At 42.6% G+C, this 138,071-nt stretch overlaps 19 protein-coding genes and 1 long non-coding RNA gene across 29 annotated transcripts in view; 10 read left to right on the top strand and 10 right to left on the bottom strand.

Moving 5' to 3' along the window:
- The window catches only part of LOC115771985, a 7,460-nt gene extending 1,646 nt beyond the window's left edge, over window positions 1-5,814 (top strand). For 2 of the 3 annotated variants that reach the window (XM_030717908.1, XM_030717916.1), the window contains 7 exons: window positions 752-2,170; window positions 2,245-3,927; window positions 3,990-4,108; window positions 4,607-4,877; window positions 4,939-5,090; window positions 5,161-5,309; window positions 5,366-5,814. In XM_030717908.1, coding sequence (XP_030573768.1) covers window positions 752-2,170; window positions 2,245-3,927; window positions 3,990-4,108; window positions 4,607-4,877; window positions 4,939-5,090; window positions 5,161-5,309; window positions 5,366-5,583 — 4,011 coding nt within the window. In that variant the 3' untranslated portion in view covers window positions 5,584-5,814. The other variant, XM_030717925.1, reaches the window with a different exon arrangement.
- LOC115772051 (mediator of RNA polymerase II transcription subunit 8) lies at window positions 5,791-6,672 on the bottom strand. Its single transcript, XM_030717996.1, has one exon. The coding sequence runs from the start codon at window positions 6,576-6,578 to the stop codon at window positions 5,808-5,810; it is 771 nt and encodes a 256-aa protein (XP_030573856.1). The 5' UTR covers window positions 6,579-6,672; the 3' UTR covers window positions 5,791-5,807.
- Window positions 6,673-6,880: 208 nt separating this feature from the next.
- On the bottom strand, window positions 6,881-8,220 carry LOC115772042 (peroxisomal (S)-2-hydroxy-acid oxidase GLO5). The gene is made up of 3 exons (XM_030717982.1): window positions 7,998-8,220; window positions 7,672-7,944; window positions 6,881-7,613 (listed from the first exon to the last, which is right to left on the bottom strand). The coding sequence occupies exons 1-3, from the start codon at window positions 8,126-8,128 to the stop codon at window positions 6,923-6,925; spliced, it is 1,095 nt and encodes a 364-aa protein (XP_030573842.1). The 5' UTR covers window positions 8,129-8,220; the 3' UTR covers window positions 6,881-6,922.
- Window positions 8,221-8,741: 521 nt separating this feature from the next.
- LOC115772001 (peroxisome assembly factor 2) lies at window positions 8,742-12,107 on the bottom strand. Of its 3 annotated transcripts, XM_030717941.1 has the most exons (5): window positions 11,963-12,106; window positions 11,756-11,886; window positions 11,116-11,643; window positions 10,293-11,060; window positions 8,742-10,228 (listed from the first exon to the last, which is right to left on the bottom strand). In XM_030717941.1, exons 2-5 carry the CDS (start codon window positions 11,777-11,779, stop codon window positions 8,825-8,827), a joined length of 2,724 nt encoding a protein of 907 aa, XP_030573801.1. In that variant the 5' UTR covers window positions 11,780-11,886; window positions 11,963-12,106; the 3' UTR covers window positions 8,742-8,824. The 3 variants fall into 3 exon arrangements, with proteins under 3 accessions (XP_030573801.1, XP_030573796.1, XP_030573810.1); XM_030717936.1 differs by lacking the exon at window positions 11,756-11,886 and having other exon boundaries at window positions 11,963-12,107; XM_030717950.1 differs by lacking the exon at window positions 11,963-12,106 and having other exon boundaries at window positions 11,756-11,894.
- Window positions 12,108-12,190: 83 nt separating this feature from the next.
- Window positions 12,191-14,743, top strand: LOC115772025 (transcription initiation factor TFIID subunit 5). The gene has a single exon (XM_030717959.1). The coding sequence runs from the start codon at window positions 12,342-12,344 to the stop codon at window positions 14,466-14,468; it is 2,127 nt and encodes a 708-aa protein (XP_030573819.1). The 5' UTR covers window positions 12,191-12,341; the 3' UTR covers window positions 14,469-14,743.
- A 63-nt stretch (window positions 14,744-14,806) lies between these two features.
- Window positions 14,807-16,324, bottom strand: LOC115772035 (periodic tryptophan protein 1 homolog). The gene has a single exon (XM_030717972.1). The coding sequence runs from the start codon at window positions 16,244-16,246 to the stop codon at window positions 14,876-14,878; it is 1,371 nt and encodes a 456-aa protein (XP_030573832.1). The 5' UTR covers window positions 16,247-16,324; the 3' UTR covers window positions 14,807-14,875.
- Window positions 16,325-16,511: 187 nt separating this feature from the next.
- On the bottom strand, window positions 16,512-17,023 carry LOC115761500 (probable 5-hydroxyisourate hydrolase). 2 transcript variants are annotated; one of them, XM_030703271.1, is made up of 2 exons: window positions 16,963-17,023; window positions 16,512-16,909 (listed from the first exon to the last, which is right to left on the bottom strand). In XM_030703271.1, the coding sequence occupies exon 2, from the start codon at window positions 16,878-16,880 to the stop codon at window positions 16,539-16,541; it is 342 nt and encodes a 113-aa protein (XP_030559131.1). In that variant the 5' UTR covers window positions 16,881-16,909; window positions 16,963-17,023; the 3' UTR covers window positions 16,512-16,538. The 2 variants fall into 2 exon arrangements, with proteins under 2 accessions (XP_030559131.1, XP_030559139.1); XM_030703279.1 differs by having other exon boundaries at window positions 16,512-16,906; window positions 16,963-17,011.
- Window positions 17,024-20,389: 3,366 nt separating this feature from the next.
- LOC115762015 lies at window positions 20,390-21,166 on the bottom strand. Its single transcript, XR_004017786.1, has 2 exons — window positions 20,977-21,166; window positions 20,390-20,908 (listed from the first exon to the last, which is right to left on the bottom strand). It is a non-coding gene; the product is annotated as an uncharacterized LOC115762015 (long non-coding RNA).
- A 19,038-nt stretch (window positions 21,167-40,204) lies between these two features.
- LOC115761876 (platelet binding protein GspB) lies at window positions 40,205-49,479 on the top strand. 2 transcript variants are annotated; one of them, XM_030704001.1, is made up of 5 exons: window positions 40,205-40,923; window positions 40,992-41,082; window positions 45,600-46,019; window positions 46,082-46,163; window positions 46,222-49,479. In XM_030704001.1, the coding sequence occupies exons 1-5, from the start codon at window positions 40,688-40,690 to the stop codon at window positions 49,287-49,289; spliced, it is 3,897 nt and encodes a 1,298-aa protein (XP_030559861.1). In that variant the 5' UTR covers window positions 40,205-40,687; the 3' UTR covers window positions 49,290-49,479. The 2 variants fall into 2 exon arrangements, with proteins under 2 accessions (XP_030559861.1, XP_030559779.1); XM_030703919.1 differs by having other exon boundaries at window positions 40,236-40,923; window positions 40,995-41,082.
- A 1,992-nt stretch (window positions 49,480-51,471) lies between these two features.
- On the top strand, window positions 51,472-61,141 carry LOC115761178 (potassium channel subfamily K member 4). Of its 2 annotated transcripts, XM_030702851.1 has the most exons (4): window positions 51,472-52,183; window positions 54,175-54,272; window positions 54,346-54,517; window positions 59,895-61,123. In XM_030702851.1, exons 1-4 carry the CDS (start codon window positions 51,757-51,759, stop codon window positions 60,905-60,907), a joined length of 1,710 nt encoding a protein of 569 aa, XP_030558711.1. In that variant the 5' UTR covers window positions 51,472-51,756; the 3' UTR covers window positions 60,908-61,123. The 2 variants fall into 2 exon arrangements, with proteins under 2 accessions (XP_030558711.1, XP_030558704.1); XM_030702844.1 differs by lacking the exons at window positions 51,472-52,183; window positions 54,175-54,272; window positions 54,346-54,517 and adding exons at window positions 57,344-59,396; window positions 59,462-59,619 and having other exon boundaries at window positions 59,895-61,141.
- A 1,493-nt stretch (window positions 61,142-62,634) lies between these two features.
- Window positions 62,635-98,866, top strand: LOC115762966 (protein king tubby). 2 transcript variants are annotated; one of them, XM_030705382.1, is made up of 7 exons: window positions 62,635-62,953; window positions 63,831-63,960; window positions 96,109-96,382; window positions 96,444-96,914; window positions 96,972-97,162; window positions 97,231-97,368; window positions 97,429-98,866. In XM_030705382.1, the coding sequence occupies exons 2-7, from the start codon at window positions 63,919-63,921 to the stop codon at window positions 97,696-97,698; spliced, it is 1,386 nt and encodes a 461-aa protein (XP_030561242.1). In that variant the 5' UTR covers window positions 62,635-62,953; window positions 63,831-63,918; the 3' UTR covers window positions 97,699-98,866. The 2 variants fall into 2 exon arrangements, with proteins under 2 accessions (XP_030561242.1, XP_030561325.1); XM_030705465.1 differs by lacking the exons at window positions 62,635-62,953; window positions 63,831-63,960 and adding an exon at window positions 95,693-95,770.
- Window positions 91,163-93,468, top strand: LOC115762863 (glycerophosphocholine phosphodiesterase GPCPD1). Its single transcript, XM_030705275.1, has one exon. The coding sequence runs from the start codon at window positions 91,371-91,373 to the stop codon at window positions 93,411-93,413; it is 2,043 nt and encodes a 680-aa protein (XP_030561135.1). The 5' UTR covers window positions 91,163-91,370; the 3' UTR covers window positions 93,414-93,468.
- A 291-nt stretch (window positions 98,867-99,157) lies between the features above and the next one.
- On the bottom strand, window positions 99,158-103,967 carry LOC115770678 (protein O-mannosyl-transferase TMTC3). Its single transcript, XM_030716101.1, has 4 exons — window positions 103,892-103,967; window positions 101,245-102,557; window positions 100,400-101,181; window positions 99,158-100,332 (listed from the first exon to the last, which is right to left on the bottom strand). The coding sequence occupies exons 2-4, from the start codon at window positions 102,359-102,361 to the stop codon at window positions 99,466-99,468; spliced, it is 2,766 nt and encodes a 921-aa protein (XP_030571961.1). The 5' UTR covers window positions 102,362-102,557; window positions 103,892-103,967; the 3' UTR covers window positions 99,158-99,465.
- A 75-nt stretch (window positions 103,968-104,042) lies between these two features.
- LOC115770762 (protein mago nashi) lies at window positions 104,043-104,949 on the top strand. Its single transcript, XM_030716212.1, has 3 exons — window positions 104,043-104,114; window positions 104,194-104,461; window positions 104,547-104,949. Exons 2-3 carry the CDS (start codon window positions 104,201-104,203, stop codon window positions 104,727-104,729), a joined length of 444 nt encoding a protein of 147 aa, XP_030572072.1. The 5' UTR covers window positions 104,043-104,114; window positions 104,194-104,200; the 3' UTR covers window positions 104,730-104,949.
- A 332-nt stretch (window positions 104,950-105,281) lies between these two features.
- Window positions 105,282-119,637, bottom strand: LOC115762907 (membrane-associated guanylate kinase, WW and PDZ domain-containing protein 1). The gene is made up of 6 exons (XM_030705288.1): window positions 119,391-119,637; window positions 115,389-116,482; window positions 108,680-108,857; window positions 106,510-108,616; window positions 106,213-106,435; window positions 105,282-106,142 (listed from the first exon to the last, which is right to left on the bottom strand). Exons 2-6 carry the CDS (start codon window positions 116,152-116,154, stop codon window positions 105,742-105,744), a joined length of 3,675 nt encoding a protein of 1,224 aa, XP_030561148.1. The 5' UTR covers window positions 116,155-116,482; window positions 119,391-119,637; the 3' UTR covers window positions 105,282-105,741.
- A 714-nt stretch (window positions 119,638-120,351) lies between these two features.
- Window positions 120,352-121,258, top strand: LOC115771140 (dynein regulatory complex protein 8). Its single transcript, XM_030716714.1, has 4 exons — window positions 120,352-120,447; window positions 120,504-120,741; window positions 120,808-121,018; window positions 121,082-121,258. Exons 1-4 carry the CDS (start codon window positions 120,435-120,437, stop codon window positions 121,175-121,177), a joined length of 558 nt encoding a protein of 185 aa, XP_030572574.1. The 5' UTR covers window positions 120,352-120,434; the 3' UTR covers window positions 121,178-121,258.
- A 360-nt stretch (window positions 121,259-121,618) lies between these two features.
- Window positions 121,619-124,087, top strand: LOC115771130. Its single transcript, XM_030716702.1, is given in 3 exon segments — window positions 121,619-122,267; window positions 122,330-122,648; window positions 122,651-124,087. Coding segments are annotated over 3 exon segments (1,614 nt in total). The 5' UTR covers window positions 121,619-121,992; the 3' UTR covers window positions 123,671-124,087.
- A 796-nt stretch (window positions 124,088-124,883) lies between these two features.
- On the top strand, window positions 124,884-126,251 carry LOC115762265 (high mobility group protein 20A). Its single transcript, XM_030704429.1, has 2 exons — window positions 124,884-125,393; window positions 125,473-126,251. The coding sequence occupies exons 1-2, from the start codon at window positions 124,969-124,971 to the stop codon at window positions 126,233-126,235; spliced, it is 1,188 nt and encodes a 395-aa protein (XP_030560289.1). The 5' UTR covers window positions 124,884-124,968; the 3' UTR covers window positions 126,236-126,251.
- Window positions 126,252-126,413: 162 nt separating this feature from the next.
- Window positions 126,414-126,911, bottom strand: LOC115762275. Its single transcript, XM_030704442.1, has 2 exons — window positions 126,768-126,911; window positions 126,414-126,712 (listed from the first exon to the last, which is right to left on the bottom strand). Exons 1-2 carry the CDS (start codon window positions 126,838-126,840, stop codon window positions 126,432-126,434), a joined length of 354 nt encoding a protein of 117 aa, XP_030560302.1. The 5' UTR covers window positions 126,841-126,911; the 3' UTR covers window positions 126,414-126,431.
- Window positions 126,912-127,472: 561 nt separating this feature from the next.
- LOC115759102 (macoilin) lies at window positions 127,473-137,495 on the bottom strand. 2 transcript variants are annotated; one of them, XM_030699952.1, is made up of 11 exons: window positions 137,376-137,495; window positions 133,334-133,750; window positions 132,027-132,171; window positions 131,830-131,956; window positions 131,629-131,755; window positions 130,957-131,564; window positions 130,397-130,684; window positions 130,226-130,333; window positions 129,455-130,155; window positions 129,197-129,389; window positions 127,473-129,135 (listed from the first exon to the last, which is right to left on the bottom strand). In XM_030699952.1, the coding sequence occupies exons 2-11, from the start codon at window positions 133,411-133,413 to the stop codon at window positions 128,579-128,581; spliced, it is 2,934 nt and encodes a 977-aa protein (XP_030555812.1). In that variant the 5' UTR covers window positions 133,414-133,750; window positions 137,376-137,495; the 3' UTR covers window positions 127,473-128,578. The 2 variants fall into 2 exon arrangements, with proteins under 2 accessions (XP_030555812.1, XP_030555803.1); XM_030699943.1 differs by having other exon boundaries at window positions 130,226-130,684.
- Window positions 137,496-138,071: the final 576 nt, after the last annotated feature.

Genomic DNA, 138,071 nt, shown 5'->3' with positions numbered 1-138,071 from the left:
ATTCTACAGCTGTTGTTGTTGTTGCTCGCACTTGTTATAGTTTATTTTGAAATGCAGGCATTTATGCATTTGTTTAAATGTCAAATGTACATTGTGGTTGTTGTTGCTGCTGCGCTTATCAGAATGCCGCCTTCGTCTCTGCTCCAGTTCGCATTCTTCTTCTTCTTCCGCGCAGCTCTCCCACGCCCAGCTGGCCTGATTTGCACTCAAGCGACGGCTGCCCAGTGGGTGGGCGGGGCGTCCGTCCGTGCATGAAAAAATCCAATGCATGGGCAAATCAATAACGCATCTCACATACTAGATTCAGTTGCAAGAAATATCTAAAATTTATAGCTGAAAACAAATGAAATAAATACTATTCGGCAGCAAGCTCCTCCTTTGTAAATATTAAAACATTATTGTAATAATGCCAGCTTTCGAGCACTCATAATTGCATCTATTTCCATTTATGTTAGGCAGTATGAAAATAATGCGAATCGAGTGACTAATTGTTTATTTAACGCCAGCTTTCACTGCCGATCGTAAGTTATTTCACGTTAAACCATGGCATTTGTATGTGCCTTATCACGTCCAGAGCTACTCTTGGCAATATATTTTCCAGGCAACACAGTGAAAACAATGTGAATCACTTTAAAGTGGGAGTGGAATCTAAAGTGCGAGAGCATTGCGGCCTCAACTTGTGCTAATTAAAGAAATGAAATTGTATTAACATTAAAGTCGAACTTAAGTAACGCCTTGTTTATTCTTACAGATCTTTGTCAGCGCCAAGCCTAACCCCAAGTCAGCGCACATTGCTTCTATGGTGCGCTGCCAAAAGTCAAGCAAGACCAAGTCGAATAACACACGACCGCCAGCAGGAACATTGCGTGTAACCATACAAACAGCACCAAATCACGGCAGAACTGTTGCAAGCAACTGCTACTACAACGCCAATACCTCGCAGCTGCAACAGAAGCAAAGGTTGCAGCAACTAACTCAACAACAGGCTCAACAGCAAAGGGCTCAGTTTCAGGCCCAGCAACAGGCTCAGCAGCAAAGAGCTCAACAACAGGCTCAACAGCAGGCACAGCAAAGAGCTCAGTTCCAGGCTCAACAACAGGCCCAACAGCAGGCTCAACAGCAGGCTCATCAGCAGGCTCATCAGCAGGCTCAGCAGAGGGCCCAGCAACGAGCTCAGCAACAGGCTCAGAAGGCACAGCAACAGACGCAGCAAGAGGAACTGCTGCGCCTTCGCGCGGAGCTTGGGCAGGAGCTAGAACGTTTGCGTCTGCAACAGGACGAGCAGCTAAGCCACGAGCGTGAAATACAGCGTCGCCAGGCGGAGTTGCGGGAGGAGCAACGGCAGCAGAAAGTGCTGCTACAGGAGCAGCAGGAGAAAATCGAGAAACAGATCAAACAGCTGCAGGAGCAGCACGAACGCGGGCTTCAGGCACAGGCGCTTACTATTGAAAAACTGCAAGAGGATCGCCTGGAGCTGCAGCGTCAGTTGAAGACGCAGGAGCTACAACATCGACAGCAGCGCGAACAGGAAGCTGCTGCAGCGTTAGCCAAGCAAGTGCAACAAAAACGCCAACAAGACGAAGCAACAACGATTGCGCGGGAAAAACTCGCTGAACTGCACAAAGAACAAGAAAAAGAAGAAGCACTCAAGTCAAGTCACAGCTCAACGCCGCCAAGATCTCCACCGTCAAGCTCTGCAATCTCGCGAAAGATTCGCCCGCTTCGTAGCGCCCTGCCAGCACCAAACTCTACTCTGCCAGCTGATATGAATGGTAACGCAACTGGAACTGGTGGCAATGCCGGGCCAGCCGCCCGCAAGCCGCACTTGCGTCCCATTTTGGGCAATAGTGCGTCTCAGCGACCGGCTGCAGTGAGACAACCGGCAGCAGAGACAACGCCAGCTGGCGCTCTAAACAAACGGCCGCCGCTGGCACGCGCACAGTATCCGGGATCTCGTTGCACTGGCACCGGACTCTCTGTCAACTATAGACTGAAACAGCAGCAGACGGCAGCAGCAGCTGCTGCTGCAGCAGGAGCAGCGTCTCCAACCGCCGGACAGCTGATAACTCCCCCCGACTCGCCAGAGAATGCAGCCAGCAACAAGACCCCAGCCGCCCCATCTACAGGTCATCATCAGGCGGATTTCAATGTGCAGCAGCCTCAGCTGCCGGTGAGTGACTCATGAAATCGACCTAATCCAACTCCGACAACTGTTTGTTTACCGTCGTCTTTCATCCAATACAGATTCAGCCCGTGCGCCTGGATGTAAACTTTAAATTCGATCCGGCCTACGATGCGATCTCTTCGCTGAAACAATATTGTGTCGCACTGGGCTATGCGCCGCCAGAGTACGAGTTCTATAATGCAAACAAGACGAACAGGCTCCACTGCAAGGTGCGCATTGGCGAGAGCATCTACACCAGCTACCCTGAGGAGCATTTCGATGAGGGGGCGGCCAGGCAGCGCGCCTCTGAGGTAGCCATTGAACGTCTGCAGGTGCTGGAATCGCGCAAGCAGTTGTCAATTCTAAGCGATAACGAATTTCTTGAGGGCCTCTACCAGGAGCTGATCAAGCATCCGCACGGTATTGTTAGCCACAAGCTGCCCGAGTGGTACGAGGCGTCGGTGAAGCGGCAGGTGCCCAATAACTGGTGGACCCTGATCAACGTTTCGCCCAAAATGCGCATCGAGAGCAGCGTCAATACGCACATTGTGTTTGCCAACACAGCCGCAGGCAGTCCGATCCTGCAGCCGAACGTGGGCCCAACAGGGATGCCGGAGCTGCAGCTGCCCTGGACGGATGGCCAGCAGGACTGGAGCATGTACATCACACACTGCGACAACACCACCCACGTGTGGGCGCGCCTGATCGAGCAGAGCGCACAGTTCGAGAAGCTCACCGAGCAGCTGAACGCGCACATGTCCCGCCTGCAGAACCGCCAGCCAGTGCAGCAGCAGCCCTTTGAGCACCAAATCTATGCAGTGGAGGTCAGCGAGAATTGGAATCGTGTGCGTGTCATGTCGCTAGATGCGGAGCAGCGTCAGTGCAGCTGTCATTTTGTGGACTTTGGCGACGAGGTGGTCTTCAAATATGATGCACTATACGTGTGTCCCTCACAATTCCTGACGCTGCCCGCTCAAGCCGTGTGCCTCAGCATGTATGCACTCGACAAGTTCGAGGAGCATCCGCATGCGTTGCCTGTGCTGGCCAAGGAGCTGGCCGGGCACAGCGTTGTGACCCGCATCATCACCAGCGAGGCGCAGTTTCATCAATCGGGTGGACTTGCTCAGGGCGTGCTCGTGCCGCAGGAAGTGTCGACTGAGGAGAATGGCTATGCCCAAGCGGGCACGCGACGCGCGTGCATCGTTGGCACCTTCTATGACACCTCCACGGCCGAGGATATACACCTCAACGATTTGGTGGCCAATCAGATAATACGCAACACGCCCGCACCGATGCTGAAGCTTGACCAGAAACCCAACCAAGTGCTCGTCTCGCACGTGAACGATGTGGGCGATCTGATGGTGCAGCTGCCCAACGAAGATCTCAAATTTGTACAGCGCAGCATTGCCAAGATTATGAGCGACAGCAGCGAACAGCATCGCGTACGCTTTTCGGATCTGCTGCACGACCAGCTCGTCTGCGTATGCGACGAGCCCACAGACGGGGCCAAGCAATGGTATCGTGGCATGCTCACTGCCAAGCCCAAGAGTCCCGAGGAGGAGGTCTTCGATGTGTATTACGTGGACGACGGCAGATTGCGCAAGACGCACATCTCAAATATCTATCGTCTCGAGGCAAACAATCTGGCGCTGGCCTCCTATCCGGCTCAAGCGCTGCGGGTGCGCCTGCACGATGTGCCGCCCATTGATAACCAGATGGTGGGACTGCTCCGCAGACTGCTGTCGCCCCAAACGCCAGTTTTGGTAAGTGAAGAAACCTACTTGACTTGTTAATATCAAATTATAACTCTCTGGTTCATCGGCAGCTGAAGGTAATGGAGGGCGCCAATGATAAGCTGCCCATGGTCACCATTCACGCGCGCGGCACGGACAGCTTGTATGTGTGCTTGAACAGTGCGATTCGCGTCGAGCATGAGGTGCAGAGGTAAGTTGAGAACTGTTCGCTTCACTCATACAAATCAATCATACGACACGACACCTGCACACACTCGCACACACACACAAACACGCACAAAATGTACAAACTGTTGCTGTTTTGCTCTTCTGTGGTTTAATGATAGTTTCTAATTAGTGCTTTCAATAAACTGGACCTGACATGAAACTATCGCTACAAAATTATCTCAGCATTAACGACTCCTTCAACTCACAGCATCCCGTAAGCTAACCTTCGTTCGATCGCTCACCAAGTGCTTAGTTCTAAGAATCATTATCCATCATTTGTACATAGTTATATAAACAAAAAAAGGGAGACAGAAATACATGCATTGGATATGTGTATTAACAATTGTATTGCCAAAAGTCAAAATTGAGTTTTTCATATGATACTATGTGTGTTACCTCATTAAATCCATTCCTACACCAACCCACTCCCACCTTCCACTTCCAACTACTATTCCCTTTGCTACCCTGCCCATGTCTATAGCACGACGCGGCCGGAACCGTTCGATGACGGCGGCTTGCACTTTAGTCCAAGCGGTCAGCTGATTCGCCGCAGCAGCTTCAGCTCCACGGTGTCCAGCCAGAGCAGCTGCAGCGATCAGCCGACAGCAGTTGGCATCACCTCGCCTCCAAGCACGCCCGTCAAGGCGAAGGTCGCTCTTCTGCCCATGCTCAAGGAATACGAGGCCATACCAGCTCTAGGCGCCTATTTTGAGGTGCGTGTAGCGCTCTCTGTGAATCCTGGTCGTTTTGCGGTAAGTGAAGAGTCCTAATGCTCTCCCGTCCATAGCTAATCACTTCCGACTTCCAACACAGGTGCAACCGTACAAGTGCTACAATCAGCTGCAGCGTATGATGAAGGAGCTGCAGACCCATTGCAAAAGCCCCTCAGCTCAGAGTGTGGAACTGGCGCAGCTGACCATTGGTCAGGCCTATGCCGCGGCAGACGGCGATGGCGTCTATCATCGGTGAGGCTGCTCGAGGATTACTGGCCATAGCAAGAATACAGTTTTTCCTCTTATCTTATACTCTTCGCAGCGTAAATATTCGCAATATTTTCGATGAAATGATACACGTGCGCTATGTGGACGCAGGCGACGATGGCGTTGTGCGCTGCAATCAACTGTTGCAGCTAACGCCCGAGTTCCGCGAGCTGCCCATGATGGCTCTGCCGGCACAGCTTCATGGTGCGTAACACAAACATAATATTTTGAATACAAACTCTAATTAACAATTTGTTCAGGTATTCAATTGGAGGGCATCGACTGGACACAGGAGAATTGTGTGCGGTTCCGAAAGCTGACGTTGGGCCAGAAATTCATTGGGATTGTGAGGCGCGTTGACAAGCTAAAAGATAATCGACGCGCGCTCAGCCTAGAGCTGATTGATACCTCAACACCGCAGGATATTAAAGTGCACGAGACTCTAATAAGCGAGAAACATGCGCTAGCTGCTCCATAACCCCATAACCTAAACGATCTTCCTTGATGGAAGTAGTGAATTTACGACTCATTTGTTTTGTTTACGTTTATTTGTTTAAATTATGTGGCCGACAGTTATTACAAACATATACACATATTTATGAGCCGACATTCCGCGTCTAACCTAAGATATACATCTATATATATTACCATGTTTTACTCTGTTGTATTCAAGCAAAGCGCAACAATAAATTATGATTTTTGCTACCGAGAGAACGGATGCACTTGGTTCGCCGACTTGATGTTGGTCTTCACCGCCGACGGAGCCTTGCCCAGCTGCTGTTGCACATTGCCCGGACTCATGGATGGCCCGCCCATGGGCGGCGTGGGACCGCGAATCGATGGAGGCACCATCATGCCAGGTCCCGGTCCTGGTCCGTAGTTCGCTTTGTATTGCAGACCTTTGCCCATGCCAACTGTCGCCACCAGCAGCTGTGTGTCCGCCATGCTGCTTGTCTGTTGTATGCCTGTACGTGAGCTGGACTCGATCTCCCACTCTTCGCGCGCTTTGCTCACCATGTCCAATACGTGAGACACGACCTTATTGTACTGTGTAACCTGCTTCATGGCCGCGTCGTTGGTTAGGTTTGCCGCCTTCTGTTCGTTCTGCTGCATCTTCTGCTCTGTAATGGGATCGGGTCGTGTGCGCAGATAGTCGGGCACTATGTCATGCGAAAAGACCGGCACACGACCTTCCGTGATGTTGACCAGCGTTTCGTCGCGATCCATGGAAACGAGCAGCGGCAGCACGGTGCGATTTCGTAACGGTGGACACTGCTCCTTGGCCAAGATCTTAGTCAGACCCGTTAGATGGCTTGAAATGATGGCAAAGTTATCCAGGAACGTTGGCCAATTGATGTCCATGTACTCCATTTCCAGTTTCTGTATCATAGAGAGTACCGCCAACTTCAGATCGGTAAGACGCTGCACGACCGCATCTAGCGTCATTTCAAAATGTTTTTCTTCGCGCTGCATGTTTTGTTTGTGGCAATATTATCAAATAAAGTTTATGCTTTCGGCCAACAGCAAATATTTCCGAGGCGTTTCACAGCTGTCGTGTGGCTTACCGATAGTATATCGATTAGTCAGTATTTAAATACTGACTTACGATATTTGCAATTGTTAGCGATACTACTGATATCGATGACACTCAGCTATCGTTTCGTGCCAAATTTGTAAACATATCAGTCACATCAGCAGAAATTGAGATTCTTATTGCGCAGCACAACGACAGCCGCGTCGTTATTAATAATAATTAATATAGATCTTATAGAAAGTGTAACAATATAGTTAGTTCAAATTTATTGTGTTGAAAGGTATTATAGTTTTGAATAGAAGGACTCGTGCACCACCATGCCCGACTGAATGTCGCCCAGTGATTGGCAGCCGGTCAATTTCATTGTGATTTCAAAATCGTTTCTTAATACACCCAGCAATTGCTCGACGCCGCGTTGTCCATTATAGGCCAGACCGTAGACTGCCGGGCGGCCAATAAAAACGGTTTTGGCCCCCAGGGCCAATGCTTTGAAAATGTCATTTCCCTGCATAATGCCGCCGTCTAGCATGACAACCAGATCGTTGCCGACAGCTTTCACTACCTCGGGCAGTGCCTCAATTGAGGCTGGCACCGTGTCAATTTGGCGGGCGCCATGATTGGAGACAATTACCCCAGCGCAGCCAAATTCGCGCGCCAAAACGGCATCTTCTGCGGTCAGCACGCCCTTGGCAATGATGGGCAGGTGGGTCAGCTGCTTCAGCCAGTTGATGTCCTTCCAGGTGATGCTGGCATCGAATTGGCTGGCCACGTATTCATTAATGCCGGAGCCACCCATTGTGACCACACCATTCGCCTGCTCGCCCTGAAAGTTGGCCAGGCTCAAGTGCGGCGGCAGACTGAATTTGTTGCGCACATCGGAGCGCCGGTGCCCAAAAACGGGAGCATCTACAGTCAGAACCAAAGCCTTGAAATTGGCCTTTTCGGCGCGCCGAACTAGCTTCTCGGTAAGTGAGCTGCAAATAAAAATGTCCTTCATTTTATCCCTCACTAGGGTGAGAAGTTGAATCCCACCGATCTTTGTAGATGTAGAGCTGAAACCATTTGCAGGTATCCGGCGCCCCGGCCGACAAGTCCTCCAGCGATGTGGTGGAAAGTGTGCTCAAAATGAATATGGAACCAGCTTTGCCCGCGGCCCGTGCATTGCCGATTTCACCATCCGGGTGCGCCATCTTCTGCATCGCGGTCGGGGCAATGCCCAGCGGCCATTTGAGCTGGTGTCCTAGGATCTTACAGCCCAGATCTAGCTGTGAGACGTCGCGTAGAAAACGTGGACGCAGACGCAATCTGCCGATAAAGCAAGAGCTAGAAATGACCTAAACTCTGGGCAAGCACAAAACCTTTTAAAAGCCTCGCGATTCAGTCCAAGCGTGAACTGTTCTCCTGCCCCGCTTTTGTAATAATCCAATGCATTCTTCTCCAGCTGGCTGCTAGCCTTGCGCTCAAAGTCCTCGACACAAACCAACTCCATGTCGCTGAGTAAATTATGTAACAAATTATTATACGGACCAGATTTTGTTGCCGGCAGTGCTCGCTGCTCTCGCTCGACTGAATCTCATTTCTTCTAATCTTAGTAGCTGATAACTGCAAGCTATACTAGGCATTTCAGGTCGAGCAGAGATCTGTGTAGCTCGCGGAGATGAAAAAAAATAAACAAAATAAAAACAAGATCGGTTATCTTCGACGCGCGGGGGAAAAATACTCTTGCAAACATGTGGCTTAGACATGATTTAATACGAAAACTTTATATGCAAAAGAGTTCTTCTACAAACGATATATCTATCTATCTATAGTATCTATATACTATATCCTATCACACAGATATATATCAGAGAGTAGTTACACGTTTCATGAAATAATTACAGTACCCCCGGCAAGGGTGTTATAAATAAATAAATAGACAAGACAATCAGACAGTCCTATCTTGCACTGATAAGCCCTATATGAATATTTAAATTTGATTCTCATTTTAGCTGAAGATCTTTGTCAAGGTTGAAAAGTACGAACTAAAGCGCAAATTAAATTATTTGGTTTTGCTCTAATACTATTGCGATAATTTAGCTTTGTCTGGTTCATTCTTTTCAAGAAACATTATAATTGCATTAAGATATTTACAAATTACAAACAAACTCAACATTAAACTCAAAAATAATAAATAAATTAAAAATCAAACACTATACGTTTCCTTTAGGTTCCTGAAATATTCCAAATCAGTTTGGCTGATTGAAGGCACGAATTTGTTGAAGGATGTCGTGAAGTCCTCCGACTCAACGATAATGTGCTCGGCACTTAGCTCCTTGGCCGACAGCCCGCAGCTCAAATGCTTGCTTATGATTCGCCTTACCGCCGAGAGCCAAGCATTGGAGCATATCGAGTACAGGTCCGCGCCGCTCATTTCGTTCTTCAGACGCTCGGCAATCTCGGCCAAGTCCACGTCGCCGGCCAGTTTAAAGCGCTGTGTTTGTGCTCGCAAAACCGCCGCCTTGTCATCGGGCGTAGAACAGGGGCCGACATAGAAGAGTTTGTCAAAGCGGCCGGGTCGCAGCAGGGCGGGATCAATTAGATCCGGACGATTTGTGGCAGCCAGTATGAAAATGGGCTTTGTGGCGTCTCCGTTGCACATGCCGTCCATCTCAGCCAGCAGCTGTGATACCACGCGATCCATGACGCCGCCCGAGTCACCAGCCACACCTCTATTCGGTGCCAACGAGTCCAGCTCGTCCAAAAACAGAACACATGGCGCTGCTGAGCGGGCGCGCGTAAATACTTCACGCACATTCTGCTCGCTCTGTCCCACATACATGTTGAGCAGCTCGGGGCCCTGAACGGAAAGAAAGCTTAGATTGCATTCGGTAGCCACCGCCTTGGCGACCAGAGTTTTTCCAGTGCCTGGTGGTCCGTACAGCAGTATGCCAGAACGCCGCAAATTCTTTCCCATTAGATGTACGTGTTTCAGCGGCAGACCTATGCTGCTTTGAATTTCATCCTTTAGCTTATATAGACCTCCGATATCGGACCAGTATACCTTCGGCACCTTGGGCGCGCCCAGGCTGTCGGCGAACGAGCTCTGCATATCGTTTAGATTTTTAGAAAAGTGCTCTAGAGTTAGATGGCTTTCTCCATGGGATTGGCGACGCTTAAGTCGCACAGCATTATCGTAGAGCAGCTGCAGATCACCCAACATAAATCCCTGTGACTTAGCTGCAACCTCGTGAAGAGCACTCCTCGTCACGTCCCATTCTGGAGAGAGCCTGTTCATATAGCGGGCTTGCATTTGTAGTGGAAAAAGTGGCAGCTTGGCTAGTGCCTTTTGGTTGTAAATTGCATCGTTAAAGGATTCACGCACGTGCATCCATTTCAGCAGCTCGAATCGCTCTGCTTGGTTGGGTGCTTCAATGCTGATTATCTCCAAGAAAATGCCCTGTATCATCGGTTTTAAATGTTTGTCGCTGGTCAACGCAACAACTACGACAGGATGCTTGCGGTCGCGGGTAAATAATTCCTGGATCTGTACATGAAAGGCAGACAGCAAGCGCAGGTCCTCGTTTCCTTCGTTATCGATGCCGAATATCTGTGAGAAGAGTAAACGAATATTATATGTTGTTCATTATAAGCGTATACCAAATGTAGTTTACCTCAAAGTTGTGGAAGCAGATCAGCAGAGGTTCGCTAACCTGGCTCTTCGCAAATACCGCCTTGAGTTTCATCTCCGTGTGTGATGGCACTTGCGATACAATCTCCGCACAGTCCGCTCCGTACAGGTGCATGCCCAGCTCCTGAGCCACAGCATTGATGAGCTTCGTTTTTCCTGAGCCGCGCTCGCCCTGCAGCAAGAAGACGGGAAATATGTGCTTCGATGATAGACAGGCAGACTGTTTTGGCAAAAATGCATCCAACGAAGAGCGCAGCATTTGATATGGCTTCCTCAAACCACTGGGATAGTTGTCTGCAATTGCACAGCTGTCCAGAATTTGGCGTGGCAGAAAGCTGTGCGCATGTGGCACCTGCACCAGGTTGCTGAAGTTCTTCGCCACGACTGCCTGCAGCTCAAACTCGCTGCCTTTCGCTTCCAGGTGCACACAGCGAAAGTAGACCTCGCGCAAAAAAGCGAAAATCAGATAGTAATGGGCATAGGCTGCGGTGCCCATCAGCTGTGCGTTCACCTCGATGCGGTAGATGTGGCCACGGTGCAGCATGCGTGGCGTATTGAAATAGTTGCTCAGGATAAGCTCGGACACCTCTGGCGGCAGCTCGTGCGGATTGTTGAGCAGATAGACGTGCGCCTTTGTGGCAATAGTCGGTATCGTTTGTTCGTCGCTGAAGCACTCCAGCTGAACCCAGCAATTGTTGCGCTTGTGGTTGCTGGTGCCGCATCGATCCATTAAGTTGCCATAAAAGTTTTCCTAAAGAAACAGAATTAGATTGCAATTTGTGTATATATATATATTTGAAGCGTACCTGCACATATAGACAATTGCTCTGGCACTGTGAGTTCTCTACTGGAAGTATCTGGGCCACTATTGTATATGGCGTGTCCTGCAAGATTTGTTTGACGACCACCTCCGATGTGTCCCAGGAGTGATCAGAGCCAGTGCCAGCGGTTTTAGTGGCCTTTCCGCCTCCACGTACAATTAAATTGACGAAATTCACATCGTCCGATTCAGCGTAGGTGTTGTACACATCCATGCTGGCCAGTATCACATGCTCGGACTTGATCAGCTCGTTCTTGGTCAGCAACTCGTACAGACGGTTGGGCAGGGGCGTCAACAGAAACTTGCCCCTGTAGTATTTGGCGTAACGCCAATATACCGCATATATCAAATAGCCAGGGTAAAAGAACCACGGCCACTTTGGCACAAGCAATTGCACCGCAGAATTATACGCCTCGACCAGCTCCAACATGCGTCCGGTGAAACTGTATCTAGGTTCGCCATCGCCGGCTGCATCACTGTCAATGGACTTCGATGCTTTGGGGGCAAGTTTTTTCTGTGAAGGTCAACAGTTGCAATAGTTATTTATATAGAGCAACATTTAAGGATATATATACATATATATAGAATCAGTCATGCACACAGATATTCCGTTTTATCGAACCTACCACAACAAAATCAACTTCACTCATGGTTCGGAGACATAGAATACAAAGGTTACTTTGGGGCAGGCAAAGTCTGAATGCGTGGGATTGGATCACAGGTACTACATATAGGCACAAAGTTATTCTGAAAATAGCTGTTAATGCTAAATAATGTTAATATATACCGCCACTCTTACAAATTAAAAAAAAAAATATGTTATGGTTACGTACCTTCTTTACAACAACTCTTTTCTTCATGACTTTTAACCTGTTGACGGTCTAAAGTATTTTGAACTGCTTAAAGCTGCACGTTGGAGTTTTAAAACAAAGTTGGCTCAATGGCAAGTTCTATTAAACATTAAATTTTAATATTATGTATGAGATATAAATATTTCTCGCTGTTAGCAATGGTTGAAATTAACCAGTGTTGTGTAATGCAAACGTTCACCTGTGATTTGAAAATATGCAGAAAAATACCAAACTTAGCACTTCGCCCACACTTTATTAGAGTCGATTAACACGAAATCGACCCTGTAAACTTTGCCTAGGTATATCGATATCGATATTACCAAAACAAACACAAACTATAAGAAATTAATTTCGTTTAATAATGAGTTTAGAAGTAACCAATATAAATGGCGGCAATGGCAACGAGAATCCGTCACAGTCGCAGGACAAACGGGAGCTACTATGCTTGCTCAAGCTGCTCAGAAAATATCAACTAAAAGGAACGGAGGAGCTGCTCTGCCAAGAGGCAAATGTGAGCAGTGCAGATCTCGCTAATATCTGTGATGGCGACGTCAAGGCAGTGCTCAGTGCCGCATTGGCCCTGGCTGATGACGACCACAAGCGCCAGTCTACCCAGGCACAAGCATCCACGTCCGTCGAAGCGAAGGCCGTGACCGAAGCAAACGCAGCCGAAGCGTTGGCAAAGTTTATAGGCGACGATGCTTTTGATGCCCAGCATTATGAGCAGGCGTACGAGGAGTTGCGCACGTTTGTGGAGGAATCTTTAGACATTTATAAGCACGAGCTGTCTATGGTCCTTTATCCGATACTGGTGCAAATCTATTTCAAGATTCTTGCCAGCGGGCAGATTGAAAAGGCGCGAGCGTTCATTGAGAAATACAAATCGGATCTCGATGGTTACTATATCGAGGGTCTGTTCAACTTGTTGCTAATATCGAAGCCGGAGGAGCTGCTGGATAACGATCTGGTCTCTGCAATGGAGACGGATAAGTTCGTGATACGCATGTCGCGGGATGCGCATTCGCTGTTCAAGCGTCACATACAGGACCGCAGACAGGAGGTGGTCGCGGACATTGTGTCCAAGTATCTGCATTTTGATACCTACGAGGGCATGGCGCGCAACAAATTGCAGTGCGTGGCAACGGCTGGGTCGCACATTGGCGATGCGAAGCGACAGGACAACAAAATCCGTGTCTACTATGGTCTGCTCAAGGAGGTGGACTTTCAGACGTTGACCACGCCAGCACCGGCACCCGAAGAAGAGGACGATGATCCGGATGCGCCAGATCGACCCAAAAAGAAGAAGCCCAAAAAAGATCCGCTGCTTTCCAAGAAATCGAAATCGGACCCAAATGCACCCGCCATAGATCGCATACCTTTGCCGGAGCTCAAGGATGCAGACAAATTGCTCAAGCTCAAGGCGTTGCGTGAGGCCAGCAAGCGTTTGCCGCTCAGCAAGGATCAGCTGCCCTCTGCCGTGTTCTACACAATACTCAACTCTATGCAGGGGGTCACATGTGCCGAGATATCTGATGATTCCACAATGCTGGCCTGCGGATTTGGCGACTCCACTGTGCGCATCTGGTCGTTGACGCCAGCGAAGCTGCGCGCACTAAAAGAGGCCGATGCGCTGCGTGAACTCGATAAGGAGTCGGCGGACATAAATGCGCGAATGCTTGACGAGCGCAGCGGCGAGATGACGCGCTCCTTCTTGGGGCACACGGGTCCAGTCTATCGCTGTGCCTTTGCGCCCGAGATGAATTTGCTGCTCTCCTGCTCTGAGGACAGCACCATCCGGTTGTGGTCCCTGCTCACCTGGTCATGCGTGGTCACCTATCGCGGCCACGTCTATCCCGTCTGGGATGTGCGATTTGCGCCGCACGGCTACTATTTTGTGTCATGCTCCTATGACAAAACTGCTCGCCTGTGGGCCACCGACTCAAATCAGGCGCTCCGCGTCTTTGTCGGTCACCTTTCGGACGTGGACTGCGTGCAATTTCATCCCAACTCCAATTACGTAGCCACTGGGTCCAGCGATCGCACTGTGCGCCTGTGGGACGCGCTAACAGGCCAGTCTGTGCGCCTCATGACCGGCCATAAGGGTACGGTTAGCTCACTGGCGTTCTCCACTTGCGGCCGTTATTTGGCTTCCGGCTCCGTCGACCACAACATCATCATCTGGGACCTGTCGAACGGCTCCTTGGTCACCACGCTGTTGCGGCACACCAGCACCGTATCCACCATCACATTCAGCCGCGATGGTACAGTGCTGGCCGCCGCCGGACTCGACAACAATCTGACACTGTGGGACTTTCACAAGCTCACCGATGACTATCTGAGCAACCAGATTACAGTGTCGCATCATCAGGATGAAAATGATGAGGACGTTTACCTGTTGCGCACTTTCCCCAGCAAGAACTCGCCATTTGTGACCCTCCACTTCACGCGCCGCAATCTCTTGATGTGCGTCGGCCTGTTCAAGAGCTAGACGCTATATTTCCAATAATATTGGATCTTCAAATGCGTATACTTTAAGCAAGGCAGTCATCCTTTCAGAGCTCTAAGAATTTACTGCTGGAAAACTATGATTTTGTAACCAATCCGTTTGATTTTAAGATAACATAGTTTAAAGTAGTTGCATTATCATTACATACATTATAATTAAGCTTCTTTTGTCAAGCTATCAATTATCCACTGAAGCCCAGATTCCATTACGTATAACTCTTAAACAAAATATTTTTGAAGACTATGACGTATAATAAAAAATATATTGGATTTTGATATACGTGCTATTTATAAGATATTTAAATATAGCAAAGGTAGATATTTTTGTGTACATTGTAAATGTACATAACTATTTATTTTCGTTCGGGTTTAACATACAGAGTAGACATTTTATTCGGCATCGGGAATACCGAAGGTGCGTCGCACAGCTTCAAAATTCTTGATGTTGAAAACGGAACAACGCGGCGGTTTCTCGCCGCCAAAGGCGAGCGTGTAAGGATCTTCGGGGCACTGTCGCATGCACTGCAGGCGACCCATGTTGAAGTCATGCTCGTAGACGTGCTTGGGCTCGATGCTGCTGAAGTTCCATATCTTGAGCGTGCCTTCCGTGGACGTAGAAGTGAGCAGGTTGGGCATTAGCTTGTTGAAGCACACGCCAGATATTTCCTCGTTGTGGGCTTTGACAGACCAGAGCAGGCTCTGGGGCCGGCGCTTATCGGCATAGTGCAGGTTGCCGTCGTTGGTGCCAATGATAAAGTAATTGGTTTCTGTGGGATGCCAAAGGACTTTCTCCACCTCGCCGGCAATCTGCCACTTGACAAACGCCGCGTTTACGTTCTCTGCGTCGCGGCAGTCGAACAAACGGACGTAACCATCCGCACAGCCTGCGAGAATGCTTTGCGCCTCCTCCGGATGGAATTCTATGGATTGCACCTTCTCTTCGAATGCGGTGATGGTTGTGTGCGGCTGGCCTTCATCCATGTCCCAAAGGATGAGCGTTCGGTCCACTGAGCCACTCGCTAGTATGTGCTCAAATTGGGGATTCCACGATAAGTCCAGCACAGCATCTTTGTGCCCGTACTGTTCCTTTTGTTTCTTGCGATTACCCTTTGAGCCAAGCTTGAATGTCGGCTCAATGGAATCCTGTATATCCAGATCCCAGATGGTGATAATCGGGTCCATGCAGCCGATGGCGCACATATTTCCTGGCTTGTCGCTGCCCGCATCGTGGTTCATCCACTCGATGCACAGCGGGAAGCTTGGCAGCAAAAAGTCGTGGTGTGTGTAAAGAGCCTGCTCCTCCTGATTGAACACCCAGACCTCCATGCTAGCGGCATCGTCCTGCACGTGCCCGACGAGTACCAGGTTGTCAGTCGGCTTAATCACCTCGTCCTCGGCCTCGGAGTCTTCGTCCTCGTCGGGCACCTGTTCATCGGCGTCAACAACGTTGGCAATATTTGTTACAGTAGTGTTTTCTTCGTTTTCATAATTCTCGAAATTGAATTCGTCATCTTGTGGATTTGCATTGTTAGCGCTGGCTGCAGGTGGCTCGCGGTCGACATCCATGTTTTCTTCATCCTCATCTTCGTCATCGTCGTCCTCATGCAACTGGTCCCGAGTCTCGCCAATAATGCGCGCAAGCTCCGCCTGTGTTAGGACAATTTTTTCAGGGCGCTCCTTTGTGACGCCGCGTGGAACAAAGCACAGGGCTGGCACGAAGTCTATGCTTGGCTCCGCTGGACCATCCTCCACTTCCGTCATTGTTAAAATAGTTAATATTTACAAAATGAGGAGCGGCTACAAATCACCAACAGGCCAATAAGCACGTGCACGAGTTAACTGCAAATAATGCCCAAAAAAACAAGGCTGGTCACCCTAGCAGAGAAGGTGTGGCCATATGATGTTCACTAGTAAAGCAAATCGTTATCGATTTTCGAAAAGCTTACGAGCCCGCTATGCTTAAAAATTAAATGCATGATAAAACTGCTTTAAAATTTTTATTTTTTAATTCCCCTTTTATTTATTGTTTGTCAACCGTACAAAATCATACGAGCTATGTTCCGCGATAAGTGCTGTAACCATAGGGGCTAAGTAAAAGCGGAACATGATAGTTTTGTTTCTCACTGCAATCCACTATCAGCTCGACGGCTGGATAAAAGGTTTTTATATTTTGCGCAGCAAAATATGCTCCCACATGAAAGGTTAACTTATAGATACCCTTGGAAAAGTCCGCTTGGTCCAGCAACTGACAGCGACCATCTGCATTGGTTTCCGATGGTCGAAGGGCCTTCCATTCTTGGGATTCCTCCAGGCGATAGGTAGTAATCCTGATGTTAGCTGCTGCCTTTCCCGTAGAGGTGTTTAGCACGTGCGTTGAAAGTTTACGTGTGTTCATTGTGGCGGAGAGCGTCTGACTAATGACTTCTGATAATCTTAGCTTTAAACAAATGTCGGTTGTTTACATTTTGGAGATTTACCTGATAAGAGATCATATTAGATACTGTTTCTTGCTCTGATAAAAATGAGCGCGTATTATAAAATGTGTACTCATATCAGTTTCGGTACGCAAAATGAATATAAAAAAAAATTATCCCGCGGTTCCGGATAAAAACATCATCTAACATAAGAGAAAAACTAACTTAATAGTGAAACTAACATAAGTTATCGATAGGCAGTTAACGCTAACATTTATGCTAAATAACAGTCGTTGTGGACTGCTCTGTTAAATAGCTTACTGCTGCAACGCTGACAGTTTGTTCTTTTTGTTATTGTAAAATTTGTTTTTGTGGCGGTCGGGTCGGCTGTTTTGCGTCGGAGCATCCGTATCGCGACTTTGAAAAATGTATTTCAAAGTATAAGCAAGGCCGATATTGAAGCTTTAAATGTAAATTGCAACAATCTAGTTATCTAGTTTTAATTATAAAATATATCCGGCGCCAATCCGTTCTGTAAATTGGCTGCGTTGTTCGCCAGTTGTGAGTGCCGGTTAAAATCAAGCAATAAACGTGAAACTTATAGAATAATATTATTATTACCTGAGTTATAGTATATGAAAATGATACGTCAACCGGCCAACGCCACGCCAATTGTCTATTTGTTTAATATCTTGTTGTGATTTCATGTGCCCACGTTTCCAGTGCAGCCCGAAGCAAAAGCAACAGTTGTTTGTCTTGAAACAGTGTGAAAAATAAATGAATTAATAAGCAAATGCAAATGATATTCGCGCTTCGTTATGTCAAAGAAAATAGTAACAGGGAATAGAATCCGATCTTTTATTATTGGAAAGTACAAACTTCTTTGTATGGGACATATGTAAACGCGATTGCTTGTACACACATACATGTGCATGTGTGTGTGCACATACACTCTTACAAGTTAATACACAAGCGCGAGCCTGAACCGACGCCTGAGCAGAAGCATCGAAGTTACCAACTTCAATCCCAACAAATCTTAAACCAGTTTTAAGATACATATTCTTGTTGTGTGTCTGCGTGTGCATGTTGTTTTTTTCGCAGTATAATCTTGCTTAGGGTATTATAATTTTGTCACAAAATGTGTGACGCCTCAAAGGAGACAACTCTGATCCTGTCTGTTCCTGTGCTAATCTCACAGTCTTATATCTCTAATGAAACTTTGCATGGATCCGTCTGTCTGTTAAATAATTCTTGTTATACTTCTAAAATCAAACTATATATATATATATCTTAAATCTCCTCTAGCAAGAATACGACACATCACAAATGTCTGCAAGGGTATTTAGAGCTCGGCTTGTCGAATGTTGGCGTTCTTCTTGTTTTCGTTTTGCTGCCTCTGCAGCTTTGGGTGAATACGTGTGCATATGTATATGTATACACACTTATACATATAAACGTAAGCGTGCATGTATGTGTGTGCAAGCACAAGTCGGATACCCTTTGGCTGTTTCTCTTTACCTCGGCTTAAACTAATCGCGTGATGATTTCGTTGTTGTTGTTGTTGCTGTTGATGTTTGTTGTAATCCAACAAGTACTGCACGTCTCCTGCCTCCTCCCACGCGAAACAACAGTTTAAGGCAACAATAACAAGTTCAGTTTCTAACCAGATCAGCAACAACAGGAAAGCCCACAAACACACAAACACAAAGATTATGTTCCAATCGGACTAATTTTATAATTGAAATCTTTTTACCTGGAATAACAATTATATTTGAGGTAAGATAAAAGTGTTTTGATTAGGTTTTTGACCAAAAAAAAAAAGCCAGATAGGCGCGATCTGAATTCTAAAAAGCTGAAAAATCAATTATACATATATAAAACAAAATCAATTATATTCAATTGAAATGAAAACTATAACAAAAAGATACAAAAAATTGACATATTATATTATAACTTATATATTTATGTGTCATAGCTCACACTTTTATTTTCAGTTTTTTATTTGTTGCTTGTACTTTAATTTATTTCTTTGCCCCAGGCAATAAACTTTAAAGAAGAACCGTTATCTGCGTTTTGTTAAAGCTGAAATCTTTGTGTCCACATCTTGGCCAATAATATATGCACATACATAATTGATTCCGAGCTGCCTACCCCACTCGCGATCCGCGATCAATTATGAAGCTCTCTGTGAAAAAAGGGCCAAAAATAACATTTTAGTGGAGAGAGTGTTTACAATTTTGGACATTTCGATGTGGCCAGCGACGTAATGACCCCGTCGATTTCCACGCTAACGTAATTTTGCACAATTTCGGTTTGTTAGCCAACGATAAAAACGCAATCAGAAAGTGCTAACGGTCGATACGCAGATATGCTTAATTGATTGATATGATTCGATCGACAAATTTGAGGCCCGTGGCCAAATCAGCGCCACATTAACAGTATACAAAATTTGGAATTTCCAATCTTCATTCATTTGCATACTTTTCATACTTAAGACAACCAAGACTTGGCCAAACATCAAAGGCTGCTGGCAAATTAGAAACTAGCCGGCAATTATTGACAGACACTCTTGCACAGGGATCTTGCTCTTCTGAGCAGCGAGTAAAAAGTTAAATTCCAAGCTCAAGAGTGCAGGCCAGAAACAGGAAATGAGTCCCCCGGCCCAGGCCAGTCGAGTTTTCAAGTACCTTTCGTTCGCTTGGCCATTGCAACGAGTAGTTCTTGTCATTTATCAGCAGCATACTCTGCTAAAGTGCATTTAAACTTCATGTCAATCTCTGGTCTTATACTCTGTTGCAAAGTTAAATCTAGTCTATTGGGCTGCACTTGAAAATGGGATGTTAAAAATTGCCTTTAGATTGTGGGCTACAAGGTTCGGTACACAGTTCGAACCTGCTCCAGGCCGAAAAATGTAATTATTAAATTTAATTGAAGAGAACCTGGTTCAGTTCGGGTTTCGGCTTGGCTCTTTTGTAGGCAACGAAGGGCTTGGCTTAAGGTTCGGCTTATAGAAAAATATAAATTGGCATTCCGGGAAAACAAAACTCCTTTGTAGTCCTGTTATCGCTGCAACTAATCTTGAAGACATTTTGGACTAGATAATATGTATTAAGAGAATTTTATTTTATATGAAGTTTTAAGCATTATATTATAACTATTTGGTATTTCTTGCCCTTTCCCATTCCCATATTTTCTTAAAATCTCGGAAATATTAAACCCAATCTATTCATAATATCTCTAATATCACGTCTCAAGATATATTTTACATAGATATTTTGAAAATAAGTGTTAAGTCCACTCTAGTCTCCCTAGCCGACATTACGAAAGAACTTAACAAAGATCAGAAATATATTCGAAAATTAGTTTAAATCTTCAGCACATCATCTAATTGCAATAAAATTGTCAGCTTCGTAGATGTACAATCGGTCAATCAATTAGTCAGAGCGAATAGTTTTATATATATATCGATTATTACAAACATACACAAATATTTATTAATTGTATATGTTTATTTTTACTCTCTGATGTAAGATTGATAGTGTCATGAATAGTAGGGCCCAGATATGTCGCACGCACACACACACACAGAGGCAGCACTCATGTGTGTGTACTCAGACGAATACTTTTGAGTACTTGTGCTCAACCGCACATAAAACTGGAAAATATCTATAAATTTTTTGCTGTCGTATATTTATGTTCCGAGGGAATACTGGCTCGACTCTCTTTCTCTCTCTCTCTGGCTGTGCTCTCTGTTTGCCTAGATGGCCCGCATTCTGGCAGAGCGAACCGATCATCAGTCCGGGGCCGTGTGGCACAGCTGCATCCGTGAGATACATAGCTGAACGCACTCAAGGGCTGTTGTTTACATAAGGACATCCTGCTTGGAAAGAAAAGAGTAGAGACACTTGATCAGACAGTGGGCAATGCCAGTTCCCGTCTGAGGATTTGCCTTTTGCACTGTCTCGTATTACAGGCCGGGCTGGGATTCTTGTGTGGCCACGTTTCGTGCCTGCATAAAGCGAATTTCAATGGCGACCTGACGCACCCATTTGCGCATATAGTATCTACTATACTTACATACTTGTACTTGTGCACACAAAAGATATTATTAAGTGTATCTAGCTGCACAGTTTGCAAATTTCTCAACACGTACTGTGTAATATATATATATACCAGATTGCTTGGGCCAAGGAAAATTCCATAAAAAAAGTGTGTGTGTGGATATAGATATTTTTAAAAATTCTTCGGCTTTGCCATGGCAAACTACTTACGAACCTAAATAAGCATATATATATATATATATATATATGTAGTATAAATATGTAGTCGAGTTTGTGCTGATGTATTTGGCTGATGTTGCGGCAGTTAGCGTGACTGAGGCATTCGCCATGCTGAAGTGAGTTTTCAAATTTGATACAAATTTCAGTTTTCTTTCGCAGTTGTTTTACTGCCAAATTGCCGCTGCCAACAAGTCAACCAAGTCCGAACAGCACTCCCAGCAGACCCAGACCCAGAAAACTGGCGCAAAATTCAAACACTGAATATAATTGGAAAGGCATTCGAGATGCTTAAGTGCTCGCTTGGAGCTGCTGCTGCCGATCTCCAAGGTGGTAATGGAGCTATTGCTCTTCGAATCCGAGCCCCATCTTAACTCGATTCAGTCGCGCACTAAATACCAATTGTAACGCAAACGTTAATCACATCAGCGAGAAATAATGAAAATGTTCAGGTGTAAATGCATATACTACATACGTTGTGCTTCGCGCCAATCTCCTAACTTAAGCATGGGAAAAGTTATGAATACTTTAGAAAATGGTCTAGAATAGTGCTGGGCTAAAACATCTTTGCCAATCCGAAGATGAAATACCCTTTTTTATATATTAACAAGAAAAAATTACCCGGACTGCCCGGTTCAATAGTGCCTGCTTACGTAGGAAGCTTTAGTTAACATTTCATTAGCCTAGTTTTTAAGTCCTAGGATCTCTCTTTAAGATGCATCGCGATTTTTCCTTCTATGCATTAGACAAAGTAGTCAAAACCCTTTGTAATGATCTACATACAAATTATGATATAAATAAGAATGATGCATAGAGCATAACTGGAAGGAAATGTCCTATCTATTTTAGGAACTCATCAACATCAACAAATCTTGGCCCAAATTTTATAAACACGTGCATTAAACATAACATAAATAGTAAATAGAAAATTGATTCATATTCATTCACAATTTGAAGGCGTTGCATTCACACGCAATTCGAATCAATTGCCACATTGACACACAAATCGTTAGTGTGTCGGTGTTTGCGAGCGTGCCTGTGTGTGTGTGTGTGTAAACATGCTTGTAGACCAATTGTAAGTTCCATACCAGACCTGGTACGATGACGGGCTATAAAAGAAGACCTTCACGGTAGAAAACAAACACTAAGCCAGAAGACAAACGTCAGACGAGGCTGATGACGAGACGACAATGGCAATAAAAGCATTTGCACATGAGGGGAGGAGGCGGGGGTTGGGGGTGGATAGGTAGTGGCAGAGGGGGTGGGTTAGCGGCGAGGGGGGATCAATTGGCCGTGCTGTGCATGTTAAATAATAAAACAACGAGAACAGTCGCAATAAGAAGGTAAATACGTAAGTTTTCACTATACCCTGTACGCATTGAAAATAGGTAAAAAAGGGGTTGCATGGATTCTTATCAATGTATGTAACACAGACAGAAGTTTGAACCTCCAATTCCGTAATGTATAAGCATATATTAAAGCCATGTCTGCCTATCTGTATAACTCGGAAACTACATATTTCGGAGTCTAGAAATTTTAACTATTTATTTACTCCAATGTAAGAGATACGACGTCTTCACAGATTGAAATAAAGTTCTCCCAAAATTAAAAAAATACTTGCTTTTAAAGCTTCACACACATTTTAATATTTTATTTAAGTTCTCAACCAGTTTAAATCCCAACGCTCTGAGCAAGAAGCACAGCACAGGGCAAAAGGCAGCTCGGAACTGGAACAGGGTATCCACTCGGTCGGGCACGCCCGACTCAGCACTCTTACTTGTTTAACTTGCACATGACAGGCTGATGTACTGTTCTGTGGCCAACAGGTTGGGCACTCTGCCGACCATTGCATACCAAATAGCCTCTCTTTGTCCGTCCTCCTGAATCATGTATGCCCCGTAAGGGGGCGGGGGCGTGGGCTAATGGAAACATTACCTGGTCTAGTGGTAACTGTTCTTTATGTATGTTCGCTGTGCTTTTCTCTGTATAATTAAGAGATTTTAGGCTATCGCTTATTCAAGGCAAATATAAACAACAAAAAATAACAATTGTTTTGTGCATTTGCTTTCGATTCGACCCGAATTTGACCCACATTTGTCTTTAGCTTTCGGCTTTTTGCTTTTTGTTTCGATTCAATTCGTTTTGTGGTAATATCCAAAAATTGCTGGCTTCTCGCCAAGTGACGCTGTTAATTGGGTCAAACTTCGTCATGTTTCTCTTGCGAGCATTAGCCCGATAATCTTTGCACTAGAGACCAGACCCAGACCCAGACCCAAACCCAACCCAGACCCAGGCGCAGACCCAGGGCCAGACCCATCAATGTCCGACTCTATGTCCGGCTCTTTGTTTACTTTACGCTCATTTTCATTGCGGATAATTTCACCTTTTATAGTTTGTAAGACGTTTAAACGATTTAGCGCTAATGTTGCCCATGTTTTGCTCTTGTCTTGCTGGCTTTCTTTTAACATTTTTGCTTTATTAGCGTTACTTTTTGGGACACTGCAATTATGATCTGTTTTTGCTGCTGTTGCTGGGATTATTTTTTCAAGTACCGCAAGTAGTATGCTCCAGTCCAGAGTGCCGGTGATGCTCCGTTCCCAACGACGAGCTGCCGCCTAACATTTATTTTCTCCTAAATCCTCATAGCTCGATAACCTATGGCCTACAGGGTATACAAATTCGGACAGCATTCATCTTCTTTCTTATAGTTTTCGAGATCGAGATGCGTCCATACAGACGAACATGAAGACATCCTGTCAGCTCGATGGGTACAAAGTGGGCCAATGTCACAGTTATTTCTTATTTCTTCCGAAATCGTCTCTATTATACAGATGGAAAAGACTTGACAGTCTCAGCCTGATGGGTACAGGGCATACAAAGCGGGGCAATGTCACAGTTCTTTCTTTAAATTTCCGAGATCGAGGTGATCCCACAGTTGGATATGACTTGATCGTCTCAGCTCGATAAGTACAGGGTATACAAATTGGGATAATGTCAAAGTTGTTTCTCAACTGCAACACGAATGTAGTTAAGAGGGCGTAATGCCTACAGCTGTTATGCACAATAAAACACTCGCTGACAGCAATCGACCACACCCCTGCGGGATTCGATTTCTGTGAGCGAATCGCATCCAAGTGCCAAAGGTTATTTTGAGGCTTTCACGCTTCGCTTGGCCCGACTTGATTTGAGATTTAATTGCGATCACTGAATAAGCTGCACAATTAGCCGCAATCGCAACTGGCTTTGTTGCTTTCTGCTGATTGATTGATTGATTGTGGGATTGAATGAATAAATATTCGCCAAGTACATGCCAGGGTTGGGATTCGTATTTGATTATCTGCATTTAATTAGACGTCGCATGCTTGGGGGTTAGCCAAGCGTTTAGCTATTTGCGCAGTGTTTCGCCTATTCGATTTCTGTTTTGCGTTCCATTGCTTGAGCAGGTGCTCCGCATACTTTTGTGATCTTTGCGGTGTCGCCGTGAAAGGGCTCTTGCAATGCAAACACACCTGTCGAACGCGACGATCGCGTCGCTGCCCTTGGCCTGCGTTGTATTTTGCTGACGCACTAATCAAATGAGCTGCAATGTCGAAAAACTCGAGTCGTTAAAAAATCAATTTATATACCCTGAAATTATCCATTGTTACCCATTGAAACTGAACACAAAAGAGTATATTGGTGTTGTGCAAGTCTAGGCAGACATCTCTAACCCAAGATACGTATGTATATAGTCGACATCAACAGACGAGTCCATCTAGCTATGCCCATCTGCCGTAGCGATATATGGCACGTAGTTGCTCTTACTTCTTTTTTCTTTCTCGTTTCTGCAAAATCGATAAATATCGATCTTCCATTTAGGTTTTTTGAGTATAGCTCTATGCTTTTAAGCAGTACGTTTTTGTATTCCCCCTAAAAAGAATAACATTGTAGAAGGTATTGCCTTGCGAATTTATTTATTATTCATTTAATTGCCGAATACCTTATAAAAATCGGACTATAAGCATCGAGTTTATTCAAGAATACATTTATCATAGCCTGGGACGGAGAAAAGTAGCATAAGCTTGCGGCTTGCGGTTCATGTGCATATTTTTAAAGTCATCTGGACGACGGTAACAGGGTATCTCCTAGAGGGCCAATCCTTACTTCCCAGCTACTGGCGCAATCGTGCATGTTCTTTGCTTACAATTTTTAACCCTGAAGATTGCGACAGACATTTATAGGCCTATTAGCTACGTCTGTCTCTTCTATATCAGAACAACTACATCAGAATTATATTATTTTTAGAAATATCAGCATCGCACAATCATTGGAGACTATGGCTCAAATACATTTTCGCATTCAGATTTGATCAAACTCATAAATACATAAAGAGTTTTCGACCAAAAGAATATAAATTATCGCAACAATTAACGCAAACAAGTTTCGGGTATGACGAATTCACGCCTGAGAGCTTGGGAATAGATACGAAGCAGAGCACATGAAGTATGTTATGTTTAAATGTAGAATCTGTGCGCTGATCTTTGGCCGTGTAATTGCGTTGCTGTCTCATCGAACTGGAAACAGTTTCTATTTATGCCGAACCCGGGACCCCCGCTGAAGAGACACAGAATGACTGTGCGGAGGTTGTTGAAACGTCAGCTTGGTTCAGTTCGAGGTTGAGGTTGGGGTTGAGTGGTGCGAGGGAAAGGCAGCGGCATCTTAGCTCTACGATCCGATTGTGTTCGACTTCGGTTCGGGTTTATTTTTACTTATGATCAGACGAAGAGTAAGATACACACACAGAAAATGTAAATTTTATGCCTCTCGCGGCGCTCACGTAGTAGTCGGTGTCATAAACGACTTGGAACTCGAATAGCATCAGATAGAGCATTACACTTCTCAAGTATTGAAGCTTGAATAAATATATTTTCCTTCTTACTACTCACACATATTTAATTTGTGAAGTGGCCAGATTTGTTTTACTTTAAATATCTTTAACTTCTTGTTCAGAAAGTGAAAACGAGTATAATGGAATTTTTGTCTATCCGACTGTTGAAATCAGAGTCTTCATATTTGGAATAAATACGAGTGTATATGCGTGTCAGACAGGTGTTAACCTGATTGGAAAATGCCCAAGCTCTAGCTCTTCGGCTCAAGCTCTTCGGCAATCCCCGAAGATCTATCCCTCCCACAGATTTAAAGCAGACTTCCCAATTTGTCAGGTATAGTTCAAAAATGCAAAAAGCTCTGTTTTCCTAGTCTGCTGAAAGATAACAGTATGAGAGTCAAGAATCCAATAATCAAGAAGATTCCTTGCGATTAATTAAATTGCTTTGATCGCTGCGAACAGAGCATCGCGCAGTCGGCTACACCAAAGTGGTTCTTCTTTTGATTAGAATAAGATGATAGAAATAACATTTATAAAAATTTTGAAATAAATTCTTTGATTTTGATAAAATATTTTTGATTGTGGGAGTTGGAAATTCATCAAGAAATTTGTTTATTCTCGATGTGAAGTATGTTTAACTTGCATGTTACGATTGCGATACATCTTTAAGTAATTGTGTGTGTGTGTGTGTGTGTGTGTGTGTGTGTGTTTGCACAAATCCAAAATGTGATTTGCATAGTATTACAAAAACTCTATCGCCGAGGCCAAGATTTGCTCATGTATTAAATAACCGCATGTAAACCGAGTTGAAGTGCTTTGTGCGAGTTGGCAGTAGGTTTTATGGTAAATTGTTAAGTTTGTACTTATGAGCTGTCTGTTGGCTCTAGTCTAGTTTTACCTAAATGGCGACACGTTTATTGCCAGTGCTCGTTGTGGCTCGTTGTGGTCTCGTGGTTTTCAGTTTTACTTTTCCACACATGGGAGCCACAGTGGTGCCTGGCATTGTGTGCTATGGCATTGGAGTTTCATGTTACGAGCCCTCTGAGCATGAATCGTTTGCTGACCTAACGAATCGCAGCCAAATTGTGATAACATATCATCAGGTCATACGTAATATTTATAGATCTAAGAATCGGTGCTGGTTATTCCAGTTGGTCTTGTCACATTTTGGGTTTTGTTGGAGAGAAAACTATTTTCAATTTACTTTTGGTTTTAAAAACAGGCTTAGTCGTAAATTAAAATGGAATAAAAACAAACAAAAGACTGTTGTGCCACATAAAATTAATAACAAAACAGATAAAAGCAGCAACAGCAAAAAGAAAAATTAAACAAAACTTGTTTAGAACTCAAACAAGCTTTGAGCTCGACCGGCGGCACCTCGACAATTTATTCATGAATTCATTTAGACGCATTGTTCGCTTGCCTAAAACAAACTTTTACTTTTCATCATTGTTTGCCATATCTACTTAGCTATTTTTGTTGTTGTTGTTGAAAGAAATCGTTCGTTTTGCAATTAATCTTCAGTCAAGTCGGCCAACCAATTAGATAACCATATATCCCCCTCAAGACCTAGCGAAGCCCCCGACTCTCGGACTCGTGTTGCTGTGTGTGGGCAGCGCCGGGGCAGAGAAAGTTTTCGGGCTGGTTCTTTACCATTGGGTCACCGAGTCACCGATCCAAAGATTGCAATTTGCATAACAAAAACCTTTTTCAGCTGCAGTCAGTTGCACTCTCGACTGGGCTTCAAATGTGTAGAAATCGGGTCCAAAAGTGAGCACTTTGATTAAGTCCAAACAGACCTAATGATATTGATGTATTTGTTTCTAAATTGTAAACGGTTTCAAATAATAAGCTTGACAATATATTTTATATAGATAATTTCATTGAGCCTAGCGGCCATTATCCGGCTTTGCATGGGCTTAAAATTTCCACCCGTTAGACGTTTTAATGAAGACGATCGGATGATTTTATTTCCGGGATGTGAACTAAAAAAATCGGTTAAGATTCATTCTCTTATAAAGAAAGTTAGAAGTTGATATCTTTAAGTAGAATATTAAACTTTTTACAGAGATGCTTGAAAGATGCGTATAAAAATGCGTATGGTAAACAAAAATGTTTTATGCAATTCTTTTCCACTAATTTTCCACTGTATCGCGTGGAATATGACACGTCTTAGCGTGCACTTAACCAGTTACCCAGTTAGCTAGTCGGGATACACAATTTGATATATATAGATATAGATTAATTAGAAATTTAATATTTGTACTGGTACTTTAAGCCTTGTCAAATGGCCGCTTTCACATCCTTCTGACGGAGTAATGTGCCAAAGGATTAGGCTGGCGCCCTTACACGAGCAGTTATTGACATTTTTGCCTGGACATTCTTATGCAAATCAGTTAGTGACACGCACGCCAAATAATGGGGCAGGCTTTCAATAGGGCTCATGATGTGCGATATGGATGTGGATGTGGCTGTGGATATGCAAATGCGAAGGTCTGCGATGTGGATTCCGCCTAACCCAAGGCAGAGCTGTGTGACTGTGGGCTTGGCTGAGCGTTTTGCAGTTGCTTCAAGGCAGAGGACATCCTCTTTCAGTCTTACGTAATACAATCGGTTCGTAAATTACTTGAAAAACTAGGTCTATTCTAGACATAAGGCTGAGAATGGGCAAAGAGTGACATTTAATAATTTGTTATCTCAAGAAATATTAGTAAGGGCTTGAAATATGTGAGCAGAATTTTCAGCTCTTCTAAGTCAGAGTAGATCTTAATTTGCCTGAACTTAGAGTCATTAAATTAGCGTAAAGCTTATTAGTAAAAAAAAAAAAACAATAAATTATATAAATTGATAATCTTTGCTTTGTTTCAGAACCAACAGATCTTAAAAATGTAACCGCATATTAGATGGGCTGCTATTGAAACAAAAGACTTTCGAGGCTTGTTTATTTTGTGGGAGCGAAAACATTTGAAATCAGGTAAGTTCCTAAATCATTTTCTAAAGATGCAAATCAGATTTAAATGGCACATAATAAAATCTTTTCTTGACCTCTTAACGGGCATTCTTATATGACAGCTTGAATCATGTAAATTATGCAAAGCAAATATAAATCATGTGCGCTTTTGGGGCTGTTCTTGTTCTTGGAATCAATAAAAAATTGTATGTAATTGTATTAAATTTTTTTTATTTTGATTAAACATTATATATCGAGGTTAACGAATATAGAACAGATGTGCCCCGAATTTACAAACGGTTGAAGTAATGTGACCTTTGAGCATACATATTAAAGTATCTGGCATATAAGTGTATTCATAACAATAAAACTATTGTTTTTATTGTTCAAGTACTTTCTTTGATTCCATTTAAAGATGATAAAATAAACAAATGAGACTGTTGCAGTCGGGTATAACCAGCTACGTTATACTCTTTTACAGCACAATAAATGCTAAAACGGAAACTCTTCTGTCGCTTTTCACGACTTAACGCTCAAAATTAGGTTAGTCTAGCTACAAAACTGTGGACGAAACAAGATTATATATATATAACAAATTACTCTAGAGAGACATTGTATGAAGCTAATATACTTGTTTTTAACTTTGTGAACGACTCTAGAAAAATTACAGGAACTTGTTTGTTTTTATTGCTGCTCTTTGGCTGCGATAAAACAATTGTTGTTATCATTGAACAACAACTCTCGGTTTATCGACGCTTACAATATTTTTCTTTTCTAGAGGTTGCTAAAGGAGTTGAAATAAATCGTTTGCTGCAGCTTTGCGGCATTTAAGAGGAAAGCAAGTCATTGTTCAAAGTACATAAAACAAATATTCAGTTCCTTCTCTGTCCTTATATGGTTATTTCAGTGTAGCGGAAGAGGGGTCAACACTGTAAGAGTTTTTAGATTATTCGTTGACTAGGTCAGTGTGTGTATGTGCTAACTTTTAACTTTCGGCGAGGACTCTTGGACCGACGTCTGCGCAGTGTCCATCGTAAAAGCTGGAAAGAGAGAGCGACAGTGAGAAAGCCTTGGCAACACAAGCGGGCCAACACATATATTTATATATGTATATGTATATGCTTGTATAGCATGTATATCTATATATTTATACATATATTTTCATAAGTCTAGTATTATATTTTTAAATATTCTTTCATCAATTGTTACAAATTGTATTTTAAATTGAGCACGTTAACTGTAGCAACATGTTTCTAGCAACATGTTGCTAAACATCGCTCCAGAACTGCGCTGATGCTGCAGCTGCTCTCCCGCCCACGCGAGAGCGGCTTTTGGCCACGCTCCTTGACCTTGGGCACACATAAAATGTTGCTTCAGCTTTTTTGCGCTTCGCTTCTGTCATCCGATGTGCTTCTTTGTGTGTGTGTGTGTGTGTATTGATGTATGTGCCTTGGTGCGAGGCTGTGAATCCGGACTCCAGTGCGAGAACGAGAAAAACGCATTTTTAGTCGCATATTTCGCTGGCAGCCACAAGTTGTGTTTGTGTCAAACAGAAATTGAAATCGCCAGAATTGAATTTATAATTCGCGTGTTTATCGCATTATATACTTGTATATAAGATAAGTACATATATGTACATATATTAATGAAAGGGCGCACACGCGACAACGATCCCCCACAAAGTCGGCTGCCGTCTGGGCGCATTCCGCTGGGTAGGTACCACATGAACTGCCAATGGTGTGCGGTCAAAGTGACGCACTCTTTCGAAAATAAACAACCAAATCATCAGCAGCATCAGCCCCAGTTTAGGGGCCAAGTATCTCTGAATCAGCAGCAGACGCAGTCGCTGCCTCTGCCGCTGCCTCAGTCGCTGCCGCGTCATCGGCGCCAAATTCAGAGCATGTTGCCCCTTTTTTTGGCTACCCTCTGCAAATTCTTATATTACTCGCTCACTTAATGAAAACGAGCATATTGGTTTTGTGTAGTGTCTATTCCAATATAAAGTTTGGGCGTGGATAATCGGAAGAATATATATCAAGCACAGTTTTTGGGCTAGACAGAAAGAGAAAAGTCGGTTTAAAATTGTGTTCATAGGACAATATAAGATGTTTTTACTTGGAATTGAATCGAACTTCTGAACTTTCGTCATTTCTTAGTGAGAAATCAAGCTCGAAATATTGTTTTCAAAGTTTCAAATATTTAATTTAGTTTCGGGCTGTGTAGAGTGAGCATCTTTAAAGTGTAGGCTACTGATGACCTCCTCTATAAATTGATTAAAGATCTTCCCAAATCGGAAATAATTTTTTTGGAGTAAGAAAAGTATTAGGCAGTCAGTTGCACCCGACGGCAAGAATAAACAAACAAAATTTCATCAGATGTGATTAATAACAAGCAATCAATCAGAAATATGCCTAAGAAAATTGTGGGAGAGTATTTTCTTGATATTGTGCAAACTTAAGCAATATATAATCGTTCCTTGATGCGCTGAAGATTTCTTTGAGCTATTTGAACCGTGACGTAATGGTGGCATATTTAACAAATATTTATCGTAAATTGGCTTGATTTGAGCAGAAAATACAAAAGCTTTAAGGGAAGGGGTCGTCTAAAGTATGCATTCAGAATCGATTTGCTACACCAAAAGATTCGAATACATTTGAAATTGATTGAATTAGAGTTCGATTTGAATGCACACCTTGGCACAATTAGTTGCATTTGAAATATTCGCATTTGCAAAGAAGAAGCAGAAGCAAAACGTGATGATAAAAAACTCGTCAAAGCTGTGAGTCATTAAAATTAATGGCCCCACATATGAATGAACGAACAGTTTACCTAGGGCACTCGACATCGGCGTTTGAGGTCTCCGACTGAATCATTGTGTAAACGTGCAATGAGCATGCAGTTTCTTGCTTTCAGCTCGCTTTTCGCTTTTCCATCTTGCTTTCCGGTCAGGGGCACTTTCCTTTTCACTCCCAGCGTTTCTGCGCATTATGCCATTTGCCAGCTCCGGCAGCTCGGCGGTGTGTCATTGGGATTAGTTGTTTCCAGCCAAAGCCGCAACAAGTGCTTGCATTGCCTTGAGAACATTTAGCCATTTGTTTCACTGCGTTTTTGTTTTTTTTTTTGTTTATGGCCAAGGCGACAAGCCCAGTCCAGCTGCAGGGTAGCTGTGGGTAACTTCCTGGCCCCGTGGCCCATGGCCCATGGCGCATTGTCTAGTCGGTTGCTGTTTGTTGTTGTTTTTTGTTTATATTGTTTGGCCCGGCACATCATAATTATGTTGGCAAATTTGTGTAATGAGCGAGTGCAATTACCGCGTTAAGGCAAAAGATACAGATACAGACACAGATGCAGATACTAAGTAAAGCCCAGACGTGAATATGCAAATCCTACGTACTCATGTGTAAGTAGTATAATTAAATTTGTTGCTGTTGCTCATTTGTGTTGCGTTTCACGGGGTCTTAACTCTGCGGTGTGTGTGCGCATCTGTAAAATGCAAATGAAAGCCAAAGTTAATTTGTAAGATTTTCCACGTTGCACACACGAATCCGATTACGGCCACAAGTACATGAGAGTGCAACACGGTGGCAGCTCTGGGTTACTTTTGCGGTTAGTTATCGTAACGCTCTGCGATAATTAAGATGATAATGGCAATGCCAATAAATCCAAGTGCTAATTGCTGCCCTGCGTATGCCTAACTCAAATGCTGGCTTCTAAATTCCATTGTAGATCATCTGTAAGCCGCACACAACTATATTATACCCTACACCTATTCAAATTGCGACCAAGTTTGCAAAAGGCAGCAGCAGGAATCTTCGACCCTAGAATATATATATGCATTTTTGATAAGGATAGTTGAAGAAGTATGTACAAGGTTAGGGTATCTTCTAGCTAGGCATAACCAACGAAACCACACTTGCTTGTTTTAATTTACAGTGAAAAAGTACCCATTCAATGCTTTTAACTATTTAGACTACAGACGACAAACATAAAGCAATAAAGCGAATTATAATTTTACTAATTAAACTAAGTAAAATAAGAGAAAGAGCACGAGAATGCTGGCTACTAATTTCTAAGAATCACACGAAAGTATGCTGCTATCTTTAAATTCTCATTGTCTTCACTTTCAACACAATGTGGCATCATCTTCCATTATAAATGCAACACGCGCTCGGGGACTGTAAACCACTTACGCGTGCAGCTGTCAGTCTTAATTAGTTTACCCACAGGTGTTGTAGCATACTTTGGGGCTGCCCGTGAAAATAGTTTGTGGATCGCGTAGACTAACTGAGTTAAATATCGAAATACCCTATGCTCTGACTCCATCAGGTATATACATTCTTGATGAACAGCCTAGACTGTTAACATATGTACTGTTAACATATAACATATATAGCAAAAAAAATGATTGTATAAATTTCTTCACACCTATTCTATTCTTTTCATCTAATATACCCTAATATAATTTTGTATATTTTAGCATGTCTTCCGGGCTCATGTCGTGTGTGCGGGAAAATTCGCCTCCGTTGGAATTGGATGTAAGTGCAGCAGGTCCTCTGTCATTGCCGGAGGGCACTAGCAGAACCCACGGCTACCAGGGTCCAATGACATCGACACCAATTTCTAGTCCGGCGGCAGCAGAAGGAGCAACAGCTGATGGCCACTGTTCAACGAATGTGGGTGAGTCACATTTCTTAGAGCATCACTGTGCGTATATATATTCAAAGTACAAATCTACCCGTGTAAGAGTGTGTTTATGTGTGTGTATATATGCAGGTGCAGGTGTTATATACCTGTGTGTGCTGATACGCATAACTATGTTTGCAAAAATAGTCCGCGACTTTCCCGAGCGACAACAATGCGCAGCAATTGTTTATACCCTATGCGTTGAGGGTAGTTTCGAATTGATGGGCATTCTGTCGTGGCCCTAGGTGATATTAGGCCTACCTCAACAGGCAAGCGTGAGAGAGCATTGCTCTAGTCGGTCACTTTTGTATGTATGCATGTGCATAATTAGCTGGAGCTGTGAATTTGGTTTTATTGCAACCGCAATAGTCAGTCAGTCTGTCATAAAGGCTTGCTTGGTGTACATCATGCATGTGATGTACTTGTGTAAACATAAATGCAGCCTGTACATACATTAGTGCGAGCTTTCGATTTGATTGTTGTTTCTTGCAATGAGGACTCTTGCTCTTGGGTCTGAATGTGTTTACTCCAAATAAAACTATAAAGCAGTTGCCTGAAAACCTCGCACCTGAGGCAATGACAACAACATTAGCCAATGCAGCTCAACAGTAGTTGTAGCTCTTTGTGTGGCATTAAACAATGGATATTCGGTTCCAGTATTTGCAGCTCCACTTAGTGAGCGAATAATGTTTATGTAATTGCGGATGACATACAACAACTTTCCACAACGCGTTCTAGGCATAATATGAAAATTGGGGCCTTTGTTGTTGCCAACCCATGGAAACAACAACAAAAACAAGCCCAGTTTTCAAAAGAGTAACTTAACATGTGTGGTTATGTACGATAACATTCACTGTTAGCCATAAACAGTGCACTGTTAACGGTTGCCTACATAAGCGCCGCAGGCATTGTTATGCACGTCTCTATGTATGTATGTATGTATGTATGTGCGAAGGCAAGAGCTAATCAGCTAGCCGCTAATAAGCCAAACATTTGCCGATCCGTTCCCGATGTCTGTGCCGAGGGCTGTTCGGGTTTTCGCTTCGTTTCGTTTCGATTTCAATTTCAATTTGTGTTTAGTGTCTGGCGTTGCGTCTGTTGTATTTCGATTTCGACTGCGTCGCCGTATTCGTGTATTCACTTATTCATTAATTCATTCGCTGCTCTCTGCTCCACCTGGGCAGGTGAACAATTCGTAGTACCTGGCGCGTGTCGCACTAATTGCTCCAAAAACAAACGAAATTTCAAACATATTAAATCAACGCAATTGCAATCGAAACACGATTTGTAAATCAATATTAACAATATTTTGCCGATTTTAAAAAATCTCTGCAATTCCTTTTTGTTGTAACTAAAGTTAATGCTGCGAAAAGTTAACAAAAATAATCAACCAATTGTTTTCAATTAGTTGAAGTGCTTAATTGTGTTGTTATTGATTTCTGCGATGCTATCTTGAAGTGAAACCCAAGTAACATATGTGCCCATCTACTTAAATATACAAATATATATGTATATATATTTATGTATTTGAACAATTTCTGACTCGGTTCGCTTGTTTACAAACCACTGTAAACAATTTTAACCTGAAAAAAAAAGAAACATCTGCATCTATTTTCGGCGGAATTTTATTTGAACAGGTAACGAACTTTTCATATGCTTTTGTTTTATTTCATTTCATTCAACCACGAAATGCTTAGCATTTTTTCGCATAGTATTGCACTCGTAAAGTCATAAATAATTTGCGATTAGTTCGTTGAAAATCCATATTAATTTATTGGCCTATATTTAAATACAAGGTGAGCAAAACCTTATTTAAGGCCTTATGACAGACCTGGGCCAGACAGTCACGACTTTAGATCTATGGCAAAAGCCATGTGCCAGCTGAGCGACCATTGACAATCGGTCAAAGTGAGAGGAGATTATTTGGGTCAGATATTATCAAACAATTAAACCGTTCAATGAGCAACGAATTTAGTGGTTCAATGAGATATCGTTGTGTGGACAATATTTGAGCTCATCTGATGAATGTCCAAAGGGTTAAGCTCATGTGATGAACGTCAAAAGGGTTAAGGCACTCGCGAGCGGAAGCGCAACTGCAGTTCAGATTGTGGCGCCTCAATGTGAAGTCCCGGGCATTATGCAATCAGTTCCATGCGTCTCGCAGTTACGCTTCGATTGTGAAAAAAACTTGGTCTGGCTCTTGCTTTCTGGTTAGCTGATAAGCCCGATGTCATCGCCATGTTGCCAGTTGATTGAAGCCAACTTCCCAGCGATTATGGACTTGCCGTCATTATAGATTGGCGGCGCCTCTTATCGCGGCTGATTGTCGTCTGTGCTGCTTCCCGGCTATTACCCGCAGATTGAACCATTGTGCATTTCAACTTGACTAAAATTGTAAAACCAATTCTATATTAATATATTCTATATTTAAATCCGCTAACTGAATGACTGACTGACTAACTGACTGACTGACTGACTTGGCTAGAGAGCTGGTATCTGTACAGAATTTGCAAAATTCCACACACAACTGTGGAAAATTAGTGGAAACGAAGCCTGTTTGTTGAAAAGTCCATACCCAAGTTCGGAAAATGCGCGTAAATTTGTTTCATGACACTTAAATTTGTTTTTATCCTTTCCGCTCAAAGCGCACAAAAATTCATTAAAGGCATATTTATTGCTTTTTGCAAAATCCACCACCTTAGGTGGAAAATGAGAGAAATTTCAATTTCTGTTCGATTGGTTTAAATTAATTTACTATTTCATAGGAAAAAGTCTCGAGTCTCTTAGAAAATCCAGCTGAGAACTGATTAGACTTGATTGCCATGCCTCTGCTCCAGCCAAGGCCGCGTAATGTGCACAATCTTCGGCACTTGCAGTTGAAGGCTGGCTGCACAACATGTTGAATTGCTTTTGTAGCAGCCAACACAGCTCGAGTTGCGCAATTTTAAGTTGTATTCGCTTCGGTTCTCTACTATTTTTTTAAATGCGATGTGTAGAATACGGCGTAAGTGAATTAAGCACTTGTAAAGCGGATAAGCTGCCCACGCGCCAATGCCAGCTGGGAACGGGTGATGACGCCAGTAGGGGGCGTGGCAGTAGCAGCAGGGGCCGGGCGCGGTGCGGCCAGCTTGACCTTCCTGGCCACAAGCCAAGCCAAGCCAAAGCCCAAAGCAAAGGCAACTGAACAACAAGTAAAGCAGACATGTGTCAAGCATCCGCTCACACACAGTTGTTGCAACAACAACAACAACAACAACAACAATAACAACAACAACAATCGTCTGCAATTACTGCAACTTGCTGCTGGCTAAAATAGTGGCTGTCATTTGGATTTTGCCATGTCTCAGTTTTCGCGAGCTGCCGATGGCCGATTGCCCGGTTTCAGTTGCCAATTTGAATTTGTGCGCGCAACATTTGCAAAATGATTAATTAATAAATGCGCCTACTTGCGCAAAGACGGCCAGACAACGCGTCGCGTCGCGTCGCATACGGGTTCGAGTCTCAACGCCCATGCCATGTTGACGGCCATATTTCATTTAGAATTCGTGTCATCGGCAATACCCTACCCTACTAACAATAATAATAACACCTACGTGCGTCATACACATCACCCAGTTATAGGTATGTACATAAGAGTATGTATGCCCATACATCAATACATAGCTGTTTGCATCAACAATTGCCACTGGAAACTTACAATGTTTTGATAAATTACTTAAATCACACAAAAGACAACAAAAAAGAAAGAAAGAAAAAACAAGTGATGACTGCGTCGAAATAAAGCAGAATTAATATTATTTTGAAAAAGTATTACCTAACGATATCATACTAAGTGTTGGGAAGAAAGAGTCATGCCTGAACTCATCGTGATTCATAATATAAAATCTCATTAATGGTTATTCAAATCAAGCGCAAAACTTAGAGAATACTTGGTAACCCATTGCCACAGCATGCCAGTTTTTGATAAAACCGATATTTTTAATAGCATAGGCTCCTACAAATATGAATTAAAAAGTATTTAATTTTTCACAATTTTATTCTAGCCATTTTTGAAGTACATGTGACTTTAATTCTTACAAAACTTATCCGATTTTAAAATGGATATGACAATAATAAAGACCTTCACCTAATATAAAAAATTTTACTACGAAGATTTGAAATATTTCATATTTTTTCACAATTTTTTTAATTTAAAAATTCACGACAAGTGATAAAAACCGGCTAGAAGGATTAGTGCCAGATTCATAAAGATATCTATATAAATACATGTCGCATTAGATACAACTTGTTAAAATCTATGGAAAAACAAAGTTAAAGACCTTTCAATTATTTTTTAGCCAACTAACTCGTTTTAAGGTGCAGTTCATGGTATAGAAAAAGGCATTGAATTCCGGATGTAAGCCGGTTGGGTTCAAGCCCGCTTTGCAGACTTGATGCTGTTTAACAATGCCTAAGAGCAAAGATATTTAGACCAACTAGCAAAAGCTTAGATAATTTTCCTGCAATAATAACATTTAAGAACTAAAGCTCCCTAAACATTTTGTGAATACTTATGTATATGCACATATGTATATGGGAATAGGCTACGCGAAGAAGCTCAACTGCTTGCGTGCCGACAGATATGTATGTACGATATGAGTGCTTGGATTGGCCCCAAAACGTGACTGGCATGTTGTCGATATTTCATATTGACGCCTGTCAGTTAACGGTATCGGGTGCCGAGCTGGTGGCCATTAAGGTAAAACGCCGCACTACGTCTATTTGCAATTGACGATTCTGTTACTTCCGCTCATTTTTTTTCACTTTTAGTTCTTTAGAAAGTGTTCAACATGTGACTAACAGTAACAGAAATAGAAAATGTTATATACCAAATGTTAAAAAAATGTTAATAAATAAAGTGCTGTTGATAGTAAAGCTGAGCTGTTGTGCTTTCTTAATTTACGACGAACCGATCCTTGAGCGGGATTAGAAAGCCAGACCATAACTTAAGGTAGACCATACTCTTTTAATGCAATATATTCTTCAATAAAAATAGGTAAATATGGTTCGAATTGTAACTTAATAAACCGAAAACTCTTGTTGGATTTACAGACATGGTTGTATGATTTATTATACAGGCAATGCTGGTCTTAAACAATCATCTGGCAAAATGACACATGACAATGTTGGATTGAGTCACGTTTGGGCCAATGACATCATAACACTTTTTACCCTTTTCTGTCTGGGGAAACTGCACGAGTACATGCGAGCCATCTAGTTAGTATTCAAATAATAGGCTATTGAGTAGTTCAACTAAGTTTTTTTTTATTTCGTACGTACTTGCTAGATCTTGGATCTAGTTATCGCTGTGAGTCGCGTTATCTACGTGCTTTTAGCTGATTTCATATATGTGGAATCGTTAATTGACCTATTAAACAGCAGAATAGGTGTGAAAAGCGTTATCAGTAATAAGGAAAAAAACGTTATGAGGCTATTGACAAAAGAAGTATAAAATTCTATAAGAGAAAAAGCTTGCAATGCCAACAATACCAATTAAATTGATTATAATTTACAATACGCTGATGAATTGATGCGCACAACAGAACGTAATGCTGAATTTTAACTGTCAAAGTTATTATAAGTATATACTTTGTGAATAGCTCGGTCAATTATGACCTTCAGCTATCGGAAAACTAAATCCATACACCAATTGGAGATTCGAACCAAAGTGCTGGTTCAATTCAATTGCCTGGAAAACTTGCACAGCTCATTAACCGAGTATTCTAATATTATTCCCATAGGCCATTTCCCCCGCAAAATAATAGTATGTACTCGAGTATTGCCAGATTAGTTGCGACCTTGCCAAAGAGCCAAACCTGTCTCACTCTCTCTCCCACTCTTTTTTGTTTTCTATCTCACTCTCTCTTTGTCTGGCTGTCTTTGTCACACTTTGATTAAGCGTTTGGGTGTTCCCAGCACGCATTTTGGCTTTACTTTTGCCTATTTATGGTCATGTTTTTAAATGGTTCGCGAATTGAATTGTTTTTGTTTTTCTTATCAGTCGTGACAATGATTTGTGTCACCAATTTGATTGCTCAACCCATAATCAATTGTGAAGATATTCAACAATCAATGATATAAATTAAGTTCACACTGGATATGTATGTACTACATATAATTCAGATTTTATAACCTCGGATAACTGTCTGGGTAAGCATATAAAATTTATTACAGAGTTTGCTCAATATCTCGACACAGTACTTGAAAGTATTCTTTATTTACAATTTGTATTTTGATTTGCAATGCTTTAAAGCGGTCTGATCCGAATCAGTTCGAATTGAGTAGGAAATATATGCTTGAACCAAAAACTGGGTTCTTGAACCGAATTCAGTGGATTTGGTTCGAACCAATGACAATTTGTTTTGAATTTGCAGCCCTGGTAAAGAGTGTGATTGAGCCAGAATGTCAAAGCAAGCTTTACTCCCTGTGTTTTTATATTTTTCGGCAGTTGTAAATCGTTTCCCTTTCCCTTTAGAACCAAATTAAACAAGTTGCTTTTACTTTGTTCCTAATCTTGTAGAGCAACAGCAGCAGCAGCAGCAGCAGCAGCAGCAGCAGCAAAAGCGACGTCGCTTCCATCCGCTACGCAATTTGCGGCGGATATTTCGCCGTCGCACCATCAACAGCGCGGATAGCGCCGTAGTTGGCACCGGACAGGCGCCTGGAGCGGGCTCGTGCAACACGTTGCCGCCGCCGGCGAGCAGTTCAAGTGAGAAGAATCTGCGCAGTGTTGCGCTCTCTGGCTCCGCCGGACACTCGGAGACAGTGTCGGCTTCGTCGCCGGCATCGCCGCTGACGCACCAGCAGCTGCACGAGAGCTACCAGACGCAGTCATTGCCCAAGTCCAAGTCCTACGGAGCACATCGCGATGAACTACTGAGCGTGCTGCTTGGCAAGAAGAGAGCTAGCAAGCAGACCAACTGCTCGCCGCAGCCAGAAGTTCAGACCCAGCCGCACTCCCACTCTGACGCCATGTACCAGACGCAGCGACAGCAGATGGGCGTGGCCGTCTTCCCCGACGCCATGAGCATGAGCCGCAGCTCGTATTTCGCCGAGAAGCGTCTCCATCAGCGCCAGCTGCGCAGCGTGGGCGACTCCTCGCAGGATCTAGACGCCGAGGACAGCGGTGCCGTTGCCGCTGCAGCCGATATGTCCGATAGCCAGCGCAGCCTCAGTGAAGGACGACTCCTGGACGTAGACGTGGACGGGTAAGCGATGGCTCTCACACCGCATTTCCTGGCCAAAGCTAATGCTCTCTCTCTCTTTCTCTTTCCAGCAGCGGTTACACACGTGAAACTCTCTCCCAGTCACATGACAGCGTCTTCTCTGAATCCGCAACTGCCAGCAGCCTTTCCATTGTACTAAAGGTGAGTGGCAATCACTGAAATCCATGTTGAAGTCCTTGATATCCTTCAGAGACTGAAAGCGTGTGCTTGATTCACTGACTGACTGAATGTTTGACTGACTGACTGGGGTTTCGCGAAATTCAACTCGCCACTGTTGAAAAATATCAGAAAAGTATTCGATCTGTTTCAACTCATTTGAGAAGGGTTTCGCGAAATTTAACTTGCCAGTGTTGAAAAATAAGTATTCGATCTGTTTCAACTCATTTGAGACGTCTTTCACGCTTTCTCAATATTCACCCAAATTTGTATGGAAAATTTGGCTATGAGCCTCGAGACCTTTAGTCTTAAACCTAACAAAAAATCCAGCCCTAGAGAAAGTTGCTCTATAAATTTTCATTCATAAATATAAAATGAACTTATCTGCAACAATATTATATTTCTCAGGATCAGATAACTGTTCTAACAAAATAGGTATTTCAAGAACATGTTCTATAACGCAAGAGAGTCAAAAGAGATACTTCATAAATAACTTTTCGAGCATTAAATACTTTGATATATAAACATGCACGGTTATTTTTGGGCAACTTGTATCGATCCAAACTTCCGAATCCCTCGCAATTGGCCATGAGTCAGCAGCAAGGGCTTCTCTGCACCCCTTCTCAGCACACTTCCCCCCCTCATGCAAGTGGTGTTAAATAACGGTTAACAACCCGGTCGCGAAGGGTTGTTGTGTTGGCACCAACAAACAATCGAAGAAATATGTGTGCTCCACTTTGACATACGCCCCACAATTCTTGCTGTATTGTTGATTCACGTTGACTGGGAATCATTTCAATTGATTTTAATCAAATTCAATTCACTGTGGATGCAATGCGTAGGCCTGGGGGCATCAATAAAAGTGGTCATTGACTCAGCCTCCATTGTTGGATGTTGCTGTCATCTGTTTAAATCTGTGATTTCGGGTTGCCTTTGTTCCAAACAGACCATTGATTTTGCTGCAACTTTATGAAGTTTGTGGTTGATTTGGGCTAAGAACCAGCACCGCGCCTTAAGGTTCAAACCATTAATAAAATAGCTCTGTTTTCAGTAGAGCTCTATTGATCTGCATTTGCTGGTACAATTTTGCATTATCTAACACTGGTGTCGACGTCCGCGCCAGTTTTGACTGCATAATCGCCAGTTTGGTGTAAAAGAAGAAATGCAGAGGCTGCCTGCCGCACGCGTCGCAGCGCAACTGGAAACCGCAGTCGAGGCCCGTTGCAATAGTCTAATGCCCCACCAGCTACCACCAGCTATCGGACTGTTGCTCCGGCCAACTTGGTTATGCCTTTGTGGCTTGGAGGGGGTGGGGCTGGGACTGGGGGCTGCCGGGCTGGCCAGCAGTTGTTGCAGCGCGTGGCAATGTGCGGCTTCTCCCTTGACGGCCGCCCGCCTCTGTTTCTAATGCTTCTTCAGTTTCTGGCCAAACGAGTTACTGGCCCGCGTCTCTCGGTGTGCTGTGTTGCATTCGCCCGCCGGTTACTGCTTCTTGTTATTCCACTTTTTTCCACTTGACTGTCAGTTAGCCGCTTCCCTGCCTGTGGCTACACCTCCCCTCCCCTGCCCAACCCTCCTGGCCAGCAGTCCAGCTGGCGGCTTATTTGCCAACCTGGTTAGCAAATAAATCGCATTTCTTTCTGTTTCTATGCTATTGAACTCCTGCAAAGTTTTCCGCTAAATCAGTTGGCTTCGAGTCACTTGGACGTCGACAACGCTTCTCGCACTCACTGCGCCAACTTCCATCGATGGCAGTCAGAAAATAGAAATTACAAAAGTGAAAAAGTTCAATATTCAAGTGTGTTTAATTGTGGATATCTTGTTGTGTGAACTGTGCTTCTTCACAAACGCATTAAATTCGTGGTTTCTTTTGGTGTAAAGCTCCCTTAATTGAATATATTCGCATGAACGCATTATCGACTGCTAAAGATGCACTCGAATAGAAAAATTCCTATCTTGAAAAGAGTTCTTATTATAATTTGGCATGAAAGGTTGACGCTTCCTGCAGAGCCTCAGCTCTGACCAAAGTGTCTTATCCCAGGCCATGATTCGCTTTAACCGGTTTGGCAGAGCCTTTATAGATTGTAAAAATGAAAAAGAAATAGCAAGAAAAAATCTAGTTGACGTCCATAATGGGGAAACCGAGCGACAACGCAGCAACATTCAATTTTCACTGTGCTGGACACAGGCTGGCGAAGAGATATGGTAACACGGTAACACGCATTGGAATCAAACGAGGTTGATCAAGAGCGAGCAGACACATCAACAGTCAGCCAGATGGAGTGGCAAATGGGGAATGGGCAATGTAGCTAATGGGGAGCTGATGGGGATCTGATGGGGACGACATGCGATGTCATTTCACACGCTTTGCTTTAATTGCCTGCCTGGCAGAGCGAATGGGACGGGCAACTCGGTCTAAACCTGTTCGACTGACCGTAGGACTTTAACCGAAAAGTCAATTCGACCCACATTCAGAGCAGCATATACCATGCGTACATATTTACATATGCGATCCGTAAGTGAGGCATTCCGACTTCCCGTTTGGTCGGCTCGTATTGCATAAATATTTGATTTATATACCTTATTGATTTCCGCGTCCATAAGGTAGCAAGTATGTCATCCCCTTTCATATTATAAAATTGACGACATTTGCAGGAGGTATCCCCATTTATAAGAAGTGACCTCTTTAGGTTGACCCTGTTTGGCCCTGTTTGGATTAGTTTAAGTGAAGGCTTCTGTCTTCGTAATACTATTTACATAACTGAGTAGTTGTTCAGTTCAGTTGACTAAAGCAGGAAACCAATTTTCTGCCTCCATATGCTTGACAAAAAGTCCAAAATGATTCAATGCGAACATTTCGCTTTGCACCTTGCCAACTGTTGCGCCTCAAGTAGACAACAGGCCGCACTCAGCCACAGCTCGTCCCACTCCCGCACAGATGTCGAGACGAGCTGTTGTAATCATCGCAGGCCAGTTGCATGTTGGGCCAATGGCCACGAGTTGGCCCACTCACCAAGTGTGCCAATAAATCAGCGAATGTGACGAGCCAGCGATTCGCATCAGCTGTGCAGGTGCAGGTGATCGTTTGGACGAGGGGAAACTGAAATGCAGGGCGAGCAGGTAGCCGAAACCTGGTAGATTAAAAAGGATTCAGGCATTCCTTATACCTGCTTGCAGTTAAATCTAACAATATATAGATTTTTGATATCTTCTTTAATTACCTATAAATCGACACATTGTTTAAAGTACAACCTGGCTGAGTGTGGGGCATTGAACTCGCCCCAATCTATAAATGGCTAACAATTATAATTTGTAATGGATGGACGAGGTCTTTAACCTGCAGCATTTTAGCATTAAATCCTTGGGCAGAGGCCCAAAAATAGATACTTTAAGCAGGAATATGCGTGCTCAAGAGCAGAGACACTCCCCACTTCATGCTCCAGAGACGCTGATTAATGAAACGGGCAGAGAAACTGGAAGCATATCCATAAGGAAGCGTCTGCCAGATTGTATAAATAGAGAAAATTAGATGCGTGCGGAAGAGGGGCAGAGAGCGCAGTTGCAGTTGCAGTTGTTTACCAGCTCGAATTTAATATTGTTGCACCTAGCTGTTCCTTAGCTGGGTCCGGGTTGCCAGAGACTACCCTTGAAATGCTCGCCATGCTAATGCATTGTCATCACTTGCACTTGCAAACAGATTCCCATTGCCTGCCTAGCGTCCAATTATGTTTCGACTAGGTAAAAAGTCGGCGATACAATTTCACAAGCATTGCATTGTTGTTGCCACATCTGTCGAGGGTGCTGCCTGCCCCGTCTCGGGTCTGCCCTGCCCTGCACCGGGGCATGTCGAGATGTCGGCACAATGTTTCAGTTGCACATTGCACTTGGAAGCGTTCAGATCGGCTTGCGGCGCTGTGGAAAGAAAGTGAAATCGGACGGATCGCGTGCTTGCCTCATACAATAGCCCTTATTAGTTAATTACCGAGAGTGTCGAGAAAAAGCTTCGGTGGCACTTTATTTTATATTTTCTGCGCTCGAAGCCCCCCCTCATCAATAGTTCAAAATGGTAGCCGGAAGTGCGGGTACCCGCAACATCCAAAACAATCCATTTCAGCTTTCGTTTTCGGTAAGAGCTCAAAAATTCTCATCTGAGATCATGCGTTTATATTCAAGTAGAGCTGAAGCACATAGTGTCATGTAATTCTATGTGAACACTTCTTGAATCCAATAACTAACAGTTCAGCACATAATTATCATTTGACGCCTCGTCCCCGAGTCGAGGCAGTCGAAATGATTGACTTTAAGCAGAATCCGTTCAAAATGCGATTACCTGGATCATCTGGGGGCGAAAGTCGACTGAGTCGCAGTTGCCTACGCGCTCGTTTAGTGTTCCGCTGGAAGAGCTGGGTAAACCCTAGAAATACACTTTGTTAAAAAACATTCTCTTTCTTCAATTGTCAATGCATTTGCAATAATATCCCAAAAATGTATTCCCATTGCAGGCGGAGCTGACAGATGTACTTCGGAAGCGTCGCAACAGGCCTGATGCCTCGGATGAGGATCTGGGTCTGCCACGTAGCCCATCCTCGCCGCAGCGCCATGCGGGCGCCGGGCAAAGCCGCAAGGCTGCCGGCTACCAGCCACGTAGCGTGGCCCAAGGCCACGAGGTGTCCTCCCTGAGCCTGTTGAGCGTGAACAGCACCGACGGAGAGGATAGCCAAAGCCATAGACAGCACTCGAGTAAATCGATCAGCTCCTCGGAGCAAATAAGCTCGGTCGTATTGCGGGATCATCAAGAGGATGATGTGGACGCGGTTGGCTTGGAGCGACATCGGCTCTCGCATGCCGCTGCCAAGCACAAAATGGCCATTAGGCCGGCCAAGAAGAAGGGACCCACTCGGCAGCATAGAAGAACTCTGGAGGTGAGTCATTTTAGAAGTCATAAACATAGAGAGCTTAAAAAATCCATTTGAATGTTTTACAGACTTCAATACCCGAGGCCAACGAGGAGCTCATAAAGATGGGTCAAACTCAGGCTCTAAATCCCATCTTGAGGGCTGTTAAAGGTAAGCGAGAGCCATAACCATAACTCAAGTCCAACTAATGCCTGCTCCCCGCTCGCAGATACCGATCAAAAGACCAAGACGCGCTCTTTACCTCCGGGTAGCAGCCTGGCTGCCACAACCACCGCAACTGCCGCCAATCCCACCAGCAACTCTTATATGCGTACCAAGACAATCGAGCACAAGAGCTCCACAATAACTAGCATCAGCAGCAGCAGTGAGAGGACGACGACGACCTCGTCGCAGCCGTTCGGATTGCGAGCACTCACCTTCAAGGCGGCCAATGCACTGTTCGACGGACGCGGTGAGTCCTCGACAGATGGCGATGATGTTACTACAGGCCCGGCGGAGTCGAGCGACCACGGATTTCTGCGTCGCCTAATGCAGCGGAATTCAAAGCGCAGCATTGCCAGGGCCAATGATGGGCTGGAGGACCTGGACACCAGCCAGAACTTGGCCAAAAAGCTGCAGATCTCGACGTCCTGCTTAGAGGCTGCCACGCGTGACCCGGTGCCGTTGCCCAACAAATCGCGCAGCGCAACCTCGCACGAGCAACACATCCAGGAGACGCGCCAGATAATCAAGCGCGAGATTCACAACGAGGGCAAGCATGGGCTCAATGCAATGGTCAGCAATTTTGGCGTGCATCCGCAGCCACCCACCGCCGTGAAGCCGAAGTCGGGGCCCGCTGCTCGGCAGCGTTATCTGCCCAAGGAATTGGGCGCTCCGCTGGACAAGCCCCTGACCCACGACAGCGACATAACCAACCTGCTGTCGAAGAGCTCGCGCGGCAACGATACCTTCCAGTCCACAGCGCTGGTGCGTGAGCAGGCACAAATCAAGACGGAGACATCGCTGTTGTCGACGACCAGCCACTTTGAGCGCAAGCCTCGGATCGTGGGGCTCAGCGCGTTTCAGCAGAAGCTGTCGCGCTCTAGTGACTCGATGGGTCAGCACTCGAGCTCCTCGAACTCGCTGGAGACCAGCACGGATGAGCCGTCGCCGCTGTACTACGAGGAGAAGCAGCGCAAGACTGTTGAGAAGTCGCGCAGCTTCCGAAACTACCAGGAAGAACGCGATGTGGTCACCGAATCGGCGGCCATGCACAGCAACATGCCTAGTCTGCCGGATCTATCGATTAGCTTCCGTGTGCCGCCCTCCTACTACAAACAGCAGAGATCCCCGCAGTCTCCGCGCTCGCCGATGTCGCCGATGTCGCCGATGTCGCCGATGTCACCAGGCGCCAAGTGCGTCTCCTTGGGCTTTGAGATTAACGACAACAACAAGCTGCTGCAAGCCCGTGCTGAATCCACCGGCAAGTTACAAGGTCTACCGACCAAGGTCTCAACACAAGCGCAACGAAACTCGGCGCAGCTGGTGCCCAGCCCGGGTCCTGCACACATTTCACTGATGGAGCCGAACATCGACCTGACCGCCAAGTCGCCGATGGTCAGTGTGCTGCGCAAATCCGGTATGGTTGGCGAGCATCTAGGTCCGGAACAGCAGCTGCAGGCTCCACAGCGACCAAAGGTCCTTGAACTAAAGCAGACCACAACCATCGCGATTGGTTCGCCCAACAAGGATGTAGCCACCGCTAGCCCGCTGGCCAAAAGCGCCAAGCTATCGAACAGCCCTCCAAGCACACCGAGCAAAGGTGGTCCGGCCGTCAGTGGCCCGGCTCAGCCGGAGTTCATGAAGATACAGTTGAACCGTGTTGACCAAGCGCGCATTCATAACAAAACCAATCACCTGGTGCTGGCCAAGAACGTGAAGCCAACTGCCTCTCCGGCGGAGCGCAGCCAAAGCAGCGATGATCTGACCATGCGCCGGCTCAGCGGAGAGAGCACGGGCAGCATACAGATTGTTGAGCGCTCTCAGAAGCCATCAAGTGCCACAAGCCCCTTGCAGCCGCACAGTATTAGCCAACCAGCTGAGGTCCTGGCCAAGCAGCAGCGGGCCGTCAGTGCCAACAGCTTGCGATCCAGCTATGTCAGCACCAGTAGCGGCAGCAGCTGCAGTGGCGGCAGCAGCGAGGTGCTTGTCGCTGCCTCACCTGTGACCACGCCCAACACACCAAAGAGTGGCAGCTCGAGGCCCGTGGAGTCGGTGGAGCTTGCCAGCGGCCATGACAAGGCCAGCGTCAATCGCCTCTCGCTTGAGGAGCGCAAGCGGCTGTTCCTCAACGAGGAGAAGTGCCAGGCGGAACGTAAGCTGGCCGAGATGCGCTACGAGCGCAAGAAGTCCATCAATGAGGAGCTACAGCGCAAGCCGGAGACAACGTCATCACCTGGAGCAACTGCACCCAGCAGCCCACTCACGCCCTCTGGGTCGGATGCCAACAATGGGCCTCCCGGCGCGAATGTTGTGGTGCTTCGCAAGAAATCGTTTCCCAGTGCCAGTGCCAGTGGCAACAACAATGGCAACAGCAATGGCAACGCAAGTGAGAAATCTTCCGGGCAGGAGGACGCTACGCCCGAGTTGATGAAAGTATTTGCACGTCGCTCGCTCAAGGTGAAGGACGATGATGTTGTTGCCCTGGCCCAGGTCGCAGTAGCCAGCCACAAGAAGATAACTAATGGCAGCCAGAGCGTTGATAGCGACAAGGAGAATCAGTCTAACAGCGAGGAGAAGCTCGACAAGCTGACGGCCAGCAATGAGCCGCCAAAGCACAATGCACAGTCCAACTCCAACTCCCAGGGTCACGCCCATTCCCATGCCCATGCCCATGGCCACTCTCACGCGCAGCCCAGCTCCAACAATCGCAGCTCTGTGGCTGATTTCCGAAATCTCAACAATAATGTTCAGCCTGCCCAGCAGAAGTTGTCCAATCTGCCGCCCATAAAGGTCACCAATGCGCGCAATGCCACAGTTCATAACAACAACAAAAGCAACAACAACATCAGCGCGAAGCCGACCAACGAGCGATACTCCCTGCAGCTGAAACCGGCAGCAGCAGTTGCAGCCACAACAGCAGCAATTGCCGATGCAGCAGCAGCAGTAGGCGCAACATCGGAGCCAGGTGCCACGCCCACAAAGCAAGTTGAACGATCCGCAACGGTGGGAGAGTTCAAGGGTATCCACCAGCGGCGGGCAGAGTGGGAGCAGCGAGTGAAAGAGGCGCTCAAGTAGACTCTGTTCTTCGAATCTGTTAACGAACTAACATATTTGACACAGTGCTTTTAACTAACAGAATTGACATAGTACTGTACCTGCTCTGTTCTCGTAGTGCTGTAGTCTAGTGATGCTCTCTAGTGTAATTGATTCCGAACCCGAAGTAAACAACAAATCCCTAACATAATTGCTAAAAAAAAAAAAAAAACAACAACAAAAATATGTATTAACGAGTAAATATATAACTAACTTGTGGGCGTATCTATCGGCTGTTTGAGGCCCATCCAAAGAAACGAGTTGCGTCTTCGATCGATCTTCAAAATGATTAGTTTATGGCTTATCAGTATCATAGTTTGCGTTTAATTTGTGTTTGTGCAAGTCAAAATCTTATAAAATAATAAAAACTACAACGCTAAAATAAAACTTGTAAGGACTGTGAGTAACATTTACAAATAATAATAATTGTTTTATGATATTCGACACATTTGATTTGTTGTAAAATTGATATTCTTTCTAATCTAAGCGACCCAATATATATATATATATATATATATATATATATATATATATATAGACAAACTTATGCTAGACAACACTGAGCTTTCAAACAGGAACAGTTTTCATAACTCTTATATATATCTTTAACAGCATTTAATCAATTATTTTCATAGCAACATTTAATGTAATTGCGAATTGTTGTTGGGATCTGTAAGTGACGAATTGTTCATGTAAACTGTTCAAGTTTGTGCAAATTACATATATTTATGACATATTCATCGCATATAACATATATATACCTGTTTACGATACATAATTCTTACTTAAAAGTTTCAGTTATATATGTATACAATAAATTTTAATTAACCTGTACGCTCGCGTGGCAATATTCCAACATATACAATAAAACGAAAAACACTTGAATGTTAACCAAATCGAAAAATGAACCGTTTAACTAATTAAGTAAGTATCTTAGAATATATCGAGGATCACTCGGGCACCATATTGGGTCGTGGAGTATATTACATAATAAATAAGAACTTAGCCGGAAATTATGCTTAATTTATTCTTGAATCTATTCTGTGCCTTAATCTAGATCTATAAGACAGCCTGGTTATGGCGTTTCTATCTCTTGTGATTTTTATACTCTAGAACCTATCGAAAACGTCGATTATTATCGATTTGGTAAAAATTTGAAGTGTGCAGATCTTATAGTTTCTGGTATCGAGGACATAAATAAATCAAATCGGAGATTGATGCTGAACGAGATTATATATACATAACCTCTTAAAGTATATCTTTAAGGGATCTGCCTGTTACATTTACACAAAACTTTTCTAGCCTTTCTTTTACCCATTTTCAATTTCCAAATGTATCTTTTAGTTGGGCTGTTGATTGGTAAAACATACGAATCACACATTATTTGAAAACTGTTGCGAGCTGTTATTACAGTTTTCATAATATTTTCGTATGACTGCATAAAATTCCTTGATGTCTTATCGGATTGCCAAAAGTATTGGACATGGAAAACGACGCCAAGTTGCAGTGCGTTCAATGAATTTGGCATACGACTTGGTTGATTCTGGTTGGTAAAATATTTATTTATTTTTTTTTTTAAGAAAGAAGGCAAAATATTTCGAGAAAAATTGGAATTCATTAGTGTCAAGCGTTGAATAAATGCGAAAACATTTGTATAAATAACAATTTGTAGTTGCCTTCTATATATTATGCATGTATAATCTATGTCTATATAGTATGTATGTCTGTATATACATATGCTGGGCAGTATTTACGCATTAGGTTCTACGAATTATTTAAATAATTTGAAAATGATTCATCGAGACTTGGCTTCAGTTAACTGAACAACTATAATTATCGTACACCAGGTGAACCCAATGTCTTAGGTAGCTTGGCTTAATCCGTCTTCTGCTCGCTCGCATGCGGACAAGAACTGACAATGGCCAACATCATTAGGAGATCGGTCATCGGGCATTAGCTGCCTCTAACCTACTCGAGCCACGAGCTCAGCGAGAGTCGTCGCGTCAAAAGACCAGCAACTTGGTCGAATGGTGACCTCATGGATGCCGATGTCGTCACTGTGGTCGCTCGTGCACATTGCCGAAACGAGATTCGCGGCGGGCAGAGCGACAATAATGTTGTGAATACGCTTGCCTTAGTTTGAGTCTAAATCAAGAACGAGGCGGACGGAAGCGATCCGCAGCAGAAGCGTACGGCGCCAAAGATCGCGACGCGGTTGAAGTGGACGTGGAGGCAAAAACTTGTGCTTATAGAATTAAAAATAATACAAATATGCTAGACACAAGTATATAGAAGATCGTCAGAAAAAATAAATATATTAAATACCATCGTGCTTCGTCCAAGAAAAGTGTCCATTTGAACAATCATAACGAGGTGTCATGACAAAATAAATAAATAAATGTTCGCAAATTAACCCAAGTACTAGATAAAGTTTAGATAAAGATTCAAGATGCAGAACCCAACTCCAACTCCCAGCACGCCGCCGCCCTCGCGTCGTTCGAATAGGCCGCCGCGCATCAATATCCACAATATATACAACAATTACGGCGGCTCCGCGATGGGCGGCTCATCCATGCCGCCCAGCGCACAGCCCCAGCCGCCATTCACCTCACAGACAAATTACACGGGCACCGGCACCCAGGGTCCCTATTGGCCACCTGTCAACAATCCATTTGGAGCTGGCAACTTTATGACAAAGGGCTACGAGGGCTTCCTTGATCTCACCAAGTCGGGCATGAGCTTCGGCGAGAAGTTCACCTATGCTATGTACAACAAGTTCAGCAAGTGGTCCAGACAATGGTTCACCCACATGTTCCTATTGATAGTCCTGGCCCTCTACAGCGTGGGTGGAGCTCTGCTTTTTCGCACCGTCGAAGGTAAGAGGAGATCGAAGGAAGCAAATGTAGCTGAGGAATAACCAAATGCTTAACTTCTTTCGTGATATTCTAAAATGTGTTGTGTGCAGCTAATCCGAATCCGATTTTCGACTTTCCGTGGATGAGGCACGGCACTCGCGCTCGTCCGTATAAACAATCTTGCAGATGATTTGTTTGCTTATCAAGCACTTCGGCAATTGTTTTGAGAACAGTTTAGCCCAACCAAAGGCTAAATACACAAATATATACCTGCACAGCATCATGTTGGCTCGTAAAGCTTTTCCGATCGATCGGATTCGATGTTTTCTGACAATACACAAATAATTTAGTCAAAGCAGCGGATGATCGTGCAGAATAAAACAATGAAATACACACATGAATCACAGCAAATGGCCCCCAGGCATAAACAATCGACAAGGAAGATGATTAATTTTAACAGCAGCAGCTCAGTAATTGCAGCCGATGATTGGAAAATAGAAACTGCTTTCAGAATTACATTTCATCAAATTACACTTGGACATGTGCTTAGCACACGTTCAGGTGCAGGCCTTTTCAAGTTGTTCATACCCTTGTCCAGGGTCAAATAATATTGTCATAACATGAGTATCGCATAGAAGTCGACTCCTCCGACACACATATAGAGTCTATATAGTGCAGATCAGCATCAAGAATCGAGTCCCATATAGAATCTATATAGTGTAGTTCAGCATCAAGAAACGAGTTTATATAGTCAAGTCAGTATTTATGCAGTCCCTGAGAGGCTAGCTTCAAGACTTTTAAACTTCCTACATACAAAATCCTATCAACGTCAGACTTTCAATATATATATAGCTGATATAGGAACGATCGGTAAAAAAAGGAGTTTCCTGTATGCCAGCATTTGCTGTTTTCCAAGATATTTTCATAAAACTCAGCATTTATGAGACTCACTGATCTTACATCTCTGCACAGGGCATATTTCTACAAGGGTATTCAATCTTCGGCGTGCTGATGATATCCATAGTTTCTCTCTCCCTCTCGAATATAAATTCGTTTCACTTTGGCTTTACTGATTAACAGTAGAACCTTGCCACCGACTGCGAAATATTCTGTTCACTTTGTGGTTTCCGTTTTAATCAGTCGAAAAGAGTATTATATGTGGTCTGGTGACTCTAAGACTGTAACTTCCAAGCTGCCAAACTGTAAATTAATTTTTTTTTAATGTTTTTAAAGATTCTTAAAGTTATAGAATTCTAACTGACTTTGAGATACTAGATACTGCCTCATCGAGTCGAAGAAAGCAAAAAATCTTGAGAGAACTTCAGATCTTTTTGGGCTGTGCTTTGATTCCCAGCCAGTCAGATGGGACAAACTATATATATATAGATATATGTGCATTTAAAATATATAATAAGTATAATTTCATCCTGAATATAATAAAGCATTTTACAAAGGATCAGCGACCTCGTAAAAGTTATATAATATATTCTAGATCAGCATTATCAGCCGACTCGATATATAATCGATCGATAAAGTCATTTTCGTCTATTTATCTGTCAGTTTCTATGTAAACTAGTTGCAGACTAGACGAAGCTTTTCAACAAATTTAATTAAAAATTACGAATAAATATAATTTATTATATATTTTTTATATTTCCATTAAAAAACATGCGTAAAAATCACTTTAGTTTAGCGCGAGCAGCCAAAACGTCAATTATTCGATTCAAAGTCAAATTTATGTTTATTCTTTAATTCGAAACTCGGTCAAAAATAAACAAAAAGCTTTGCAGTCGGATGCACTCGACTGTGCAATACTCTAGTCGCCGTGTGAAAGCAGCTTTAAAAAAATGTGTATAAAGTTTTAAATTTTAGCCCTAAGATCTTCGACTAGCATTTATGTAAATCTATGTTCAATATTTGGCTGAACCTTAGGGAAGTTTCGTAAAAATCAATATAAGGAAAATAGATAACATGTCATTTATATCCGATTTTGGATCTGTTCTCTTCAACAGTTCGGCCCGCTGCCCTAGAAATAAAGAACCTGCAATACCAGCAGAAAATGTTCTTCAATGAACTGCGAGAAATGACGAAAAATCCACGTGCACGTACGGTAGGTAAAAAAAAAAAATAGAACCCTTAAGTTCTTAATAACTTAAGCTAAAAATGATAAACCATTTCGATAGTTGCCAGAATCGGTTTTTGATGGCGATGTGCTTCGGATAATGAATGATCATAAGGAAATTATTGAGACTCTGCTCAGGTCCGGCCTGACAGAGGAGGAGGATGCGATCAAAAAGAATCCATGGTCCTTCTGGAATGCCATGGTCTACAGCTGCACCATTTACACGACAATCGGTGAGTTTAGCTATTTGCCCTGACCTGAACAAATTGTGCAAAATGAAATTATCAATTTGTCACGAATTTTATATTTAGTCACATGCACATACATATATACATATATATATACATATATGATATCTGCTGTAAATACTTATTTTAAAGAACTTGTCAACATTTTCGTGAAAAGTATGTGACACAAAAAAATGGAAATAGTTTCCGATGTTTTTCTTTTGCTGGCGAAAGTACCTCGCAAATGTGTGTGTGTGTGTGTGTGTGTGAGTGTTATTTATAAGAAACATTTGCATGCGAGATAATATATGATTTTATATATATATAGATAAATACACATTTATATATGTGTGTGTGTGTGTGCGCAGACGAATATTAAGTTGTCTTAAATTTTTGGAAAATTGTCATCGTTCTTAATAAAAGATTTTAAAAACAAATTTAGAATCAGACAATCAGACGAATTTCTCACGAATTGCTTACACTTAATCAAATCTATTTTGACGTGCGTCTTTTCTTTTTCATATCCAAAGTCAAGTCCTTACTTGAAGGGTAAACAATTATTGAACGTGCTCAGATATGTATTCAATTCAAGCAGCAATTCCTGAATAAAAAGCCCAAGCAATCAAAATAAACATAGGCAAGCGTTAATTGCGAACTGGATCCGTCATCAACGGGCAAGCATTACGCATACGCCACGTGTGGCTGGTGGAGCACGTCTATCAAGTGTGCGCCAATTTAAACACACAGCTGAAGTATTTGGTCGAATTGGTTTGATATTAAATTCTTGTGGAAATCCACATTCGGCATATGTATGCTGCTCCCTGGTGCCAAAATATTTACGTACGCTTCGGCTGGGATGGCGTCACGAGTGTTGATCGCGAAAATCGAAAAAGAATTATAATTGAATTTTCATTAGAATTTTCATTCACAGACATAGTCAGGCAATTCGGTATGCCTTCAGATTGAGTGTGATTTTATTTAATTTCAACAAAACATTTATGAGAAACAAGTCACGAACCGCGCGAGCAGAGAAAGCGGAAGGCGGAAGGCGGAAGGAAATATCAGTCGGGCGCGTAAATAAAAATGCAAGACTTATTTGAAAAGATTTAAAGACTCCCAATTAAATCACGCAAGTTATATATATATAGTCCATTCCTGGCATTAATATCTTAGTCGTTTTTTAAACTCTTTGCTTAGCATTCAAAACGAATATGAAATTTCTGATCAGTCAGCTTAAAATGTTTGTCAACCTTAGCCTTTTAATAATATTTTGTTCAGAAGGGTAAAAGTTATCCCTGTTATCCTCATTCTCCAAGAGGGAGACTGCTCCTAATGTAAATATTCTTAATCATTGTCAACAGCCAAGTTGACATTGTCGTGACTGCAAGTTTGTCTTGTTTGCTTTTCAAGATATCTTGACCAAAGTTGACATCGAAGAGCCTTACTCAACATCGGACTCCCATATCAAGTAGCTCTATGGGAAGAATCGCTCAAAACTAAGTTCGTTTTTCCAAGATATGACGACGGACTTCAGCAATTACATACTTCACTATTTTCCTCACTTATCAGCAAGAGGGTACCTCTATATCAAATGAATTCTATTGGGTAAATCGCTCCGTTTATTATTTGTTCGATGCGCCAAAGTAACATAGTTAAAAATTCTATGAAATATGTTACTAAAAACAAAAATAGCCTAAGCTCAGGTATATGATGTTCATTTGCCAGTAGAATTCTATTATCCTTTCAAGTGGTCCTGCTATCAAGCTGAACTCATCAACCGAAGACTAAAAAATCAGTTACAGGGTATTGCGTTTAAGAATATTGCTCTATTGAATGTATGATAGAGCTATTATCAGGGTAGATAAATTATAAAATCTTGAATCATTTTATATCTTCCTCGCCATGTTTTGAACATTTTTAAACCTTAAGGCAATTTTGAGCATTGCTACAAAATGCAATTATTATTACGTACTGAGTACTCAAAAAAACTTATACAAAAAATTCAAACAATAGTTAATGATGTGTAATTATTATAATAGAGCATATAATTAATGCAGTCGCTGTAAATATAGATACTTGATGACAACATCGAAAAATTTAAATTAATTAAATATATTTTTAAAAAACGAATAACTCGTTTTTGCTATTAGCTGGAGTTTGCATTCCATTCTGCCAAAACTCTTAGAATAACAAAATGTATACTGGAAAAAATTATCAAAAAATGAATAGTTCTCATTAAATAATTGACAATTTAATCTTGGGAAAATATTTAAAAGTGACTGAACTTCTAGCATATGACTTGTGAAGCTACACTAATTTATATACTAAATTTAAATGCGTTCTGTGGAGCAAATTTTGACGGCAACAGATGACGAGAGCTTTAAGAGCTTTTCAACAGTCGTGGCAGGAAAATTGTGCACAGCCTAAACGCATATATGAACAACAGAAATTGCTGTTGCAAATGTTGCTTATGAAAATCTATGTTGCATAAATAATCTGGATAACATATAATTAAAAGATAATTAAAGTTTTTTTAATTAAATTAAAAGTTATATGGAAATCGAACAGTGGCGGACACGAACATAGAAACCGACGACGATATGTGAGGGGAAAAATCAGCTGTTGCTTTTGATAAGTATTTTTCAAAAAATGTATACAACATTTTTGAATATTTTCGTGCGGAGCAGTTGAAAACCAGACGACGTCGTAGCGAGCTGCGACGTGCTCTCGAATAGACTTATTTATTTCAGAATAAATATATCTGAAATATAAATATATACCTAGGTGTATATGCATATATGTGAGGGAATGTGACAGTGAAGTGCACATAGATACGAAAAGCTGAATATGAATATGAATTATGTGGATTGAGAGATATTGGGATTTGAGAGTCCATAGGAATCGCCCCGCTTATTACACTTGACACGCCTGGTCGAGCGCTATAAAAAGAAATTGCACGCGAAAGTGATATAATTACGTATAGAAATAATTTTCCATTTGGGCAATTGAAATACAAATATGAACGTGTGATAAAAATAGAGCCAATGCGGAGAAGAGAGATAGAGTGAGAGCGAGAGAGAGAGAGAGAGAGAGACGAACGTTTAAGTAAACTCTGAGCATAAGCAGAATTTCTGAAATTGGACTGCGCCATGGAGAATGCCGGGCATCAGGGAGCTGTGGCATCGTCCAGGCAGATACGACACCGCCGCCGCATGGCACGCAGTCAGCGCGAGCAGACGCCCGACGCCAGCCGGAGGTACTCGGACCACCAACGGGAGGATCAGGATGAGGATCAGGAGCCGACGGCACAGCACGTGTCCATGCAGATTCGTCCGCCCGGTGTAATGTCCGCCCACGAGAGCAAAATCCTGCGACGAAGGGACAAAAGCTTCGCGGGCGTCGCGGCGCGTAGCCAGAGTCAACCGCGCGAGGCCGAGAAGCTGAGCATTCCCGATGCCCACCAGCTGATCAAGCACCAACGCAGTCTGTCGTCGCCGCGGCACAAGGACGAGTCCAGCGAGAGCGAGCTGACGGGCAGCTCGCAGTCACAGTACACGGCCCAGCAGAAGCGGGGCAGCAACGGGGACACGCTCAGCCGGCTGGAGCAGAACATGCTGCGCTTTGAGGAGGAGCGACGCCGCTTCGAGACAGAGAAGCGGCTGTTCGAGCGCGAGCGGCGGGAGCACAAGGTGCGTCATCGCCAGCAGCTGGACCACGAGGAGCGCAAACGGCTGCTGCAAAACTACCGCAAGATCAGCGACGGCTTCCAGCTGCCGCAGGACGAGGAGGAGCGCCGCCGACTGGTGCAGAGCCTGCGCCTGCAGCGCCACGAGGCGCCCTCTGTGCGTCTGCGCAATCGCAGCAGCGGCTACGAGGAGTCGTCCACCCAGTTCAGTTCCTCCGATGCGGACACGACTGAGGAAAGGCACACCAAGGTCAAGAAGGCAGCACCTCCGCTGCAGGGCTATGTAGCTGTGCCCATTCGTGGAGCACCACCCCCGCCGCCGACCACCCAGGCAGCACCCAAGCCACCGGAACGCCACTCGGTCAGTCGAAACAATTCTCTATCGCCCGTGCGTCCCCAGAGACGCTCGAAGACGCCCGAGCAACGAGAGGCACAGGCAGAGCAATCCAGCCGCAAATCGGAATATGTGGAGGTGGGCGAGTCTGCGGTCGAGCAGCCCGTCAGGCTGAAGCTCAGCGAGGAGGAGCAGCGCGCAGAACTGCGTAGAGCCTATGTGGAGGCAGCCGAAAGAGCCGCAGCTGCTGAGGCGGCACTGATCAAAAGTCTGGACAAAGTGAGGCGCAGCAACAGCCTAAAGGTGCCAGAGCTGGAACCAACTGTCAAGCCGGAGACCAAGCGCAGCTCCAGCCTGGAGCGACCAGCGAGGGCAAAGCGCACAGCCAGCCTGGAGCGGCCGAAGAAACAGGAGGAGGAGCCACAGCCCATTGAAGCAGAGCCTCAGGCATTGGAAACCGAAACGGAAGTGTGTACAATAGAGAAACCCTCACTCCTAAGGCGGCTAGGCAACCTTTTCAGGAGCAAACAGCGTGTCGGGCAAACCAGATCTGTGATTCCAATGGAAACCTCAGACCAAAAAGAAATTTATAGCTGCATGTCGAGGGCATTTCTGGTGCGGCTGCGCTTGGAGGCGGTGCACGAGTGGCGGCGCCTCAAGCTGGACTATCCCGTGCGCATGGCCGAGATGCGACGGCTGCGGAACGAGTGCATCGCCCACATCATATTGCTGATCCTGCTGCTGGGCTTTGGCGGACTGCTGTTCCGCTACACGGAGGGCATGTCGGAGAACATCTACAAGTGCGAGGTGCGCAAGGTGAAGCGCGACTTTATCGACAATCTGTGGACAGTCAGTCACAACATGAGGTACTTACTCGTCGGCCGAGTTGAGTTGGGTTTTGAATTTTGAATACTTTCACTCGTTTTGCCAGAGAGGATGACTGGAAGTCCTTGGCCCGCCAGAAGCTACGCAATTTCGAGGATGAGCTCAACACGCTGGCAGAGCTCGGTCTGCGCCGATATCCAGGGCAAAAGTCATTCAACTTTGTCAACTGCTTCATATATTGTTGGACCGTCATCACAACCATAGGTAAAACCCCAAGGGAACACTTCTCTTGAAGGATTCGGCAATCAAAGTATTTTAGACACATATCCATAAAGTAATCCGGACAAGCTGTGACTTTAAATCTAAGATTTTCCCCGTTTCCTTAGACGTTATGTTCTACTTGTTATTTGTTTGTTTGTTTATAAAACTGTTTTCCTGATTTTCCGCTAGTAATCTTTATTAAGAAATATAATATAATCTATAATATATAATCGAATACAATATCACGAGATTAATCGATTTACTGTCTCATCCACTAGGTTACGGACACATAACACCGAAGACAACTGTGGGACGCTCGTTGACTATCATCTATGCCATCATTGGCATTCCGATGTTCCTGATTGTGCTGGCGGATTTGGGTAAACTCTTCACGCGCTGCGTCAAGTTCCTGTGGGCGTATGTGAGGCGCGTCTACTACACTCGCTCCTGTCGCCAGATTCGAAAGCAGCAGCAGGTGCGGGATGCCATGACTGGATTCAATACGGTCTACGACATGGCTATACGCCGGCCCAGCATGTTCTTCGGCATGACTGACGCGCCCGCCGATGCCGAATCGCAGGCAGACGGCGATGCTGAGGCTGGCAAGTCGTTGGGCACCTCGCACCCGGAGACACCGACATCTCCATATCCCGAGACCTTCGAGGTGGATGACGAGTTCAACTTGCCGGTTTCGGTGGCCACCATGCTGCTCATTGCCTACATACTGTTGGGCAGCGTGGGCTACACATTCATTGAGACGAGCTGGTCATTTCTGGACGCCTTCTACTTTGTCTTCATCTCGATGTCCACGATTGGATTTGGCGACCTGGTGCCGGGCAATCCGTTCTACGTGATGGTCAGCATGATCTACCTGATATTCGGCCTGGCTTTGACATCTATGTTCATCAACGTGGTGCAAATAAAGCTCAGCGATCACTTCAAGCGCGCCAGCGCCAAGGTCGGCGCCACCATCGGCATGGGCATGGCCAGCGAGTTTGGCGACGAGCTCGGCTCCCAGATCAAGACCCCGTCGGAGCTGGCTTCCGTGCACGGCTCGCGCCTGGGTCCCATTGAGGAGGATGGTCGCGAGACGCCAGCCAACGGAGCAGCTGCACCCAGTGCTAGCCCAGTGCCGCCGCTGACATCGATATTGCGAGCACCACGCCCCCTTTCGCCAGCCTACATCACAAGGGAAAGCCCACCTCCATTGATGCCCAAGCGCCAATTGGATGCCCAACAGCAGCCGACACCGTCCGAGAGCGAAACAAAGAAAAAGTATAGATTCTTCTAGGATATATATTTTTATTCACGTCAGCTCGATTTCTTAATCGAACTTAAAGCTTAATGAAATTGGGAGTCTCGACACCTGAAAAATACTTATAGGGAAATTGAAAATGACAAGAAAACTGCAAACGAATTTATGCTTGACAATATGGGTTTATTTATTTGTTCATCAAATAAGTAATTAAGTTATTCTTACTTATAATAAAATAATGCATGAATTTACATTTGTTTTTATTTGCTTTTAGTAATTGTAAGCTTTGCAATTCTGTAATATATACCTTACAATATTTTAACAATATATTTTTTTTTAAAACAAGAGGGATTAATTTTTCTTTGAGTGAGGCTGCACCGTCACGTAGGTAGTCGGTGGGCTCTGGGGCTTCTCCTGTGTCGTGGTTGGAGGAGGTCTCTAAAGGATCTTTTCGTGAGCCTTCTGACTACACACCTCACAGCGAGGTCTCTTGTATGGGTTGGCGAATGCTTCGACTCTGAGATTACTTGGCCGAGATAGTCTAAAAAAGTAAAAAAAAAAGGTTGATTATACCAACGAAACGTTTTTTGGTCAACAACTTTTTCCAACCCATCAATTTTTAATTTCTTTGGATGCCATATGATAGTAGGGATCCGTACGAATTCAAAAAGGTATAATATTTTAAAATCAGATTGTATTTACCCGAGATTTTCTTCAAAAATATTCAAACAACTTTTGATATTCGAACCTACCCCGGGTAATAGCTCTCGGGTAATAGTTCATAACTCCGCCTGGAGATATGTAGTTCCAAAACGACATAACTCCCCGCGGAGATATGACGTTCCAAGACGACATAACTCCGCGCGAAGATATGACGTTCCAAAACGACATAACTCCCCGCGGAGATATGACGTTCCAAAACGAAATAACTCCAGGCGTAGATATGACGTTCCAAAACGACATAACTCCGCCTGGAGATATGACGTTCCAAGACGTTCCAAAACGCCATAACTCCAGGCGGAGATATGACGTTCCAAAACGTTCGATCTTTCGCTTGACTAACATAGGATATAGAAGATAGTTGATCTATGTAGATAGAAACAATATATAGCCATGTATTAATAATATATATGTATAAATTCTTATATTCTTATACGGCCTCGAAATGCCAAACATTTTCTTCGATACCCAGTAGTATGCAAATACTTTGCAGATCAGACTCTACGCATGGGATACGCATGTAAATGGGTAATCCTGTACGACTCGAAATCTAGACATTTATGGCGCACACAAGCTTAAATGCATTCCAAGTGAAGTAACCAGCTTTTATACTATGAAAGCCAAGATTATACCCATCAGACACTTACTTTACATGCATATACATACATATAAATGAAATGCTATACATATGCACGTACATATTCGCACACACACACAAATTCCACGCTTCCCTCGAACATTGAATGGGAAGCAATGCACATCTGCCAGGCCGCAGCCAATCTGATATGGGTAACGGGCAAAGAGTGAGGCAAATGCGAGAACTGGAGTGCTGACTAAGAGAGAAGGGAGCTACTGCACTCTCTTGCACTCTTAACCTCCCTTCAGTGCACGACGGTGGATGTTGTCCCGAAGTCCTGTCGCGGCGCTCGGCTCTGCTGCTAGTTTCATTGCCGGAACATTCCAATCGGCAGTGCAGCTGGTGTGGCCCGCGACCGCTGGTCCGGTTCGTCAGTTGTTGTTTTGAAACGGTCGCGTGTGGTTCGCTGTCGGAGAATTCGTCGCGTTGCCAAAGCAAAAGACGCGCCAAAAATTATCGCCTCGAATGTGTGTATGCACACACTAACATACATTCATGCATACTCAGACACACACATATGTATGTACAGATGTATTTTTGCAACGTCTTGTGAAATAGTGCAAAATGAATTCCAATTGAACAGTTGCCATAGAAATGTTTAAAAATTATGCGACTGGTGCCAAAGTCAAATTAAAACTCATTTCGATTCGTCGCGCGACCACAACAAACCGAACATAATTTGATCGCATGCCGAACAACAACTGCCGGTTACTGTTCTTCTCTGTGTTAGTATTAGTATTAGCTGCATACATACATACATATGTACAAACACATGTAGATTTGTAGTCGCGTGTGCTATTTACTAAAGAATACAGCCACGACAACGACAACGACAACTATTAAAACTGCAACTATACACGAAACAACAACAGTGCCAGACAACCAGGTGTGCAGATGATTGTTTACCCATTGAAAATATATAGAATAGGGTATAATGATTTTGTGAATGTATAAGTAACAGGCACTAGAGGGCATCAGCAGTTCGTCCGTCTGTCGTGCTAGAGACTTGAAATTTCTATAGTATCGATAAATCTATATAATGAATGTAATTGTTATAAACATAACTCGGATTTATAAGAGCTTGACACACAAACATTTGTATGCCAGTCTTCTAGAAAATTTCCCTTTTGAGTAACTGTGTGACTTTGCGCTGAATGCAGGGTATCTGCTAGTCGAACACTCCCAAGTAGAGCACTCTAACTTGTTGTTGTTGTTGTTGCCGCAGTCCCTCTACGTTTCGAGCTCGCTTGCGGTATTCATTCACCCAGACGCGCGTTCTGCGCCTTCGTTTTCGGGTTTTGTTTTGCTGCATTCATTTGCTTTCAAATAAATTTCCTTTTCAACAAACATTACACGGCAGCTGTCGCGCGCATACACTCACACACACACACACATATGGGCATATGCATGCATGCATGTTGAGCACATAACGGAGTATATACACACACAAATGCATGCATGTATGTATACATACATGCGTCACATTCACAAGTAGCTGCACATTTGAGTGCATTGAATATTGTTAAATGCATCTAATTTAATTATGCTCTGATCTGCATAGTTTGATGATAGAAGCTAACTAACTCTCCGTGTGTTCAACAGGGACAACAACAAGAATAACCGTAAATAGCGAAAATTGTCTAAAAACAACACTTCAATCGGTCAAAACTGCAGCAAAGCCCAAGTCAAAATGTCTGCAATTAGCAGCCGGAATCAGAAAATGGAACAACAGGTAGGTGTCAATGTTCACACACTTGAGTTTTAACTGTTTCTATATACACGTGCTATATGTCTATTGAATCTTATGTAATCTTAAAGTACGCTAAGGCAGGGTTTCGGAAAATTCCAAAAGTTTGGAAAATGAGTGTGTAGAACTTTCGGAAAATTCTTTTGAGAATGCAAATTTTTTTTTTAATTGACCAGCGAGTGGAAATGGGACAAAGGACAAAAGCTAAAGTTCCAAGAAGTTCACGTATTCAAATTTCTGCATAAAAAATTAATGAATACGCATTTCCGCGATTGCACATAACAGTTATTGCCAGAAAATGCGTGGAAAACGGTTGTATGGTTTTCATTCGAGCAGCTTGAAATCTATTCAAACAAATTTTTCTCGGTATTCATTAAAGTCATGTTTCGCACTTTTCGGGAAAATGCAGGGAAATAATGTCTACAGGTTTGGTAAACCCCATAGACGAAAAATCTGGGAATCACACTTAATTGCAATCTTTTTATCTTTTTCATTGGAACAACTTTGACGTGGGTCAAAAAGTGATAAGAACAATCTGACCAGGCAATACCCTTTAGAATATCTTAAATTAAATGTTGCATAATAAAATAGACATAATAATAAATTTAGTTACAAGCTTAAAGGTTGTCGGAGAGGACATACAGTATCTTCACACTTATGTTATTCACATATTAAAGTCGCATAATAAAAAAAGAAGTTGTCGAACCCCAAGTAAGAATATGTTCAAGTTATGTTTCCTTCGGTTGGGCTAGCTGCCTCACCTGGTGTCTGCCGCCCCCAGACAACGATGTCAAATTAAATCAAGCTGCCAACTCGAACAAATTCATGCTGACGGCTTGCCTTCTACACCTTATCCTTCTTATCTCAATCCTGCACTGTTAGCTTTGCTGCTGTCAGTTGCCAGATGTCTCAATTGTCATTGATTGGGTGGATCAAAAATTGAAGTAATATTTCCAGCAAAGATATTAAATGTTGCTTGTTGCATTGCCAAGGTATATTTCTTTAAATCTATCAACAAGAGACTTGAATGGAAACTGAGTGCAACATTCCTTTGATTATCAAGCACAAATGTATCCCTGCCTTCATATAAGCTACAACTTCTTGGCCAAGTCAACAATGTTAATTCCGATTCAACTTTAAACGTTTCTTAAACTCAAATAAGCACAGCTGCAATCAAACAACAAAGTATGTAAAATGTAAAAAAGCATTTGCAGCGCGCACTTAGCATACATCAGCAGGATAATTGGGACAGACGAGTCGTATAATTCATCGTTAAAAATACACAAAGGATTAATAAAGCGCCAGAAATAAAATGTCAGGACAAGCGCCGCAAGCCGGAACTTTGATAGTTGTTGTTTGGCCCGGGCGTAACTAGGGGCAACTATTGTGTACTAAGCAAACAGACACATACGCCGACTAATATACATATATATATATATGCGCACATATACATAGACAAATGTGGACAAATATTTGGTAGGATTTCGCCTGTCTAGGTGCGCTGGCCGTGTAATGTTTATAACGTGGAGGCGAGTCTTACTTTTATGAGCAGAGCAATGAGTAATATCGATTGCATGTGTAATTTAAGCCAGAAACCCAAGCAATAAGTTACCAAATTATTTACCAGGCGCCAACAGCTCGTGACTTATCAGCGAGAGGGGGTGAGTGGCCAGGACCTCATCCTGTAGCTGCATCTTCTGTTGTATTAAGTGCTACAAAGTCTGCGGCTACTAAAAGTCAAACAGGATGCCAACATTCTAATCCTGGCATGCCATAGGCCGCGCCGTGGCATTCAACACGTTTGGCAACCTCAAGCCCCCACGTCTCCCCTTGCTTGCTCCCCCACTTGCTTTTCACTTCGGCCAGGACTGTAATTTGAGGGGTGTTGCTTTGGGGTGCTTGACCCATGGTTTCTGCTGCGACTTAATCCATGAGTATAGTGCTTTATTTATCGACATGTGCAATAAGAATCATGGGACTTTCCCAGTTACATTGAACAACTAAGTCAACTGAACGAAGCCGCAACCGCAAAATTTAAAAGTTTGCCCCATTGCGCCAAGTATAATATAAAAATCTAGCTTAGATGATGAGAACTACGCAAACTTTGTGAGCTTGTGGCTTGTGGTGCGAGGGTCATTTATTTACTAAACAGTTTTGAACTTAAAAATGGTTTTTGCAAATGTTTGTAACCGACAGGAGGCAGGCGCTCCGCCTCCGTTTGCTATATACATATATATATATTCTTAAGCAAGTTGACAAATTGAGTCGTTAATTTTACATCTTAGCTTGTTAAGCATAATTCTAAAGGGTTTAGCATATTACAAATATTACATTTCTTGGATACCTCCCTCTATTCGACCTTAAATCAAAACAAGTAAGAGGTTCGGGAGCTCCCGACTAGGGGATACCCTGAACCCTCTTCTTCCAACATCAACTGCATATATATATTCTATTTTAGAAGCTATATGTCAAGTTTGTTGACTCTAGCTCTTATTATTTACCAAAAAATAGGATATCAATATCGATTTTTATCGATTGCTTGGAAACGTAGTAAGTTATCGATTATCGGAAACAAACTCGATCTGCGCGGGAGCTAGGAGCATCTACATCTAAAGTTTCAAGTCTCTAGCTCTTATAGGTTCTGAGATCCTTGCGTTCATACATACGGACGGACGGACAGACTTTTTCTTCATGGTTTTCCCTCTAGATTAATCTGGCATTCAAATCTCGACACCGATTTTTTAGTCGAAATGCATGTCCAAATCTTACCCCAAGATTCGTATATAGACATGGGTCAAAAATTACCACCCCCATATCTCGGCCAAATCTTATCCGATTTTCACGAAGTTTGGCTTTTTCTTCATGGTTTTCCCTCTAGATTAATGTGGCATTCAAATCTCGACACCGATTTTTTGGTCGAAATTCATGTCCAAATCTTACCCTAAGATTCGTATATAGACATGGGTCAAAAATTACCACCCCCATATCTCGGCCAAATCTTATCCGATTTTCACGAAGTTTGGCTTTTTCTTCATGGTTTTCCCTCTAGATTAATGTGGCATTCAAATCTCGACACCGATTTTTTGGTCGAAATTCATGTCCAAATCTTACCCCAAGATTCGTATATAGACATGGGTCAAAAATTACCACCCCCATATCTCGGCCAAATCTCATCCGATTTTCACGAAGTTTGGCTTTTTCTTCATGGTTTTCCCTCTAGATTAATGTGGCATTCAAATCTCGACACCGATTTTTTAGTCGAAATGCATGTCCAAATCTTACCCCAAGATTCGTATATAGACATGGGTCAAAAATTACCACCCCCATATCTCGGCCAAATCTCATCCGATTTTCACGAAGTTTGGCTTTATCTTCATGGTTTTCCCTCTAGATTAATCTGGCATTCAAATCTCGACACCGATTTTTTGGTCGAAATTCATGTCCAAATCTTACTCCAAGATTCGTATAAAGACATGGGTCAAAATTACCACCCCCATAACTCGGCCAAATCTCATCCCATTTTCACGAAGTTTGGCTTTTTCTTCATGGTTTTCCCTCTAGATTAATCTGGCATTCAAATCTCGACACCGATTTTTTGGCCGAAATTCATGTCCAAATCTTACCCCAAGATTCGTATATAGACATGGGTCAAAAATTACCACCCCCATATCTCGGCCAAATCTCATCCGATTTTCATGAAGTTTGGCTTTTTCTTTATGGTTTTCCCTCTAGATTAATCTGGCATTCAAATCTCGACACCGATTTTTTAGTCGAAATGCATGTCCAAATCTTACCCCAAGATTCGTATATAGACATGGGTCAAAAATTACCACCCCCATATCTCGGCCAAATCTTATCCGATTTTCACGAAGTTTGGCTTTTTCTTCATGGTTTTCCCTCTAGATTAATGTGGCATTCAAATCTCGACACCGATTTTTTGGTCGAAATTCATGTCCAAATCTTACCCTAAGATTCGTATATAGACATGGGTCAAAAATTACCACCCCCATATCTCGGCCAAATCTTATCCGATTTTCACGAAGTTTGGCTTTTTCTTCATGGTTTTCCCTCTAGATTAATGTGGCATTCAAATCTCGACACCGATTTTTTGGTCGAAATTCATGTCCAAATCTTACCCCAAGATTCGTATATAGACATGGGTCAAAAATTACCACCCCCATATCTCGGCCAAATCTCATCCGATTTTCACGAAGTTTGGCTTTTTCTTCATGGTTTTCCCTCTAGATTAATGTGGCATTCAAATCTCGACACCGATTTTTTAGTCGAAATGCATGTCCAAATCTTACCCCAAGATTCGTATATAGACATGGGTCAAAAATTACCACCCCCATATCTCGGCCAAATCTCATCCGATTTTCACGAAGTTTGGCTTTATCTTCATGGTTTTCCCTCTAGATTAATCTGGCATTCAAATCTCGACACCGATTTTTTGGTCGAAATGCATGTCCAAATCTTACTCCAAGATTCGTATAAAGACATGGGTCAAAATTACCACCCCCATAACTCGGCCAAATCTCATCCCATTTTCACGAAGTTTGGCTTTTTCTTTATGGTTTTCCCTCTAGATTAATCTGGCATTCAAATCTCGACACCGATTTTTTGGCCGAAATTCATGTCCAAATCTTACCCCAAGATTCGTATATAGACATGGGTCAAAAATTACCACCCCCATATCTCGGCCAAATCTCATCCGATTTTCATGAAGTTTGGCTTTTTCTTTATGGTTTTCCCTCTAGATTAATCTGGCATTCAAATCTAAACACCGATTTTTTGGTCGAAATTCATGTCCAAATCTTACCCCAAGATTCGTATATAGACATGGGTCAAAAATTACCACCCCCATATCTCGGCCAAATCTCATCCGATTTTCACGAAGTTTGGCTTTTTCTTCATGGTTTTCCCTCTAGATTAATCTGGCATTCAAATCTCGACACCGATTTTTTGGTCGAAATTCATGTCCAAATCTTACCCCAAGATTCGTATAAAGACATGGGTCAAAAATTACCACCCCAATATCTCGGCCAAATCTTATCCGATTTTCACGAAGTTTGGCTTTTTCTTCATGGTTTTCCCTCTAGATTAATGTGGCATTCAAATCTCGACACCGATTTTTTAGTCGAAATTCATGTCCAAATCTTACCCCAAGATTCGTATATAGACATGGGTCAAAAATTACCACCCCCATATCTCGGCCAAATCTCATCCGATTTTCACGAAGTTTGGCTTTTTCTTCATGGTTTTCCCTCTAGATTAATCTGGCATTCAAATCTCGACACCGATTTTTTGGTCGAAATTCATGTCCAAATCTTACCCCAAGATTCGTATATAGACATGGGTCAAAAATTACCACCCCCATATCTCGGCCAAATCTTATCCGATTTTCACGAAGTTTGGCTTTTTCTTCATGGTTTTCCCTCTAGATTAATGTGGCATTCAAATCTCGACACCGATTTTTTGGTCGCAATTCATGTCCAAATCTTACCCCAAGATTCGTATATAGACATGGGTCAAAAATTACCACCCCCATATCTCGGCCAAATCTCATCCGATTTTCACGAAGTTTGGCTTTTTCTTCATGGTTTTCCCTCTAGATTAATCTGGCATTCAAATCTCGACACCGATTTTTTGGTCGAAATTCATGTCCAAATCTTACCCCAAGATTCGTATATAGACATGGGTCAAAAATTACCACCCACATATCTCGGCCAAATCTTATCCGATTTTCGCGAAGTTTGGATTTTTCTTCATGGTTTTCCCTCTAGATTAATGTGGCATTCAAATCTCGACACCGATTTTTTAGTCGAAATTCATGTCCAAATCTTACCCCAAGATTCGTATATAGACATGGGTCAAAAATTACCACCCCCATATCTCGGCCATTTCTCATCCGATTTTCAAGAAGTTTGGCTTTTTCTTCATGGTTTTCCCTCTAGATAAATGTGGCATTCAAATCTCGACACCGATTTTTTGGTCGCAATTCATGTCCAAATATTACCCCAAGATTCGTATATAGACATGGGTCAAAAATTACCACCCCCATATCTCGGCCAAATCTTATCCGATTTTCACGAAGTTTGGCTTTTTCTTCATGGTTTTCCCTCTAGATTAATGTGGCATTCAAATCTCGACACCGATTTTTTGGTCGAAATTCATGTCCAAATCTTACCCCAAGATTCGTATATAGACATGGGTCAAAATTTACCACCCCCATATCTCGGCCAAATCTCATCCGATTTTCACGAAGTTTGGCTTTTTCTTCATGGTTTTCCCTCTAGATTAATGTGGCATTCAAATCTCGACACCGATTTTTTAGTCGAAATTCATGTCCAAATCTTACCCCAAGATTCGTATATAGACATGGGTAAAAAATTACCACCCCCATATCTCGGCCAAATCTCATCCGATTTTCACGAAGTTTGGCTTTTTCTTCATGGTTTTCCCTTTAGATTAATCTGGCATTCAAATCTCGACACAGATTTTTTGGTCGAAATTCATGTCCAAATCTTACCCCAAGATTCGTATATAGACATGGGTCAAAAATGACCACCCCCATATCTCGGCCAAATCTTATCCGATTTTCACGAAGTTTGGCATTTTCTTCATGGTTTTCCCTCTAGATTAATGTGGCATTCAAATCTCGACACCGATTTTTTAGTCGAAATTCATGTCTAAATCTTACCCCAAGATTCGTATATAGACATGGGTCAAAAATTACCACCCCCATATCTCGGCCAAATCTCATCCGATTTTCACGAAGTTTGGCTTTTTCTTCATGGTTTTCCCTCTAGATTAATGTGGCATTCAAATCTCGACACCGATTTTTTGGTCGCAATTCATGTCCAAATCTTACCCCAAGATTCGTATATAGACATGGGTCAAAAATTACCACCCCCATATCTCGGCCAAATCTCATCCGATTTTCACGAAGTTTGGCTTTTTCTTCATGGTTTTCCCTCTAGATTAATCTGGCATTCAAATCTCGACACCGATTTTTTGGTCGAAATTCATGTCCAAATCTTACCCCAAGATTCGTATATAGACATGGGTCAAAAATTACCACCCCCATATCTCGGCCAAATCTTATCCGATTTTCACGAAGTTTGGCTTTTTCTTCATGGTTTTCCCTCTAGATTAATGTGGCATTCAAATCTCGACACCGATTTTTTGGTCGCAATTCATGTCCAAATCTTACCCCAAGATTCGTATATAGACATGGGTCAAAAATTACCACCCCCATATCTCGGCCAAATCTCATCCGATTTTCACGAAGTTTGGCTTTTTCTTCATGGTTTTCCCTCTAGATTAATCTGGCATTCAAATCTCGACACCGATTTTTTGGTCGAAATTCATGTCCAAATCTTACCCCAAGATTCGTATATAGACATGGGTCAAAAATTACCACCCACATATCTCGGCCAAATCTTATCCGATTTTCGCGAAGTTTGGATTTTTCTTCATGGTTTTCCCTCTAGATTAATGTGGCATTCAAATCTCGACACCGATTTTTTAGTCGAAATTCATGTCCAAATCTTACCCCAAGATTCGTATATAGACATGGGTCAAAAATTACCACCCCCATATCTCGGCCATTTCTCATCCGATTTTCAAGAAGTTTGGCTTTTTCTTCATGGTTTTCCCTCTAGATAAATGTGGCATTCAAATCTCGACACCGATTTTTTGGTCGCAATTCATGTCCAAATATTACCCCAAGATTCGTATATAGACATGGGTCAAAAATTACCACCCCCATATCTCGGCCAAATCTTATCCGATTTTCACGAAGTTTGGCTTTTTCTTCATGGTTTTCCCTCTAGATTAATGTGGCATTCAAATCTCGACACCGATTTTTTAGTCGAAATTCATGTCCAAATCTTACCCCAAGATTCGTATATAGACATGGGTCAAAATTTACCACCCCCATATCTCGGCCAAATCTTATCCGATTTTCACGATGTTTGGCTTTTTCTTCATGGTTTTCCCTCTAGATTAATGTGGCATTCAAATCTCGACACCGATTTTTTAGTCGAAATTCATGTCCAAATCTTACCCCAAGATTCGTATATAGTTTGTATATTCGTATATAGTTTGGCTTTTTCTTCATGGTTTTCCCTCTAGATTAATCTGGCATTCAAATCTCGACACCGATTTTTTGGTCGAAATTCATGTCCAAATCTTACCCCAAGATTCGTATATAGACATGGGTCAAAAATTACCACCCCCATATCTCGGCCAAATCTCATCCGATTTTCACGAAGTTTGGCTTTTTCTTCATGGTTTTCCCTCTAGATTAATGTGGCATTCAAATCTCGACACCGATTTTTTAGTCGAAATTCATGTCCAAATCTTACCCCAAGATTCGTATATAGACATGGGTCAAAATTTACCACCCCCATATCTCGGCCAAATCTTATCCGATTTTCACGATGTTTGGCTTTTTCTTCATGGTTTTCCCTCTAGATTAATGTGGCATTCAAATCTCGACACCGATTTTTTGGTCGAAATTCATGTCCAAATCTTACCCCAAGATTCGTATATAGACATGGGTCAAAAATTACCACCCCCATATTTCGGCCAAATCTCATCCGATTTTCATGAAGTTTGGCTTTTTCTTCATGGTTTTCCCTCTAGATTAATCTGGCATTCAAATCTCGACACCGATTTTTTGGTCGAAATTCACGTCCAAATCTTACCCCAAGTTTCGTATATAGACATGGGTCAAAAATTACCACCCCCATATCTCGGCCAAATCTTATCCGATTTTCACGATGTTTGGCTTTTTCTTCATGGTTTTCCCTCTAGATTAATGTGGCATTCAAATCTCGACACCGATTTTTTGGTCGAAATTCATGTCCAAATCTTACCCCAAGATTCGTATATAGACATGGGTCAAAAATTACCACCCCCATATCTCGGCCAAATCTCATCCGATTTTCATGAAGTTTGGCTTTTTCTTCATGGTTTTCCCTCTAGATTAATCTGGCATTCAAATCTCGACACCGATTTTTTAGTCGAAATTCATGTCCAAATCTTACCCCAAGATTCGTATATAGACATGGGTCAAAAATTACCACCCCCATATCTCGGCCAAATCTCATCCGATTTTCACGAAGTTTGGCTTTTTCTTCATGGTTTTCCCTCTAGATTAATCTGGCATTCAAATCTCGACACCGATTTTTTGGTCGAAATTCATGTCCAAATCTTACCCCAAGATTCGTATATAGACATGGGTCAAAAATTACCACCCCCATATCTCGGCCAAATCTTATCCGATTTTCACGAAGTTTGGCTTTTTCTTCATGGTTTTCCCTCTAGATTAATGTGGCATTCAAATCTCGACACCGATTTTTTGGTCGAAATTCATGTCCAAATCTTACCCCAAGATTCGTATATAGACATGGGTCAAAAATTACCACCCCCATATTTCGGCCAAATCTCATCCGATTTTCATGAAGTTTGGCTTTTTCTTCATGGTTTTCCCTCTAGATTAATCTGGCATTCAAATCTCGACACCGATTTTTTGGTCGAAATTCATGTCCAAATCTTACCCCAAGATTCGTATATAGACATGGGTCAAAAATTACCACCCCCATATCTCGGCCAAATCTTATCCGATTTTCACGAAGTTTGGCTTTTTCTTCATGGTTTTCCCTCTAGATTAATGTGGCATTCAAATCTCGACACCGATTTTTTGGTCGAAATTCATGTCCAAATCTTACCCCAAGATTCGTATATAGACATGGGTCAAAAATTACCACCCCCATAACTCGGTCAAATCTCATTCGATTTTCACGAAGTTTGCTTCCTTCTGCCTGTTACATACATTTGGCTTTCGCACAAATACAATATACCCTTATACCCATTTTTAATGGGTTCAGTGTATAAACATCAGTTTTAAAAGATTGTGCCCTGCTCCTTGATACATTTGTCGATGCCATTTTCATGGCGTAAAATATTGAAATCAATTGGCCTTTAGGTACAAAAGGTAATCAATACAGGATTTAACATAGGGTTCATAGTTTTGTAATTTCTAATCTTTTACCCAGAGTTGTTTCATGAACGATCTGTCATATTCAATGGCTTAAGTATTCTGTTTGGGTTAGTATCGAGCTAATAATATGTTGTGCCTTGAAGCCAAAAGAGAAACCTATGCCTGCCTCCAAGTAGACAGCTGCTTGTTGTTGAACGTTCTACTTGTCGATTCACCCTCACTACTGCGAGAGTCGTCCTGCAATTTGGGACCAAAAGCCGCGATAAGCACACAGACACACCAGCGAAATCCTTGCGAGCTGACCACGAAGGAACATCAGCAGCAGGACACTCTGTCGGAACTAGGAACAAAGTAGAAGAGCAACAGATAATAGAAATCCCTCATAAAGCGCCGACATTTGTCGCAATATGCAATTTATGCAATGCGAACTCGTCCTGCGGTGAGTTCCCATTTCAATTGCAGATTTGCCATTCGTGAATTGCAATTTGCCAGTGAGAACCAACTGCCGGCGGCTTTTCTGCTCTACTTGATTTAATTTATTGCACCAAAAAGAAACAGTCGCAAAAGTTTCACGGCATGCCCAAGTTCTACCTATGCAACTGGAAAATGTAGCCAGAAAATTGCACTTTATAACAAATTAACTTAAGAATTAACTTTAAGAAATTATATTTTCCATTTAGGTACGATTTAATGTTGAGCTGGGGAATACATTGAAAGGGGAAATGTAGTTTATATCTAATTACATGCTCTCAGATAATAAGTCTTTACCTAATTTTAGATAAGCCTGGATTTCCCAATGTTACTCATGCGAATACATTACGATAATCCTCCATTTATTTGCAGCATGTTGCAAGGATAATCGAAATTTACATTCAAATCCGAACTTTTTATTATTTTTTCGTAATTTGCCGCATTTTACCAACGGAAGCGTTGATTACGTGGTTTGTGTAGTGTGGTTTATCCTGCAACCGAATTAAATTTCAATGTGTAATTACAAAATGTAGTTCGAATGAAATTTTGGATGTGTAATTACAAAATGTAGTTCGAACCCAAATAGTTGACAGTGGAGGTGATTGATTGATCGAAATTTATTGTCACGTACACAAATCTCCCAACAGGCTTAGGCTTTACCTTTATTCAAATGGATCACCTGGCACTAATGTGCTGGAAAATCTCTCTCTCTATTGAAGGGCCAATACGTTACACGTCTGTAACCAAATATAAATGGTTGTAAATCGAAAATGGGACGCTCTGAATTAAAGATGAGTGCCAATTGAGATACTTTCATTAGCGCTATATTGAATTTTGATTGCAAAATAATTACAGAAACTGAAACAATTGGTGCCTAATGAAATGGAAACGCGTGAATACTAATTGAATATTATGAGCATAGCACAAATAGAATGCATTATAATTATTAAACAATGTTCAAACAGTAGCCGAAATAAAGATAAAATTAATTACAAATTATAATAAGTATAATACTAATATTATTCTGGCTGTTTTGGGGTTAAAGCTGGCATTTCTCTCTCTATCTCTCTATATCTCTCTCTCTTTTTTATTCGGGCTTGATTCACAATTGCAATTCTCAACAAATTTAATCTATGAAAAGTAGAAAAGGCGATTGCAATCCTAGAGTCGATAGCAAAAAGTCTGCTGAAGTTAGAACCGGCAGAATGGACTCCTTGGTGTTAAAACCTTGGTACATATATTTAATAGCTCACATATAGCTTAAGCCAGCCAGCTTCAGGCAAGTGCTGTATATGAAATTCAGCCCAAAAAATCAGCAGCAATGAAGAAGTGAGAAACCAATTGTATTGAATGGTGTAGCACCAGCCTAATGCCAGCACTTAAGTGCATTGCGACTGGCCACTAATTGGGTCAGGGATTCGAGGCGTCTTGCAACAAAAACCAAAATGCGGCAAATCAACCAAACGTGGCAAAAACAAAACAGCGGCAGGCTACACTCTAGGCGCGGCAGCTTAAGGTTAGCCACAATTAGCTGGCTTGAAAAGCAACAATCAGACATGGCCGCAAATTAGGAAAACAGGCGCTGCGAAAAGCGGCAATGGCTGGCAAAAGGGTGGCAAAACCACAAAATAACCACGCGAAAGAGAAAGTTGCACGAGAAGCCTTTGGAATTTGCGCCATTTCACGCAAATTAATTGTTGCATACTCCGGCTGGCAATCAAAACAAGTTCATCAGGCAGCATGTTGAAATTTAAACAAAAATTACCCAGTATATAAGTTATTTATCTTTAAATTCTGCACAATTTAAAGCGGAAACTTGCTGATGGCTACTTAATGGGCATTTAGGAAGAAATTTACATAAATACGGCAAAAAACAAAGCGAGTTAACCCTGGCAACATTTGCCAATTGGCCATTACGAACTTTTGTACTTTATAGTAATTGCAAATTTATTCCTTTCTACAATGTTATTTTCTTTTGTCCTGAAAACTTATTTGCGTTTCAAGACAATCTAAGCTGGCATTTGTTAGTTATTTATGATGCTTACACTAGAACAGAATACCATCAACATCTATATAATATAGCTCTATAGGTAGAGTACGAAGTAAAATATATGGTAAAGATTTATTTTTGAATAGATACTGTGTGTTAATAGGTATATATATGATAATATGTTTATATATGCGAACTAAATCTATAAGAATATTTGATCGTCGGCGTATCCCAGATCGCTTTTTTATCTTGATTTTATTTTATTAAGCCGACATATGAATCCAAGCACCATTTTTTTCAATTCAATTTCAATTGCGCTTTAAATCCATTTAAATTGATTGCTGATAAACGAATTCGCCTTAAACCTCAGCCTCTTACTGGATTGTTAAACAATTCAAAATGGGTTTTAACATGAAACTTTTTGTGTAATAAAGAGTATATACGCTTCTGACATTGCAGTTCATTTTCTTCGACTATAAAAGTATTTCTTTAATAAAAACATGTCAATATACAATGCAAATTGTATTTCAATTATAAAACTCTGCGCTTTCTGAAATGTATATATATATTTTTTGTTGTTTGACTAACATCTCTATTGCCAGGGGCACTTCTGCGTCGAACCTTCTCGACTCGGACATTAAACAAGTACTCGCTTTATGCGTTTTGGCTGGGATGTCTGTTCCATAGGAATGTCTGTCACAAGCGCCTGAAAGTCGGCAGCAATAAATTGTTTATTGTTATGCTTTTAATGTTTGTAGGTCACACGATATAAAAATAACTCAGACGTCTGACTTTAATTGCGGTATAAATGTTGTGTGTTTTTTTGAGTAATAAAATTCTCAAAAGCCACAAATTACGCAAACTAATACAGCATTATCCTACCACCTTGCCACATATTGATTGATGATGCTCCAAGACTTGAGTTTATTTTGTTTAAGAAACTTGTCATAAATCCGTCACTTAGCTTACAATGTACTTAGGAAGCAAACAACCATTTTAATCTTATATATTTTTTGGAGACCTTTCCGAAAGTCTGTCAAATCGAAAAGAAAACTAAGTTAAAGCGCCGAATCAGGAGTTACCCTGTACCTTTTTGCGTTCAATAAGGCGAGAATGTGAGTGTAGCTCGATAGAAGAGCGTGTATAATGTATAATTATCTATAATTTTTTGAAGTATCGATAATTATAAGCACAATTCATTTACTAATAGCTTCGTAAATTTATCGTTACTGAGATCTGAGAAAGAGAGAGAGAGAGAATGTGACTGGGGAAAAGCCTCCTACTGGCTGTTGGGCAAACTTGCACAACTTGAGTATTGTATTTGTAATGTTTACAGGGTATTAAAAAAAAGAGCATGCGACACGAAAAGAGATTTCAAAATGCGACATTAGCACCGTGGCAGGCAGCCACAGGGCGTCCACGCCCTATTCGTACGCTGCTTTTTTTTTTAAGCAGACACTCGTCCGCTTATCCGTGCGCCACTTCAGCACCTGGCAGGCTGAATTCTCGCAAAAAGACAGTTTGCCGGAGCGGAGTGGAAAGTGGCGAGTGGAAAGTGATTTTGTAATAAAGCAAAGTAAGATAAGAGCAGGGAGGCGTGCCGAGAGTGACAGAATAAGCGCAACCGTTGCCGTCACTTCTAGAGGCCAACGTGACGTATGAGCGATATTAAATAATCCGTAATGTTAACGCTTGCTTGCCCTTGGCGTTCGTCTCATTTTGAATGCATTTGCCCCGACACCCACAAAACTGAGTTATGATAACTTGAAGAAGTGGAGGACGACGCAGTAAAAGTAATAGACTGGTACACAGAGAGAAAAAACGGCGGTCAAGCTCGCTCATACTAAATTCGTTAATCAAGCTAAAAGCTCTTGAAAGTCTTCAAATAACTGTGACAATGAGTAGGGTTTTTTTCTGTAAGCAAGACATGTATTCTTCTCAATCAAAGTCTTAAAATCAAGCTCTTGATTTGTTTCTATCTGTGTACGCATGGAAAGATTTATAGAGTACACGCGCCTCAAATCGTGTCCCCACACAACAAGTCAATTTAATCAATAACTTCCCAGAACAAACAGTTGAATAGCCAACCCCTTTGGGCAGGCAAGTAGACGGAGAGGGAGCTAGTCCCCTCGACTTTCACCTTAATTACAAGCGACACACACAAAAATTCAACTATCGTATTCTGCACGCGCAAACATGTCATGGACTAAGTCACAGCAGGACCTTCGGCAAATGGAAATGGTCAAGTGCGTTTTCGTCTGTCAAACTACAAAAATCGAAGACCCAACGATTCTAAGAGTTTTTGTTTTTCTGTGGAAACTATTAATGGTGTGTGACGGGTGGGCGTTGCTGTGAGCACCGTCGCTGCTCTAGACTCGAAAAGGCTCTACATTAAGATACCCTAACTATCTCTACCGTGCAACTTTTTTGGTCATTATGATACAACATATTTTGTACAGTACAATGTACAATGTCGAAACTCAAGTTTCAAGTTGAAAGCCAACGAATACGGATAAGTATCTACAACATAAAAGAAACTTTGGCCGGACTGGATACGTGCGGCAATAAATGATCAGCTTATTTGTTTTTCAAGTTATCTTAATTAAATTTACAATTTTCGAGCATTTAATTCTCTAAGAGGCGACCAATTAAAAGTAGATTTTCTGTTGTCCAGCCAACAACTTGAAATATCGTTATGTTTAAGCAATCGGAACATGCAAAGACTCCCAAGCCTCCAAGCTTGAACCTGTAAGAGCGCGTACCTGGCGACTTCTCAGCCAAAGGTAATTTAGTTGTTGTCACATGTGTCCAGGACGAAATGTCAATAGGATTATTTATTAATATATTGATTAATAATAAATCGCAGTTGAACATTCAAGTCAAGCAGTTAGAGAAATTCTTTTTGTCAAGAAAAATAGACCCCATTTCCGCTTAAAGAATAAAGGAGCCTCAGCTTAGCTTCACAGGCTCTTAGAAGGCGCATGCAAACATGTGTTGTGGGACTATCCTTTCGCAGTCTTTGCAAATTTAATAAGTATGATTAACAATGGCAAGAACACACTCGTCAACCGTCAACCTCATTCATTCATTCAATCAATGGTCATCAATTTATGCGTGCTAGTCATGTGGTCGCCCTTCTAATCATGACCTGATAAACTGACCCATTGCCACCTGGCATGGAATATTATTGTTAATCAAAGTCCACTCCCTTGGCGAAGTCCTTGCACCTGCACTGCATTCCTTTCGGTGGCTTTGTTGTGTTTTATCGATTATGTGTCGCGTGTGCTCCACTTATTTGTTTAGAGGATAAAACAACAAATAACAAAACACCCCTCATACATGCCATGCTGCATTAATATGTATATTCAATGTTTGTTTGCACCTCGAAAGGGCCATTAATCTAGAGCCACATACTAGATTGCAATTAAATTAATTTCTCCTTTTGCCGAACCGCACTGATAGCTGCCTTTGTAATCGGCTGTGTGACACACACACATATATTTCATATGCACAGCCATTGTCCTGTTTCCAGGTAAACTACAAAATATTCCAACGATTCTGTATAAGTCTCACGTGAGAGTCATGAGGCTATTAATTACGGTCGCAGCATTGTCTTCTGGCATATCAAATAAAACTAATTTGAATTGTTTGGATTTCCCAAATGTTCTGATTGATCATTATCAATACTATTAAAGTCATTGGGTCACAATTTGTGAATACACTCGAATACATAAATATTAAGCCAAAATAAAGTCAAAACAAATAAGAGGCTCTAGTCGAGAGCTCCCGACTAGGGGATACCCTGAACCCTCTTCTTCCAACATCAAATGCATATATATATTCTATTTTAGAAGCTATATGTCAAGTTTGGTGACTCTAGCTCTTATTATTTACCAAAATTGCCCAAAAAACAGGATATCGATATCGATATTTTTATCGATTGCTTGGAAACGTAGTAAGTTATCGATTATCGGAATCGAACTCGATCTGCGCGGGAGCTAGAAGCATCTTCATCTAAAATTTCAAGTCTTTAGCTCTTATAGGTTCTGAGATCCTTGCGTTCATACATACGGACGGACGGACGGACAGACAGACGGACATGGCTAGATCGACTTGGCTATTGATGCTGATCAAGAATATATATACTTTATGGGGTCGGAGAAGCTTCCTTTTGCCTGTTACATACATTTGGATTTTGCACAAATACAATATACCCTTATACCCATTTTTGATAGGTTCAGGGTATAATCATTGATGCCAATCGATATTTGATGGAAATATTCCAAAAAATCATCAAAAAGTTTGAATTTACGAAAGAATCGGTTTTTTGTCAACAACATTTTTCCACCCATCGATGATTTATTTGTTTGAATGTCAATTGATGGTAGGGATCCGTACGCATTCAAAAAGGTATAACATTTTAAAATCAGACATTATTTACCCGAGATTTAAAAAAAAAATCATCGAAAAAATTTCGATTTTCGCACCGACCTCGATTTTGAAAAAAAAAAAAACGTGATGATTTGGACATCATATCTTCGCGCGGAGTTATGTCGTCTTGGAACGTCAATTCTCCGCGCGGAGTTATGTCGTCTTGGAATGTCATATCTCCGCGCGGAGTTATGTCGTCTTGGAACGTCATATCTCCGCGCGGGTTTATGTCGTCTTGGAATATCATATCTCCGCGCGGAGTTATATCGTCTTGGAATTTCATATCTCCGCGCGGAGTTATGTCGTCTTGGAATGTCATATCTCCGCGCGGAGTTATGTCGTCTTGGAATGTCATATCTCCACGCGGAGCTTTGTCGTTTTGGAATGTCATATCTCCGCGCGGAGTTATGTCGTCTTGGAATTTCATATCTCCGCGCGGAATTATGTCGTCTTGGAATGTCATATCTCCGCCTGGAGTTATGTCGTTTTGGAACGTCATATCTCCACGCGGAGTTTTGTTGTTTTGGAATGTCATATCTCCGCGCGGAGTTATGTCGTCTTGGAATGTCATATCTCCGCGCGGAGTTATGTCGTCTTGGAATGTCATATCCCCGCGCGGAGTTATGTCGTCTTGGATCGTCATATCTCCGCGCGGAGTTATGTCGTCTTGGAATGTCATATCTCCGCTGGAGTTATGTCGTCTTGGAATGTCATATCTCCGCCTAGAGTTATGTCGTTTTGGAACGTCATATCTCCGCGCGGAGTTATGTCGTCTTGGAATTTCATATCTCCGCGTGGAGTTATGTCGTCTTGGAATGTCATATCTCCGCCTGGAGTTATGTCGTTTTGGAACGTCATAATTCCGCTGGAGTTATGTCGTTTTGGAACGTCATATCTCCGCCTGGAGTTATGTCGTTTTGGAACGTCATATCTCCAAGCGGAGTTTTGTCGTTTTGGAATGTCATATCTCCGATCGGAGTTATGTCGTCTTGGAATGTCATATCTCCGCGCGGAGTTATGTCGTCTTGGAATGTCATATCTCCGCCTGGAGTTATGTCGTTTTGGAACGTCATAATTCCGCTGGAGTTATGTCGTTTTGGAACGTCATATACATAGGGTCGGAGATGCTTCCTTCTGCCTGTTACATACATTTGGATTTTGCACAAATGCAATATACCCTTATACCCATTTTTAATGGGTTCTGGGTATAAAAAAACTAGAATAATATAGGCAGGCAAATCAAATACCGAGACTACGATAACATCTGAAGCTCGATGAAAATTGTATTGCGTGCTTTCGGGCGCGAGCAGCTTATTCAAAGGGTGCGCTTTCCCAGATACAATTTGCATGTTTTAATCAAATTGCAATATTTGCTTTCAACACACACACTCCCGCCCCCCTCTGAGAGTAGAAATAAAAAAAAACTGAGTACCTATTCGTTCAAGGACACAAATGTCGATTGGAAACAATTCAAAATGTGATATTGGCGTGGCTTTTCACACACACACACACACATACATTGCCTTGTACACGGACGCCAAATGGTGCAACTGCATTTCGAACTTAGTTTCTTACCTTTAAAAAACTGCAAATGATATTACAGATTGAATGCAATTTAAATGTTGCTGTGCATTGTGGCAAATCAAAAAATTTGCTCAACATCAACAAAATGCCATGACGACTACATGGAAATCTATCTACTTTCCCTATACCGAAGGTGAGGACATGCAGCCATGGACTCCATTAAATGGGGTAGAAGAGGAGAAGGAGAGGGGTGTTGCCACGGCTGACAGCAAATGCAACAATAGCAAAAGGGGGTAACAATAACAACAACAACGACAACACAAACAATTGCATGTTGCTGCAACCACACTTTGAGCTGCTTTTTTTTATTGATAAAACTTTTATTCTGACGGTTTGTGGGGCCAAGGCGACGACGTCATCTGCGCACACACAATATTTGCATACACACAACTCAAACCTGTGTGTGGCAGCGTGTTTAAGAGTGATAAATGCGGCTCTTGGTCAGCGTTTGTTTCTCTCAAAGTGTTTAGAAAATAGAACGTATATCATCATAAATCAAGGAGAAAAAGTAAAAGTTTTATATAAACATAACTATGTCAAACACTTTTGAGCACAGTGCACAAAACTTATTGACTATGTTTTGTTAAAGAGAAAAGATCTTTGACAAAGTGTACAGCACACGATTGACGCTTACAATTCTCAACAAGTTCAGGCTGCGAAAAGGGGACAGAGAATAGATCTTTGACAAAGTGTAAAGCACACAATTGACGCTTACAATTCTCAACAAGTTCAGGCTGCGAAAAGGGGACAGACCAAAATTATAATTTGAGGCAATTACCTCAGATCTAAATGGTCTTGTTTTAAGGCAAAGCAGACTAATTAGGGCCTCGATTTGGCCGCCCTTCGAGCCGCGTCCTTTTCTTAACTGGCTGCTGTTTAATCTTCTTATATAGCCAATTGAGTTAATTAAATAAATTGCCGTCGGCAAGTGGTTATTTAAAATTGTCGTCAATTGTCACTGGCTGCCGTTTGGGAAGCTGGAAGGGACCTTCACGCTCAGGCAGAACGAAGACGACGGCAAGGACAAGGACATAATCAGGATTATGATGCCAAGAAAAGTTTGTGGCGCTCGACTACAACACTCGACGGACCTGTTGGCTGCAATCTGCACAAAACTGAAATGGCCTAAAATATTTATGGAACGGCGACAGAGAATTGTGTAAATTGAGTACACGCTTCTTTGGCTTGTCTAGGTCGCATTTGTAATCCAATTTGCGTTCAAGTAAAGCGACTGCTGTATTGTGTTACAATTAGCGTAATTAAATGGTAATTTGGCCAAATCAAATGAATGCGCCAGCGAGCAGCCTCCTTGTCCCAATCCACCTGCTGCACGTAAATTATGAACGTAGCCCCAGGGGTAGCTCTCCCAGTTGCCGTATCCGGGCCGGGCTGTCATTCGACTTTGATAGCCGGAGGTCTGATGACATGCCCGTACTGCTGTCCCTCGCCTCTATCTCCGGCGGGAGTGCGTTAATATTAAATCACTTCATATTACCGATGACAGCGAGGATTTTATGGCTTAAAGCATTCGATTCGAACAAAACGCACAAAGCCCATGCGCAACTCGAGCTATTTGTTCTGGCATTCATCCATGGCCATGGAACAAAAGGGGATTGTGGCCATAAAAAGCAGTCTTTGGCAAAAACTGTAAAAGTACATCCCTGGGATACGTTAGCCAGGAAATTGTTTTGAAAGAAAATGCATCAACTCGTTAGCATTAAAAGACTTTGACTAAGCGGATTAACTGCAGGGGTCAACATTGTGTCGGGCTATAAAGTAGGGATTAAAGTCCAGCTGAGTCCATCCACATACACGCCATTAAAAAAATAAATAAAGTAGCATTCTACTGGCTAAGTTACCAAATATGCAAAGTCGGAATGTAAGTTCTCTTAAGTAGCCATAAATAGTAGAACGTGTAAGCGCAAAAATAAAATAAAGCCCAACAATTTTCCATTGGTAAAATACATGCACATAATCCTATCAATACCACGAAAGAAAATGCGATGGCAACGGAAATATGAAATATATGTATACACACACACACGCACACACACACACACACATATGTAAATGTAATCCTGCCTCTCTCACATAGCTTCCTTTTGGCATTTTATGCGCAATTTCAAAAGAATTTAAAGCTTTTGAGCCAACATCGAAAGGAAATTGCTCCTCAGTGGGCTGCTCAGGTGTGTGCGGCAGGAGGGTTAGAAAGCCATTAGACTTCAAATAAAATGCAGTTTAAACAACGACTAAAAAAGTAGTTTCTCTTACTATATATCGCGACGCTGCAGCTGCCGAATAGAATGTACTTTAAACAAAGTCTCAGCAAAGTTACAACCATTAATTAAAAAATTTTACTATTATCGGACGACCGCAAAACTTTTACACCTTGCAAGTTATTTTTTTCTTTTCTTTGCACCTGAGACCTTGGCCGTTGCCCAAAAACCATTGAAGCACAGCTCAATGAAACAAAAGTTTTGCTGATGCTCTTTAAATTGTTCGAAATATAATTAAAGTTTATACTAAACTAGTTGGTGTTAATTTTCAATTTCACTTTTCGTCTGCAGTATTATTATCTAAGTGTGGCTGGGAAAACAAGTTACTGAAAAACTAGATTTTCAACTGTTTTTCATTTGAAGCTCCTGATAAAATATGTTCGCTAAAAATTTCACGTTAAAATATCGACTTATAAATATACAATTGATTATTCAAGTTCAAAGTTGACTTTTTGATCTTTCAAATGCCTTTAGGCATATGCATACATGAAGGCTACACAGAAAGATCACGACAACGGAAGGAAGAAAGGAAATAACAAAACGTAAATACCCTCTGAAAGGGTATAGAACACAAATTAATGTTCTTAGACTGGCAATCTTTTTTACGAGCAGCTCTTGTAATTAATTCTCGATGTTACGTGCGCATCGTGAAGCTTCACATTCAAGCATCCTGCTGACACCAGGTTAAGCCCAGCATTACCCTATCAGAATATATATTTATATACCCTAGACCCATGGAAAACGGCAAAGGGAATATGATGATGTTTTGCATATTTATGTAACTGGCGTTCAGCTTAGGAATCACATGTGCAGGGCAGCTCCTAGTCGGGCACACACATACATCCATTAGACAGAGTACATAAATATTTATGCCATGGCATTGGTTTTCTGCTGCCATGTTACTGACTGCTCGCCATTCTAATAGTCAAGACCAAGCTGTTCCTTCTGTTTGCTCGAGCAAAATATACATATATTTGCTCGGACGCTGAGATGCGACTGCCTACATGGCGTGTTCGGGTCGCGAAGGTGTTGCTGTTTGACTTTGCCTTTATTGAACTGCCCAAGGAGAACTGATGAAGCAGTTAAGTCATATTTGACCTCTTGGGTAAACATATTGCCAAGTGCAAACGAGTTGTCGAGTGCAAAAGAGTCAAATTCAAGGATCCTTTGTTATTCCGCTCACACAGCAGCCCAACCACACACTCACACTCACACACACACACTCTCACGCATGTATGTATACACATGTGTCAACATAACAAAGGCTGCCTCTTGCCCCGGGCTCAGTTACTTTGTGTGTGTGTGTGTCACATCACTTGCCAGTTGCCACTCGCCGCGTTCTGTTGCATACTTTTAGGCCATTGCCGCAGCCGAGTTCGAGCCCACCTTTGTCATTGTTGTTATTCGAAATTTGCATACAAACTGTAAGGGCAATTGTTCCACCTAGGAGGCCACTACAAAACGCTGCTAATTTCTTGCCAAGGGCCCCTCACGCGTCTCAAATATTGTGTGTGAGGAAATTTCGAGAGCTCAACCGTAAAGTGGCATTCTTTTCAGTTAGTTTCTAATCAGGCTTTGGGTCTTACTTTGCCACGCCAACCAACCACTCAAGGCAGCTTCATCAGCTTTGCTTTTATGAAAGCACAAAAACCCAATGCTAACCCACAAGAGGCCATGCCACAGCAGTCTCTTGCCCCAAATTCGTGCATCGGTTGCCAAAAAAAAACATACATAGAAATATTCTCTTATTTAAAACTTTCCCATACGTGTTTTCATTTTATGTGTTTGGCTCTCTTCATTGCCAGCTGCTGTCGTTATCTCTAAACACAACGCTTAAGGGGTTAAGCCGGATATTAAACATTTTGCATTGAATGCATAAATTCTGCAGCAAGTCATATAATTTTAATTGTGCTACAACATATGGAACAGTTCCTGTGAGCTACAGAGTCTTTAGGAGTCTTCCTTAGATTCTTGCTTCTAATTTCTTCGGTGCTTACAAATCCAGCTTAAATGCATTCCGGGAGCCTAGTTTTAGACTTTTTTCAAAAATATATCTTTTTAAGCAAATCCTTAAGTTTAATTTCATGGAATTTTACTTGGAGCTCCGTATTTAAGCCCGTTCAGTTGAAAAACAATTTTGAATTTTGCATACGCACACCACATTTGAATTTTTATTTATCTTTCCTAAGATGCAAAACAGAAAATATTTGTTGCTTTGTTTTGTTTTGCATACAAAATTGCACACCGTCAACAAGTTTTCCCATAGTCTAGAAAAGTTATTTGAATTATTTCTTTACTTGAGTTCACAAGTTGCAACCGCATTTTCATTATTTTCATCTTGTTAGGTTTTAAATAAATATTTATTTGGCATCAAATGAACGAGATTTCAGTGCACTTCAATTTTTCTAAATTGAAAATATTTTTAAATATTAATATATATGTATATTATTATAAAAACCCCATTTGTATTATTTTGATTTCGTTTTGTATAGCCTCTTATTTATTTCTTACCAAAAATGATAAATTAAGTTAAGTTAAGTCAGTCAGACAAGACAAACTGTGTAGTCTTGACTGACTGACTGACTGCCTGACTGACTGACAGACAGACAGACTGACAAACTGACTGACTGACTGACTGACTGACTGACTGACTGACCAACGCACAGCCCAAACATTGGAGCTAAGAAGTTGACATTTTAACTGAAGCTTCCTCTGGGGTCGAAAGTGAGCACTCAGCACTCAGAAATACAGAAAATTGTTCTTATTTATATTAGAAAAAAAGTCGCTCTTAACAAGTTCAAGGTGAATAGTTTTTGTGCAGTTGAGACGAAATATTTATAAGAAGAAAAACTACGAGAACCGAGAGCAGTAATACGTTTTTTGGCTAGCGTTCAGTTAATTTGTTGATTGGGCCGCAAGAGAATTACACAAGGAATTTCGATAACACTTGCATTTTGCACATAATTCAATTGATTCTGGTGACATCGGATAATTTCTTGTATATATTTATGTACATAAAACATTGGAAAATTGGAATGAAAATCAGTCCTGCCTAACCAAAACCCACACGGGTAAAGTTTCGTCTGGTAATGCTATTAAAATATATAAAAAATTTATTCTAAAGGGAAATGTTTTTAAAACCAATTCTAAGCTCTCCAAGGTCAGACGCTTAAAGCTTAATAGGCTTATAAATAGAAAACTTTAAATATCTAAAAATAGAAGAAACACAAACATTTATAAAATCTGCATTTTAAAGATTTGTCAGGTACTTTTTGTATTCACAATTTTGTTGCCGTCACTGCGGACATGACAGGACAATGGACATTGGCCCAATGAAGCGTCGACTAAATGGACCTCAACATGGCCCACAAAAAATGGACAGCAGGGGCGGGGGAGGCAATACACGCATGCAGCCATGGGTCGAGGGCGGCGCAAAAGCGAAGCCAAAGGTGGAAACGACAACTCGTAATAGTTTGCGTCTGGCATCCTTTTAGCCCGTTTCCATCAAACCGAATCTATTTTATGGGCAGCTCTTTTTTGTTGAACTTAATCGTCGGGTCATGTTTGTCGTCGCCTCAGCATGGCTTATCGTCCTTTGACCAGCCAAATCGATGAGTACTTTTCCAAGCCATTGGCCATCTGATTTTATGCCACTGGCTGCTCATCAGTCCATTCATTATTCAATAGTTTGGCAACCTCTGGCAGCCTGTTTCACATTATTAGGTGCGCACATTTGCCAGAGAGTTCAGGTTCCGAATGCAAATGTATTTAATGTATTCCACCTCCTTGTCCGTCGTCTGCTCAACAAGCGCCCATTGCTCGTTTTGCCTCTTTGCATTTGGGCCAACCGCATTTAATCCGGCGTAATACATGAATATAATGCTTAATCCGGAATGGCAAAACATCGGCAAGCAAGAAAGGGGCCTCGGCAGACTGGTTCTCATGTTTGTCATTTTGTAATGTGGTGCGCACATTAATTCACCATAAAACAAGTGTAAAAGCTCTGGTTGAGATAGCTTGAACAGCAATTACCCTGTAATAAGGCAACACTTCAGTCTGTCAATTGGAAAAAAATATTTTCTGAAAATACAAAATTACTAATTTTCTTTAAATTTCCAATTTTAATAACTATTATTAACATTGCAGGGCGAGTAGAAAATATTAAAATGTGTATCATAATAATAATCTAACAAAAATAGTAATAATAATAATAACATTTCTACTTCGTAAAATAAATTCCATAACAAAAGATCTTAATGCCGATCGATAGTTTTTATTTTCCAACATGCCCATTAATGGGTATTAGGGTAGCATTACCTACACTACACAATTTCGGCGTACAGGGTATGCAGCACAGTAGCCTGCATCGTAGTCTTATTTTGTTTGTGTTTTAGTGTTGCTGACTTTATCAATTTCGTTGTACCACGCTGCGTATGAGTAATCATTTTATTGCACGACCCCAAATGTTAGCTAAGCCAAATATCGTTGGCAAAAGAACAACATACACACACACATACACACACAGACACATACGCACGCACATATATGAGTGGTGTCTGTGTGAGTGTACGTGCTTTTTACGACCCACTGTAACGCCCTTTAATTTTACGCAAATTTGTCGGCCTAAATTAAAATAAACGCGTTGAGCGAACTCCAAAAGACGGCAAAAAAAATCACTGCGATGCATTTTCCATGTGTGGCCATAAATTGTTGTTATTAACGTGGAAAAATTTATACGCTACGCTGTTTTTAATAACCCCTATCAAATATGCAGGTACACACGGGACTCCGTTGGCCATAAAAACCTAATCAAGGTCTGGCCGTGCTCTGCGCCAATTTCGGTTTTACTTAGAGTCCACAGTCATAATCTTTATGCCTGATTAACATTGTTTATTTTAAAGCAATGTTAAGGAATAAATATTCCAATCAGCAAAATCTAAAAGAACCAAAAAGCTAACGTTCTTGAAATACTTTTTTAACGTTTGGACTACACAGTAAAAATATTAGTTTCGATTTCAATTTAGATTTAAATTTATAAAATAATAACTATAATTCAGTTGCAAGTATTGTTAACTTACAAAAAAGTATATATATATATATATATATATATATTTTCATATAATATATTTTCAATAAGATAAATATTTATTTCCAAGTCTAAATTAATCTTACATCAAGTTCAATCACATTAAATATATACGTACAGGGACAAGCTCGGATTGTTTTAGCAACAGATTTCGGTACATTATTAGTTTGATTTCAAGTTTAAAATGAGGATAGCTTAGGTATTGTTGAGATTATTTTGTTTACAGTATACGCGACACTTAAACTTGATTCGATGCTGTTATATTTTTATGAAGACCTCAACAAGGCTGAAAAACATAACAAATAAAAACTGAAGAATATTTAAAATGAACAATTGCATACTTGAGTCTAGTATTAATAATGTTATCGCACTTTTAGAATTGGTTATACTTGATTCAAGTAGGCAATTTTTAATTTTAAACATACTTGAATTTTGCTTTTCTCTATATACCCTGATATCATATACTCACTTAAAATGGCTAAAAGGGTATTTTTTTGGTATTTGATTCAAGTACGATACTCTTGATGCCTTATTTCTGTATATATATATATATATATATACTTTGAACTCATTCAAAAGGGAACACCTTGTTGTTCTCTTAACATAGTATTTTATTCAAATTATCAACGAAATGGATTGATTCCAAATATTGAACTGTCAATAAATAACGAACGTGTTGACTGCAAAATATTAATTCAAATTGAACAACAATTAGTTTCGAAGACGTGGAGGTGCTCGATAAAATGGTTATAAATTTTAAGCTTTTTTTACTGTGTACCTTTGCCCGCTTGCAAATTAGTTGCCGAGCGCACAGAGAACCCGAGCGAATGTTACGAAATATATGTAATTGCAGATAAATTACACGGCCGTTGACAAAAACTTTCGCCATTTAAATAGAACGCGGGGGTTCTAGCCCCCAAATAACATTAGCCACAGAGGCGGCAATTGAGTCCCCACACAAGTGCGTGCCTGTATGTAGGTGTGTGTGTGGGGCTGCGTGTGTGTGTGTGTGTGCTGTATAGGGCGACGGACCCGAACCCCATCAAGGCAACACTTTTGCGCAGCAGTCAAAAACAAATTCATTAAAATTGCGCTAATACGGCGTTGGGATTTGGATTTGGGTTTGGGTTTGGGGATTGGGATTGGCTTTGCCAGTGCCTCAATTGATGACGTAGAAGGCGCAGAGCTTTTGCTGGCGTATATGTAACGAAGACTATAAATATATTTATAGCTAACAAGTATCTGCATCTGCAGCTGTATCTGTGAGATACATGAGGCGGAGGCACGTGCGAAACTGGCCAGCGGTGAGCAACAGTCGAGCTTAACCATTCAGTTGTCAATTGGCGCTCGCGCTGATAGCGCTTGCCGGCGTAAATTACCTGTCGCCTCTGTTTGGCTGACCCGAAGATGTCGTAAATCTCTCGAGTGCCCGTGTGATATGTGATAAGAGTGTGGGGCGTACGGAACACCAAAGTACTTGGCAGCTAAAGTGCCGCCAGCTCGGGCCATAGTCGCAACGCGTTCGCCGCCGTGCTCAGATCGCCTGCCATGTCCATGTCCATGTGCAAAACATTCGTGGCGCTGGCCATCGCCTGGCTGAGCATGCTCTGCCTGCTGTCCGTGGCCGTGCACTGTGACAGCGACTCGTACTACGAGAAATACTATGCCGCGCGACGATTTGTGCCGCTGAAGCGCAACTCTCCGCTGACCTTCAATTTCACGCTAACCCTCTCCAAGGAGGACGTGCTGGCATCCCATGAGCAGCCTGCGCTGGTCGGCAATCTGGCGGCGCTGGGCAGCTGGCAAGCGGATCGGGCCGTTCTCCTGAATCGCACGGCCGTGCACAATGTCTGGGTGGGATCGGTCCTGCTGCCTCAGAACAGCAGTGTCGAGTACCGTTACTTTGTCGCGGCCGTGTCGCGTTCCGGCGGCGTGCAGGTGCGTCGCTGGGAGTCGCATGTGTTGCCGCACGCATTTAATACGACCAAGCTGGCGGGTAATCGCTCCGATGAGCTGGGCAGCATCGATGGCCAGCGGCAGCTGACCCGCGGCTGGCTGCAGAGCTCTGGCTCGATTGTGCAGCTCAAGGTGTTCCGCCAGGCGCTGCGCCTGGAGGAGCAGACGGTGCCGGATGCAGCCAGCTTGCGTTTGCGCCTGCAGCCAGTGCATCCGGGCAATCTGTCGCCCATTCTAAGCTCGGCAGCAGCCAACGTGGAGTACGTGCGCATGGTCTACGCCGACAGCATACTCCGGCCGCAGCCAGAGTACGGTGTGCCCTATACGCAGGACAAGGACTTGCTCATGTTCCATGTGACGGTGGAGCAGCTGCAGCAGGTGGCCTACCAGCTGGAAGTCTATGGCGAGCAGCAGGACCTGGTGCGCTTGCTGGGCTACGCTCACCTGCAGCCGGGCTCTCTGGTGGGCAGCGATGGCAACCTGACCCTGCAGCTAATATCGCCGGTGTGGCAGCGCGTGGTGGGCGAACTGCAGCTTGAGTACCTTGTGGTGCGTCCCATGGCCAATGGCAGCACAGATTTCCGCACCAGCTTCGTCAACTACTGGCGGGCCAACTGGACAGCGCTGGAGATCGGCCATCGTGGGCTGGGCAAAAGCCTGTCGCTTTCCTCGACGTCGGCGGCGCCGCTCATTGAGAACACGCTGGGCTCCATGCTAAAGGCCGGCGAGCTGGGCGCCGATCTAGTCGAGTTCGATGTGCAGCTGACCAGCGACCTGGTGCCCATCATTCACCATGACTATTCCATACGCGTTTGCATTGACTCCAAGACACCGACTACGCGCAACGATCTTACCGAGGTGCTCATCAAGGACATTACCTATGAGCAGCTGAAGCAGGTGAAGACCTACCAGATCGTTGGCAACAAGATCATTGAGTATCCAGCTCACAGCAATGTTGAGCAGGTGGAACAGCGCCTGTTCCCCACGCTGCAGGACTTCTTTGAGCGGGTGAACCTCAGCGTTGGATTCGACATTGAAATCAAGTGGCCCCAGCTGCAATCCAACGGCGTTTACGAGAGCGAGCAGACCATCGACAAGAATCTGTTTGTGGACCGTATTTTGGAGGTGGTGCAGCGCTACGGCTGTGGTCGCCTCAACATCCTCAAGAGCTTCGATGCGGATCTGTGCACGCTGCTGCGCTTCAAACAGAACATGTATCCGGTGCTCTTCCTCACCAGCAGCAAGGAGAATGTCTATGCCGATCCGCGCACCAGCACCGTGGAGCAGAGCATCAATTTTGCCCAGGCCTTCGACCTCGCGGGCATTGTGCCCAACGCCGTGTTCTTCAAGGCCGATCCCACGCTAGTGCAGCGGGCCAAGTCCCAGCTGCCGCTGCTGTTGCTCTGGGGCTCTGATATCAAGGATCGCGAGGCAATCGATTGGTTCATCCAGCAGGGCCCCGATGCCGTCATCTACGATCGCATGGACCTCTGGCTGCCACCCAGCAAGACGGGCGCCTTCGAAGCCGAGCTCGACCTGCCCGACTTCTTCCAGCTACAGTGTGCGCCCGCCAACAAGCAGCGCTCCTCCAATGTCACCCTCGAGAGCATCCTGAGCAATGTAAACGTTCTCTAGCTTCTACTTTGTACTTGATATTAACGCCATGCAATAAACGTACTTTCTCTAAAAAGCTGTCGTTTCTGTTTTTTTACTGCAAGGCGTGCCCATTTCCCATTTCCCGTCAGCTTCCTGATTGTTGGACGTGTCCGCGAGCTTCTGTTTCCTTTCCCCTGCCCTATTCTGGTTGCAATAAAAGGGAAAGGATTTGAAATTTCCACATAATTGCCTTTTCCTTCTTGAGAAACAAAAACGAAAGAAAACTTTTGCGCAATGCTCGTTGTGCATCAGCGCAGAAATAAATCCTTTTGCAGATAACTTTTTCAGTTCAAAGGAGGAGCATGACAAAATAAAAGGTATAAAAGCGCTGCTGATTAAAAAACCAAATGTTTTTTTTTTTTGAATATCACTAAATTAAACAAAAAGAAGGGCTGGTTATTAAAAAATGGCAACCTCCAATTGTAATAATATCGAACATGATTGCGAACTCAGCAAACATGTTCGATGGTTGGGTTAAGGCTCGGTTCGAGTGCTTGGTTGAGCCCAGACTCGAACCTTGGTTTCATATCCTATTTCAATATTCAATGCAACTATTTGAATTAACATGAATCAAAGAATCATATTTACATTTTGTTCGGTTCACGTTTAGATTTGAATTCCTGGTACAAATCGGTTCAACAAAAAAGCCTTGATAAAAAAAGCTGTATAAAAAAGATCGCAGTTCGCTAAATTTGTTTGCATTTCTCGCTTTGTTTTTCACGCTGAACTTGAAATTTAAATGTTTAATGAAATCATTGCCATCAACTGCCCCAGTCGCAATCCCAGTCGCTGTCATGTCATGTCGTGACATGTCGCGTCATTCCATTTCATTCCACAAAAAGCGACTGGCCCCAGGCCCCGGGCCCCAAGTGGTCAATCGCCTCTCTCCCAGCGAAGGCGTCGCGGTTTGCCCTGCGGTCATTTCTGTGATGCAATTGCATTGTCCCCCCCCCCTGGCAGGCGTCCATCAACACCGTGCATCACAATGCATCCGCAGTTACATAAGTGTGTAGGTGAGTGTATTAATATGCCAAGGCCCGAACCTCATATTACACCAGAGTTCAGTCTCAAAAGGGGCTATCTCTGTACACATCCATCCAGCTTTAAATGTGTGCTCGTATTTGTATAATTATGCGTCTTATTTTTATTTGCGCTTTGCTAATTGACTGGCAGCTAAACCCAGCTCTAATTACATTCGAGCACATATAAATTGACTTTGAATGCATTAAAGATAATTGCGTTGTCGGAAAAATCGGGGTAGTTCCCGTAACCAATCATATGCACCTACTTACTTATATAATTGAAGATTAGCTCATTCGCAAACAGGTCTCCGAATAAAGCGATGCATTAATTAGTTCTCCCTTCCCCTTTAAATATTTAATGCTAAACAAACTTGGCTTTTATATCACGCTCGGAAAAAACAGTTCTATGAAATAAATTATATTCCATTTCTACAAGCCAAGCAAAAATGACCTAAAAGGAAAATGGTTAAGTCGATAACGCCCAACTAACAGATACCCTGTACAAAGCTTGCCCAGTTGCTGTAACTATTTATTTCGATTACGCTTTAAATATTTTAAAACAGTCTAATTTCCTAATTATGCAACTTGTTTTTCATATTCAGTTTTCGGAATATTAAAAGATGTTCAGAGTAATGTTACAAACAAAAAGAAAACAACGGATTATGCAACTAATTCATTTTAACGTTTGGTGAATGGCAAACTAAAAGTGAGTTGCGGGTTCAAACCCGAAAACTACTTAACATGCTAAATCTTACCCTATAATGCCTGCTTACTGGATATAGAGTATTTTCTAGTCGGGCAGTCTCGAGCAGCTGAGCAGGTTACATGTTTTTCATGGGTAATAAACTTGTTTTTCGCTTAGATTTTAAAGCAAAGCACGGAAATGACAAGCGAACTTTTAAATGAGTTGCAAACATTTATTATTATAAAAAAAAAAATCAGAAGTATATATTTACGTAAATGCAGTCATAAAGATATTCAAATATTTTATGGCTCTTATCGCTTTGGCTGTTGCAAGTGCTAAAATATGGTCAATCAAATTTAAAGAAAATGAAATCTTATTGTTTTTATTATAAATAATAAGTGACAGCGTCTTTAGCCAGGAAAATCTCGGCTATAAATATACTTTTCTCTTTATGATAACACACACGAACAAAGAGCTTCAGGCTGTCCAAATTTAGCAGCTCCTCCGTATGGAAAAAGTTTTGTGCATTAACTTAAGATTATGTTATCCGATGTTTGAAAGTCCTGTGCCCATAGAAAATGAGTAAGAAGGGTATATGGATTCTGTTCAAAAGGAGAATTGTCTTATAGGTTAGTAAATTATATATATCCGAACTATGCGTTTGTTTGTCCAGCTTTAAAAATGTGCCATCGCAAAAACTACAAAAGTTGGAGACTTAAAATATATATTTTGATATGCCATTCGGCAAAGTTAATCATTGTTTGCCAATATCTCGTTATATTTCCACAATAGCAATTAAAATCGATTGTCTTGGCTTTTTAAGCAGAACTCAAAAAGTATAAGAACAAAATACACTAATTTTGATATGTAGATTAGGATTAATTATATTATATTATAAATTATTATTTGACGGATCATCATCAAAGAAATTGAATATTATGAAAGTATAATAAATTATTGTTTACAGCGCCAGCTGATGGACGCTTACATCCGGCAGAAGCGCGCCTCGCCCGGCATGGTGCAGGCCAGCGACCTGCAGATGAGTCGCCCAATGTCCGGAATGCGCGGCAACAGCCGGGAGCTGCACGCCTATGATGGACCCATGCAGTTCATAGGATCGCCACATAACCCGGATCAGATATTGAGCAACAACAGCTCCAGTGTGCACTTGTCCAGCAGCTTGAACTCGAGTCGCAACAACTCGAACAACTTGCGCAGCCTCAGCACCATCAATCAAGAAGGTGAGTCCCGGCTACGTCAGGAACGGTATCCAGTATTGTTATGCCGTCCATCGAATTGCAGACTTAATCGAGGAGATCTCGTCGCACGAGCTGGAGGACGAAGAGAGCAGTCCCGTGACGGTCGTTGAGAATCCACTGCCGCCGCAAAGTGCCAACTCGGCGCACTCGCAGCGGCTACGCAACGGCCAGCAATCCTTTAACGAGACTCTCGACGAAGACGACTATGCCAATCGCAACATAGCGGGCGTGGCTCCAGTGCGCCCCGCCGGCATCGCCTCACCCTACAAAGACGGCGTCGCGCCGGAGACCAGCAACGGAGTAGCCAACGGCAGCAGCAGCGGCGTTGGCAGCGGCGAATCCGAAGGCGACGTCATCGGCAGCATTGATCTGTTTGTCATGCAGCCGGCGCCGCAAGGTGTGCTCTATAAGTGCCGCATCACACGAGATCGCAAGGGCATGGACCGCGGACTGTTCCCCATCTACTATCTGCATCTGGAGCGGGACTACGGCAAGAAGATCTTTCTGCTGGGCGGTAAGTTTGTCCCTCCTCTGTCAAAGGCAGGCGCTTTTACTGATCCTTCTCTTAAAGGGCGCAAGCGGAAGAAGAGCAAAACATCCAACTATATTGTTAGCTGCGATCCCACCGATCTGTCGCGCAACGCAGATGGCTTCTGCGGTAAGCTACGCTCCAATGTGTTCGGCACATCCTTCACGGTATTCGATAGTGGCAACAAGGACAGCACAGAAAGTCCACGACTCGATCTGGCAGTGATCATCTACGTGAGTATCATCAGAATCACAATCCAGAATCAACTGCTATAATAATTAATTCGCTTTTTCATGACCAGGACACCAACATTCTGGGCTTTAAGGGACCGCGCAACATGACTGTGATACTGCCGGGCATGACTGAGGACGACCAGCGCGTCAAGATCAGCTCTGCGGATCCCAAACAGCAGGGCATACTCGATTTGTGGAAGATGAAGGTCAGTAGGCACTCTACACCCATTTGCTAATACTTAATCATACCTTTTATTCTGCTCCAGAACATGGACAACATTGTGGAGTTGCACAATAAGACGCCAGTTTGGAACGACGAGACGCAATCCTATGTGCTCAACTTTCACGGTCGCGTCACGCAAGCGTCTGTCAAGAACTTTCAGTTGGTGCACGACTCCGATCCGGAATACATAGTCATGCAGTTTGGCCGCACATCCGAGGATGTCTTCACCATGGACTATCGCTATCCGCTCTGCGCCATGCAAGCCTTCGCCATAGCGCTCAGCAGTTTCGATGGCAAAATCGCCTGCGAGTGAACCATGACCTTATCCTTGTTACAGTTACGGATGCCTTATTTATACGAAAAACAGCTCGACTTTGCATACCCTAACTAGTATAGATTGTAAGAAATATCATGAACGCAGAGGCTCGTATTTGGCAAAATATTTTTAAATAACGAATCTAATTACTTTCAAACAATATCAAGAACTATGGTATTATATGTGCGTATGTGTGTTAATAGAGATGCAGACAAATTAGTGGAACATAAATATTTAGAAAATATTAAACAACCAGCTATGATTAGCAAACACCCTACAAGACCAAAACTATGCCGAAACTTACAGTTCTCATGAGAGGAACGCAGTATAAATAAATATCATAGCGACAGCAACATTTTAAGCACTTCAAGTTTATCTTCTTCAATTAAATCTTTGAAAAATATTTCTTTCCTTACAACGAAATACTTTTAAACATTTTGCTGTACACTCTCTAGCTAGTTGTTTAGGAGATTACAGATCAAATACAAGGGGCAGTCTATCAAAAGAACAAAAGATACATGTGTCACCCATTTAACCGCCTCTCAATACATAGGTTCAACTGCATCTTGAGTACTCAAGTGTTTCTTGTACAAATATTAGCACCCTCATGTGTATTTAAGTGTACTTTATTATTATTTTTTTTAATATTTAACAAACATAGTCTAAAACTCTAGTCAGTCGAAGTGCTCATCATCATTATTTGCATGCGGCACAGTAGGCAAAAAAGAACATAACAAATATCTAAATGTATTTATTGTAAATTAACAATTCAAAATATGCTCACCGATATTCTAAGGAGCCTTAGAAAATAATAGCACAACAGCTCTATATGATTACCCACATATTCAAATCCATAAACAAATCAAAAGTTTAAAATCAAAAAATTTCAGAAGTTTATCGATTTTATAGTTTGAATACAGCTCGAAACGAATATTTTAGGAACATAAACTACTTAACAACTATTTATAGTAATTTACTATTAGTCGATAAGAGAGCATTACTATTTGTGCCGAGCTCTTTTATAATTAAGCAACAATCTGATTTAAAAAACAATTATTTTTCAACATGTATTTATGTATATCAAATCAAATATATAAAAAACGTGCAAAATATACACCACACTCTGAGATTTTTTAAAGGTGAAGCCCGGTTTTGAAGCCACACTGGGACTAAAATATGGTTAATTGCATCTTAAGCAAGAGATTAAATACCATTTATATTGGGTTTTGGTTAATTGATATAAGGTGTTGCTTTCAATTATTTGTATTGATAGTTAGACTTGACGTACCTTGCTCTTGGGCATCATCGTGCCTCACTCGCATATCCCAAGCCAATCGCGATTTTTCCATAGTGTGACTATATACATATGCATTTTGTTTAAAACGAAATAATATCGAAATACTTTACACAATTCATAAATGAACAAAAAGAACCCCAGTGCTATGCGCATTTAAGTACAGATAATTTTATTTAGTGCCATTAAGTACAATTTAATTTGTATATAATAAATGCAAGTTTTCGGTAGTACTTTTTACTAATACAAAATTTGTTCTATATACAAAACAAGGTCAGGTTGTGATTACGTACTTTGTTATAAACTGCCGTAACTGTCCGTATACATTCCACGTTTGTATCAGCTAAACGGCAGTCCAAACGAGATTCAATAAATATCCTTGGGGAATGTACAATTGGGTCGCTATATAATGTTTACTTAAACTAGACGAAATGCTTCGCAAATGTGGAATAGCCTGATGATGGGAACTGCTACAAGCTTAGGACATCATCGGCTGGCCTGAACTCAAGCGGATCGTAGTCCTTGTAAGCTAACTGTCGCTCAGGCGACGTATCAGGTAACTTGTTGATTTTTTGCAGGCGTGAGTTCACAATCTGGAGGTGGCGTCCAATGTAGTCCTCGCCGGGCGCAAGTCGCTGGGCGAACTGCAGGCAAGCTGCCGCCTTGGCCATCCATTTGCGTTCCACGAAAACCACGCAGAGATTGTGCAGGCCCTGCGTATTGCGCGGATCGTGCTGCAGTATGCTGCGATAGCACTTCTCTGCCGCATCCAGATCCTTCATGTGGTTGATGTATATGTCGCCCAGCAGTATTAGACCCTTCACATGAGTGGGATGGTGGCGGATTAACTGATTAAGAAAAGGCACTGCATCCAGCGGCCGCTTCGAGTCCGCCAATAACAGTGCCAAATTAAAAAGCGCGCTGCGAAAGTCCGACTTCAGGTGTATAGCACGTTTGAAGAACTGCTCGGCTTCGTCAAAGCTCATCTCGTCCATGGCCAGCATTCCCAGATTGAAGTAAACCTTCTCATTGTTCGCATCTCTAGCCAACACCTTGTACAGGCGGGCACGTGACAATTGCCGCGCCTCCGCTCCGCCGAGTTCCTGCAGAAGTATAGCCGAATTGAGCAGTGCTTGCTCGTGCTCCGGATACAGCTCGATGGCTTTGTTGAAGTATACGTGCGCCTGTTGACTCTTGCCCTGTTCCAGAAACACGACGCCTAAATTGTAATAGATATCCGCGTTCTCGCTATCATAAAGAAGCGCCTGCTCGTAAACCTCCTGTGCTTGAGCTGTGCGATTCAGCTTCATAAGAATGTCGCCCCGATTGATATAGGCCTGCAACATGAAGCGCAACACTAGTATCAATATAACGAACATAACCGTTATCGGTTTAAAGTCTCACCTGGACGTAGTCACTGCGCATGCTAATTGCCTGTCTGTAGAGATGATCGGCTTCCTCCAGCCTTGTTTGATTCTTGGATATCAGATTGGCCAGATTGATAAAAACATTCAAATGATTGGGCGCAATCCGTGCGTGGTAGCTAACACCAGCTTTGGCTTGCGGGAAAAGAGCCTTGGCACGCATGTACGCCTGCTCCGCCTCGGCATAGCGCTTGAGATTGTTGTAGGTGCGACCCACGTTAATGTGGGCGCCAATGTCATCTGTTTGTATGTGAACGGCTTGCTGGAAGTACATCAGAGCCTCGTCGTATCGGCCCTCGTTCTCCAGTGCGTGTCCCACGTTATTGTACAGTTTGGCATTGCGTTGGTTCACATGCACCCCGGACATAAAAAGCGAGTACTCCGTGCGCCAGTCCCAGTTGCGCTGATGTGTCTTCAGCCCGTGCGCGACCAGCAGCGCAACGAGTGCCGTCTGCGCCAAACGCCCCCAACGCAAACGCCATCGCCGCTGTAACTGGTGATAGCCGTAGGCAACCATTAAACAGTAGCCCATCGATGGCATGTAAAGAATGCGCTCGGCCACCACGAAGCCGACCGGGAAGAATAGATTCGAGGCGGGCAAAAAGGGCAGCACTATCCAGCCGAGGCACATGAGCAGCGTGCGTGACTGCGATAGATTTCGTGAAAAGCAAGCCTTGGCCGCCAGCGTGCCAAGACCAAGAAAAGTGCACAAGGTAGCCAGGTTTCGAGGATCAGCAAATCCCTCCAGCAGGGGCACGGTGCCTGCAAGCCAAGATATTTGTGATTAAGCTTTAGTATGGACAATCTACATTGTGTGCTACTCACCCATTGTCCAGTCGCAGCAGAGCAACGATGGGTACAGCAACAGCCAGCAGTTCAGGTAGATGAGGTAGCCATAGGTTAGCTGGCGCACAGGCGTAGCAGCTGCCGAGGCAGGGTTATCGAAGCGGGTGAAGATTGGCAGCTGGGAGCCCATCACGTAGACACGTCCAACCAGCAATGCGACGGTGATAAATGCAAGAAACGCTAAACGCTTCCATAGTGTCGACGACCAGCGTCGCGCACTGGTTTGTCCCAGCTTCGCCGGCGGCTGCTCCTCAAACATACGCAGCACAACGTGGCACAGGTGCAGCGGCCGCACCTGCTGCACCACGAACAGTTCGTAGACGGCGCATATGCCAGCTACCGTGATGCCTTGCTCTTTGCACAACATGGAGGCTAGCAGGCAACTGCCAAAGCACAGGCAAAGCGAGGCCCAGTTCGTACGCCGAGGCGAGCCGCCCGTTGCGTGCGCATAGCTGAGAAACGCGCCCAGGTAGCATATTGAAGAGAGCAATTCAGCACGGCCTACGACGCCAGTAACGGCCTCGGTGTGCACCGGGTGTGTTGCAAACAGGAGCGAAGCGACAAAAGCGCATGTGTTGAGCGAGGACACAGACGCGGATGCGGACGTGGAGGACGGCGTCTCGTTACTGCCAGCCGCACACTGACGCAGCAGAAGGCGACAGACACGACGCCACAGCAGACAGACTGCAACATGCAGCAGCAGGTTGACGAGATGGTATCCGAATGGGTCCAGTGCGTGCAGCAAGTAGTTAAAGCGAAACGTCAACACTGTCAGGGGCCTGTAGGACTTGTGTGAGTGCTCCTTGCGCATCGGCGTGCCCCAGAAATCGTTAAGGAACACATTACGCAGCGGCGTGCTCGGCCGCAAATCCTTGTTGTCCCTTATCGCGCTGACATCGTCGAACACCAGTCCGCACTGCGTGCTATTGTAATAGCACAAAACGCATGCCACACATATGCACAGAAATTCGAGCAAGTTGCGCTGCGAGCTACTGCACCCAGCCCGCTCTCTCTCCCTCTCCCGGTTGCATATCGCTGCCGCTGCTGTTGCTGTTGTAGTAGCTGCATGTTGCTGTTGGTTGGGGTTCGTTGACATGGTTGACTTTTGCTTACTTCCTGCCTGCCCGCTTGCCGTTGCCTGCGTTACTTTCCAGTCCGTGCAGAACCTCAATTCATGTATCCATAATTACTTTACTACACCAAATGGAATGTTGTATACAAGTTACGTCTATGAATCTATATATTTATCTATAAGTATATCTTATAAAAAGCTTGTAGAGAAACTACATTGCCTGTAAAGATAAGAAAAGGACAAGTTGATTATTGATTGATTAAAATAATATATACTTTACTTATTAAAGTCAGTCTTAATATCACAATATTTAACCATTGATTAAATAAATGTAATATAATAACTAATAATTTATGAATTTATTAAAAATAAACTTATTAGTTCGAAAAGCCTTTTACATTTTATATATATATTGTATTGAGGTTTCACATAAATCTTGTGTAGTTAAAAGATTTCAATTTACCTTCAAATAGATAGAAGCTCACAATATTAGAAAATCTTTGATTCTTTTACAGCGATTTATTACTTTGGTTTGGACCCGAAAAAATCAATTAATGCGCAACAAAGTAACTTCGTCCCGGTTACTGTCCTCAATACCGACTGCATACACCAAAGTCCCGAAGTTAACAAAGTTGTAAGCGACGCGGCGGCAGCCCCAATAAAATCAGCGGCAGCGGCAGCAGCAGCAGCAGCCGGCAAAATTTTACACGAAGAGAAATTTGCAGTCAGCAAACAGAGTCGAAGCTAGAGAATACGATGGCAAGTGGGCGTGTTTTTGTTTGTGTTGTCAATATTATGAAAGAAAGCACAACAGGGCAGGCATTACTAGGCAAGTCCAGGCCAGGCACAAGCACATCGGCATGCGGATGCAACATTATTGCTTCACATGCGCTGACCGAGAGACAGCAACAAAGTTGCACTCAATGTCATCGGTTTTGTGACGTCATTCAAAACAAACCACCACCAAGTAAACGCAACGACCGTCCTGGAGAGACAGTTGGAAAGAGAGAGCGCGAGAGAGTGGGAGCGGGAGAGCACGAAAAGCAGTGAGCGCAACTTTGTTGCACGACCGACATTTGGCAGCAGGTCCGAAGGACGACAGCCAAGATAAGCACGCCTATGGACACACGTGCAGGCAACGCTTGTTGATTTCCCGCCATTAGACGCGCAGGCGCCTCAAAGTCCTTGCACTTTCGTTTTTCGTTTACGAACAACAACAATCCTCAGACGTACACTCTCAGCGACGCTCTCAGCAGTTTAGTGTTTGTGTTTTTGTAAAATTACTTTGACCGAGATCCGTGCATTGCTGTGTTGCAGCGCCCACGCGTTGGAGCTAGCATCCACCCCCTGTATGGACGCACGTCCTCTCCCACAAGGCGATTTTTGCGACGCCATTACATTGGCGTCCGTGCGTCGTGAACAAAACAGCCAACAACAACACCATATGTACATACATTTGCCAACTTTGTTGCAAATTGCAATTATTACAATGTTGTCAGTGTGTGCAAATGAACTTGTTTTCATATTTTGATGTTTTCTTTGTCATTAGCTTACCGTATTTATTGAGTGAATTATGGAGGTAGTTGTCTTTAAATCAAATAAAGTTACATTTTAACACAAAACTCAACACAGTTTTTGGCCAACTTGCTCGCAACGTGCCATTCGCGTTGCCACGCGCACATATCGATAACAATCGATATGCGATGAGCTGTCAACGATGTGTATAAAATTATCGAAACTAACCACAATGCGCAACCCTGAAGAAAGCCGCAACGTTGTGAGTAAAAGTGTTTGCTGAAGAGATATACAATTTATTAATTAATTAAAAACTTCGCGAACTATTTGGACAACGCAAGTGAAAAAATGTCAACAGAGGACTTCTACTTGCGTTACTATGTCGGACACAAGGGAAAGTTTGGACACGAGTTCCTGGAGTTCGAGTTCCGGCCAGATGGAAAACTACGCTACGCCAACAATTCCAACTATAAAAACGACACCATGATCCGCAAAGAGGCATTTGTCCACCAATCTGTCATGGAGGAGCTAAAGCGCATCATAATTGACTCAGAAATAATGCAGGAAGATGATCTGCCGTGGCCGCCCCCAGATCGGGTTGGTCGACAGGTGAGTAGGCGGATTGCTTCGTGTAAATGCCGCCAATTTGTATGTACATACAAATATTAACCATTGCATTTCTCCACTTCAATAGGAACTGGAAATTGTTATTGGCGACGAGCACATTTCCTTTACTACCTCAAAGACAGGCTCATTGGTGGACGTGAACCGGTCAAAGGACCCAGAAGGCTTGCGCTGCTTTTATTATTTGGTGCAGGATCTGAAGTGTTTGGTCTTTTCTCTCATCGGTCTGCACTTTAAAATTAAGCCTATATAAAAAATGTTGTCGCAATCTTCCCCAGCTGTATTCAACTCATTTATATATTCTATACATAAGCTTAATTAGCAGACACACTTAATTTTGTAACGATTTACTACAAATGAACAACATATATATCATTTTGTACGATGGTAAATAAAACAAAAGTGTTAAGATTGCGCTGCGGTGATCTGCATGTCAGCCGTTTACCTGAGAATTGTTTAAAGCCATTTCAAAAATAAATATCTAAAACATTGAAGGAAGGCATTTTAATCCCATATTAATCAGGATCAAATGCTGCCTATCTTCTGTCTGGAATACTATATAATATAGGCCGAACTTAAACCCTATTAGGATTAAACTATTCCAAAGCTCTAATAGAGTATTAAGAAGCTGAACCAAACATACGCTTGGATGTCAAAACATCCGGCTGTCGTGTTTTTCCAGAAAAAAGTAAAAGTAAGTATATATACTAGGCATAGTCGACCAAACTGAACATGATTCGTACTAAATTTTAAGGGATGTATTCAAATAATGCTCTTAATAAAAACTAGTCGTAATATCATTTATTGAACAACATATTATTGTATAAATTAAAAATATTTAGGTGCTATACATTTGTACATATATGTCTAGACTAAATAATTGGTATTTATAGACAAACCTTATGCAATGCATCTTACAGAGTATGGGTTAATGCTAATATGTTAAAATGCTGCCATATTTGACAATTAGAATTGTTTATAAATAGAGAAAATAGCTCAAGATTTGAATTTTATCTTAGATCTATGTAAACTACAAGGCTTAAACTTAAACGGATATAAAAATTAAACAGTTTTTAATGACAATTTTGTGTAGAGCTTCACAAAGCGCTCCGAGATTCGTAAATTGAAATGTTTCATATGTTACTAAATTCAGTCTTTGGGGTTACTTAGCAGTTAATTCATAGAACTACGGCACTGCACTGTGAAATGCACATTTAAACTAGCTAGAGAAAGCTCTTGTAGAGCCGAATGCGTAAATCTCAGAGTCATAACTGCGGCTGCTGCTGATGCAGGGCGAGTGTAGCCGCGATGTTGGTGCTGGCCCGCTCCAGATAGCTGCCGGGCATGGGGCCTAGTCCTGGCATTTCCAGTTGCTGGTGTTGTTGCAGTTGCTGCTGTTGTTGCTGTTGCGGTGCTTTGAGTAAACTGGGCGATGCCTGCAGCGGAGTGTTTGAGCCCAGGCCTGCACTGCTGCCTCCTGGACTGGGCCCGCCCTCTTTGAGTGGACAGCCGATAGTGAGGCGCACATGTAGTCCAGACTCTTTTATAAGATTGACAACATCGCCGTGCGACATGCCCGCAATGTCGATGCGGTTAACTGCAATTATCCTGTCGCCCACTTTCAGCTCGCCACACCTATCAGCCGGACTGCCAGGTATAAGTTTGCCTGTGCATAAACGAATTTAATGTAAAAATCATTTGCTTTTCGAATGACATTCAAAGATGTGTGTTCATACCAATTGTCGAGCCGTAGTAATGATTAGACGAGGAGATTATGACAAAGCCAAAGCCCTCGTTCTCATGGCGACTGACAATCACGTCGTAGGGATAGCGTCGGAGCTGCGCCAGCGGCGCTTGTTGCAGCAGCGGCGCCCGTCGCCTGCGCAGTATCATGGTGACCTGTCCGCGCACGGCTGACTCGCCCACCAGCGAAACGACTTTGTGATGCGAAGAGTTTAGCTAACCCAATTGAGAATGCAAAGCAATGCAGTTTAGTAACGAAACATGCTGTGAGACGGCGCGATGCGACTTACCACATTGATTCCATCGATGCTTAGGATCTCGTCGCCGGTGGCAATGCGGTGATCATTATCCGCTGCGCCGCCAGGCACAATGTGGCCAACGGTCACCTGAGAGCCCTCCTCAGTGCCACCTACAATGCGAAAGCCGAAGCCCATCGCCTGCCGTTCCAACGTTACCTCGGTCAGCTCGCACTGGTCGGCATCCTCCGAGGCATCCAGCAACGCCCCATTGCGCCAGCTGGGCGAATGCTGCAGCTGCATCTGCTGCTGCTGCTGCTGTGGCGGATCCAAATTGGCGAACCCTACACGTCGTCTGTCGCTCAGCAGCTCGTTGACGCGCCGCTGCATGCGCTCATTCTGAATGTGCGCCGCTTGCAATGGCGAGTACTGGCCGGTGGCCGCAGAAACGGGCGGTTGCTGGACGTAGTAGCCCATTTGCGTCGACTGCTGGGGCCGTTGGTAGCGCTGGGCCTGGCAGTCGTAGCAGTAGCAGGACTCGTGATGCGCCAGCGGCAGGGGCAGCGGCTGCATGCTTGGTGGCAAGCCGTAAATGGGATTGTAGCTTCCTCCATCGCCGACATCGACATCGACGCTGCTCTGTAATGTGGCCTCGGCGAGGCGCTCGCTCAATCGGCTCACCATCTTGGGATAGGGATCCATAAAGGGTATGTCGTCCAGCTCCTGCAGACTATTATTCGACTTGCCCTGGGCCTGCAGGTGCAGTGATTTGTTTTCACCCGCCGCCTCTACATCCGTTTGCTGCAGCTCATTATTTGGCGTCAGAACGCGGGCACGTCGCGTGTCCACCAACGGCGTCTTAGGCCGCATAGGCAGCACCTCCTTGGGCTGGGTGCTGTACAGGTCGGCGGTGGGCGTCTTGCTGCGAAAGAGTCCGCTGCCTACAAAGTTTTTGCGCAGATTGGCCACATTACCCACGCCCAGCTGGCTGCCCTGGCCGCTAGCCGCTTGCTCGGGCGGCGTGCGTTGTATCTTGAGGGCGGTGGGCGTGGTTTGGCTGCACTCCTTGAGCAACTCGACCACATAGAAGTGTGGCTTGTTGCGCACGTTGATGCCGTTTATCTCGAGCAGCACGTCTCCCTCGAGCAGCTGAGTGCAGCAGTTGCGGTCGAGGATCTTTTTTACTATCTGACCGCAGGCAGAGTCGGCGATGGTAAAGCCAAAGCCCATGGCTCCCTTCATAATGGAGAACGTGTAGAGCTCCGGCTTTTTCATGAGTATGAAGCCACTTCCACTTCCAGCAGCCTTACTGACGCCTTCGCCGGACAAATCCAGAAAATTGTAATTGCCATCCATGTTCAGGTCGACATTTAAACGACGCTGCTTCTCCGACTCGGAGGCAAGTCCATCCACGGCCATGGTGGTCACCACCTCGGTATTGGGATCATTCGGATCGAAGGGCAGTGGGTATCCGCGGCACACCTCCAGCGCAGCTGTCTCTCCGGGCAGTATTGACTGAAAGATGTTCACCATGTCGTGGTGGGTGTAACCCAGGACGCAGGTATCGTTCACATAGACCAGCACATCGCCCGTCTGCAGCTGGCCATCCAGCCAGGCGGGCCCGTTGGGCACCACGGTCTTGATTTGCAGAAACTCCTCCACGTCGCTGCCGTTGCTGCCATCGCTGCCGACGATCGTAAAGCCCAGTCCGCGCGTGGACTTCAGCAGCGTCGTGTTGATACGCTGGCCCTGCAGCTCCGCCGGATTACGCGTGAACTTGTATGGCAGCTTGGCAGTATTCGCAATAGGAATTGTTGCACTTGGCATCGGCGTTTGCCTAGCTGCCGCCTCCTGCGCTGCCGTCGGCGTCTTTGAACGTTGCTGCGGCGGCGGCGGAGGCTGTTGCTGCTGGTGCTGTTGCTGGAGCTGCATCTGTTCCTGCTGTTGTTGACGCTGTTCGGCCGCACGTCGTTTGGCTTCCAGTACGGGATTCTCGTACTGGGTGCGACGATTAACGTGATCAATAAAGTACATGCCGTACATAGAGTCTTCGATCTTCTCCCAGCCATAGGGCAGCTCGTCCTCGCAGCAATCCTCCAGTGATTTCTTCTGATACTTGGACAGACGCGGATCCAGCCAATGTGAGGTGCCCGTATTGTGGCTACACAAAAAGAAATTGTTATTATTACACGCGCTTTATAGCTAGCTGCTTGGTCTCACTTACTCTATGAAGTACAGCTCGCCTCGTTCCGTGTAGGCAGTCTCCCATTTCGGCGGCAGTGGTCCTAGGCCATCGCCGGGATCCTCATGATTAGTCTGATTGATATCTGCAGCACCACATTCGCTGCCCATGCTGCTGTCGCCGCCTTCGCCATTATAATATGTATTTTGCAAAAGGTTCTCTGCAATCAAAAGAAAAACAGTTTAGTTTTTGATTATAAAAGAGGTACACGGAATTATTTGGAACAGAGAAAGTCTGAGTATCCTTCATAGAAGTTATCTAGAGCCCTAACGCACGTCTTTCTGCGTCACATCCTGAAGGCGATTTGAGTGAGAATCAATGAACTCAGCAGCACACAAGCTGACCTCAAACCGGATATGTGCGCCCCACAATTAGCTCTTGCTTGAATGCCTTGTCACCCTAGTCCATGGCTAGGTCATTTACGGCAGGGCAACTCCCTTTGCTAGACAGGTGTGCAACCAGCCGAAAATAGTTTAGCCCGGCCCCTGATTTGGCATGTTGCACGGGCCATTGCTAGTGCAACGCTGCTTTTTGTGGCCCCTGTTGAATGAACCGTAAACTGTTTGATCATCAACAGCAAGCAGGTGTATTATTAACCACAAAACAACTCACAAGAATGGTGCTAGAAGGGCTTACCTGGGCACCTGACCCAGTTTTTAGCGCTCCCTAGTGTTACTGGCTGGGAAAATGAATCTTGAAGGATGTAATTATTTTTATCATCAGTTTCCCAGAAGAATTTTCATGCCCTAACGTCGTTTGAGCTCTACATTAATCACCAATTAATCAGTCTGTCAGTTATTCAATCTCCAAAAATAGTTCGAATTTATAAGGCATAGAACCTTCTTTATTTAAATAAACTGCTGACCAATCATAAAAAGATATGTTCAACTATATTAAACTTCCAAGTTCTACATATCTATTATAGTTATTGTAATGTCTTCATTCCGTCTCCGTCTCACGCTAAATTACACAGCGATGCTCATTAAAACAGAATCAAAGCTATTAGATGAAATGTCAGATAACTGTGCTCGAATGAGAAGCGGTCCGGGTATCGTTAGCCCATATAAAGAAGTCCCATATGCATACGAATAGTTTTTATAGGCATATTTTTCATATATCTACATATTCATGCAGATGTAGCTGCGATGTAAACATCACTAAACGAATTGCAATCCGGCGTAGACCGGAGCAGACTTCGCAAAAATCAAATTTCTAAACGAATCATTTGCATAGAGTAACATAAATATTTATATATGGGGCGCTGTAAGGGCTGGCGGAGCGGGGCGGGGCGGGCGAGGCGGTGTTTTATTGCCAGACGGCAAACGGTAAACGAACGCCTCATCTTCGATTCAGTTGGACATGAAGCAAGGCGGACTACAGGCCCCTCCCCCTGGGCGCGCTTTTGCCAACCAACGTAAATAGAAGTTCTACCATGTAGCACAGTGTATGTACATGTGTGTGTGTGTATGTGTGGAGGCTGCATAATCCAGAAAGTGTGAGCAAACGAACGAACGAGCCCAACTACGGAAGTTGTTGGCGCTGCGTTTTCGCTGTGAATCTGTGGCACAGTTTGCTTTAACGGGCGCTCCTCCGCCCAGTTCTAGGTCCCCTTCTGCCGCCCTCCCCGCCCCCTTTCCCCGTCAAACGACTTAAATTGTCTGGTTGTGTAAATATTTGTGGAGCGAACGAAGCTATTTGATCAACAGATGTGGCACACAAAAATACAGTTCTTTTGAATGCAGAGCACACACTTTTTTTTCAGTGTAAGGGTATTGAAAGTCGAGCAAGTCACAGTTTACTCCATTTCATTTACGGCTCTCGTCTCAGCTTGTAGCCCCTATAATATATTCCCTTATCTATGCAAAACATTTGTTATCTTTCCGGTTCCTTGTATAAGATAAGAAAAGTAATCGAAAATTTGAAGAAAATACTAATTCAGCATGGTTTCGGATGGAATAGACATAAACAAGTCGGGCGTGCTCGACTAGCATACCCTACAAAACACACACAAAAACCACAACACACAAACTTTGGCTTCTTCTTACCAATTTTGGTGTGCCTGTGTTATAATATCCGAATTACGTACAAAAACCGATGATTAAGAATCGATATTTATCGATATTAAGAGAGAGGGAAACTGTCGGTTTGTATGGTATACTTGAAATATATATTATATATATTTAAAGCCATTGGCTTTTGTAGATCTAGATCGAGAAATTCATACAGAAAACAGACAGGTTTGACTCAGCTCTTCCCCGCGATCAAGAATATATATACATATATTACTTTATAGGGTCGTAGATTACACACATTTACACTTAAGCATTCCCTTTCAATGGGTTTTTCTACTACAAAACCCATGAAACCGATCGCAATTAGAAATTTTCTAATGCCCAATTTATCCAAAAGGCTGAGATATGTTTGCATTTAAAAGTCAATGAACTGTTCCTAAATAGAAACTTGCGCTGTTTCAATTGTTGACTACGCCCAACTTCATATTGGGCGGACACATGCTCGGCCAAGATCGCCAAGATGTTTATATTTAGCTGTGGCCCTCCGAGTTTAGAGCTTGAGAATGCATTGTTAATCTAACAATGAGACGATGTTGGGAACAGCTCGTATCTCTGCAACTCCATGCGCATCTTTTATGCCCCGTCAATCTCTTTTCTGCAATTAACCCCCATTTTTGCGTGGTTATCGTTGTCAATCATGAAGAAACTGGAAACGTAACCACTTATTATGAGTAATGGATATGGCTTGATTAACACAAATGCAGAAATAACACTTCATTTAAGATAACCGCAGATTAAATACCCTTTCAGATGACATGAAATTCTACTACAATTACCTAAATCAGTTAATTGATTCAGTTCTTCAATGTTGAGTCTGTCGTATTATATTTGAGCAATATAATATCTTAGCATTAAAACTAAGTTTATTTCTGTACATTTATATCCTCGTGAATAAGGGAATATTTCCTTGAATGCATTACATATTTCGTGAGCAAATCGAACTACCCGCTGAAAGGGTATAGACACGCATGTTCTCTGATCTACAGATTGAGAATTGTGAATCGACCAAGTCGGGAGGAGCATGACTCACTTTCATTCGAGGAATTCGAATATACTCGCCAGGTAAGTCTTTATGAGAAGCCCATTATATTTCGACAATCAGTCAGGGGTGGATCATGAAATGCAGGAAAACAAGCTACCAACTCCGGAGTAGGGTCAATGACAGTGACGCACAAAGCTGAATGCATTTTCAAATTTACCTGCAAATGGAGGCCACAAAAAAGAGAAGGATAAAAAGAGTAAGAGGGAAAGAAAAGTTCATGTCATAAGGTATTTTCACCCTCTTCTGTTTTTTTTTTAGAGGGTACTTTAATTTAGTCATGCATCAGAAGAAGACATTTCCAAGCCCGTTCCTTGAGCAATATTAAAATCCGAGTGGATATATAAAAATGAGTGTAGTTATGAAATCCGTCCGTTATTTTGCCATATGTCGAAATTTGCCGGATCGACCCGAAAAGTAAGTTTGTGCTTAAGCAACTTTATTGAAAATTACGAGTTTTACCTTAGCTAGCTTACCTTACCTTACCTTAATATCGCACTAGAATACCACTAGAGAACTCAATAGACCGATTTAGTCGTTAGTAAAACCTTGAGTCAAATGTCTACAAGGGTATATTATCTTCGGCTTTCATTCTTGTTTTTTTCTTTTCAAGTCGAGTGCAAGCTATGTGTCGTTGGAAAATAAAGTGCGCGTCCCACATTTCAATTAACTATTCAAACCATGGAATGTGGAAATAACTAGGCGTATAGCTAAAAGACCGAAGCAGTCGAAAGAGCCCACCAAGTGGTCAATCTATTGAATTGAGCAGAAGTCGAGCCATGCCCTCTTCAGCTCTTCTGCTCCCTTCCATGTGCGCCACACAAGTAATTAATGTCATTGAGTCAAGCAATGTGCCCCACTTCAGGACTGCCGCACCCGCTCCCGCTCCCGTTTCGGCCCAGCTGCAGAGTGAAGGCAATGTCTTTGTTCACAGGCGACCCTACAAATATGAGGAGCTGGTGGCACCTACTGCCTGACGATGGAGGTGCTCTTGGCTGCTCTTGAGGTGCAGCTGATTCATCATCGGCTGGCAATGTGGAATTGTGGCTCCTTGCACAGTTGATGCTTGTGCCGCATAATGATGGCATCTAATTGGCTTTGCTGCTTCGTTAACTTGGCTTACACGGCACGCCATAAACCAAGAGGCGGCCCGCTCCCCTCTCAGCTCTCATATGCAGCCCTCGAGAAGGTGTTTTCCTTTTGCATGTCACAATGTTGTCGTAATCAAGAAATTAATAATCGCAGCGTCGGCGACGGTTCTGCTAATTGCCACTGACATGACGCGTAAATGATAAGGCAACGGCTGAGGTGTTTCCTCGTGGGTGACCATGGAGTTCATTGCCACCAGACGCCACTCGGGGCACGAACTGCGTCTTCTCAGAACAGAAGCGAGAGCCTCACACTTTTTACCGCATGAAAGCAACGCGCTAATAAATAAGTTTCATAAGTTTCAACACGCCCCGCACATAACAAAGGGATATTCATCATCATGAAACACACCTGCTTGAAAACTAAGCCAAGCGAGACATTTACCTTCCACAGATGATTCTCCGATTAGGAATGTCGCTTGGCGAAACTTTTGTTTTAGTTTTTCTGTTGGCCTATTTTGGTCTTGTTTCGGAATTTGGTCTGATTGCCCACTCCTCGTTAAATGAGTCTTTAAACTATAAATATTAATTTTCCACATCATGTGCATAAACAGACTAATGCTTGCCACGCCCACACGCCCGATCAAATTTAAAGCAGCCCCCACACACCTGACATGTGGGTCGATTTGGCTTTGGCGTCAACTCGTTCGGCTTGGGGTTTCATGAATGAATGAATGAGTGTGGCTGTGACTGTGGCTGTGGTTGGGCCATACTACAATTTACTACGTTGCGTCCCAAGACGTGAACAGTGTGAGACACAGACATAAATTAGATGGCAGGTGGGTTCCATGTGCCACATTCGCAAGTGGATTAAGCGGCGTTTGCTCTCACATTACAGTGCATCAAATGCCACTCGAAGAGTTTCGAATGAAGGACACATGACTGAGAGTGTTATTGAGTGTCGCATTGCATGACCACGAGTTACTCCATGCTCAATTGCCATACAAGTCGGTAGTCGGGAGTGCCCGACTAGCAGTTACTACTGAACTTTCACCATATACAATCATTGGTTGTGCTTCACCCTCCCTCAGCCTCACTCGATAGAAATTTAAGTTTTGAAAAAATCGGTGTGTAATGTCCGATTTTTTTAGATCTCAAATCTGGCTCAGCTCTGGCATCCAAATGTGCTATAAGCTCCCAATATTCTTCGAGTTATGAGAAGTTCGTTGTGCGTTTGATCTACGATTAAACATGTATTTAAAGTTGGAGCATTTGGAGCTTCTGAGATCGAGGCATTAGCAGAATGAGGAAAGCGCCGAGAGAGACAGAGGAACCGAGAGCATGATCAGCTTGATCAACTCAGTTCACCTGACCAAATACTTTATAGGGTCAGTCACATGAGTTTTCACATCATATCATACCCTGCATTGCCCGTTTTCAATGGGTATATAATTACTTCTTAAACATGTTGATGGAATTTATTAGCTTCGAAGTGAACTGCTGTTGAACTTACTCTTGAACTAAGCATCAGAGGGAACAAAGCAAACAAACTCAGCCAAGACGATTGAAAGTGAACTGAGTACTCGTAGAGCGAGAAGACCCACAAGCAGAAGTGAGAAATGGGTTCGACTTACAACTGATCCATTGTCTTAAGTTTTTCCAGTCGAGCATGAGGTGTAAACAATTGGCACGTGTCTGCTTAAACAAAAGTACAAAACACAAGCCGTAAAACAGGCAAATCAATTGAACTCTTTGCCCGCTGTGCAGCAAATGTGTTTCTCCGAAGCCAAAAGCAAATTAGTTTGAAGTCTTATTCGTATTTTGTTTATTTTGAACAGCAGCTAATTTCGTCGTATTGCAAGTGCATTCGAAACCGAAACCAAACCCGAAACCGAGCCAAAACTGAAGTGGCTGCCCTCATGCTGGCCATGTGGGCGGAAAGGGGCATCTATAGCTTGGTCTGCATGTGGTTCTCTATATACACTGTCATGATTAACAGCCAACAGCCAAACTGACCTCAATTTCCTCTAGAACTGTTTGGCCTAGCCCATCTGAATCACTTATTCAAAGCTGCCAGCTCGTAAGTCAACTAATGCTCGGACGAAAAGAGGCGTTGAAGATTATTTACTTTAGAATAATTATATAATATATTTAACTTGTATTACTCTGTAGCGATACAAATAAGGTAAGAAAAGGGTATAATTCATTAGCTGAATCAGGCTGATTCGATTCCCCAGAAGATCCCTATGCACGAACGCGGCAAGTCCGGAAATTATAAGAACTAGAAATTTTCAAATCGGACTCTAAATACCAATCGTATTCTAAAATAAACTAAAGAAACAGCATAAACGACGCCTCATACCAGGGAATCTTTTAGTCGATCACTCCCGAGCAGAGCACACTTGTATTTCATAAAAGACTAACAGATGCCTGGCAGGGAACTGGCAATAAGATGAAGAGCATGAGGCATTTAGTGAAATGTAGTCTCTTACCTTTGCTGCCTTTCAAGATGCTGCTGGGATGGCCTCCAGTGCGTCCGCTTGTGGAGTTGCCGTTGACGCCGCCGCCGTTGCCAATATACTGATGTTGGCCAGAAACTTGACTGTTCAGCGAGGAGGTGCCGCCCAGGGAGGCGACATCTTCGCGCGAGGCGTGTAGCGATGCGGACGTCGACGTGGTCGTGGACTTCTTGATGGCGGGTGGCGGCAAGCCCAGAGGTGGACCAGCTGCTGCTGCTGCTGCTGCTGGCTTGTGCATTGGATAACTGTTGCTGTCGCCGTTGCCAGCAACAACAGCTAGATCTGCGCCGCTCGCGTCGTTGCAATTGAATTTCTTGGCATGATTGGCCTGGCTACTTCCGTTGGCAAGGTTAGAATTTAGACTCGAGTTTCCGTTAAATGTTGCAAAACTGGTTGAGGCGACGCTCGACACAGCAGCAGCTGTTGCTGTTGCCGCTGCTGAACTGGCAACAGGATGTGGATGCGAGTGCTGGTGGGAAGCATTTAGCACAGCCGACGCTGGCGCCAACTGTTGCTGCTGCTGTTGATAATAACGGCTGTTAAAAAGCTGCTGCTGCTGCTGCTGCTGTTGATGTTGGTGTTGATGCATTAGGTAATCAGTCGAGGCTGGCGCTGCCGCCGTCGAGGTTGCTGCCTTTGCCAGCAATGCGCCGCTTCCCGCTCCCGCTCCCGTGCCCGTTCCCGCTCCCGTCGCCGCCGTCGCCCCCGCCGCCGTTGTAGTCGCTGTGATTATTGGCATCTTCTGCACGATCTTGTCGAAAATAAACTTGTTTGTTCCTCAGCTCTAACTCAAGCCGCAATTATGGTATATCTATTTGCCATTGCGAGCATTAGAAGCGTTTCATCTCGGAATAACTTTTGTTGCCATTCGTTCGGTTATTTTTTATTTAATTTTTTTTTTTCATTTAATTCGTATAATTTACGATATGCTTTGTCTAGCTGCTGCTGCTGCTAATTATTATCTCGTGTTCGCTTTGTCATTGGGCATTCATCAAGCACATTTGACATCATCATCATCGCATTTTTTGCCTTGCATTGTGAAAGCGTTGCTTTAAACTGCGAAATGCCTAAAACCAAATAAAAATCATATAAATAATTGCAAATGTGACAAAGACGCCCCGTGCCCATGCCCAGAGAACTGCATTACAATATACAAAATTAAATTCAATTTTACCTAAAATTTCATTTACACACAACTTTTTTTTTTATATCTCCAAAAGAAACAAAAATTATTTTTTATATTTTATATTTTACTATATTTATTTATAATATATATTCTATTAATTATTAGTTAAATTTATTGAGCTTTTATTTCCCAACTCCTAGACGATACAGGAAAAGCTTGTCGGAGGGAAGAACTCAAATTGATATTGGAGCTAAAGCAAAGTAAGATTCCTCTAGCGGAACATGTCCGCAAAGAACCTACCCTATAGCCAGCTCCTAGGTGTCTAAATATATATATGTTAAGCTCTCTGTATAAGTTTTAATAATACATACATTCACACACAATACGACGCATAAGTTCACACACACACACACACACACTCCTCAAATTGTGGACGGAGTGAAGTACTATTATCTATTATTATCCATACGAGAGCCGATATTTCCAATATTTGCAACTCCATCTCATAAAAGCTCCGAATATGCATAAAGAATTATTTACTAAGAATCGATTTCCAGCGCATAAAGATAGTTACTTTTACTTTCCCTGTTATATTCATTTCCTTACTTCATTTCACAGCATTTGCCCAAGCAGACGCTATTTAACTTAATATATATATATATATTTCTGACAAGAAAGACGATTAAATCTATATTAAACAGATTTATCTGAGTGTCTATTTACTTAAGAACAAATCTTTAAGTTGAAGGGTCGAGAAGCTTTAGAAAGTTGAAATTATATTGATGACATTTGCCACAGATCCGTCGAGTTTTTCCATATAGTCTATATGTATATGAGTAGGCCGAATTGGAAAACCTTATTGTGCATGAAACAAAAGTTTTAAAACGAATTCTAGAACTCAAACAACAACAGCTTATACACATGTGTGCATCTTTATAGCAAATTGGCTTTAAGCTCTACAAAGAACTCATTTATTCCCCGTTTGCACTTGGAGAACTTAGTCATAAGGTTTTTACTTCATTATTTTAATGGGAGTAGCGTTTGTAACTGCTTTCTTTCCGCTTTGATAGCGATGAGTTAAAAAAAAATAGTAGAAGACGTCACCGACATCGTAGAGTACATATCATTATGATCAGTATCAAGTAAATATAATATAATAATATAATCGTGACCGTTTGCCTGATTCTATGCAAAGTAGTCTGTCAGTCTATCATAGCTAACGGTATAAAGTTTTGTAACAAATGTTTTGTCTTTCAAGATACGTCTAAGAAAAACCGCATCAACATTGGAATATTATATGATATTGCTTTAATGGAAGAAACGTTCGAGTTTTAGTATCTAAGGAATTATTCTTTTCTCCTTCAATTCAAAACCTTTTCAAAAGCGACTCTATTATGTGATTCCTAAGAAAACAATCGATCGAAAATGTGGCTTTTTCATAACCCTTAAAAGGATATTTTATCTTCATTCTATCCAAGCTGCCGTTCTTACTTCGTATTCGTTTTCAGATAAAATATAAATATCTCCACTAACAATTTAAAAATGAAAATCCAGACAAATTAGTTAAGTCGCCGCTTTTAGATATTTGCATAAACCCCAAAACATTATAAAGTCTAATTTCCCTCGAAAATCCAAAATGTTGACTCATGCAAAAAATTATGAATTCGAATGCGGGTTTGAGTTGCAAAAAAACATAAGAAAATTAACTGTGCGAAAAAAAGGGGCAGCAAGCACGGCAATAGCATTAAATTCCTCAAGCGAAAAATTTACTCCAATAATAAAAAGAAAAACAGAAACAACAACAACAACAAAAAAAACACTTCAAAAATTAAGAGGCACAGAACACAACACAGTCCTCTATATAGGGAGCTGCGGCAACAATCACCAGCAAAGAATGCCAGCAACGGCAACAACAGCAACAACAACAAAGGGAACAACAAAGGCGAGAAACGAGTTTTCAGACCATGCCACCAGATCGACCAGTCAGACATGATGCCACAAGCAACAACAACAACAACAACAAGAACAAGAGGCAAAGGTAACCCCCACATAAGCATGGACACATGTACACGTACACACACACACATGCATGCATGCATGCACTGTATATAGTTGAACGTGTATTGGTATTGTTGGCATCTGCACTTGCCGCGGGACGCAGACGCAGACGCAGGAGAGCCAACAACAATGCACTGAGAAAACGAGTCGCTGACGCCGCGAGACGCGACGCGACGCGGCCTGCGGTCAAGAGTCGGCACGCTCTCTATTTGGATCGCTGGCGTTGTATGTCGCACGTTGCACGCTGCACGCTGCAAGCTGCTGCTGCCACCTGTCGCTAAAAACAAAAAGGCGAAAAGTGCACGTAGCTGCAGTTGCAGTTACTTTTAAGCGGCAACAATAATTTCACTTCACGGGTGAAATTCACCGTTTTTTACTTTTCCCTTGCTAAAACCACATTAGGTTTTTATGTGGACAAACCTGGCTGGATGCGCAGAGGTGCCGCTAAATTTATAGAGCAATTAGCGGCGGCCGTCAACTCAGACTATGAATATGATAAAGTGAGCAGCTAGCTTAAAGCTGTGTGTGTATGTGTATTTAGTTTAAGTTTCCCGCAATTATCGTGTATGCGTGTGTATATTAATGGGAAAAACTCAAGTTCATGGCAATGAAAAAAAAATGAGTATGGCAGAGCAGTTTTCCCATTACATATTTCATCTACTTTCTATGATACGCGCTGATATGTGGAATGTGGTCAAATCGACACAAGGTAAACAATTTCCAATTTTGTTGTGCTGTGAGCAACAATAATAACAGAAACAGAAAAAAATAAACACTTTCATTTTTCGCACCTCTTTGTTTGCTTCGATTTGTGTGTGTTTATTGATCGGCAATCACAGCGATCACAACAAACGCAGGAACTGAAGCTGGCAGCCACTTTCCATTTCGGAGCATGAAAAACCGCAAACGCGTTTTCCAAATTGCGCGACACTCACACACTGTCACAGAAACACACACACACACACACGCGCGCACGACTTGTGTAAGGTGATATTATGGATATGTTTGAACTTGTTATTGCTTTGATACCTCTTGAAAACGCGTTGCACCTGCGCCGCAGTTTGTGGTTTTGGGAAAAACTAGTTGCGTGCAACTCGCTTCTGGGTAATTTTTTAATAAACGTTAAATGTATTCTAAATAGCTATGCGTTTTTAACATTACACTGCAAATTATTATTTCCCGCTGGAAAATTTCGAGAGTAAACACGCGCGGCTCAACCGAATCAAACGGAATCTCAACTACAACTAAGCGATATATTACTTGATATAATATCGATACTCGTTAAGCGTATACCTGTTGCTCATACAAAACACACACACACACACGCGCGCAAAATCACAAAACAAATAACTCAAAGCGCATTTATAGAGTAAACACCGGAATATAGAAATGCAACACGATTATCGCACCGTTACGTACAATACTTTTTAATAGTTTTATTATATCTAAGAAATTTTGTTTTTAAAAATTTAAAACAGCCACAGCGGCATTAGCAATTAAACAATCACTCACGCACGAAATAGATGCATTTGATATTTTCAACATATCGATATAATGGCAGTGAACGCATTTATCGATGTCTATTCACCACGAGTTGGCAATTCACAGCGATAGAAATGTTTTTATTTTTAAATGTACTGTCTGTTAAAATAAATTACGACAAACACAGCAACCATGTAGGACTTAAATATTTTATTACAACAAAATGTATAAGTGCAAGAAACTTTCTTTAAAATATTTCTAAAAATTCACTTATGTATATTTCCAAAATTATTTGTTAACCATTATAATATAAAAACAAAAAAAAATTAAATAAAGCCAAATTTACCGTAAATATGGAAATCGGAAGTAAGTTGCAGCTTAAGTTTGTTATGCCTGGACGAGTAATCAACGGTTGTTGCCAGTTCCACTTTCCAATGATCTTGAGGTTCGAATCTCCGAGGCATTCTGCATTTTCGACATTCACGGCGATAAGTACATTGACACGCGAAATGTAGGAAATGTGCTAAGGTTTTTGGGTTGTGTACCAACAGAAAAGGAAGTCAATCAAGTTATTGCAGCCACTGAGTCTGTGGAGAACCCTGGAGAAACGCATTTACAAAAGTTTATGGCACACGTTTCTCCTTTGCTTATGGATCGAAAGTAAGCGAAATAATAATCCATTTTAAAACGTATATTGTTTTTATGGCACATATTTGTAACACACAGAATGGAACCAGCCAGCCCGGTACAAATTTTGGCTGCATTCCAGGTTTTGGATCCAGAAAACAAACAATTTCTTACAAAAGAGTACTTTGGAAAGTTAATGAAGGAGGAAGGAGAACCATTTAACGATGATGAATTAAAGGCTATGTGGCCAGTGGCAATAGACCCGATTACGGGAAATGTACCCTATGTGTTCTACATAAATCAACTAAAGGTATGAAGCGCTTGCTTGTTCGGATTTCTTAATAATACATTATAAAAAATATAATTTAAACAGCACAAAACCACTATTTATGATGTCGCTGATGTACTCAAGGAGGAGCTCGCTGCTAACGATAAGGAAAAGAAAAAGGAACGCAATCCGGTGCCATAAGCGCATGGCCTCTAATCTATTAAGGTATAATGTAAATGATATAAAAATTGGATGTGCGTGAAATTATATTAGGAGTATATATATTTGTATAAAAATATTTTTTATTTTGTACATCTTTGTTACACTTAATTACTTATTAATTTATTTAATCTAATGTAATCTCTCAGCTTAACATTTTTATTTTTGATTAATGCGCATTTCACAAAATTCAAAAAAACGTTATCCACGCAAACCTACTCTTACAGTAACCAAGTGAACGGCTTTGATTTGCTACTGCCACAGTAAGTAATGCAGTAAGTCAACACTGGAGCTACTTACCGCTGACTGTTAACAACAGCTCAGTGAATATTTACGTTATGTACGCTGTTATGTTAAATAACATTTTGTTTGTCATACGCTTCTTCTTCCATCTTTTTTTCATGAACACGACCAGTCAGAAAAAGCCACGTCAGCTTTTGTGCACACCCATTCAGTAAAGTCCACGACATCTTGATTCAGACTGCTGCGCAGAATTACAAGGTGATTGAGGAAATTGCGTGAGATTAGGTTGACTAGACCTGGGTAAACATCACAGAGGCAATGAAGAAATCTAAAGCCACAAAGTACATGAAAAAAGCAGCAGAAGCAGCAAAAGTGGAAGCAGCGCTTCCAATGGTTTAAGTAAAAGTAAAAATCAGATAAAATTCAGTGCTCGTGCATATATCACGGAAATTAAGAGCTCCACAAAATGAAAATTTAATTTTTGCAAAAGTCTTGCACGCTCGATCGATAATTAATTGCAACAATAACAACACACACACACACGCATAAACCAAATGGCACCTGTAAACGGAGTGCTTTTATCCAAGTGTGTGCCTCTTGGCACCAACTTGAATCTGAGTGCGTTGCCCAAGCTGCGACCTGCGCCTCTGTCAGCAACCGCGGTGCTGCTCAAGGGTGGCTCTTCGCCGTCCAGCTCGGGCTACGCATCCTCATCCAACAGTGTGGCAGATGAGGAGTCAATGTCAATGGCTTCGAATGCGGCTGCGCCCACGAAGGCCAAAAAGCGGCGTCTGGATCATCTGTCCTGGGAGGAGAAAGTCCAGAGAAAGTAAGTTGTAGCGCCAAGCAGGCTAGCCCTTTACTTATTGCGTATTTGTGTTTGCTCCTTAGGAAACTTAAGAACCGTGTGGCCGCACAAACCAGCCGGGACCGCAAGAAGGCGCGTATGGAGGAAATGGAATATGAAATCAAGGAACTAACTGAGAAAACGGAAATACTGCAAAACAAATGCGAGAGCTTACAGAGCATTAACGAATCATTGCTAGCCAAGAATCAGAAACTCGACTCGGAAATGGAAGTATTGCGACAGGAACTTGCCGAAATGAAACAGCTTGCCAAAAATCACAGCAACAGCAACACAGCTAGCGTCAATGCAAACGCTGAGGGCTGTGTGTCCACACTCACTGGATCTGCAGCATCCAATGCTGACCCTCTGCAGCAGGGTACACAAGTGGACACACAGTCGTCAGCGCATGCCTTGACCTCGAAGAGGTTGCAACAGCAGCTGAAGCAGAGCAACACAACGGCCTCACTCTGGAGAATTGTGGCGCTCTGCCTTCTATACAAGACATGCTGCTCGTCGACGATGAGGAGTTCGATGCGCGACGCCTCGAAGAGCTGGCCGAAAGTCTCCTCGCAGATATCACAGCAGACCTGGAAACAGGCAGTGGCACATGCGACGAAGCTGCTCCCAAAGATGCAGGCCAGCCAGAGCGATTGCCTGGACCAATGGTGGGGACCACAGCAGAGTGCTTGGAATCCGACAGGCATAGAGCTGATGGCTTAAGCAATGACACCAAAACGCATCCCTTTATAAAATGCACACCCACACCTACTAAGAACAACACCGACATCAACAACAGCCCGTGTATGCAGGTGTCACAAATAAATGGAAACCCACAAACAAAAGCTACAGCCACAACGATACCAACAACGACGACAATTTCAGCAGCTGCGTTCCTGCAAAGCGCCACACCCGACACGGTGTACGGCACCTACGATGCCAAAACCAACTCCATCACAATTGTCATGGACGGCGATGCGGTGCCTGTCAACGAGGCAGTCGAGGAAATCTACGGCGAGGGCGTCAGTGCTGGCGAGGACTCTACAGATGTTATCATGAAGTGCCCGCCGCCAGCAACGTCACCCTCGCAGGTTTACCTCAACGTGATAAACGCCACCGACGACTCGGACGATGAAGCGACCAGCCATCTAAATTTCGAGCCCATTGAGAAGTTCCTTAGCCCGCGCATTAAGGCCATCTCGCCGCTGGGCAAATCGCCCGCCCGCTCAATGCATTCGATCACTTCGGATCATGGCTACGAGTCGGTTATGGGCTCACCAGCGTCCACCACTCTGTCCCACTTGGACAACGATATTGCCCTGCCCACAGAAGAGGACGATTTCCCCTGGGAGAGCAATTTCGATGAGCTGTTCCCCAGTTTAATATGAATAGTTCACATGAACTTCAGAGAGGCTTCGTAAATGTTAATTTTTCAAATTGAAAAACCTGTTGGATCATCCAATTCTCTCTCTTAACTTGTTAGTTTATGTTTAAATTCTGGCCGGCCGCCCTCATTTTAAGTGCTTTAGCTCGTAGTAAACGCAGTTGTAGTTGTTGAAAAATGGGAAAACCAAAGTTTTACCATCTCTGTACAGAATTTGTCATCGAAGGCTTTATATGATATTCAACTAAATAGTAGTTGCTAAGCTAATTTGTAAGTTTCTATTTATATTTAACACCTGTCATTCACATAGGCTAATATTTTTGTAATTGTAATATTTCAATGTGCTCAAAGAATTATCCAATAACATGCAGACCACGTACATATGTATATGAATAAATATATATAAAAACCACAACGGAAATAATAAATACTTTTATTTCCCACAAACCCTGCGACCAGGATGAAGGTATTGTGCCTCCTAAATATTGAGATCTGCACATTTTGTCGTTATCATTTTTCCTATTACAACAACAAATATGGCAAAGGGACCTTTGAGACAGTCAGTAATAATGATAATCACAAATCATTAAATAAAGATTGAATCATGCGGAAATTCTGGTTTGATATTTTGATTTTAAATGTAATAACATTATATTAAAAGATTGTTGGGTTCGGCCAAACACAAATATTATTATGTACATTTCCTCATTCTTATTATTGTGACCTAAATAGTGCTCCATGTGCGGCTATTTGACTCAGGCCTTATTTAATAAAGTGCGCTGTTATGAAATCATACAGTTGGTCGATAATCTGAATCGCGCCACTTTTTATTGACGTCACTTTACAGACGTAGACGTACGTGAGCACAGAGCTGTCACCCATTCGCAATAACAGTGTTGCATCTGGTACCAAACAATATTTTGTAAAATTAAAAAGTCGTTGTGCAGCCCTGTTATTAACAGCTGTTGTATAACAGATATTTGTATAACATAAGAAAAACATTAAACATCTGTTGGAAGGGGAAGGCAGGCCGATTAATGTTTTTTATTTATTGCACAAAACACAACTCTTTAAGACCTCCAAAAAGAAGAGGGCAAGCTTATTACAACAATTGCCCGTAACTGAAATAACCAGAAACGTAAAACTAATTCAAAAATATATAAACCAACGGATTTAATCAAAGTTGCAAATTCAAATTAATCGATAAAACATAAACAAATGTAAATTCAAGGCGCAGCAACTTGAAAGAAACGGAGTCCAGAAACACCTAAAAACCTATTTTTATTAAATTGTGGCACAAATATGGATAACAAACAGGAAAACATAAGCGTTGAGGCAACAGCAAACGAAAGCGCGGACGCCCCGGTTGAGCTGCCGTCTGCAGCCAAGTCCGTGAACGCAGAGGAGGAAAACGATGTGAGTCCGCCAACCGGCAGCAAAGTTACTAAAAAAAAGAATAAGCCAAAAGGACGGAGTCCAGTTGCCGGCACTGATCTGGATACAGAGCTGAAGAAGCTAACGCAGCGCAGAATCAATGTTGCGGGAGCGCCGAAAATGCCGCTGAATTCATATGTGAGGTTTATGAACGACCGCAGGGAGCAGCTGCGTCGGGAGCACCCGAACCGCACCGCACTGGAGCACACCAAAATGATTGGTGAGGAGTGGCACCAGCTGACCGAAGATCGCAAGGCGCCGTACATGGAAGCGGCAGCCAAGGACAAGGCACTGTAGGTGGAGCGGGCAACTGTGCTTTGATATTCTCATTCCACATCCAACACTCATACATTGTTTTGTCAAAATTTACAGATACCAGGAACAAATGCACAAGTTCCTGAAGGAGCACCCCGAAATTGTGGCAACCGAATTGGCCAAGGCGAAGAAGGCATTCGACACCAAAAATGCCAGCACATCAAAGGAGAAGGCAACTAACCACAGCAGCAGCAGCAGCCTGGATGCAGCCGGCCCAAAGAAATCGATGGTGAAGAACACTGTGAACAAACAGCAAAGCACACCAACACCACCAGATCCGGACGATATACCCCTGGCCCAAGTGAAGCGTACACCGACACCATCACCACCAGCACCGCCGGCATTTAGCTCCTGCGGTCCGCCGCGACCATGTGCGGCGGGCGAGATACCCATTTATACGAACGAGTTCATTGAGCACAATCGGAGCACCGAGAATGAGCTGCGTCTGTTGCGCAAGGCCAAAACGGATCTGGAGCAGCAAAATGCAGTGCTGGAACAGCATGTGGACAACACCAAAGCCGGACATGCCAAAGTCATGGGCGAGGTGTCCGAGCTGAAGGATGAAAACGCGCGCTTATCGGCATACATTAAGAATCTGCGACAAAAGATTGTGGCCACCTTGGGTGGCATCACGCTGCCACCAGTGCACCCCGGCGGACTCAACGTGGACAATGTGGACAAGTACATACATCACTTGGCTGGCATGATCAGCAGTAGCAGCAGCTCGCCCGCCGCCGGCGAGCAACAGAACAATGCCATGCTGCTGAAGGTGGGAGATCTGTTATCCAAAATGGACACGTCATCCTTACAAAAACCATAAACTCACAAAAAAAAAAAACATCGTCTGGGGAGGGCAGCAGAGAGCGATGTCTCTGTATTAGTTTAAGTACAACCGTATACATATATGTTCGTATAGTTTGTGTCTGCATTTGAGAGAGTAGTAAATCCTGCGAATCAAACCAAGTTACACAAATACTTCATTAATTTAAAAAAAAAAACATGAATCGATTAAAGAGCTAAGAGCACTGCAACCTGCGAACCTCTTCGTCGTCATAATCGCAGCTATCATTGCTGCGTGCCGAAAGGCTGCCCATGCTACGATACGAGCCGATGCGCGGAGTACGGCTCAGACTGCGCAGCCCCGGAACAGTATCACCATCGACGGTCTGTCGACGTCGCAGCCACACCTTGCGAACCACATAATAGCTGCCCGCCAGCATTGGTACTAGCATCAGCGGATGGCAGGCAATGCGCAGAACAAACAGAAAGCTGGCCATCATCAGATTGATCAGAGTCTCTGCGGGATGCGCGGTCGTCAAATTGGAAATGTGTCTATGCCACGACGGACTTACCTTCGATCAGCCAAATGGTGGCCACGGTGCTAAAAATAGCAGTCGAAACAGCCTGCAGCAAATAATAGATCATTTTGAATATTGAATATGGATTGCCTGGTCGACTGGACTTGTACTGGGTTTTGGTTTTTGGGATTGGTTTGAATCCAACACACAGTGTGTGGGCTACTAAGTTATTTCGACTGACTGATTGGGGGCCACTTTAAACTGTAGCTAACTTTTGCGGTGTGGTGACGCAATTAGTGGGAACGTATTTTACGGTAATTGCATCCTCCAGGCTAAAAAAAAGTGGTCTAAAATTAAATGTCTCCGTCCCATTTCAATGTTTTCGAAGCATCAAATAGGAAACTATTTGGGTTTCATTCTATCAACTAACTGGAATGACTATGAATAAAGAATATAACATTTCTTAAAACTCCAATCCTGCTAACATAAACCAGATATACCATAAGCTCATCTAGTCATAATCTTGTTAAACAGTATTCAATTAAACTGTAATTAATTTGGTAGCTATTTGATACATTACAAATAAACTCCAAGAGAGTTTTGCGTATCAACTTTCCTTGGTATTGATAAACAGCTGCATTTTCGTAGATCCTAACTTAGATATTAGGCATAAATTACAAACAGATTGTAAGAAATAAATGATTGCATTGAATAACATAATAATAAAAAAGAATACAAATAAGTACTAGCTTCACGCAGTGAAATGGTTTTTTATTAAACAAAATAGTCGTCGTTTTTCGTTTTCTTCGCAATTAAATTCAAGCATTTTCAACTTGCTTATTTTGTTTATAGGAAGAGCAACAAATAAATTAAAACTTAAAAAGAAACTTGATTGGTTTTTTGTTTTGCTTTTCAAAATAGTTAAGTCTACATAATAGGCGTACAATTAAAGTTTATAACAAAAATAATTTAATGAGATAATAAATCAAGGGCGCAGACTTCAAAAATTCCATTGAAAAGGGGGCAGAAAATTTGGCAAAAACAAAAATTACGCCAAATTCAAAGGCCATCACTAAAGTTGGTCAACTCTCACAGCGTTTTGTAAATAAGTAGTAAACAGATCTTTTTATCTTTCTCTTCATTTCGCTTCTTTTGCATTTCAAATTAGAAATACAAATTCCCATTTATGGTTTTGCGTTTTTTTCATTCATATTATTTTTAAAATGTTTCAAATCAATCAAAAACTCGCGTAACGAGTCTGCTAAATGTGTATTGTTTATGTGATTCCATGAGCGGATCTTGGGTGGATTAAAAGTTGACAAGCCGGATACCAAAAGTTATTAGCGTTAACGAAATTCTTGGTTGGCAATTGATGAAAACGATTTCCATTGATTTGAAATAAGTTTTGATAACGTTTTCAGCAGGTGGAATGACGTTTAAAGCCATATTGGTTGGAATCAATTACAAAACTCCAATTGATTGCGTATTCGGGAGAAAAAAGAAAATTGAGCGCATTATTAAGACATTTTTGGAAAACAATCAACTAACTGGTATCTCGGTATCGGTTGTGTGATTTGAAGTGTTTTGCGACAGATTTAAAGATGGTTATGGAAATTGAAAATCGTGTAGTACTGTGTGATACTGTTGTAGTTGTGGGGTGTAAAAGGAAACTGCTTATGCTTAGTACGGACATTCATTATATCATATGCAAACTGATCCATTCGCCTTCTGTTCGACTACTGTAGTCTAAATCAATCGGTTGCTGTTTGCTGTTGCTTTTCATATAAAGTATAATAATCTCAAACTTGTCGTCTCATTAGCTGATGCGAGGATGACGCAGATGACTGCTGTTGGTGCTGCTGGCGTCAGGCATCCGCACCATTGGGATTCATGCCAACGGGCGGCACCACCATCATGTTGCCTGTCTTGGGCGTATACACACTTGCGTTTGGATCCAGCGTCGAGAGACCGCCGCCTCCACCGCCGTTAACCACATTACCGGCAACCACATGTAGCGCGGCGGCCACACTTACGGGCACCATCTGCTGTTGAGAAACGGGCACAACCTGTTGCTGCTGCTGGTGTTGGTGCTGTTGGTGTTGGTGCTGCTGCTGCTGCTGCTGTTGGTGTTGGTGCTGCTGTTGCTGGTGTTGATGCTGTTGCTGTTGATGTTGCTGGTGCTGTTGATGTTGCTGGTGCTGCTGATGCTGTTGATACTCTTGCGCAACGCTTAGGCTGAGCATGGGTGAGGACGGGCCAGGTCCGCCCGATTGTAGCGGAGGTGTGTCGTTCATGCGCAGCATGCTTCCGCCGGGACCATGTGCTCCCGTATTCAGGCACAGTGTATCCGGCATAACAGCCAGCAGCTGTGCTATCTTGGCCTTGAGATCAATGACCTCATCCTCCTTGGACCGACGATGACCTGGAAGCAAGAAATAGTAGTTTATTACAGTCGTTCTGAGCTCTTTGCCAAGACAACATACTGTCAGATATTTCTAGCTGGCGCTTGGCCGCGCCCAGAGCCGAGAATAAGTCCAGCTTAACTCTCGTCTCTGCGGATAGATTCTTTTCCAGCGTGGAGTTCTTTTCTTGCATGGAAGCCAGTGCATTCATTAGCATTTCAGCATCCGCCTGCGTAGACTCGCGATTGTGTACCTTAACTTCCAACATACGATACTGTAAGGAAAATGGAGCTTAATTATGGCTGTCTATGAAATAATAAGTCTGCTGGTCCAACTAACCTCTTGCTCGAACTTCCGGCCATGATCGACGGCCATCTGCTTAGCTTCCTCGGTCTGTTTGAGATCGCTGCGCACACGCTTCAGCTCCTCGTCCATTTGCTGGCGCCTCTGCTTGCATTGGACGCTGCACTCAGGACGTGCAGCCTTCTCCTCGGCGGCCTTGCGTGCCTTTTTCTCGTTGGCCAGCTGAGCGTCAAGAGATTGCTTCTGGCGGCGCTCCTCGTTGAGACGACGCTCCACAGTCTGCAGACTGAGCATATCAGCATGGCGTGCATTGTTAAGCTCCTGTATGCGCTTCTCAAGCTCATCGCACTCCTTTTGCTTGGCCTGCAAACTGGACTTGCTGGTCAGATTCACGTCAAGCTTTTGGCGCAGTTCGTTCTCGATTTGCTTCATATGGCTTATTTCGGCGCGATATTTCTTAACGTCGGCCTCCAGCTTGAGACACGTTTCGCATATCTTGGATACCACCTTGCTGGCTATGTGCGAGATGGCGGCAGCGGTTGCATTGCTCGATGTTGAGCTGGCCGACGAGGATACGGAGCTGGCATCATTGTTGTTGTTGTTGTTATTATTATTGTTATTACTGGTATTAGTTACTGCAGCAGGTGCGGCAGTAGCTGCAGTCTCTTTTTGCTGTGACTGCTGCTGGCTATGATTGTCTTTGGCTGAGTTGTCCTTCTTACCGCGATTGCGGCGGCCTGCAAGACAAGAGGGAGAGTTGTATATTACATTGCCAATAACTTTGTATATTCAAGTTAAGCCACTTACCTTTCGGCGCCTTTTCTACTTGAGGCACTGGTTCCGCAGCGACCGCTGCCTCATCTGTCTCGAACTGCAGGACGTTGCCGTTGCCGACAGTATTGTGCGTCTTTTTGTCTGCAAGCAAGGGGGCGATATCAATTTGCTTCGAATAAAGCGTTTTCTTTTTGTTCAATGCACCCTGTTTGTCCTTTGCCCCCTGTTGTTGCTGCTGCTGTTGCTGTTGTTGTTGTTGTTGTTGTTGATAGTTGCTATTGCTACTATCCCAGTCTGACTTCTCCTTATTACTTGTTGTGGTTGCATTGCCATCCACTTGCTGAAAACTGTTGCTGTTGCTATTCTTTCCGCCATGCCGCGTGCTATTGTTGTGCTCATTGTCGGCTGCATCGCCTTTGTTGCGATGCTTTTCCTTGTCCATGCTACGCCGATGATTCCTTGAGCCACCGCCAACATGACCATTTGAGGTTGCTGCAAGCATAGATGCAAAAACATTGATTTATAAATAGAATATTATTGATTTTCAGCGATTTTTTTCCTGTGTCTATATTTACACGGAAATAGGCACCATGGCCATGTGGTTGCCAGGAGTTTTGTTATCGTTGATTACACGGCACAAATACATATACATGTATGAATACATACACGATTATAAGCACATGGATAAGCCGTACAAATTTTGGAATGTTTTACGAATATTGGAAGCGTTAAGCTATTGAAAGTAATGCTAATAAATGCTGCACCTGTTGTTGTCGCTGCTGCTACTGTTGCTGCATTTGATTGCCTGGCTGTTGCCGAGGCCGATGTGTTAGTGGACGATGACGAAGATGCGGGCGATGATGAGGAGGCTGCTGCAGCGGCTATTGCTGATGCCGTTGCTGCAGTCATTGTGCTGCTGTCGCTGGTGCTGTTATCCTTGGTGTGATGACTGCTGCTGCTGCTGTTGTTGTTATTATTGTTGTTGTTGTTGTTATGGTGATGATGGTGATGATGATTATTATTGCTGCCACTGCTGCCGGCGCCGCCGCCATGATGATGATCGTGATGATTTTGTGCTTGTGCTGCAGATGCCAAAATACCATTCGCCTGGGATGTGGACGATGTGGTTAGCGCTGCTGGCGCGCCTCCGGTGCCATTGGGCACAACGACTGCACTGTTGGCTGCAGCGCTCACCACTGTGGCACCTGCTATCTGTGCCTCTTCGGTAGCCTCCTCGGCTGGCAGCGCCTGCTGCAGTAGCTGCATATAGAACTCATTCTCTTTTGCCACTTCGCGCTGCTTGCGCTGGCGCATACGATAGCCTACGTAGCTTTTAAAGCCAAACCCGAGCGTTACCACCGGATAGCCAATGCTAAAGAAAAGACAGGCGTTCAGCTTGAGCACACGGGAAACTGAATCACTCGCTCGGTACTCACCAATGCGCTGCAAAAGGTCGGCATAGATCTAAATGCGGCATATGTCGACTGTCTTTCCATCGAATGCCCACCTCCAGATAGACAAACAACATCCAGAGTATTATAGTCGGCAAACAAATGCCCTTATCTGCAACAAGTTGATAACATGGCGAATATTTAAACAAAAACAATCACATTAATTATTATTATTATTTAACGCACCTGTATGCCAAACGTACTGCACCCAGACGTATGTGCTGGCTGCAAAAAGCAGCCAATGTACGGGTATGAAGAATAAACACACCAGATCCGATGTTATTGCAATGCACACAAAAAGCACAGAAAATGCCTGCAGCAAGTCAATGTAAAACGAATTAATATTATAAAGGTTCGCATAGCCGCACAAGCAATTTATTTACCAGTCCCTTGTACTTGAAGGAATCATGCACGGAGCGGAGCAGCAGCCAGAAAGGCCACAGGAATTCAAATCGGAACATGAACATAAAATCGGCCACCATCACAATGGCCCAAAGTATGAGAAATTTCATGTATAAAACAGTTGTGCTGCAAAAAAAGTTCAGAAAAATATTAGATTAGACAATATTCTAATTTGAAAAACTCAAAGCTAGATATTTGAATCAAAGCTCACGAAAACAAAATAAACACATATTTTGATTATCACTTGATTAATCCATCAATAACTTGATCAAACCGAATTTTCACGCTCAATTAAGACTTTCAACACATTTGACATCAACATCAGCCAAATCACTGAATAAATTATCTAACTCAATTGGCTCGCGGCTACAAGCAGCATCGAATATATATATAAATATATATATATATATATTATATATATGCATTGCATGCATGCAGCATGAAACAACGAAACATGCAAAATCAGAATGTAAACAAACAAATAAATACGTAATAAAACCAGAAGCAAAGCGACAATTGGCTGAGCAGAGGAATACCCCGAAGAATCCATTAACCAAATAATTAAATAAAATTATAAGCTGCGAGTTTTAACGGAATTCGGACAGTCCAAACCCTTTAATTTTCTTATTTCTGCAATTTTTTAGTTCGTTTTTTAAATATATTAAATTCCAACTTGGGCCTCTCTTAATAAATAAAATTTTTTTATATCCCACTTTTTTGTAATCAATTTGCGTTTTTTTATTTAAAATTCGATTTGTAAAATTCATTAAGCTCTTGTATTTATAAGCAATCGTAATTTTACAGGGCATTTGCTAGTCGATTCGTTAACAACAATGTTCCTATCAGAGCCAATTTTCGATCTTTTAGAATGTTGATAAACCAAAATAAACTTGACTTTACGTAGCCTAATACAAGTTTATGGTGAACCAACCAAATCTAGAATAATATATTACGCGATGAGTGTGGTATGCGTAACAGCGCGATAAACTGGATAGGTATATATATGTGTATATATGTATGCGTGTTTAATGTGTACAAATGCGAAAGTGTGCGTACTAGATTTGGGCGCGTGTCGTATTTGTTCTGCGTGACACGCTCAAATCAACACGAAGTGCTTGTTAACAACTGCATTTACATTAACTGCACTTTAAAACAACAGTTTTTCCAGTGTTGATAAAATCTTCGCGTTTATCTCTTATACCAAATTTTCAAATATTGAAATATGCAACACGCACTCATCTCTAATACGCACGTACATTAGATCTTGTTAATATTTTTAAACACTTACCTGCCATACATGCCCTCTGTGATTTTGTTCCGCTTCATTGGGCGACGTAATTTGCCACAATCTGCATTGCGTCGCTTCATTTTTGCTGCACGCTTTATTCAACTTTCGATTTAAGAACTTTTGTTTATTATGTTTGTTTGCGTTCGGTGTGTAACTTTAGCCTGATTATTTTATTGATTAAATGTTCGGACGCTCTTCGCACTGCGCCCACTTTAAACTTAATTTATCAGATTGAGGATCTGCTGGCAATTATTTAATTATGCTGGGGGTCGCGATACTTTTTGTTTTAATTGTTGCTTCTGCTGCTGTTGGCGTTGACGTTGTCGACATCGATATGGCTGCTGCCGGCGCGGCATTTCCTCACATCTCACGCGTACGCAAAATTTACCTCCCGCTGAGCCGGCTTTTAGTTCTTAACTGCAAATATACACACACACACACACACATGCGTGAACATAAGCGGGGCGAAAAAAAAGAACGTGAATACATTGTAATTCTCTTGAAGTGTGAGCATGATTTAACATTTTTACATACACATGTATGTGAAATGTACATGTATTGTGCATACATATGTACATACATATATAATCTATAAGATTTAATTCATTTATAGTATCATTGCATTTTAGGCTACAAACTGTCAACGACGAAGGCATGCGACGCTTTTATTTATTTATTTATTTGAAGACTATTTTTAAGCAAACTTATTTCTTTCGTGTTGTTGTGCGTTGATCGCTGATTGTACTATAGTTATTGTTATTGTTGTTGTTGTTGTTGTTGTTGGTATTGATGCTGTTTGAGTGAGTGCAAGTGTGGGCGTTGCAGTTGGTGTTGAAATGCGGTCAAGCTATTTAGTATACGAAAATAATCACATTTAGCTATGCCCGAATTACAACATTTAACATTTAACGTCGCTGCAAAACAAGAAAAAAAACAACTAATGCGAACTGTTCTAATAGAGATCAGCTGCAGTAACCGCGTGAGAAAAAGAGAGATAGTAGAAGTTAACTGTTAAATAGCCCGCAATCGTATATCGATTTTTGTTGCACTGTGTGCATTCTGCACAGCTGCTCCTCACAGCTCCCCCACATTTAACAGAACAGTTGACATTCAACTTGAAAGCGCAACGGACGATACAACTGATCATATAAATAAATATAAAATGCAAAAAAAAAAGCAAACTAAACATGTGCTGCTGCTTATGCAAATGTATAAACAATACTTGCGCATTCGTTTTCTAGTATATTCGTGTAAAAGGCTGCCAAGCTAAACAATAACAGCACCAGATTCACACGTTAACTCGGGCACGCCAGCAAAAAGTTGTATGTGGGCCCTTTCTAATAGCCGCTAGGGTCATAAAAGGCGCGCATTAGCCAAGTTTTTTAATTTGGATTGGCGGACTGTCATATATTAATATTATTGTATTAGAGTACAATTTATGCGCTAGAGTCATCAAAATTCTGTTATAAGACAAAGGGAGGAGTATTTTTTAAGAATTGACTTTAAAAAAAAAAGATTCTTCTAGTATTTTCCATTCCCATATCTATGACAACACAGAACTGACTTTTTAGTTTGGTTTATCGCTTTAATTTTAATTGAAGTGTTTAATTATATTTACTTTCAATTCAAATATATAATCTTGCGAAATTCGAAAATAATTAAACTAGCTTCCTGTTCTCAGTTGATAAGATATCTATTGAAAGCAACTGTCATACTGATATACACACATGCACACCCACATACATATTCGCTCATTGCCGATGCTGCTGTTTTCCAACTCAGCGAATTTGTCGAATGTATTTAATACTGTCTGGTTTAGACATTTTATGGAGGGATGCATGAATTTGGATGCCACCTCTAGTTCAAGCGGGATATTACATATGTATGTAAGCGTGTACACACATACATATGTAGAAAGTGGAGACGGAAAGAAGCGGCAACTGCACGCGCCTCAACATGTGGATGCTGCCCGGTGACTTGAATGATTGTTTTACTCTCACACAGACACAGACGCAAACGCACACAATCACACGTTCAATCCTTTTTATATTGTCGACACACTGCGCCTGCGCTGAACACACACATACACACTCACTCATTTGAACGGAAGCGGAACTACATATGTATGCAGATTTAAAGGAAACAGCTTCACAGCCAGAGAAACCATCCTTGCGCATGTGTATGCTTGTGTGCGTGCATTTGTTGCTGTATGGGATTGTATACATACATATAAGGTAAAACGTTTATAAATAGCATCCAAAAGTGGAGCGCATTATGCGAGTGTCCGAAACTGACACAACGAGCAACGGTAACGGAAACTGAGCTTACTGATGACGTCTGGCTTCATACGAATATACATACGCACACGAGTATGTATGTGTGCATAGATGTAATACATCTGTACATATGCAAATAGAGATGGTAAATCTATTGACGGATAGGCAGCAAAGCAACTGCACTTTAAAAAATTTGATATGGATGCTATTAGCGAAGAATGCTTAAATATCACTTTGTAGAAAAAGTACGAAAGCGTGTTTTTTTTATATGTTTTTACATATATATGTACCAATTATTACGTATTTAGATATAAATTGTAGTTTTGCACAAATGTCATGGTAACCCCATCACTTGATCAACATTTTGAGAAGAAAATGTGTTTACTGTCGCTTATTGACGCGCATTTTAACCCAAGTACACACACGCGTACATAGAAAGAAACAATCTTAACATTCTGTTATTGCACTGTTAAGTCCTGTGTAGGTAATTAGGATGTCTACACTTTCTAGCTGCAACATACACAACTGCACACACACGCATACAAGAACTGTAGCGATAAAATTGTCACTGATCATGAATGTACAGCTGTTTTAGGCGACATAAGCAAAACCAAAACACAGGCTAAATAACTTTTATGCATACATACATAAGTATATATAAAGTGTCTTTGATATTGTTTTGCCTGAGTTGAGCGCAATGCGATTATTTCATATTTATTTTCGTTTAAATTTTTGTTGATTGTTTTTCAGTATGAATGTTGGCACTTGGGTGCAATAGTCTTTATTAATTTCACATTAATTAATTGCCGCCGGTGTCGATTTGATAATAGTCGAGCTAGCAGTGTAATCACCTTGATTGAATAATATATATATACACATATATATATATGGCATAAACAAAATATCAGCTTGTCGTTTGCATTAAATATACAAAATACCAAATGTAGCCAGGTAACAGCAACAATAACAACGACCGCGAAGGCAGCACTAAGCGAAAAGTTGTTCAAAATACACAGCGGACTGTGTGGACAGCGATTGTTGCGGTTCAAACTGAGTCTGCGGCTGCTTCAGTGGGATGGGGATGGGGATGGCTGTTGAACAGCATCCACATCTGCAGACAAAAAGCAACAAGAGAGCGCGCTTACAGGAAAAGAAATAAGGATGCTGCTCCTGGATGTCGCAGCCAGCTGCCGACGTCGTCAGCGGTTACGTTGATTTTTCGCATTACATTCATGCACACACATATACAACAGCCTGAATGCGTGTATGAGTATGTATGTGTGGTTTGTTGGCGGCGGTCCCTATGTATGCACATACATATATATCAATGTACATTTTTCACACTCTGAACACACGCGCGCGCTCCTTTATGTATGTATGCATGCCTATATTCAAATACACACATTCATGCATGTTTGTACATGCACAGAAATGTTTTTTTTTTTTTTTTTATTATAGCATACAATTTCACAAGATTTGTGTATTTTTTCTGCTCTGCTCTCTCTCACTATTGCAGCATCCACTGTATTATCGACAATTAAATAGAGTGGCTAACGCGTTCCGCAATGACTTTTAACACTCTTGTATATGGATGTTTTATAAAATTTTGCACATTTCTTACAAACAGCCACACATGTACACACATGCACATGTGTATCCACGTACGTATATGTATGCGTATACTCGTATGGGTAAATTCTTTGGCACAGAGAAACCAAATTTTTCTTTTGCACGTCGCTCAGCGTTGTTTGGAGTTTAATACATACAGTTAGAGGGTTATATCGTATATCAGTAGTCTTATTTGCAGTCCATTAATTTTTTAAAACATTCATAGATATTATTGATTAGCTTTTTTACGTTTTTTACCGAATCGAAAATTCACGCTCTAAAATGACGCGCACACACACATATATGTGCGAAGACTTTTTTATTTATGAAAAATACCAAACAGAAATGTTAATTAACATAACAGATACTTAACATTAACATTACAATTTGGCGAATCGTTTTTAACAGCAATCGATTTTTTTCGAGGAAAAATTGTCGTTTTTATGCACGAACCAGATCAATAGTTATTTTAAATATAAAAATGCAAATTGGTAAAAATTAAATAAAATATATTCTAAATTTAATGTTTTTGTAATACAAAACCATGTTACCCACCAAATTTGAATCAAACTATCGCTACTCCAACTATCGATAGATAGAGGATATTAAACCAAAAGCTTACAAATATGCTCAAAAAGCTGGTAAAATATCGCAACCGTTTTATAACATTGCAAGTGTTGTAAAACACAATGTTAGAAGGCAACTTTAGTCAATGGAAACGGTAATATGGTTGTTGGGCTAACCTCAAATTTAAGTGTAAAATATAAAAATATCATTTTTATCAGTTTTTAATCTCAAATTAGCTAAATAAAAGGGAGCTCGCTAAAACTTATTCTTATGCTAATTTTGTAATG

This window comes from Drosophila novamexicana, unplaced genomic scaffold (assembly GCF_003285875.2).
Source record: "Drosophila novamexicana strain 15010-1031.04,08,12 unplaced genomic scaffold, DnovRS2.1 tig00000008-arrow-pilon, whole genome shotgun sequence".
NCBI classification, from domain to species: Eukaryota; Metazoa; Arthropoda; class Insecta; order Diptera; family Drosophilidae; genus Drosophila; species Drosophila novamexicana.
The sequence above is the reverse complement of the archived record's forward strand: the minus strand, read 5'-3'. Positions and strand labels throughout refer to the sequence as shown.

Excerpts from the sequence above, each read along its gene's own strand:
- LOC115761500 (XM_030703271.1), bottom strand. The coding sequence starts at position 16,880 with ATGAACACACGTAAACTTTCAACGCACGTGCTAAACACCTCTACGGGA.
- LOC115762907 (XM_030705288.1), bottom strand. The coding sequence starts at position 116,154 with ATGCCAATAATCACAGCGACTACAACGGCGGCGGGGGCGACGGCGGCG. Across the intron at positions 108,858-115,388 it reads CATCTTGAAAGGCAGCAAAG|AGAACCTTTTGCAAAATACA; the intron begins GTAAGAGACTAC and ends TTTTGATTGCAG. Across the intron at positions 108,617-108,679 it reads GGCGAGCTGTACTTCATAGA|CCACAATACGGGCACCTCAC; the intron begins GTAAGTGAGACC and ends CTTTTTGTGTAG.
- LOC115762275 (XM_030704442.1), bottom strand. The coding sequence starts at position 126,840 with ATGATCTATTATTTGCTGCAGGCTGTTTCGACTGCTATTTTTAGCACC. Across the intron at positions 126,713-126,767 it reads CACCATTTGGCTGATCGAAG|AGACTCTGATCAATCTGATG; the intron begins GTAAGTCCGTCG and ends CGCATCCCGCAG.
- LOC115762966 (XM_030705382.1), top strand. The coding sequence starts at position 63,919 with ATGTCTGCAATTAGCAGCCGGAATCAGAAAATGGAACAACAG. Across the intron at positions 96,915-96,971 it reads GAAGATCTTTCTGCTGGGCG|GGCGCAAGCGGAAGAAGAGC; the intron begins GTAAGTTTGTCC and ends CTTCTCTTAAAG. Across the intron at positions 97,163-97,230 it reads ATCTGGCAGTGATCATCTAC|GACACCAACATTCTGGGCTT; the intron begins GTGAGTATCATC and ends TTTCATGACCAG.
- LOC115772001 (XM_030717936.1), bottom strand. The coding sequence starts at position 11,989 with ATGAAGAAAAGAGTTGTTGTAAAGAAG. Across the intron at positions 11,061-11,115 it reads GCAATTGTCTATATGTGCAG|GAAAACTTTTATGGCAACTT; the intron begins GTACGCTTCAAA and ends CTGTTTCTTTAG. Across the intron at positions 10,229-10,292 it reads TCTGCTTCCACAACTTTGAG|ATATTCGGCATCGATAACGA; the intron begins GTAAACTACATT and ends CTCTTCTCACAG.
- LOC115770678 (XM_030716101.1), bottom strand. The coding sequence starts at position 102,361 with ATGTCAACGAACCCCAACCAACAGCAACATGCAGCTACTACAACAGCA. Across the intron at positions 101,182-101,244 it reads CTGCTGCGACTGGACAATGG|GCACCGTGCCCCTGCTGGAG; the intron begins GTGAGTAGCACA and ends CTTGGCTTGCAG. Across the intron at positions 100,333-100,399 it reads TGCGCAGTGACTACGTCCAG|GCCTATATCAATCGGGGCGA; the intron begins GTGAGACTTTAA and ends TTCATGTTGCAG.
- LOC115772042 (XM_030717982.1), bottom strand. The coding sequence starts at position 8,128 with ATGGAGTTGGTTTGTGTCGAGGACTTTGAGCGCAAGGCTAGCAGCCAG. Across the intron at positions 7,945-7,997 it reads AATCGCGAGGCTTTTAAAAG|ATTGCGTCTGCGTCCACGTT; the intron begins GTTTTGTGCTTG and ends CTTTATCGGCAG. Across the intron at positions 7,614-7,671 it reads CTCTACATCTACAAAGATCG|CTCACTTACCGAGAAGCTAG; the intron begins GTGGGATTCAAC and ends TTTTATTTGCAG.
- LOC115772051 (XM_030717996.1), bottom strand. The coding sequence starts at position 6,578 with ATGCAGCGCGAAGAAAAACATTTTGAAATGACGCTAGATGCGGTCGTG.
- LOC115771140 (XM_030716714.1), top strand. Across the intron at positions 120,742-120,807 it reads CCTTTGCTTATGGATCGAAA|AATGGAACCAGCCAGCCCGG; the intron begins GTAAGCGAAATA and ends TGTAACACACAG. Across the intron at positions 121,019-121,081 it reads TCTACATAAATCAACTAAAG|CACAAAACCACTATTTATGA; the intron begins GTATGAAGCGCT and ends TAATTTAAACAG.
- LOC115762265 (XM_030704429.1), top strand. The coding sequence starts at position 124,969 with ATGGATAACAAACAGGAAAACATAAGCGTTGAGGCAACAGCAAACGAA. Across the intron at positions 125,394-125,472 it reads GCAGCCAAGGACAAGGCACT|ATACCAGGAACAAATGCACA; the intron begins GTAGGTGGAGCG and ends CAAAATTTACAG.
- LOC115772035 (XM_030717972.1), bottom strand. The coding sequence starts at position 16,246 with ATGACGGAAGTGGAGGATGGTCCAGCGGAGCCAAGCATAGACTTCGTG.
- LOC115772025 (XM_030717959.1), top strand. The coding sequence starts at position 12,342 with ATGAGTTTAGAAGTAACCAATATAAATGGCGGCAATGGCAACGAGAAT.
- LOC115762863 (XM_030705275.1), top strand. The coding sequence starts at position 91,371 with ATGTCCATGTCCATGTGCAAAACATTCGTGGCGCTGGCCATCGCCTGG.
- LOC115761876 (XM_030704001.1), top strand. The coding sequence starts at position 40,688 with ATGTACCAGACGCAGCGACAGCAGATGGGCGTGGCCGTCTTCCCCGAC. Across the intron at positions 41,083-45,599 it reads GCCTTTCCATTGTACTAAAG|GCGGAGCTGACAGATGTACT; the intron begins GTGAGTGGCAAT and ends TTCCCATTGCAG. Across the intron at positions 46,164-46,221 it reads CATCTTGAGGGCTGTTAAAG|ATACCGATCAAAAGACCAAG; the intron begins GTAAGCGAGAGC and ends CCCCGCTCGCAG.
- LOC115770762 (XM_030716212.1), top strand. The coding sequence starts at position 104,201 with ATGTCAACAGAGGACTTCTACTTGCGTTACTATGTCGGACACAAGGGA. Across the intron at positions 104,462-104,546 it reads CAGATCGGGTTGGTCGACAG|GAACTGGAAATTGTTATTGG; the intron begins GTGAGTAGGCGG and ends CCACTTCAATAG.
- LOC115759102 (XM_030699943.1), bottom strand. The coding sequence starts at position 133,413 with ATGAAGCGACGCAATGCAGATTGTGGCAAATTACGTCGCCCAATGAAG. Across the intron at positions 132,172-133,333 it reads ACAGAGGGCATGTATGGCAG|CACAACTGTTTTATACATGA; the intron begins GTAAGTGTTTAA and ends CTTTTTTTGCAG. Across the intron at positions 131,565-131,628 it reads CGACCTTTTGCAGCGCATTG|CATTGGCTATCCGGTGGTAA; the intron begins GTGAGTACCGAG and ends TCTTTTCTTTAG.
- LOC115761178 (XM_030702844.1), top strand. The coding sequence starts at position 57,661 with ATGGAGAATGCCGGGCATCAGGGAGCTGTGGCATCGTCCAGGCAGATA. Across the intron at positions 59,397-59,461 it reads ACAGTCAGTCACAACATGAG|AGAGGATGACTGGAAGTCCT; the intron begins GTACTTACTCGT and ends TCGTTTTGCCAG. Across the intron at positions 59,620-59,894 it reads GACCGTCATCACAACCATAG|GTTACGGACACATAACACCG; the intron begins GTAAAACCCCAA and ends CTCATCCACTAG.